Source organism: Neoarius graeffei, chromosome 17 (genome assembly GCF_027579695.1).
Source record: "Neoarius graeffei isolate fNeoGra1 chromosome 17, fNeoGra1.pri, whole genome shotgun sequence".
NCBI lineage: Eukaryota > Metazoa > Chordata > Actinopteri > Siluriformes > Ariidae > Neoarius > Neoarius graeffei.
This window is the reverse complement of record NC_083585.1, coordinates 15911258-16054304: the sequence shown is the minus strand read 5'-3', so window position 1 is coordinate 16054304 and position 143047 is coordinate 15911258. Positions and strand designations below refer to the sequence as shown.

The following is a 143047-nucleotide window of genomic DNA, read 5'->3' as shown; positions in this document are numbered from 1 at the left end:
GTTTCAAAGCTGTTTATTAATTCTTCGTACTGCACAAACTAGCCCCATCCTTTTGGCTACGAGCGGAGCCAGCTGGTAGATCAGACTTTTGCCATAGCCGGTCGGCAAAACAGCGAAAACGTCCTTCTTGAAAAGGAATGAGCGGAGAGCCTCTTCCTGCTCATGTTTCAACGAAAACTCCAAGTCTAATTCTTCTAAAACTGATTCCAAAGCGGAGTCAAACATGCGCTGTTCACTAGCGGTAGCCATCTTTCCTGTTGCGCTTTCTCCAGCGTCGCGCAGCTTTGTCGTCACTCCTGCAAAAGCCCGCCCAAAGAATCCAAACAAAAACCTTGCATTGTGATTGGCGGGCATGATTTGATGCCCGGGGTGTTTTTGTTTATATGGTGCGAGGCTAGACCCATTCGCTAGGCCAAAAATATTTTTGGCCGCTAGGCGGTTGGGTCTAGTTTACTAGGCTACAGTATTTATACTGTTTTACTCAAACTCAAATTAAATATTCTAATATTTTGAGGGTTTTTTTTCCACTGTAGGCCATAATTATCAAAACTAAAATAGAAAATGCTTGAATCATTTTAGTTTATATGTGTAATGAGTCTAGAATATATTACATTTTCTCTTTCTTAAATAACTGATGGAAAATATTGAACTTTTTCACAATATTCTAATTATTTGAGTTGCACTAGTCTATGCTGACTCTAGGTTACATACTTGAATTCAGGGTTTGTTAGGAATTAACCAGCTTACATTACACAATATAATGGAGGTGGACTGCAAAGTAGAAAATACAAGTTTTGGTTGACAAAAAATATTGAACTGCACAGATCTTGCTGCAGTGTTCAGCTTCATGGCTACAAAGGCAGTAGTTTACTCTGAGGGGCAACATCTAACTTCTGATGTAATCTAAAACCTGATTGGTTAAAATTAATTTATGGAAACACAAACTGTCCCAAGTCTCCCTGTCCCAAGTCTCCCTGCTCTCCCCTACTACCAGTCAGCTAAGGACAAATACCACACATTCCAAAAGCCACAAATTGGTTTACTTCATCACTGGTAGAAGAGAAAATCTCATTTTGTATGTCATAAAAAGGCAGTGTTTTACTAAACATTTTCTTCAGAATTAAAACCAAAGGGAGATTCTCTGTATGGTACATTATTTTTGCAGGGTTTTAGTATATATCTCTTGAAATGATGGAATTAGTTAGCCACTTGCACCAGTTCTATTTCAGTGTACTAAAAATTATAAAAACTCTGTAGGTCATGGAGAATTTTATGTACTCTAAAAATCCACCGTGTTGAACACAAGCAATACTCATCTCTCCTTGAGCTTCCTGAATGAATAACAGTATTGACAGCATCTTGAGACAGTTATGTTTGCTTAATAAAAATAAAGAATACCTTGTCACACAAGATACATTACATTCACCAACATCTTTATGATGTATTGCCCCAGAAGTACCATATTTCCAAACTTAAGGGCCCAATTTCATTTTATACAAATATCTTAAAATAATAGTAGTATCCGTTAATTATATAATTAATCATTTAATAATAAATTTGGAAGTGAATATTAAAACTGATTTTCTCTTAACTACAATGACATTCCTTTAACTCAACACAATCCTAAAACTAACTGTGAGAAATGATCCAAAAGCTATTTAAAAGCTCATAACACAAAATGTTGTGGGGCATAGCAGTAAATCAAAGCAATTTGATTAAAATCATGCATCTAGCCAGTGGAATACATTCTCAATTTTAGGAAATTATGCTGGTCATGTGAAATGGGCAGGGCAATTATTCCACAGGGGTAGACTTAATCCTTTTATCCATGGTTGAGCAAAGCAAAGAAATCACCTAATTGTGGCCAGTTTCTGCATTCCTCCTTTTATATCCATATTGTTCCATTATATGTGCAGTCTGGCTAGTGCTGGCTGTTCAATATGATTCACAGTTAGTAAGAAAGTAGAGAATCACTTCAGGTTCACCCATATGGATATTTGAGCACCATCTGAATGTTTGTCAAATAAAGCCGATGGTAATGTAAGTACTCGACTCACCCTGAAGCAGTCCTTTGAATGATGAGTTCGAGATCAGCTCAAGCTTTATTACATTACAAGACAAACACCACTTTTTCACTTTAGCTTATTCTGCTCATGAGAGCAAAAATGTTTTGTTTAGGATCTAATTATGTTCAATATCATTAGGAGGACTTACTTGATTCTTTCTTCCTCTGCCTTCTTCAGCTCTGTGTCCCTCTTTAACACCGCCATAATCACCTCCTGCTCCTCCTCAGTAAGGTAGCTCAGGTCTATCATGATGATCAGTTCAGTACTAAATCTTCCTACTAGTTTTCAGGCTTATGTGGAAAGCAGCGATGTCCTCTCTGGTTTACAGTTCTGGCCTTTACAAATATTCATCACACACTACTGTATAGCACCATCTACAAAACACACAGCCAGAATATGTAAGATGCAACACCGTCCTGAAGACATCAGGATTGGACATCCTTTACAAAACTAATGATTATTCAGCCTCTTGGCTGCTAGAAAGCACATGACTGAACGTAATGCAATTCAACCTGTATATTCAATTGACAAAGTTGTGCTGAAATGTGTTTGCCTGTACACAGAGAGCTCTGGAGTGCTTTGGCCTCAACAGGAATCAACTACTTTATTCCATTAGTTGAAAAGAGTAGTCAAGTCAACGTAGAACTAAAGAGAGGCTATTTTTTTATACATATTATATAACAAACATATATAAGTGCAATTTTTCAAAATATGCACTAGCAGTCCATACAGTGTGGAACTTAAAGCTATGATGTGCAAGGTCTACCTTTCTATATTCAATGATTCCTTAGTAGGACCATTTCTTACCTCATTTTGACTGAAACAAGTTAGGACTCAGTAAAAATGTTTTGATCAAAACTTGAATTACATCTGCTTCAGTGAGTCCCAAATAATAAAAGATTCCATGAGCCACAACCCAACATCTAACATTCAGAATGAATGATTTGCTCAGCTGAACAAATATTTGTGCTGTCAAATAAGCAATTTGCTCAGTTTTACAGCACGATCAAACTGAACAGCAACTTCAAGAGAAATGATATACAGTATATATGTAGAGTATGTATGTACAGAACACATGCATATACTGTATGTGCAATACATGTATGTACAGTGTCTTGCAAAAGTATTAACCCCCTGGTGTTTGTCCTGTTTTGTTACATTACAAGCTGGAATTAATTTTTTTTTTTTTGGGGGGGGAGGTAGCACCATTTGATTTACACAACATGCCTACCAAAGGTGCAAATTATTGTTTTACTGTGACACAAACAATAATTAAAGATGAAAAAACAGAAATCTGGAGTGTGCATAGGTATTCACCCCCTTTCGTATGATACCCCTAAATAAGAGCTGGTCCAACCAATTCACTTAAGTCACATAAGTAGTTGATTAAGAGCCACCTGTGTGCAATCAAAGTGTCACATGATGTCTGTATAAATCAACTTGTTCTGGAAGGACCCTGACTCTGCAACACTACTAAGCAAGCAACATGAAAACCAAGGAGCCTCCAAACAGGTCAGAGACAAAGTTGTGGAGAAGTATAGATCAGAGTTGGGTTATTAAAAAAAAAAAAAAAAATCCAAATTTGAATATCCCACAGAGCACCATTAAATACACTATAGCAAAATGGAAAGAATATGGCACCGCTACAAACCTGACAAAAGAAGGCCGCCCACCAAAACTCACAGACCAGGCAAGGAGGGCATTAATCAGAGATGCAACAAAGACACAAAAGATAATACTGAAGGAGCTGTAAAGATCCACAGAGGAGATGGAAGTATCTGTCCATAGGACCACTTTAAGCAGTACACTCCACAGAGTGGGGCTTTATGGAAGAGTGGCCATAAAAAAAGCCAGTGCTTAAGAAAACAAGTTTGCAGTTTGCCCAACAGCATGTGGTAGACTCCCCAAACACATGGAAGAAGATTCTCTGGTGAAATGAGACTAAAATTAATCTTTTTGTCCATCATGGGAAATGCCATGTGGGGCGCATGTGTTTTTTCTTTATATAGGTTACCACTGGGTGATATTATTCATAAACATTGTATTAGTTTCCACTGTTATGCTGATGACACACAGTTGTATGTTTCTGTAAAATCTGATGAGAGACACCAGCTTAATAGAATTGAGAAATCTGTGAAGGACATTAGACACTGGATGCTTATTAACTTCCTTCTGCTTAACTCTGACAAGACTGGAGTACTTGTACTCGGACCACATGCAGCTAGAAGCAAGTTTTCTGATTACACAGTAACTCTGGATGGCCTTTCTGTTTCTTCATGTGCAGCAGTAAAAGACCTCGGAGTGATTATTGACCCCAGTCTTTCATTCGAAACTCACATTGATAACGTCACCTGGATAGCTTTCTTTCATCTCAGAAATATTGCTAAGATAAGAAATTTAATGTTACTACATGACGCAGAAAAACTAGTTCATGCTTTTGTTACCTCCAGGTTGGATTATTGCAATGCCTTACTGTCTGGATGTTCTAATAAGTGCATAAACAAGCTCCAGTTAGTTCAAAATGCAGCAGCAAGAGTCCTTACTAGAACTAGAAAATATGACCACATCACCCCTGTCTTATCCACAATGCATTGGCTCCCAATCAAATTTTGTATTGATTATTAAATACTACTATTGACCTTTAAAGCACTGAATGGTCTCGCACCACAATACCTGAGTGAACTTCTGGTCCTCTATGACCCACCACGCCTACTTGGATCAAAAGGTGCAGTGTATTTGCTGGTACCTCGTATAGTGAAGGCTACATCAGGGGGCAGAGCCTTTTCTTACAAAGCCCCACAGTTATGGAACAGCCTTCCAAGTAACGTTCAGGAATCAGACACAGTCTCAGTGTTTAAGTCTAGGCTGAAAACATATCTGTTTAGTCAAGCCTTTTGTTAATGGTGCTTATGAGGTAAAGGTGTAGCTCTGGAGGGTCCTCAGACATAGTGTGTTTTGGTAAACTGGGATGTATGGATGCTGCAAGTCCCCCACTCGCTTGCTCACTCCAGTTTTTTGACAGTATAGTGGCTGCTGCTTTATGTCCTGGGGCTCCCTCATGCCTGTGTTACCTTCTGGCTCTCCCCTTTTAGTTATGCTGTCATAGTTAGTTTTGCCAGAGTCCCTGCTTGTACTGAGTGCAATATGTACAGTATACTGTTCCTGCTTATTCAGGTGACATTGAGCATACCTAACAACCTGTGTTTTCTCTCTCCCCCCTCCAAATCTGTCCCTCTGAATTACATGTCAGTCCTGGGATCAAGATGCTGACCTCTTCTGCTCCTCAGACCTGCCTGATCCATCCTGGTGCCCTGTGTCTGGTTAGAGTCTCATCACATCGCTCCTGTGGAGGGCAGCCCCATATGGACAGTTGAAAGTCACACTTGGAAGACGCTCTGGACACTTACAGTAATGCTTTTATGGCTAAAGACTACAGTTGACTTGCTAACTTTAGGACTGCAGTTGTCATGAACAGTTTTGCACTCAAGTTTCCATTAATGAGTTTATAACATCAACGAAACTGACTTCATGTTAAAACTGTTATAGTCATGTCTGTTGTTGCCCATATGAAGATGGGTTCCCTTTTGAGTCTGGTTCCTCTCAAGGTTTCTTCCTCATGTCGTCTGAGGGAGTTTTTCCCTTGCCACCGTCGCCACAGGCTTGCTCATTGGGGATAGATTAGGGATAAAATTAGCTCGTTTTAAGTCGTTCAAATTCTGTAAAGCTGCTTTGCAACAATGTTTATTATTAAAAGCGTTATACAAAAACTTGACTTGGCGCAAACCCAACACCCTGAGAACACCATTCCCACAATGAAGCATGAGGGTGACAGCATCATGCTGTGGGGATGTTTTTCATCTGCAGGGACAGGAAAGCTGTTCAGGACTGAAGGAAAGATGGAGGGCACTAAATACAGGGCAATTCTGGAGGAAAACTTGTTTGAGTCAGCCAGAGGTTTGAGACTGGGACGAAGGTTCACGTTCCAGCAGGACAATGACCCTAAACATCCTGCTAAAGCTACACTGGAGTGGTTTAAAGGGAAATGTGTTGGAATGGCCTGGTCAATGCCCAGACCTCAATCCAATTGAGAATCTGTGACATAACTTGAAGATTGCTATACACCAACGCAACCCATCTAACTTGGAGTTGCAGCAGTTTTGCCTTGAGGAATGGGCAAAAATCCCAGTGGTTAGATGTGCTAAACTAATAGAGGCATACCCCAAGAGACTTGCAGCAGTAATTGCAGCAAAAGGTGGCTCTACAAAGTATTGACTTTTTTTTTTTTTTGGGGGGGGGGGGGGGGGGGGAACCTAAGCACACTCCAGATTCTGTTTTTTCATCTTAATTATTGTTTGTGTCACAATAAAACAACAATTTTCACCTTTAAAGCTGTAGGCATGTTGCGTAAATCAAAATTTTGCTAACCCCCCCCCCCCCCACACACACACACACACAAAATCCATTTTAATTCCAGCTTGTAATGCAACAAAACAGGACAAACACAAAGGGGGATGAATACTTTTGCAAGACACTGTATATGTATATGAGAGCACACATTTTAGAGAGTGGGTTTTGCCTAAAGGCAGAAGACAAGTGACTTTTTTTTCTTCACTGTGAATATAAATCCTTTGAGCTAAGGAGAACTGAGTATACAGTCATCATTCCAAATACAGGAGGTCTGATAAGTTACAATAGCAAAGTTTGTTTACTATAGGTTGCACTGCACATTCCACAGAGGTGGTTTGTTTATTTTATTGTATAGATTTCTGATCACTGGTTTTGGTATTTAATGTAGCCAACAATCAGTTAATAAATACTAATTAGTAAAAAAAAAAAAGCCTTGTGTATTAAGTCTCACTTACACAGCATTACATGACCTCACCCCACCTCATCTCTTTGTGCTTCTACTGCCCTACACCCCATGCGGATTCTTAGGCCCATCAATTTTGGTTTAAGATCAGACTGATATTAATGAGGCGCAGACCACTGAGTGCCACAGAAATAGGCATGATGTAAATGGAATACATTATCATTATTATTACCTTCAAAGACAGAAATATAATATAATCCCTTTCATACTTGCACAAATATGCACCCAATTTCCAGCAAACAATTTCACTGGATTTCATGCAATTGAAGTCAGAAGAACAGTGAGAACCAAAAACTCAACCTTCATCTTAACCTGAATACAAATCATGGGACCTGTTTGCCTCCATATTTGACCTTTTACTACTCAGTCATGGTTTTTCCTCTGAACAAATTAGACTGAATTCAATAAACCAAAATTTATTGGCTGAAGGGTATTACAGGGTGTTATATAGCATCTGGGGTGGTGTAGTGCTCAGTGCTGTCACCTCATAGCACGAAGGTTCTGGATTTGTGCCCAGTGGCCAGCAGAGGCCTTTCTGTGCGGAGTTTGCATGTTTTCCCCGTGTCTGTGTGTTTCCACTGGGTGCTCTGGTTTCTCCCACAGTCCAAGGTTAACTGGTTAATTTAAATTGCCCATAGATGTGAATGTGAGTGTGCAGAAGGGAACTGGCCACCCTACTGCTGCAATTCTGGCAAAGTCAAGCAAAAATTATGGTTTGCCTCAAGCCCAGATCAGGTTCGGCAGTGGCGACATATTATATCCATGTCTAAAACGTGAATGCTTAATGAAGTGCAAAGGTAATATTTGTTGTAATAAGTGATATACTTGGATGCAAGAAATCCTTTTTGAGTGTTTATTGCTTATAATGCATCTGTAATTACATTTCACTAACAGATTAATGATGTTTATTTCTGGGTTTTGCTGCCTTCTGTTAGCGTCAGTACATAAAAATGTTATTGCTGAAGTAGGCATGTCACATGTCTGGTCTAAAAAGGGATGAATAACATTTTCTCTGTACTGTACCTAGAAAGGACAAAAAGTCATGGTGTATACAGTGTAGAATCATTGCAAAAAAAAAGTTCAGGTTAATGCATAATGCTGTTTATGAATTATAAAGTTTATTAATTGTAACCTCTTATTCTTCTATGTCAAATATTTTGTGTGTGGAAAATTAGTTTAATAGAGAAGACAAGTTAGGATTATCTTGGTGTTATTGATACATCCTTAAGAAATGGCAGAGCAGACTGACATACGGTACCAAGAAGTCCCAATGTTTAACAGAGATAATGATAAGAAAATAAAGAGTGCAACAGAAAATATTAGTATACAGTGTACAAAAGGTATAGAGTACACAGAAAGTAATGAGAAGGTGAGTAAACATCAGACTGGCTTTTCAGTTCCAGAGAGTCCTGAGAAATTCAAAGAAACTGAGTACTGAGGCTGAGTTGGCTTTGCTTCTGCATGAAGAAGCAACAGCAGCCCACATGCACACTCAAGCACGGTGAAATTTGCCCTCTGCATTTAACCCATCTGAAGCAGTGAACACACGCATGAACACACCCAAGTGAGCAATAAACACACACACACATACCCAGAGCAGTGGGCAACTATGCTACAGCACCAGGGGAGCAGTTGGGGCTTAGGTGCCTTGCTCAAGGGCACTTCAGCCCAAAGCCACCCCATGTTAACCTAACCTGCATGTCTTTGAACTGTGGGGGAAACTGGAGCACCCGGAGGAAACCTACACAGACACGGGGAGAACATGCAAACTCCACATAGAAAGACCCCACTGGCTGCTGGTTTCAAACCCAGAACCTTCTTGTTGTGAGGCAACAGTGCTAACCATTACACCACCATGCCACCCAATTGACAGGTAATAATTCTGGTTGGTAGGTTCTGGACAGTCATGCCAGTTCAACAGTTGCTAACAAGCCACTATCATGGTAGTGCCACTGCGATACTGACCAAGGTCCATTGGCAAAGAATATTAGGTCAAATATATTAGCTGGGCCTATATTTTTCCAAATATATTAGCTGGGCCTTATATTGTGAATAGCACCAGAGGAACTACAGTCAGTAAATGTATATAATTGTGTACAAAGTGGTAAGTTTACCTGATAAAATGCAATGTAGCATAGACTGCTGTAAGATGAAGTTCCAGCATTGTCCTTACAAAAGCCCTCAAATATCTGCTAATCTGGCACCATTACTGCTTCATAGGCTCAGGTTTCTGTGTGTGTGGTGTTTCACATATGCTCTGTTTCTGCATGGTTTTCCTCCAGTTACTTGGGTTTCCTTTCACCTCTCAAAAACATGTTGATAGGTGGATTGGCTATTCTAAATTGCTCCAGGTGTAAATGAATGCTAGCATCTGTGAATGTGCATGTGATCACTTCAGACCAGAGTGGACACACTACTACCCTTATCAGTATACTAGTGCATCTAAAAATAAATAAATAAATAATATCATGAAAAAGTTCAATATTTTCCATCAGTTATTTAAGAAAGTGAAAATGTAATATATTCTAGACTCATTACACAAACTAAAATGATTCAAGCATTTTTCTATTTTAGTTTTGATAATTATGGCCTACAGTGAAAAAAAAAATCTCAATATTAGAATATTTAATTTGAGTTTGAGTAAAACAGTATACTGTAAATACTGTGCATCTCTTAGTCCAGTTCAATACATGCAACCACAATCATGGGGAAGACTGCTGATTTGACAGCAGTCCAGGAAACGATCATCAACTCCCTCCACAAGGAGGGTAAGCTACAGAAGGTCATTGCTGAAAAGGCTGGCTGGAAAAGGTGCACAAGCAACAGGGATGAGTGCAGCCTAGAGAGGATTGTCAAGAAAAGTCCATTCAAGAACTTGGGAGAGCTTCACAAGGAATGGACTGAGGCTGGTGTCAGTGCATCAAGAGCCACCATACACAGACATCTTCAGGAAAGGGGCTATAACTGTCACATTCCTAATATCAAGGCACTCCTGAACCAGAGACCATGTCAGAAGCGTCTTACCTGGGCTAAGGAGAGAAAGAACAGGACTGTTGCTTAGTGGTCCAAAGTGCTCTTTTCAGATGAAAGTAAATTTTGCATTTCATTTGGAAATTGAGGTCATAGAGTCTGGAGGAAGAGTGGAGAGGCACAGAATCCAAGTTGGCTGAAGTCCAGTATGAAATTTCCAGTCTGTAAGGATTTGACGTGCCATGTCATCTGCTGGTGTTGGTCCACTGTGTTTTATCAAGTCCAAAGTCAACACAGCTGTCTACCAGGCGAATTTAGAGCACATCTTGCTTCCATCTACTGACAAGCTTTATGGAGATGCCGATTTCCTTTTCCAGCAGGACTTATTACTTGCCCACAGTGCCAAACCTACTATGAAATGATTTGCTGACCATGATATTATTGTGCTTGATTGGCCAGCCAACTCACAAGACCTGAACCCCAGAGAGACTTTATGGGGTATTGTCGAGAGGATGAGAAACACCCGACCCAAAAATATAGACAAGCCGAAGTCTGCTATCAAAGCACCCTGGGCTTCAATAACACCTCAGCGGTGCTACAGGCTGATCGCCTCCATGCCAAGCGACACTGATGCAGTAATTTATGGTGAAAGAGCCACAACCAAGTATTGAGCATATAAATGAACATACAATGGTGCTTGAAAGTCTGTGAACCGTTTAGATTTTTCTATATTTCTGTATAAATATGACCGAAAACATCATCAGATTTTCACACAAGTCCTAAAAGTAGATGAAGAGAACCCAGATAAACAAATGAGACAAAAATATTATACTTAGTCATTTATTTATTGAGGAAAATTGATCCAAGATTACATATCTGAGTGGCAAAAGTATGTGAACCTTTGCTTTCAGCATCTGGTGTGACCCCCTTGGGCAGCAATAACTGCAACTAAACATTTCCGGTAACTGTTGATCAGTCCTGCACACTGGCTTGGAGGAAATTTTAGCCTATTCCTCTGTACAGAACAGCTTCAACTGTTGGTTGAAGATGTAAAAGATGTTGGTGGTTTCCCCCCCCCTCACATGAACTGCTCGCTTCAGGTCCTTCCACAATGTTTCGATTGGATTAAGGTCAGGACTTTGACTTGGCCATTCCAAAACATTAACTTTATTCTTCTTTAGCCATTCTTTGGTAGAATGACTTGTGTGCTTAGGGTCGTTGTCTTGCTGCATGACCTACCTTCTCTTGAGATTCAGTTCATGGACAGATGTCCTGACATTTTCCTTTAGAATTCGCTGGTATAATTCAGAATTAATTGTTCCATCAATGATGGCAAGCTGTCCTGGCCCAGATGCAGCAAAACAGGCCCAAGCCATGATACTACCACCATATTTCACAGATGGGATAAGGTTCTTATGCTGGAATGCAGTGTTTTCCTTTCTCCAAACATAACGCTTCTCATTTAAACCAAAATTTCTATTTTGTTCTCATCCGTCCACAAAACATTTTTCCAATAGCCTTCTGGCTTGTCCACGTGATCCTTAGCAAACTGCAGACGAGCAGCAATGTTCTTTTTGGAGAGCAGTGGCTTTCTCCTTGCAACCCTGCCATGCACACCATTGTTGTTCAGTGTTCTCCTGATGGTGGACTCATGAACATTAGCCAATGTGAGAGAGGCCTTCAGTTGCTTAGAAGTTATCCTGGGGTCCTTTGTAACCTCACCGATTATTATACACCTTGCTCTTGGAGTGATCTTTGTTGGTCGACCACTCCTGAGGAGAGTAACAATGGTCTTGAATTTCCTTCCATTTGTACACAATCTGACTGTGGATTGGTGGAGTCCAAACTCTTTAGAGATGGCTTTGTAACCTTTTCCAGCCTGATGAGCATCAACAACGCTTTTTCTGAGGTCCTCAGAAATCTCCTTTGTTCGTGCCATGATCCACTTCCACAAACATGTGTTGTGAAGATCAGACTTTGATAGATTCCTGTTCTTTAAATAAAACAGGGTGCCCACTCACACCTGATTGTCATCCCATTGATTGAAAACACCTGACTCTAGTTCAGTGGCGGCTGCTGGTTTTTAAAACAGGGGAAGCCCATTTTACACATTCATCATAAAACCTGTAGGCCGGATATCAAAGCATAGAAAGGTGTGCCCCATTAGCATAGTGAACTAGACAACCCTAACTAGTGGCAGAAAGTATTTTTGCTTGTACATTTCATGTTATAGTCTGGCTTGCCAGGCTAGTGCCTCATATCCTTAATCAAAAATATCAAACATCCAAAAATCACTGGCTATTCAACGAAGAGCCTTGAACATCATACCCTGATATGCAACACAGTCTTTAACACAACACCCAGCTGTGCAACATCCTTGAAGATCTTCTGCAACACAGTCTGGAAATTCCTAACCAGGTAGGCTATGCAACACACAGAACCTTGAATATTATACCCAGGTATAACCTATAACACAGAGCCCACCATTCTCTTAACATTACTGAACAATATACACACTTCAGATTCATGAACATTATATGATGCACACTATTTATACACAAATTCTGCCCTCCGCTCCTTTTCCAGAAAATGGTCTGTGACCCTGTCGTACTAGCTGGTTGTGCTTTCCAGAGACTTCACCAATTTCTGTTAGCAGCTAGCACTGCAGATCCCAATAAGGCTCAAGCTAGCCTACAACCAGATTGAACTACAAATGAAATAAACGAGTGAATTCGCGAATGATCAAACTGATAGAATGGATGAAAGTTAACGGAGCACAATGAGTAATATTTACATTTATTTACAGAGTAATGTACAGAGACATCAATGAGAAGAAACGTTTATATGAAAAGAAAGTCGGACAGCACTTTGGCACACGACTACACTTTCTCAACATCCGCTAGGGACTCACTGATCATACTTCCGTGTTCCTCGCCGACGCCGCAGTACAGAGCCCGCCCTCCTCATGTCTTTCAAACACTACCTCCAATAATCCTTCATCAGCCCGGCTTCTTGTCCCTCCCACTGTCTCATTTAGTCCCAGAGAAGCCCGGCTTCCCTGGAAGTGACGATTTTGTCGATTTTAACCAATAACAACTAGCCGAAATTGGCTGTTCAGAGCCCTCTCATAGACTGCAACGGAAACCCGGCTGCCAGCCATAGAGCCCATTGAAATAAAGGTTACAGCCAGTGTTGCCAGGTTGGGCGGTTTTAAGTGCATTTTGGCGGGTTTTGAACATATTTTGGCTGGAAAACGTCAGCAGTATCTGGCAACGCTGGTTACAGCCTGGCAGCAAAGGTGATTCTCGTAGCGAACTGCAAGTTCATCAGACATCACTCAAATAAGTTACAGGATAGTTATGAACGTAAATACAATCTTGGGCATATATTATGTTATGCAAGTTATTGTTTTAATGAGAATTCAACGTCGTAGATGCCGCAGTTTGGGGAGAGAATTTTAGGGGAAGCTCGGCTTCCCTTGTTGTCTCTGAGAAATCACCCCTGCTCTAGTTTCACCTTCAAATTAACTGCTAATCCTAGAGGTTCACATACTTTTTGCCACTCACAGATATGTAATATTGGATCATTTTCCTCAATAAATAAATGACCAAGTATAATATTTCTGTCTCATTTGTTTAACTGGGTTCTCTTTATCTACTTTTGGGACTTGTGTGAAAATCTGATGTTTTAGGTCATATTTATCCAGAAATATAGAAAATTCTAAAGGGTTCACAAACTTTCAAGCGCCACTGTACTTTCCAGAAGTTGGACATTTCTGTATTGTAAATCCTTTTTTGATTGATCTTAGGAAATACTAATAATTTGAGATACTGGATTTCTGATGTTCACAAGCTATAAGCCATAATCATCAAAATTAAAACAAAAAAAGGCTTGAAATATTTCACTTTACGTGTAATGAATATAGAAAAGTTTACTTTTTTAATTAAATTATGTAAAAAAAAAAAAACCCTTTCAAGATGTACTAGTAAAGCAATTTTTGAAGATTAGGTATCTACATATATTACTACTTGCTCTTTACAACTTTAAATTCTGTGGCTTATCTAACTCCTAGCCTAGCAATATTAGCGTATAATTTTTTTGCGTGTGAGAATTTTAAGCCTGTGTCACATGTACATTAGAGCACAGTGAAATTCTCTCTCTGCATTTAACCCATCTGGGGATGAGCACACATACCCAGGGCAGTGGGTAGCTGTGATACAGCACCCGGAGAAGACACAACTTCTTTTACAATGTAAAGAAAGCAATGTAGACTAGGAAGTATCCTCAGTCATTGAGAACAATGTTTGATTATACAAAAGTTGTCAATGACTCTTAAACTGTTAGCTTTTCCATTCTTTTTTCTTGTTCAAGTGAAGTAAGCTTGGTTTGATGGGTCTCATGACTTTCATGGATCACCATCAGTCAGAGTACATACACCAGCCTGTATTACTTGATGCTTTGTGATGACAGTGATTCCTGCTGAGGATAAGAAGGCCTGGCAAACAGTGTTCCTAGAACAGACTCTGGCTCCCCCACAACTCTCACCATGATATAAATAGAATGACAATCAAAATTAATTAAAATCCACAAAAGATTTTTGAAATTTTATTTTTTGTAGTAAGTCTCCATCATTACCTGTTCTGTAATGAATTTGCATTTGCATGAGTAGGCCTGAAAGATAAAATGTATTACATGGCCAGATGTACAATAATGTGCAAAAGCCTAGGCACATGTAAAGAAATGCTGTAGACCAAAAATGGCTTAAAATAATTAAAATGTTTCAACATTACAGAAAATACTATAAACAGCAGTAGACCATAAATAAAGTCAATATTTTGTGCGAGACGACCCTTTGCTATTTAAAATAAATAAATAAAAATAGTCGTCTCAGGTATAGTTAGTGCAGTTTTAGAAGAAAATGAGCTGTAGGTTTTACTGAGCATCTTGCAGAACCAGCCACAGTTCTTCTGGACACTTTGTCACACTTGCTTCATTTTGCACCAAAACCCAGTAGCCTTCATTATGTTTTCTTTTTTTTTTTTTTTTAAATCTGAAAAGTGCTCTCTTATGTAATATGCTGCTCAGATACAAACTTTTTTTTCTGTAATGTTTAATTTTTTGCTGGAAAATGAATGTTTGGGACTCTAAAACGTTTTTGTACCGACTCGATAATGCAATAATGTTGGGGTGGCAAGGTGGTGTAGTGGTTAGCACGGTTGCCTCACAGCAAGAAGGTTCTGGGTTTGAACCCAGCGGCCGGCAAGGGCCTTCCTGTGTGGAGTTTGCATGTTCTCCCCGTCTGTGTGGGTTTCCTCCGGATGCTCCGGTTTCCCCCACAGTTCAAAGACATGTGGTCTTTGAACTGGGAAGGCCTTGGGCTGGGGTGCCCTTGAGCGAGGCACCCAACTCCTGATTGCTCCCTGGGTGCTGTTAGCATGGCTGCCCACTGCTCTGGGTGTGTGTTCACTGCTTCAGATGGGTTAAATGCAGAGAGGAAATTTCACAAGTGTGTGATGAATAAAGTTGTGCTTTCTTCTTTCTTAGAAGTCATAAGATAGAAATCTATAACAAAAGGATGCATGAAATAAAGTAGGGTGCCTGAGACTTTTGCACAGTACTGTATGTTCAAGCTTTTATTGCCTACACAGTACACAGACATCTTACCATCATACAACCCCGATTCCAAAAAAGTTGTGACAAAGTACAAATTGTAAATAAAAACGGAATGCAATGATGTGGAAGTTTCAAAATTCCATATTTCATTCAGAATAGAACATAGATGATATATCAAATGTTTAAACTGAGAAAATGTATCATTTAAAGAGAAAAATTAGGTGATTTTAAATTTCATGACACCACATCTCAAAAAAGTTGGGACAAGGCCATGTTTACCACTGTGAGACATCCCCTTTTCTCTTTACAACAGTCTGTAAACGTCTGGGGACTGAGGAGACAAGTTGCTCAAGTTTAGATCTAGGAATGTTAACCCATTCTTGTCTAATGTAGGATTCTAGTTGCTCAACTGTCTGTGGTCTTTTTTTGTCATATCTTCCATTTTATGATGCGCCAAATGTTTTCTATGGGTGAAAGATCTGGACTGCAGGCTGGCCAGTTCAGTACCCGGACCCTTCTTCTACGCAGCCATGATGCTGTAATTGATGCAGCATGTGGTTTGGCATTGTCATGTTGGAAAATGCAAGGTCTTCCCTGAAAGAGACGTCGTCTGGATGGGAGCATATGTTGCTCTAGAACCTGGATATACCTTTCAGCATTGATGGTGTCTTTCCAGATATGTAAGCTGCCCATGCCACATGCACTAATGCAACCCCATACCATCAGAGATGCAGGCTTCTGAACTGAGCGCTGATAACAACTTGGGTCGTCCTTCTCCTCTTTAGTCCGAATGACACGGCGTCCCTGATTTCCATAAAGAACTTCAAATTTTGATTTGTCTGACCACAGAACAGTTTTCCACTTTGCCACAGTCCATTTTAAATGAGCCTTGGCCCAGAGAAGACGTCTGCGCTTCTGGATCATGTTTAGATATGGCTTCTTCTTTGAACTATAGAGTTTTAGCTGGCAATGGCGGATGGCATGGTGAATTGTGTTCACAGAAAATGCTCTCTGGAAATATTCCTGAGCCCATTTTGTGATTTCCAGTACATACCATGCCTGTATGTGATGCAGTGCCATGTAAGGGCCCGAAGATCACGAGCACCCAGTATAGTTTTCCGGCCTTGACCCTTACGCATAGAGATTCTTCCAGATTCTCTGAATCGTTTGATGATATTATGCACTGTAGATGATATGTTCAAACTCTTTGCAATTTTACACTGTCGAACTCCTTTCTGATTTTGCTCCACTATTTGTCGGCGCAGAATTAGGGGGATTGGTGATCCTCTTCCCATCTTTACTTCTGAGAGCCACTGCCACTCCAAGATGCTCTTTTTATACCCAGTCATGTTAATGACCTATTGCCAATTGACCTAATGAGTTGCAATTTGGTCCTCCAGCTGTTCCTTTTTTGTACCTTTAACTTTTCCAGCCTCTTATTGCCCCTGTCCCAACTTTTTTGAGATGTGTTGCGGTCATGAAATTTCAAATGAGCCAATATTTGGCATGAAATTTCAAAATGTCTCACTTTCGACATTTGATATGTTGTCTATGTTCTATTGTGAATACAATATCAGTTTTTGAGATTTGTAAATTATTGCATTCCATTTTTATTTACAATTTGTACTTTGTCCCAACTTTTTTGGAATCAGGGTTGTAATATACAGTATTTGGGCCTTCCCCAAACTGTTCCCCCAACTGCCACAAAGTTAGAAGCACACAACTGTCTAGAACACCTTTTTATAGTATAGGAATAATATTTCTTTTTGCTGGAACTAAAGAACATAGCCCACATCTGTTCCAGCATGACAATGCCTCTGTGCATTAACTAAGATCCATAAACACATGCTTTGCCAAGGTTGGAATGAAAAGTCAAGAGACTCTCACAGAGCCCGGACCTCAACCCAACCCCACTGAACACCTTTGTGATTAATTGGAATGTCCACTACGAGTCAGGCCTTTTCGCTTGACATCAATGGCTTAAATGGGCACAAATCTCCACAGCCACAACACAAGAGAACAGTGAAGGCTGCTCTAGGAGCGGTCCTGCCCAGTGTGCAATGGTTACATGTCTGCATCCATTTGGCCATATAGTGTATACTGAATTTGTAATATTAAATATTTAAATTCCTCTGGGCTCTCCAGTTCCTCCCACAACCATACTGGTATGTGGTATGCATGGTGACCTCTGATGGACTGGCATCCCATTCACACCGAGTGTTCCCAGAAAAGGCTTTTAAATCCACCTTGACCCTGACCAAGATATTTATTGAAGATTAATGAATGATAAACTTACATACATACCATGGTTAAATTACTATTTAAAATTACAGGATTTTTTTGTTGAGGACTCTTAAAATTTGTGTGGAAAATTGATCGTTTATTTAAACAATAAGCACTTTTTACAATGGTCCCTTAATCTCAAAGCTAAAATGAAGGCATGTAGGCACTGAACTGAATTTATGTTTTCTCTGCTTGCTATTGGTAATGGAAGTTTGAATGTATTGCAAATATTGAACATAAACCATGATGAGTTCCCATAGGGCAGAGCTAATTTTAGGGCAAACAAAACAGCTGAAACTTGAACTAGTGAAGGGAATTCTGGATCTTCTGAGTGAGTTTTATCATTTTACTCAGTCAATCAAAAAGAACCATCTCAACCATATGCAATGACAAATTAAGCATCGCTGTAATAATGATATTGTGCTTCCTGTGTTTGCACTTCATTAAGATTTATCTCCATTTTATTCTGATAATCGATCACCTCCCCTATACTAGGGTAGTGGTGGCTCAATGTTTAAGGCTCTGGGTTACTGATCAGAGGGTTGAGGGTCCAAGCCCCAAACACTGCCATAACCCTATCTGCTCCAGGGGCTCCATGTTGTGGCTGAACCCAGCTTCCTAACAAGAGGCAATTTCACTGTGCTATAATCTAGACGTGACAAATATAAGGCTGTGGTTGCTCAGTGATTAAGATTGTGAGTTACTGATAAGAAGGTTGGGGTTCAAGGCCCAACACTGCCTTAACCCAATCTGCTCCAGGGACACTATCATGGATACATGCACTCTGACCACTACTTTCTAACAAGCTGGGATACATGAATAAAAATTTCAGTGCATGGTAATGTACACTCACCGGCCACTTTAATAGGAACTTGTTCTTGATTCTAAGACTCCTGTTCTTGGCTGGCAGGAGTGGAACCCACGGTGTTCTGCTGTTGCATGCTGAGATGCTTTTCTGCTCACCAGGGTTGGAAAGAGTGATTATATGAGTTGCTATCTCCTTCCTGGCAGCTCGAACCAATTTGGCCATTTTCCTTTGACCTCTCTCAAGATGTTTCCACCCACAGAACCATCATTCACTCAATGTTTTTTGTTTTTCACACCATTCTGTGTAAACCCCAGGAGATCAGCAGTTTCTGAAATACTCAAACCAGTCCATCTGGCTCAAACCAACACCCATGCCACAGTGAAAGTCGCACTTTGAGATCATTATTTTTTCCCCATTCTGATGTTTGAAGTGAACATTAACTGAAGCTCCTAAGTTGTAGCAGCATGATTTTATGCATTGTGCTGCTGCCAAGGGACTGGATGATTAGATAACTGCATAAAACAGCAGGTGGATGGGTAATAAAGTGGCCAGTGAGTGTATATGTGACAAAGATGACTTCTTAAATAAGTGTATCAGATCCTCTCGCTCATGCTGCCTTATACCGTACATACAGCTCAAATGCTCCGAATAGCATTTGACTGTGCAGCATGCAAAAGTAACATTACATCTACAAACCCTGGTTAGTGCGTACGACTCAGCTCTTTAGTTCACCTAAAAGAGCAGACTCCTGCATAAAGGACATCACTGCTTTGAAATTACATGATTATAATAGGGCTAGAAACACTTAGAAACTGCTCTCATCTATCTGATGTTCTTTTGCTGACCCCACTAACTTTTACCATTTGTCTCATCTCATCATCTCTAGCCGCTTTATCCTGTTCTACAGGGTCGCAAGCAAGCAATATTGTAAATGTTATTGGAACACTGAATTTGTTCACTTAACATATTTGCCACTAATTCATCAACAGTTATTAAATGAAGTCCAATTGACTACAAATAAGCACCATTATATATTAATTTCTATTATGTAACTCGGGCATTAATTAAAAAAAAAAAAACCTGCATGTGTTAACTCCAACTATATGCAAATGAACGTTAAATGTTTGTTCAGCACTCCAAGTGCTTATTGTAAAGATGAAAAAACAAACAGTTCTTACCTGCTAACCATTTAACCCAAACAAAAAGCAAGCACGAAGCCAATAGGTTAAAATTTCAGTGTTAATTTACATCCACCATAAATACTTTCACAGGTAAACATCTTTTAAACATTTATCTAACTGCTGTACACCAAACAGGAAAACCCCTAGGTCTGATTTCTGCACTAAACTAGTCACATTTCCTAAATATTAGCTATTCAGTTTCAATAAGCAATGACTGCTTTGTTTTTTAGTTAAAAACAGAGCACTTACCTTCAGCTCCTCTGTGAGATCCTGCTGTACGTTTACAGAGTAGCCCTGTGTGTGTGTGTGTGAGAGAGCGCGAGCGAGAGAGAGGTCTCTCACGTGTGTGTATGAGAGAGAGACGGAGAGAAGTCCCTCACATGGATCAAGGAAGAATTTACCATTTATGCCTCCATTTGCTACTGTTGCTTTACATGTCTCCTCCAAGCTAAAGTCCAGTCCAGACTTTTAGCTGGTTATAACCTTCAAGAAACTCAGCAAAATTAATTCACACAAGTGACATTGAGTTAAAAATGATGTTTAATATGGTAACTACTTTTTCAAGAAAAAAAACAAATCTAATTTGATATTGGGCCTGAACACCAAGTTCAATTCTATTCTTAAGTTCACACATGTTTATATTCATTTTGAGTTCAGAACAAGCACAGGCTTTAAAACAAACAAACCAAAAAAAACCCCCCACCAGAATCAGATATTTGTTTTCCTATAACTATTTCTGGATTGATCTGGACGTATGCATATATTATATGTTTAGAGAAAACCAGGTATAGGATAGGATTAAAGTCTCTTTGTCCAGAATTCATGATTATCAATCTTCAAGACAGACCACCAACTGCAAAACAGCCCCACAGCCTCGATTCCCCGTCATATTTGCACATTTTCATAAATAAAATGGATAAATTAAAATAAACCGTGAATACGCAAACATTTTCTGCAACTTCTAAATGTGCTTAAATGGATTGATTTTGGATAATGGTAAATTAGTTGCCATTTACCAAGGAACCTTGACAATCAACTAAAGCTAATTAACAAAACAAAAAACAAGAAAACTAGAAACTGTACATCAACAATTTGAGTTGACCGTATAAAAACACAGAAAAACATTGCAATTGGCCTTGCAAGCAGCAGACTTACAAACTGACAAGCATACATTAGCTGATGGTTCACCTGGCAATTAGACACCTGAGACAGTAAAGCAGTAGCTAGATTTAAGTTCAGCAAAGTCTTTAAATCATTAAACTACAGGGTTTTTTTTCTGGATGCAATTAACAGTATGCAAGTAAATTTGGCTATCCATATTTTATTTTTTTCAGTAACCTATAGATGACCAGGGAAAAGTATTTGTACCCATCCACATTTTATGCTTTGGTCACATTCAGTAATGTGTATGAACTTGTTTTAATGGAAATGTTTGATGTACTGACTTTATACTTGTCAAAACTTAAAAAAAAAAAAAAAAAAAAAAAAAGTGTTATAGCCCTGTACACAGACCTCCTGTTTTGTTTCAAATGGATTCTGGAAAAATGTGTTGGAATGACAATGAAACTTCACATGACCTTCATTCATTCATTTTATTTATATGCATGCATGTGTGTATACACACACTCAAATAGATGGACAACCCAAGTTGTGGAAGCTGCACTTTATTTGAAAAAAATTACACTAGTTTTCTTACTTTTTTAAATATGTAAACAAAAGAAAAATCTGTGAGGACGACAATATTCAGCAGAATGTCAATAAAGTCAATCGAATTGCTTTCACATTTCAATCCATCCTTAGCTAAACACCCAGTATTCAGTATGTACATAACGCACTGGTCAACAGCGCTCAATGCTTCTTTTGGTCAAGACGTTCCTTTTGTATTTTACATGATAGATATACAGTGATAAATATGACCTTTGTCCATTACGATATCAAATTAGGCAAGTGGGCCCAGCCAACAGTCCTGGGGAAGTGGCTTGCTTTACTCAAGTCTGAATCATGAGGGCCAATCTTCACATTCAGAGAGGCAGCCATCTTGAACTGTGCATGTGAATCAATGGCATGCCATGCACAATGCAGAAACCCATCTCTTCCCAAGTGCAACACCTGGCAGATACTGAGACAACTCCATTCAAAAACCTTAGGCATGGTTATTGGCTATATAGATCAGCAAACCAGGTTCTAAATCTTATCTGCCCAATACGTCTGGGTTGTGAATGCCTGATCTACAAAGAGCATTTCTAGACATGAAACAGAGAATACTTAGTGTTCTATATCATTTAACTTACAGGTGTAATTTTCACATAGCTATTTTAAAATCTCTAATTGCTTTAAATCACCTTATACAATCCAACACCCATGTGTAATGTTAAATTATTTAAAGTTTTTCCAATGCATACGCATTCATACATATCCTCTTTGAGTATAAACCATAAATAAACAAACACAAACACAAGTGAGGTCTATTTGTGAACGTAATTAAGACAAAACAAACTGGTAAATATCACTGTATCCTATTTACTGTAGGAGGTTTATGAATGAGTTCGGGAGATTCCTGCGCCTCTCACCTCTTCAAAACAAAAGAAAAAAAAGGGGGGGGGGAAGAGGGGGGAACCCCAAACCAAGCCAAACAAACAAAAAAAAAAACACGGAAGATTAACGTAGATTCCCCCCCCCATACACACAAATCATGTTAAACTCTCTCAGTCCCATTTGCCTATCTTTACAGATTATAAAATGCATGAGGAATCCCCTTCAGGGTAGAACAGCAGCATCACTTCATATCGCAGACAGATTACAAAATGATTCTAAGAAGCTCTCAGTCTTATTACACCTTCTGTTCCTGCACTGTTGACATTTTAGACATATTTGGTTCCTCTGAAGAGCAGGACAGCACAGACCACAGAGCTGCGCTTGACAATGCTTTGACTTCAGGGAGTGAATTCAGCTTGTTACATAAACTGCATCTGCAAGCAAAACATTCAAGGTTTTACTGCATACAAGCAAGACTCAAAAGGGATACCTGCCTAATGTAATTCCCAGAGCATCCATATTGACCGTAATCTATATTCATAAATTTTGATCAATAAATAGTAACGCCATTTCCAGAAAAGGTTGGGACATTTTTCTAAAATGCAATATATATTAAAAAAAACCAAACAAACCTGATTTAATTCATGTGAACCTTTATTTAACTGAAAAGTACAAAGATTTTCAATTGTTTTACTGACTAACTTAACTGTATTTTGTAAATATAAATGAAGTTATAATTTGATGCCTGCAACACAATCCAAAAAATTTGGGACAGAGGCATTACCACCATTGTGGTACATCACCTTCCCTTTTAATAACACTAGTTGTATAGGATCTGAGGACACTTGTTACAGTTTTGCAATTGGAATGCGTGTCCATTCTTGATTGATCCAAGACTTCAGCTGCTCAACAGCCTGTGGTCTCCATTGTCTGATTCTCCTCGTCATGATGCACCATACATTCTCAATAGGAGACAGATCTGGACTGACAGCATGCCAGTCAAGCGCATGCACTCTGTCTACAAAGCCACGCTGTTGTAGCCCATGCAGAATGATGCCTGGCTGAAATAACCATGGACTTTGCAGGAAGAGGCACTGCCTTGACAAATTATGTCTCTCTAAAATCCCAATATACGCCTCTGCGTCAAAGATACCTTCACACACATGCAACTCACCCACGTTATGGGCACTGGTGCCCCCCCGTACCATCACAGATGCTGGCTTTTGCACCATTCTCTGACAAACTGGATAGTAGTGTTCACCTTTGGTACTGAGAACTTGACGTCCGGTTTTCCCAAAAACAAACCGAAACGTGGACTCATCTGACCACAGCACACATTTTGCACGGCCTTTCGGTCCATCTGAGAGGAGTTCAGGCCCAGAGAAATTGGCAGTGTTTATACATAGGATTGATGGAGGACTTCCTCCTTGCATAATACAGTTTCAGGTTGCATTTCGGGAAGTAGCAGCAGACGGTGTTAAGTGCCAATAGTTTTCTGAAGTGCTCCTGAGCCCCTGTGGCTATATTTGTCACATTAGCATGACAGTTTCTCAGGCAGTGCCACCCGAGGGCTCAAAGGTCAGGCACATTCCTTTACACACCAAGATATCATCAAATTCCTTGAATCTTGTCACAAAATTCTCTCATTATCTCTAGCCACTTTATCCTGTTCTACATGGTCGCAGGCAAGCTGTAGCCTATCCCAGTGGACTACGGGCGAAAGGCAGGGTACACCCTGGACAAGTCGCCAGGTCATCACAGGGCTGACACACACAACCATTCACACTCACACCTACAGGACTGTGAAACAGAAACGACAAAATCCGAGGAAACAATTTTAGCAGGGGGTCTGGGGGGGGGCGCAGCTCCCCAGGAACCGTGGGCCTGGGGGCCACAGGGCCCCCAAAAGCTGAACAGATTGTGTATATTGATAGATTTGAAGCATCTCCTGAAAGCAAATATTTTCTCAACCATGCCATTTAATTTGAACTGTTATGTTGAAATACAATTTGAACTGATTTACCTTTTAACTGATAAGGGTTCACTTGAAGAATGAAAATATATCAATAACATGCCTCATACTGTAAAATCACTTATATTCTTGTATCGATTTGTATCAATTCATTGGGTACCATAATGTCTTTTCCAGGGGGGAAATTCTAGACTGACTATTAAATAATAGTCACTAATGTTCTTGAACTGATTCAATACCAAAATGTCTTTGTTCATGTTAGACAGATTCTAGTCAAAAACTATATACGACTATTTACAAGTCAATATTTATATTTCCTTTTCTTTGTTAGCAGTTTCTTCAGCTTAGAAAGCCTACTCTTCTTTCTGACTTTCTATATGGCTTTTCCTTGCACTTTTGGTCTCTCTTTCATTACATATTCATGATAACAATGAACACTATGAACAATAAGTTAAAACTACATAAATAATAAATTTGAACAAGATGATCTACCTGGTAATCTATAGTTCAACAGCTTCAATTTCACCAATTCCGCATGTTTTTTTCCTTTAACATGGTCAACCAAACTTGTTCTTCCACCAGAACCGTACTTCACATCCTGATGGCACAAGATGCAGTAAGCTTTCCCCGGTTCTTTTATCTTCCGTATGTGCTCATGGAGATATTCACTACCGGCTTTAAACTCCAGCCATCGCCAATTCCATGGATTTTTGATGCTGTTTTCCTTGTCAATGTTTTTGACATCGCCGGTCTCACCGTCCTCCCTCTGAACGATGTCCCTCCGTGATGCGGACATACCACGAAATTCTCCTTTTCAAAACTGTTGATATCGAAAGCGTGTTTAAAGAGCACAATGGTAAAACGAAAAGAACACAAGATTCGCGCCATGGTTTGTAAGCATGGCACAAATGCCGTAAACTGGTCTGTCATTGTCGCAAAAGAAAAAAAGATACCAAAAAAAATTACAATGTCGTTACAGAAAGAACAATTTGCGGTAGGCTCTTTCCCAGACTCGCCGGCTCGGTGACACTCGCTGTAGGAGACTACTAGCGGTCGGTAGACAACAACCCCTACCCCCAATTTGTTATTGCAAAATTAGATGATTTACTAAAATTATATTTTTGGCGGCCAAATTCGCGGAATTCCGCGGATCCGCAGATTTTTCACAGCCCTGCACCTATGGTCAATTTAGAGTCACCAGTTAAATTAAATTAAACCTAACCTTTGGACTGTGGGGGAAACCGGAGCACCCGGAGGAAACCCACGCGGGCATGGGGAGAACATGCAAACTCCGCATAGAAAGGCCCTCGTCGGCCACAGGGCTCGAACCCGGACCTTCTTGCTGTGAAGCGATAGCGCTAACCACTAAACCACTGTGCCGCCCCCTTGTCACTGTAAATTTTGAAAGACCTACACTCACTATAATCTTCCGGTGAGAAATAGGTTTTTTTTTTAATTGACTAACAATTCTCTCATGAATTTTAGCACAAAGGGGTGAGCCACGACCCATCCTTGCTTACAAAAGATGCACCTTGCCATTGGTGCATGCTCCTTTTATCCCTGATCAATGATACCCTCACCTGTTACTAATTAACCTGCTTATTGTGGAATCTTCCAAAATGGGGTTACTTGACCATCCTATAAAAATTCAGTTTTATTTTTCCTTTGTACCAACTGTTCTTTGTATGCGTGTTGTGGACATCAAATTATAACTTCAATTATATTTTGTAAATATAAATGAAGTTGGTCAGTAAAAACTACTGAAAATCTTTAGTAGTTTTGTCAGTTTGTAAGGCTCATATGAATTAACCAAGTCACAGATTTTTTTTTTTTTATTGCATTTTGGAAAATATCCAAACTTTTCTGGAATTGGGGTTTGTATATTGGGTGAAAATGGTTGGAGTTAAATGGTTTCTTGGCCAAATGGTTTTAGTCCTGAAATGTACTTTATCAAAAGGGGGGGAAGGAAAAAAAAAACCAAACAAACAAACACCACACCCACATTTCAGTGCATCATTCTTTCACTTTTATAAAGTGATTTGCCAAATGATTTTGGAAAGATGACACTGCAATGCATGATTGTCAGCAAACACTGGAGTACAGAGTAATGATAACTAAGGCAACAGGGAACTTCAGAAGACTGGTCCTGCTATGAGCTGAGAACACAGTAAGCATGGTTTGTTTCACAATGTTTTTAAACACTTCAGACAATAGTCCCAATTAGACAACAATTAGCATTTGTATTAATGTTGTTTAGCACATAGCGTTCACAGTTCCAGCGTTCCCAGGATAGGTCCCACATCCACTGTAACACTTAACTGGATACAGTGGTTACTAAAGATGAATGTTAATACATTCATTCTTACAAATAAAATGTTCACACATTACATAAAAGCATTCCAAGATCACCCAGAAATGACAGGCTGAAGGTTCTAGGAACCAAAAGGTACTACAAATATTAAACTAAATATTCAGAAAACATTCAGCCAACCCAAAAATTGATAATTGGGCCTCAAGGACCCTTTTTTTTTAATTTATCCTTTTTGACCCTCTATCAGCTTCCAACACACCAAAACCAAGAAAGCTGGTTTAGGCATTTTGGTAGCTGGGACAGAACAAAAATGAGAACCTTAGTTTTTTGGTCTCAATGAAAGCAGAGAATCATGCAGTACTTAGACAAAAGTATAGAGGTCATGCAGTAACTACACAAAAGCACAGGGGTCATGAAACTCCTCCATTAAAAAAAAAAAAAAAAAGCAAATAAACCCCACAGGGATCACGTAGTACCTAGACAAGAGATGAGGATCTACAAGAAATCCTTGAGAGAGAGCTGTGCAAAGGGGTCTTGTCCTGGAGCTCGAAGAGGGCTCTGACTGGAGGGACTAGAGGCAGCAGAGGGCTAGTGCAGACAGCATGACACAAAGAGAGAAACAGAGAAGGAAAGAGCTGAAAGAGGTAAAAGAAGGAAAGGAGAGAGGCCTGCACTCTGGAAGAGAGATCTTTTGGTCTCATGGCCAGTGGGAACACAGTGGATCATGGTTAGAGAGATCTGCCCCTTCTACACAACATAATTACACGAACAAAAGAGCTTCCACAGGGCTATAATTTACACACATGAGAAATACATACCTGTGCACTGGACACAGATCCAAATGGGTTGGATGGCCTCATGACCGGTTGTGTGTACATCATTGTGGGCTGTGTCATCATGGCCATTGAGGGCAACTGTGGGGGCTACACAGAGTCAAGCTTTGAGAAACACACCCATCATTTCAAAATTAGTGTCTCAATTAGCAAGTCTTCAACTGTTGTACTCCCTTGAGGTTTAGAAAACAACTGCAATACAATATGAAGGAAACATCTCAGTGCCATTAGGAACTTTGCAAGACTTCTGTGAACTGAAAGTTAACATTTAAAAACAAACTGACCCAGAGGAATGGATCAATACAAAGTAAGCAGTCTATGAAATCTGGCAGGTTAGACACAGCAAAATCACCTTTAATTTCAAGTTAATCAGGAAAATAAAACTACGCAAGAGGAAAGAGAAAGTAATACATTTTCAATGCAATCCTGAAACATGTCTAAATGGAATTTTTAATTAGCCTTTTCCCCTTATTGATAGGTTGCTTTTAAAATCATATTAGATGCACTTTTTGCCTTCAACTAATGACTAGAAAGTGGTTGTAGAAGTGTAAAGGGGAGAACTCTGGCTATAGAGATCTTGCAATCACGTGACCGGAAAGTACACAGCCACCATCTTGTCGGTCAAAAACACCGCTGAATACTGCTGCACTCGTGTATAGAATGGATCAATTTCAACCGACGGACTACACGACTCATTTTTCTAATGAACAGATAACTAGATACATGTCTAAAATAAACGATCTACAGATTAGTGACCCTTATGGCTTACCGGACGTAGTTTTCACGACCGTGTCAGTGGATATGGAACTGCCAGAGGTGGAATACCCAGACGTGTATAATTACCTCATTAACTTTCCCTCGCTGTTCAGTGGTGAAGCACTGCGTTCTTATAAATCTCTGGACAGTTATCTTTACAGAAATTCAGGATTTGTCAGCAACTCAGATGTGGCATCTTGTAAACAAGAAAATAGCAATCCTCTTTGGATGGGTAAGTCACAAAAGTATTGAGTATAGCACTGACCAGCCGATTATAGAATAAGGTAATTCCAGCTGTAATTCCAAATCGTCCGTCTTGTTTACCATGGATCTGGCGTTGGAGAGGTAGAGGCTTAGCAGTGGAAGTTTGAGTGGCTGTTTTCTGAGCTTAGTCAACAGGCCGGCTCTGCAGCCTCGCTTTTGCTTCCGCTCCCGGCACCGCCTCCTTCGCTTTGCTTCCGATAACAATCCACGGAGACCCCACTGGTCTCGCTATCTCGTCCAGAATGTTGTGCATGCGATGGAAATCGCTACAAACCGTCATTTTCTGCTGGAAACCAATGCCCAGTAAGTCCATACGGTTGTAGTGGATACTGAAGTCCGGTACAGACGAACAACACGCAAAAAAACACACAAAAAACAAAAAATGTGCACAGGTAGGGAGAGCTTGTAGCCGCAGCTGTTGTAGTAGAATTGTATATAGTAGGGTTTTCCAGAAGAAAAGGTAGAAGTGGAAGTAGAAGGCGGAAATATGGCGTTTGACCGACAAGATGGCGTCTGTCACAATCTGGATCGGCTGTGACGTCACATGCAAGTGCTCCATACTCTCGAGTGGCTTCTATTTTTTTTTTTAAAAAGATATTTTTTGGGCTTTTTTTTTCACCTTTATTGGATAGGACAGTGTAGACACAGGAAATGAGCGGGAGAGAGACGGGGAGGGATCGGGAAATGACCTCGGGTCAGAATCGAACCCGGGTCCCCGGATTTATGGTATGGCGCCTTATCCACCTGAGCCACGACGCCCCCGAGTGGCTTCTATTTTATGCGAGACAACCCCCCCCGGATGGCATAGGTGGGCCTCTGGATGCAAGGAGGAACTTTTTCAACTGAAGCATAGCAGAAGTATGACCCAAGTTAGGCTACATCCACACGACAACGGTAACGAGATTTTTTTTTTTTTTTAAATATCACGTCCACATGGGCAACGGATCAGTAAAATTTCAGGTCCATATGGCAACGCAACGCTTGCTGAAAACGATGCAATACACATGCCACACCACTACGTGCGCTGTAAGACGGTCCCATCGGAGACACCAGAACAATAGAAGTAGTAGACGCATGCGCATAAACCTCTTCTTCTGTAGCATTAGCCACACAAAGTTTTGATTATTAATCAGTAGCGTAAAACGAAAGACGCAGAAAGAAGAATGAATGGGGGTAGATGGAAGCCGGTACGCCAACATTCTGATATCCTCCAGAATTCTTTAATGGTCCGGAATAAATTGAATGCTACATGTTGATTACTTTGTTCTTCTACACCCTTTTTGAGGAGTGTATTGTCGGACTTAAACCAACATCTGAAGAAGTGAGATCGCTCCTTTTTTTTTTTTCCTATGTTTGCTGGCGGGATTGTTTTTGTTTTTGGAAAGCACACGGGCGGTGCGCGGTTTGGTACTGCTTCCGCAGTGTTTGGACTAAAGACTCTGCCCTAAGGGCTATTCTCTCTCTCTCACTTTGCACCATTACACATTTCACAGTGAAAATATTTTGTAAGCACGTTTCATGAACCAAGTTATAGGATTTATTGACAACTCGCATCGAGTTCATTACACTTTTACCCGGCGTGAAGCACTGACAGTCATGTGGTTGTGACGTCATCATAAACAAATCCGTTCTACTCATCCAGACAACTTCGCAATGGCGCCGTTGCCAGATTTTTTTCACTCGAACCCGTTCTGAAAAGATTTCGTTTTGGGGCACCCTAAATGCCGGTGCCGTGTGGACGCTAGGCCGAAACGATAAACAACTTTATCAGATTCACCTGAATCCGTTGCCGTGTGGACAGGGCCTTAGAGCTTGTGACCTCAAAACGTGGAGTGGATCATCAAATGGGTGATTTTAGAATTAATGGTATCTTACGACTGCATTTTGTCGTATGTGAAGTTAATAACGCTGGGAGCTACAGACCCATTGCATTGTGAGAAAACATGCATTTGCATCATGCCCCAATTACAGGTGCGTGCATACAAAAAAAAGAAAAAAAAAAAAAAGGGGAGCACGAGTGTGTAAACAAATGGGAATTAGAGTGAGTTCATTATCATTCACGGCTTTCCTGCAAGAGACAATGGGGTCGTCATGACACCCGCCACTCCCAGATGCCGGTCTTTGATTCCTGGTTTATCCAAGCAGCTGAGATTGAGGGACCCGAATGTGGCCGAGTGGAGCTAGCTATGACAACTATGTTTTAGTCAGAGGATAACATCTTTTTAAAAGTTGTTTTTCTGGTTAAAAACATGCCACTGTTGGGTGCACAAACGGACTCGCAAGACCTGTTGTACAGCACTGTATGCTGTTCATCTGTACATGCGATTCCTGTCTTTCCACTAACCACCGCATTTTTAACCTGAAAATCAACATTAATTCTATGTAATTTAGATATTGTACATTATTCAAACATTGTCATTTAGCTGACGTCATTATTCAAAGCGACTAACAATAAGCGCATGTAGCCTCGGTAGCCGAGAGAATCCAAGAGGGGCCGGTGCTGAAGTACTAGTGTAAATAGTACAAGTATGAGAAGAACAGTAAATCAGAAAGCTGCGCACGTAAAGCCAATTGGCTGCGCGCCATTATCTGCTGCTGGCTGCACTTCATTGCACGCGCAAGGATTTCCATCAGTCCAACGCAAGTTATGTAATTGGCTTTGTGTGTGCAGCTTTCTGATTTACTGTTTTCTTCTCATACTTATACTTCCTATGTTTCATGGACTGTAACGACATTTGCTTATTTAGTAATTTTAATACAGAATTTACTTTGATGAAATTATAAATCAGACACTCCAACGCCCCCCCCGCCAAAAAAAAAACCTCAATGGATCTGCACGATTCACACAAGTCCCCCAGACAGCTGTGAAAAAGGTGGCATCCGCCAAAAGGCGTGCCGTTTGCATCCATGCGTATGGTACTAGTACGTCTTTTTATATAGAATTTAGGACCAAAAAAAAAAAAAACCCCACACACACTTTGTTTTGCCTAACAACGACTAACAATGTTGCAAGGATGAATTATAAAAATAAACATTATAAAACAGGAGTCTGTACTGCAGTACTGTCTTAGCTGCACGGTCCTTTAACGTCTGCAGGAAACTCCTGTGGATGTTCTATCAGTCTGTGGTTGCCAGTGTCTTGTTTTACACCGTGGTGTGCTGGGGGGCAGGACATATCCAGGCTGGACAAACTGATCAGGCAGGCTGGCTCTGTGGTCAGCATGAAGCTGGACTCTCTGGTGACGGTGGCAGAGAAGAGGTCTATGGGCAAACTACTGAACATCATGGACGATGCCAGTCACCCTCTGCACACCGTCATCAGTAACCAGAGGAGCCTGTTCAGTGACAGAATGCTCCTTCCCAAGTGCAGGACGAACAGACTCAAAAACTCCTTTGTCCGTCACGCCACCAGACTGTACAGCTCCTCTCTTTGGGGGGGGTAACAGGAGGACAGAGGATGGGAAGGAGCAGTAGCCTAGCCTAACAATAAGCAATACCGGACAATGTGCAATATGATGTGCAATTTAAAGTGCAATATCTTTCCTGCTTCCCCTCCCCCCCACACACACCCTAACCCCACTCCCCCCCTTTCCTCCCCTCCCCCCTTCCTCTCTTCCCCATATCTTATTTTATATTTGTATATGTAAATACTTATTTTAATTTATCTAGAAGTTCTCTCTATTTCTTTGTTTATCTGTAATGATGCTGCTGGAATCTTAAATTTCCCTGAGGGAACCCTCTCAAAGGGATCAATAAAGTTTTATCTAGTCCAGGGGTTCTCAACCTTTTGCAACCTGGGCCCCACCAAAGCTGGTTCATTGCAGTTGGGGGCCCCTCTTCTCACCCCGCCCCCCAAAACACACTCACCCGCAGTGACGCCACCCGACCGCCAGCCATCGATCGATCGATAGCCCCAGGCTAGATTATTATTATTATTAGTAGTAGTAGTAGCAGCAGTAGTAGCATTATCCATTCCATAGAAATACATAGGCCTATTATCATTATTAGGCTATTGTTATAATTGGCAGTAGCACCACATTTCTAATCTGCTTTCGGGCATTATTATAATTATAATTATTATTATTATGGCCTATTATCATTACTAAGCTGTTGGCAGTAGTACAAGACTTATGTTCTTTCAGGCATTATTATTATTATTATTGCTGTTGTTGGTTGTTTATTATTATTATGCTATTATTAATAGGCATTATTATTATTATTATTATGTGTTTTTATTAGGTATTTTATTAGGCTTATCATTAGCTGGCTATTGAGATCATTGGGAATTGGGACCAGGCGTGAATTTAGGTTTTACTTTTTACTGTGCCTTTGTGATCTGCATTTGCGTTAATGCGAGACCTGAGCCTGCTTTGCCTTACAAAGATCCTCGATTCTTGGCGAAATGTTTGACAAGCACAGTCTCAAGTCATCCTCAATTTGCGCACGATTGCGATATTTCGTTTTGAGCGCAGTCATTTTTGAAAATCCTGCCTCACACAAGTAGGTCGATGCGAATGGGATGAGCAGTTTCAAGGCTACGTCACACAGTTGCGGGTACTCCTGCATCAATGCTGCCCAGAATGTCGAAAGAGGGCATGAGGTGAAGACTGCCTTAAGTCTACTGTCACTCTTCAGCTCAATAAGCTGTTCCTGCATGTCAACTGGAAGTTCGTCAGCAGTACACACAAATGGATCTCGAACCCACGCAAAAGAGCGATAATCCTCTGTGAAGTATGCCGCAAACTGTTCTCATTACCGACAGGTGCTCTGACGCTGCTTGAAAGACAGATGAGAAATCGTGGGAAGTGCCTGCATTACTGATAAAGTCTGCAAGGCTTGGGAACATATCACAGTTCCCCCGACTGATGCGGCCACACACACAAGATTTTATGATAGATTGATGATAGATTTTATAATAGTATTGATTTGTATGTAATAGTCCAATGTCCTGCATTTTGACATGGGTAAATGTGTTGCATCTGCTTAGCTACTATAGCCTGTTAGCCCCAGATTTTTTTTTTTTCCTCCATACATGAAGCCTACTCGCTACCCCCCCTGGAGTACCTCCGCGCCCCACCAGGGGGGCGCGCCCCCCTGGTTGAGAACCACTGATCTAGTCTATCATTCAGTTTGCCATTGCATTTAGGAGGAAATTAACCTTTCCTCCTCATCTTCACAAGCATGATGGGCCAATGTCAAATGATAAATGGGGCAAGATATATGTATCTATGGGATAATTCACTATGTAAATGAAATAAATTTACTGCAGAGGGTGTGGTTTACTATTTGAGACACAAAAGCATGTCTTTCCATTCACTGAATGTACTTACCACTAGCTTTTATTACTACAAGGGTGATTATAGTTACTATAGGATTATAGCTACAACTGGAATGTGCCGATTCTGTTAGCATTTGTAATTACTGTACCATCCACTATTAGATAAAAGTCAAATAAAATCTTACAACATTGTTTGAAAGTCTAGGAGAAAGATATTTTACAAATAACACTTGATATTGTTTTAACAATAATAAGCATCAATCTATAAATGACAGTACAGATAGCTGTGTAACTAGATGTCCTTGGAGTTGTTCAGACAAGGAGGGGGCAGGAATACCATCCAGCCCACAGTTCAGGTTAGAGTCCTTTGAGAGTAAATGCTTTGGCTTTCACAACATTCTGTTCCCAAAAGCTGATGTTGGGAAAAAGTCTTTACACAAAAAAGGGTTTTGCTTTTGTAAGGCGTTTTTTTTTTTTTAACTGTTCGTGTCGGCACTCTTCGGGGGGAAAAAAGAAGGTATATTCCAACATGTAGCTAATGCTAGGCCACAAATCTGCACTGTCATGGCAGTCATTTTGATGAATTTTGTAGGCATCATAACTGCTAATAAACTAATTTCCACGTATATCTATCCTTTGCTTCTTTCTGACAATTATAATACAAGTAATATGGTAATTGAGCTTTTTTTTTTTTAGCTGTAGTTTTCTTCAAACAGCAGCAACAGACGCTGGACATCTTCACTTGGCTTCAAAGTTTGAACAAAGTTTGCTTACCCCCCAAATATCAGGTAGCAACGGTTGCTAAGATAAATGTGACATCAGTGCAAGGGGTCTATGTGGACATTCAGAAGTCAATCCAGGAAAACGTAGAAGGCACCAGCAACCACTTGTAGTGAAAGCACAAATGCGCACACGTGCCTGAAGCGAGCCAATCAGCGAAGAAAAAACAAACAAAACCGCGATTACAGGGGAGGCGAGGATACTGGTTAATACGTCTTGTTTTTTGTAACATTCACCCGAAAATCATTTTTGTGCTTAAAGAAGCCAACCAAAGGTGTGCCTGAATGGGACCAACTCACCAAAATATTTCTGCCCGAGCGTCTTGGTCGAGCAAATCAGGCAATGCCTGGCGTTGAGGCTTGGTATCTGCATTAAAATGGTTAGCCTATGCTTCCCTGACCAAGCTTTTGCTTCTTGCAATACATATTGAGCTGATATTATATTTGGCAGATGCTTTTATCCAAAGCAACTTGCGATATATTTATAAAAAAAAAAAAAAAAAAAAAAAAAAAAAAAAAAAATCCCACACCACATTATATATTACTAAACCAATACAATAATCCAAATCGCTCTACTCTGACATAGCTGCTACATGGCTGCAGTTTTCCCCATTTTTTGCTCTGCCTAGGCTCAACCTCAGCCTTTAAAACAAATAAACCCACCCTCTCTTTTACGCATAATTTTGCCAATTTTATTACTATGCAATTGCACACCCCCATGCTTTTGTAGTTTCTTTGCTCCTCACCATCAGTGCATTCACCAAGAATAAAATAATTGACCGTCAACGTAGCTGACGTTGGGCCACAACCTCGTCATCGATCTGTTCTGTGAGGGTAGACAGATGGGACACCGATTGTATTATCCCCAGAGCATGTCAGAAAATCAGACCCGTGTAACCATCTTTTAGCCATGTTTGATCTTGCCTAACTAGCAGTTAGCGTTAGCCACAAACGCCAACACAGTGGAGCGGAAGATACCGGCTTCCGCTATGATGAGGCAGTGAATCATGGGAAAGGTCAGAGTTCTAGAAAGTTGTGGATACCATTAAAATGTACCAATGGCCAGTGTACCAACTGGAAGGAAGTGGAGAGCTGAGGAGGAAGTGCAGAAGACAGTGAGCAGACTGCAATACCAGGAGGTGGTGGGAAGAGTCCAAACAGGGCAGGGAGGCCTTGGTTGGGGTGAGCCACCCACCCTATGGTTCAAGGCAACCAAGGAGAGGAAGGATTTGGTTCTCTCTGACAAGGATGGCGCAGGAGGAGCACAGACTGAAGTCTGTAGCCCAGGCTCAACAGGGAAGATGGACCACATGGGAGGGTGTCATGAGCCAAGCGATCACCTGGGCAGATGTCTGGAAGATGCCACAAAGCTCTCCTCAGGGCAACCTATGACACCCTACCCAGCCCCCAAAACCTTCACCAGTGGCTTGGAACTGAGCAAAGCTGTGACCTTTGTGGGACCACGAATGCCACTCTCCAACACGTCCTATCCGGCTGTAAAACTGCCCTGACCCAGGGTCGGTACAGATGACGACACGACCAGGTGCTCAGGAAGCTGGCCAAGGAGAGATGGCAGGAGGCAAACCACAACAGACCAAGAGGTATCCACTTCCTCAGACAGGGGGAGGCTCTCCAAAACACCAGCAGGAGACCAGCTCCTAACCTTTTAACAATCAGAGGTGGAGTGCTGCATGGAGGTGGACCTGGGAAGGCAGCTCCACTTCCCAAGGGAGATCTGCAGCACCACGTTACAGCCAGACACGGTGCTGTGGACACCAGTCGGAAAATCTGATCTACTAATAGAGCTGACGGTGCCATGGGAAGAGGGGCTGGAGGTAGCCCATGAAAGTAAGAAGGCCAAGTACATAGACCTGGTTGCGGAGGGCAGGGAAGGCAGATGGAGCAAGAAGCTCTACCCAGTGGAAGTGGGGGTCAGAGGATTTATGGGAGGCTCCACATCACATCTCCTGAAGGATGTGGAGTTGCAGGGAGCCAGACTCCACAGAGCCATGAGAGATTCCAGAGAAGGAAAGTTTCTGGCTTGGCTGAGAAGACTAGATAAGTCTTGGGGGAGGTAACATCTAAGGAGGATAGCTGCAGGGGGTGACAGGGAGACATCCCTGGAACTGCCCTGCCACCAGGAGATGATCTGGGATAAGGGGCAAAACATCAGTGAGCAGTGGTCCCTAGCTGAGGACCCTGCAGCTACCTAGCTCCATGGTATGTGGTCTGGCCTAGGCCAGACTCAAGAAGTGGATGCCCCTGCCATGCACAGTCTGCCACGGGCACCGGTAGAGGTGAGACAAACCAAGAGCCCAGCAGAAATACCATCTATTCTGTATAGAACAAAAAATTATTATTATTATTTTTAAAAGTCCCAAGACTGGTAGTCTGAGGTTTGTTCTTGCTGAATAGATAAGGTGGGAAGCTAGTAAATGGTCAGGCGATTTACCCTTGTTGTGGAGATTATATTGTAACCCACTTGTGAAATATTTAGCTAGAGAATTCAACATAGCCAGTAGTAATTAATGGGAGGTAGTGGTGAGGTTTTCCACATTTATTTCAAAATTATTCAAATTGATTCAAAATTTGAATGAGTTTTGAGCCCACTGCTTGTCTCATCCATTATTTTATCCATTTTAATCTCTGTTGTGTTAAGTTTGTGCCAAGCTTCTTTACAGAAGAACATAATTCACAGATTAGAGAACAAAATACACAGAGAATTGATACAATTGATATGTTGCAAAGGTACTGCTGCTTTGGCAGATAGGTAAGAGTTAAGAGGCTGACATTGCTAAAAGATCACTTCCTGCTGAGAAGTTTTTACTTTCACTGGAAACTGAGAGTCATGTTAATGTGCACAATAAAAGATACTGTATTACAATAATTACTTAGTATCACAGAAGTGTTATGATTTGTACTTGAGTTGTGTCCCAACTGTGTACTCGCATACGAAATACAACCCCAAATCAGGAAAAAGTTGAGATGGTATCGAAAATGCAAAAATACATCTTTAAAAAATAAACTTAAAAAAAAGGGGTGCAGTGACTTCTAAATTTACATTGACTTGCAATTCACTGCAGACAGCATGAACCCAAGATATTTCATGTTTTGTCAAAGCTTCATTTCATAGGGTAATATACATCCATTCTAGCACTGCAGACCTGCAACATGTTCCAAAAAAAGTTGGGACAGGGCAACTTACGGCTAGTAATGAGGCAAAACATTTAAAATGATGTGATTTGAAACAGGTGATTGTTATCATGATTTGGTACAAAAATCAGTAAAAAGGAAAGGCTCTAGTTAGTCAACAAATGCGTAAGAAAATTATTGAAGTGTTTAAAAACAAAATGTTCCTCAAAGAAAGATATGAAGGGATTTGGATATTTCACCCTCTATGGTGCATAATACTGCATCATTAAAGGTGGGGTACGAGATTTTGGAATAACTGTTCCCGCAAGCCATATTTTGAAAAGAAACAAGCCCGCCCTCGCCATGCTCCCACCCCCCGCGTCTCGTTAAGTTAGAGTGTAGAGAGCTTGGAAAAATAGCTCAAACTTTCTCATTTAAACTGTGTTTTCAGCCCCAATTTTCACTCCACACACAATTTTCTCAAAAGTAGTAGCCACACTTGTCCTGATTCACACAATGTGTCTACCTACACGATAGGACTTGCAGTTTTTGAATGAGCAGCCTGAAAGTGAGGAGAGGGCAGGCGCGCAGCCCCATAGACTGCCATTATAAACTTGACAGAAAAGTCACTCGTTTTTAACTCGCTCTAGTGACCTCATTTTTTACACTACAGACAAAAAAATTACATCAGTGTGTTCAGAAGAGCCTTGTGGCACTCACTGTGAAAGAATTTTGTGAATATCTCCTTCCGTTTTCGTGTAAATCCCCGTTGTTTGGAGGGACCTTTTTCTGTGCGTTTCTGTCTCTCCCTGCTGAGCGCGGGTTGGGGGAGGGGCTGCTCACTCTCTCTCACACGGGATGGGCTGCTCCGGGCTTCAGTCTGATTGACGTGTCAGTATCCAATCATTTTGAGGTGGTACCTCGATATGATTGGATGGCGTTTTTCCTTTATTTTACACTGTAGACTGGATTAAAATATTTCGTTTTTGGGTCAAACCTCCTATTGTACTGCTTGCAACATGGGTGTGAGGAGCTTTTCAAGCAATATTGTAAAAAATACTCCTGAAAAAAGTCTCGTACCCCACCTTTAAATGATTCAAGGAATCTGGAGGAATTTCAGTGTGTAAAGAGCAAGGGCACAAGCCTAAGCTGAACCCCTGTGATCTCCGATCCCTCAGATGGCACTGCATCAAGAACAGTCATTCATCTATAGCTGATGTAACCGCACGGGCTCAGGATTATTTTTGAAACCTTTGTCAAACTCTACAGAGTTACATCCACAAATGCCAGTTAAATATTTACTGTACAAAAAGGAAGCCTTATGTTAACGTGTCCAGGAGCACCATTGGCCTCTCTGAGCTCAGAAGCATCTGGGGTCAGATGAAGCAGCATTTCAGGTCTAAGAAATGGACACTGTGTGCTCTGGACCAAGGACAAAAAGGATCATCCAAACTGTTACCAGCAACGAGTCCAAAGGCCAGAGTCTGTCATGGTATGGGGTCGTATCAGTGCACGTGGCAAAGGTAACTTACACTTCTGTGATGGAGCATTAATGCAGAAAAGCACAGATTTTGGAGCAACATATGCTGCCTTCATGACATCTTTTCCAGGGAGATTTCAACAAGTCAATGCAAAACCACATCCTGCACACACTACAAAGGCATGGCTGTGGAAGAGGGTGCCCGCCCCCAATAGAGAATGCGTTGCAAATTTTGAAATTAAAAATACGACAATGACGACCCTATATTGTCGCACACCTTAAGACCTGTTTGCAGGAAGAATGGGACAAAATAACACCTGAAACACTTCATCACTTGGTGTCTTCAGTCCGTAAACATCTTTTAAGTGTTGTTTGAAGGAATGGTGACATTACAAAACGGTAAATGCTTTACCATCCCAACTTTTTTTTTTAAATGCGCGGTAAGAATCAAAACTATTTTGGAAAAAAACAAAAAATTCATGAAGTAGAACAAATGTTGCTGTACAGTATTGTCTGAATGCAATACAGGTCAAAGGTTTACCAATTATTGTTTTAATTTCAGTTTCAACATACCATCTGAACCTTTTTTTTTTTTTTTAAACATTTGGGGTTATACATAATTACAAACACTGATGTCACTACTATTTAAGCGTATTACTTTGTGCACATTATGCGGTTGGTGAGACAGCCTTAATTTATTTCTGAACATGTGCACAGCGCAGCTGTGAGTTCTGCATGGATGAACAGAGGAACAATTTAAGCATATTACTTAGTGTACATTTAGCCATTGGTGACAGCTTTGATTTATTTCTGAATGTGTGCACAGTGCAGCTGTGAGCTCTGCATAGGTGAACAGTGGAACACAACCCACAAAGTTTTCTTCCACAAACAGCTTGCAGTAGCTTTTTTTTTTTTTTAAAACAAACTAGTGTGAAATTCCAAAATCTTATATATTCTGTAGGTTTAGGCTTCAAAATACATACCAGACCATATCCCATCATGCCTGTCGGGGTTGTTGCAGGGAAGGCCATAACTGATGGAGGCTACAGGATAAAATGGGCACCAGTGAGACCATAAGTAATCTACTCTGCCATGCTTCTTATATGAAGAAGTTCCAGAATTTACCATTGAGACAGGGTTCCATGTAGTGGAAGGTGCCGCTTTGGGCTGCCAGTTCATTCCACCAGTCAGTTTCTTCTCTCCTGGCTGGTTCCAGTGGATATCACTTATCACATTAAGAGTCAGTTAGTAACTTAAAAAGGAATTTGATTTGAAATCATCTTAAAATACAATTAGCTTACTTTTTAGTGGTGCCATTTCCAATTCCCAAGTCTGAAATAATTGAAAGAGAATATTAGAAATACAAGTTAACATTACATTTATGGCAGGTGTGGACATAAAAGCATAAATTATAGACTTGTATTAAATAATTCTGTATATAAAGACTTACTTCCAACTAGATTTGCTAAGGAGGAGTCTAGGTCATTTGACATGAGCTTTTCTGGGTGCTGAGAGGAAGGCTGATTAGAACTGGCCATTGTGGGCTTCAAAATCCCACCTGAAATGACAAAGCCACCCAAGTGAGATGCATAGCTTCAATATGTGACTTCTAACTTAAGAGAATGGCAAATTCAAACATGGGAAACTTTCAGTAATGGTGCAACGGGTACATAGAGGCAAGTGTACTATACCATTGGTGTCCAAGTTACTAGAGGAGGCAGCTTTGTTTCCGAAAACAGACTCAAAGTCAACATTTAGCTCCCCTGTACTCTGTGGAGGAGGAACCTGTGGAGGCCCATATCCTACAAAAGACAAAAACATCATTACTTATATGCATTTTTCTTCAGTCAGACTAAGCTGCATAATTGAATATAATGTAATTTTACATTACTAAAACTGAGTCTGTTGACCAAAATTCACAGATCAGCTCAAAATGCTTACGCACACAAAGAAAAGGGGGAATCACAAACGTACAGTACTGTGCAAAAGTCTACGGCACCCTAACTTTTTTTTTTTTTTTAATGCTAATGTCTTAGATGTCCATTACTTGGTCAGTAAGAAACATTTTAAATTCCAAATATTACTTTTTTCAACCAAAATTAAATGCTACTGAAGAGAGTAGGAAAAAAACATTGTACATTACCAGTCAAAAGTTTAGACATGCCTAATTCTATGTTTTTTCTTTACTTATGATTTAAGACACTTCATGTCAAAAGTAATGATGGACTGTCATTTCTCTACTCAGCTGAGTGGTTCTTGGCATAATATGGATTACTAGAGTTGTGAAATAGGGCTATTTACTATATTATTTACTATTAACTGTTTGATGATCTAAAAGTAATTAAGAAAGCAAAAAATTTAAGGAAAAAGCATAGTCATGCCAAGTATGGACTTTTAGTATATTGCTGTTTACTGCTCTATAGAAATTTTATTTTTCTGAAGGTAACTTTGCTCAGCACTACATGTGCCTTGTGCACAGCACCATATGTAAGATGTTCAATGCCTACAGCAGTACAAACGGTTCCCCCCCCCCCATCAAAGAAAGTCTCGTTCCTTCATCTATTTTTTTTTATTTTACAATACCCAATATACACAATTATCGTAATTTTACCTCTGTACACCACCACAATTGACATGAAATGAAGCAGTCAAGATGTGATTGAAGTGTAGACTTTTACCTTTAATTCAAAGGTTTTAACAAAAATACTGCATTTTTACGTCATCCTTCCATTTTCACAAGTTCAAAATTAATTGGACTGATGCAGTTTCATGGCCAGGTGTGGCCTTTTCCTTATAATTTCCAGACAAATTAAGAGAAGTTGTTTTTCACTTTCACTGAAAACTGGTGTGGAGTAAACAGTCTGGAGCTGAGACCAAGTGTTTGCAGTCCATGAGATGCCATTCACTGTTTACAGTGACCACAGAAATGACTCCTACAAGCAAGCAAGATGGGCACTTTTTTTCTCTCCCCCAGTTTGCCATTCAGTTTATTATCCAGCTAGTAAAACAGCCACACAGTTTACACCATTTCAATGCCCACAGGCATCTGATGCAGGTAACGCCGAGTCATAAAGCTCACCACTATTTACATTTATACCACAGAGCAAATAGCCAGTGACTCAGCTATTTGGAAACCCAGGCGAAGTTCATTCCACAAACTGAGTCCCAGAACAGTCTTGATAAATGCCTTCCTTCTGTCTTGAGGGATGGCAGATTGAGTTGAGCCATGCTTATGGTTTGAAGGGAATGTGGTACTGATACCCCTTTTCCACCAAATCAGTTCCAGGGCTGGTTCGGGGCCAGTGCTGGTTCACAACTCGTTCAATTTGCGAGCCAGCTGAGAACCAGTTTGCTTTTCCATAGCTCGCGGTGCTAAAGGAAGCCACGTCATTACGTCGCTGTATACGTCAGTTACGTCGCTGTATACGTCATTACGTCGCTACGTTTGCATAAACCTTGGCGCGAATATCGAAGCAAAAACGCAGAAGCAGCAGCAGCAACAATAATAAATGACTTCGTTTGTACAGCTGCTGCTTCTCGTCGCTTAAAAATGGCGATCTTTCGCAGTCTTGTTATTGTTGTTGGTCTTAACAACTCCACCCCCCTGCTGACATAAGCGGTTCTTTCCTCTGGCCCAGCAGAGTGTTGGTGCTAGCCTGGAACTGGCTTTTCTGGCCCCAGAGCCAGTTCTTTGTTAGTGGAAACAGAAAACCCGGTTCCAAACTAAAGCACTGGCCCCGAACTAGCCCTGGAACTGCTTTGGTGGAAAAGGGGCATGAGTGGGGTTTGATGTAGTCCGGCTAACGCAACTTCAAAGCTCTGCAAGCATTGGTCTGGCATAGATATTAAGCCCAACCGTTTCCCAAAGCGCGTGGTTGACCCGCCTCCCTGAAATGCCTCAGTTTGCTACTGGTCGAAGCCAGAAAAGGCTGTGACGAAGCTTAAACCAATCACATCACTCTTTCCTCTGACGTATGTGACACGACAGAAACTGCTTGAGTAACAGGAAGATAAATACCTCCAGGCCCGCTCTTTGCTCCGTTTTCAATGAGAACTTCCCGTTGAATGCTTTCAATACAGCATCTACCGCTGTGTCAAAGGCTTGCCGCTGCTCCATGTTCGTAATGTTTCTAGTGAATGAAGCGCTTCCGGCATAGATTCTGTAAACAATCTATGGCTTCCGGTCGCAGTTCTACAACGTCACTGCCTTGAACACACCTCTACCCAGGGCCGTTGGAGATGCTCAAAGTTGATTGGCTCCCGATTTTTCAGGAGCTTGGAAGAGCTGGAGATAGCTTGCCTTGCCAGACTAAGTTCGCAACAGGCCCCCGTGTTGCGTCACACTTAGGATGGGCGGGCCCAGGCTAGGTTTGATGGGTGATCAAACAAACAGGAGTCCATCAAGGAAAAACTCCAGCCTCCTGTAGTCATGGAGGAAGACAACAGTATCAACAAGGAGGTATAGGTTATTCTGAGGGACACTGCTGGCAGGACATCCTGGATCCACTCCGAACTAGGGAGCTTCAGGCACCTCACCCCAGTCTCCCAGATCCTTGCCACAAGAGCTAATCTAAAGAGCCTGCCCCTCAAGTGAGTTCTTCAGGGAGAGGTACTGTCACAAAGGCATTGGTTTCTGCTTCTAGTACAACTTCTAAAAACATTCAAACTTCATTTCCCATGATCTCCAGTCAGCTTCTATGAGAGCTGATGGACTCCACACCCTATTTTGTTGTCCGTAACCAAACTCCCCATGAGCGGAGTCTATGCTCTCGGTCACCTGTTTTTAATTAATAGTTTTATATAAAAACTCCATTCACAAAGCTTTGTCCCAGAATCACTCTTTACAATACTGCACGTCTGTTTGCTTGATTTTGACCTGGATCTCATTTAGCTTTCTGCTCTTTTGAGTTTGCCTAGGTCCTGCTTGGTTGCTCATTACCCAAGCTTTGCCCTTTTCATGGTTTTTGATTATTGCTTTGCACTCTTGTTTTCATCTGGTGTTGATGTTAATAACCTTGGTACCTGCATTCCTCAGGTCAGCAAACCATGACAGTTTGTAGTATAAGCATAGTGTATGAAGGGAAGCCATGGCCTAATGGTTAGAGAAGAAGCTTTGGGACCAAAAGGTTGCCGGTTTGATTCCCTGGACCAGCAGGAATGACTGAAGTGCACTTGAGCAAGGCACCTAACCCCCAACTGCTCCCCAGGCTACTCAGAGTATGTTGCATGTCGCTCTGGATAAGGGTGTTTGCTAAATGCCATTAAATGTATGCATTATTACAGTTTGTAAGAATTTAGAACAAGTTATTTTGTACTGAACAAAGCATAAGTGTTCAGTCATGCAAGACGAACATCAGACAAAACTGGGAGAGGAGCAGGAGAGGAAAACAGGACAACACAGTGGTGAAGAGAGATATAAGGAGCCAACATGAGTTATAGATAAAGCAAGATGCAGTCACAGGCTCCCTACCTCGGAACAGACCTGCTACAGTGGAAGGCTCAGGTGGGAAGGGAGAGGGGTTTGAAAGATGCTGGATCATAGACGCTTGACCAAAAGAATCTAACACAAGAGTGGAAAAAAGGAGATGGCATCTTGAACATTAGAGACTCACAAAGAGTGATGCATATTAGTTTTAAGAGCGAACACTAGAGCCAAGGTCAATATTTGCACATCATAGATCACCAGTCAGCATTGTGTATCCTTATTTGTTCAAAAGACAAATGGTATCCAGTTGAGATAAGCTCATCATGTGCTTATGATCATCCCTTTTGCACTGACTCAGTGCCCTATGTTGCCTGAAGAACATAGGTAGGGATGGTTTGCCATAATACTACCTGAGATTAAGTGTTCTATCCGCACTGTTCGTTTGTATTTGGCGGATATGGACGAGCTTGGATCAATAAAGGGATTGTATTGATCTACAGTGGAAAAGGAAACAAAGTCACTTTTCACTTTACAGTTGCCAGATTTTTTTTTAACTGAATATGCTTATCAATAAAAAGGATTTTTTTTGTTGCCATCATAGTCTGTTTATAGCATTTTTGGGGGGTACACAGCAGAAATTAAGAGTAGGAAAGGATATAGGAACATCATAACAGGCAGATACTGCACTGTTTGGCACAAAGACCACCATTTTTATTTTTTATAAACCAACATAACATTTCTGCAATGATTTCAATAACACCTGAAACAATTGTCATTTGAAGTCAATACAGTGGTAATGGAAAAGGGAGCTCACTGTGCTTTAAAATAAATACTTAGTGGAGGGTTAAGAGGGCAAATGTGTTTATGCCCAAATAACTCATGAACTGAGGTCAATGTGGCGTTAATAGTAAATGGTCCTCGTAACACAAAATATATAGTTCAGGAGGAGGAAAGCAAAGTGTGTTTACCACTGAAAAGCTCATGACCTGATGTCCTAGATGGAAAACTAACACCATCAGACGACACAGCAGGTGGATGAGCAGGATCAACATGTTTGGTTAGAAAAGGATTAAGGGTTGGGATGGAGCCTTCGACAGCTTCAGAAGAAGAAAAAGGATCTGAGCAGGCAATGGGGAGAGACGGGGGGGGGGAGGAAAGGAAAAAAACCCAGCACAGTCAAACAGGAAAGACATCAGAATGAAAATGTGAAAAAGACCAAAATCAGGCAGAAATCACTGACACTAAACACACAAAGATAGAGGAACATTTACACTACCTCCCCATGGTGTAGATAGTGAGGGCCCAGGCTGCATGGATGGCTGGAAGGTGCTGTTCAAGTCAAAGAGGTCACTCTCCATCTTCAAGGTGCTGAGAATAAAAGTTAGAGTCTTTAAAAGCAATTTTAATATTATTGGAATGAAACTGGATTTGGTTAAGAATGACCTAAAATCGTATACGAGATAAAACTAAAAATATTTACATTTAAATATTTTATACTCTTAATTTCTGTCCCAAATAACCTGAAGATGGGCTCACTAATAGAGGCAGAGTTTCCCCTAGAAACTCTGGAAAGAGCAGTGGCCCTCCGAGCGCAGTGAGGTGCAAATAGCATGCCGCCATGTAAGTTAGGGGGGACCGGGGGCATGCTCCCCTGAAAAATTCTGAAATATAAAAAGGGTTCATTTCATGGCTTCTGGTGACATCTAGAGCTGATTTTTACCAGTGCAACTTTTTTTTTTTTTGGGGGGGGGGGGGGGGGGGGGGGGCAAAGTCAATACAATACCCACTTGCATCTCACAAACAGTGTACTGTTCCAAAGGAGATTCCAGTTTATTTCACATCAAACAAAGTGAATGGTAATGCAACATGGCACGAGTTGTTCAAAATACTTAAATGTTGGCAATAGTGCAGATGACGAAATACCTAATATTCAAAAGGCAGTGGCGGCTGGCCCAGAGGGGGCGTTCGGGCACTGCCCTCCCAGATGTGGAAGGGGGAAAACATTTTTAAATATTTATTAAAAAAAAAAAAAAAAAAAAAAAAAAAGTCAGTTTTACTTAGTGTGCCCCTACATGCAATCAATTATTTAAAACAACATTTCCACCAACTGACACTCATTCAACAGTGAATATCCACCGACAGACTATCGTCATTTCTCTTCTTGGGCGCCCATCAAAGCGCCCCAGAAGTGCACCAAAATAGCCAATCGTGTATGGTTACTAGGGAAAAATAATAAATATTTGGCCAATCAGCATCGCAGAATTGAATGGTTTTGGGGCGCTGGAAATTTCGCCCCTGCTACAGAAAATGTGGGAAAGTTTTGGATTGCTATAGTGATAAACTTGAGGTCTCAGGTCAGAGAGATGATGGCAATGACGACAGTTGAGGGGCAGCTTCCACCAAATTCGGTGAGATCTTTGGTGAACTACCCTTTCGCGAGAAGGATGATGGTGGAAAAAAATCCGTGTTAAGGAAAATAAACATCACCCAGCCAACCAAGGAGAAAGTTAAAGCTTACAACAGGACTTTTTGCAGGAGTTGGTTCCAGCGCAAGTCATTGCTGACAGGCTGTGGAACAGCCAGTGCACTTTGTTTCCCCTGCATCCTTTTCAAAAGTGACCGGTGTGATTTGACATGGGCACAGTCTGGACAAACTGACTTAAAGCACCTCTCTAAACGCATCAAAAAGCATGAAAGATCAAGAGTTCACATGGAAAACTGCGTAAAGCTAGCTGTGCTTGGAAGGATTAGCATAGCGGTGCAGCTAGACGATGGGCACCACATTGCTGTAAGAAGGCACAATGAAGAGGTAGATAAAAACACAGTCATATTTTATCTAAGATCATCGATTTGTATAGATTCAGCTGAAATCATACCCTTGCTGTAAACTTCTCAAGAACTTTAGTATTTGATACCATTCCTTTCCAAAGCATAAATGGAGCCCAATATAGCTGTAAATTGTTAATTTATCTGTGAAACTGATTTTGAGAAGGAAATTAAATTGTGGAATTGTCATTTTCTGACTGTTCATTTGAATGCTTATACTGGACTAGACAGGGAAATCTATTGGCACACCAGCCCCACCAAGAATTTTTCTTCACTAGCCGCCACTGCTCAAAGGCTACAAAAACATGCATGTGATTCTAGCTTTATACTGTCGGCAGGGATGGTGCTAGGATTTTCGTTCTGGGTCCCAGGACCCACATAACTGGCCAAATTGTGGTCCCTGGCATTTTTTGAACCTGGGATAGAATATAGGAGGACTTTCAGTGATGTCAGATTTTTGTTCATCATGCAGCATCTGCCATAAAAACAAAGAAACCGCTTCGACAGTTAATAACGAAAATCGAGATGACTGCAGTCAGTACAATCTCTTTGAAACGATTAAAAAAAAAAAATTATACCAGCAGATCGTGTTACAGTACATTCAAAAGCTGAAACATGCAGAAAGTCACAGATCCATATAATTTATCCACAAATTTATTTATGCTGCACACTGTGCTCGTGCACGCTCACCACTTCAGATGGATTAAATGCAGAGGAGGAATTTCACTGTGCTTGAGTTTACATTAGACAAAAATAAATTTAAAAAGGCTTGTTCTTAATTTACCCACAAATGCATTTATTCCACTTGAAGTGCTAAGCAAATCAGCTACCGGATTTGGGACGCTACAGCATCCTAAACTATTTAGTATTTGGGACTTTTAAATACACCAGAGATGCTAAAGGCAAACAAAAGTACAAACGCCTACCCAATATTTTGAGACAGGTTTCGTGCCGGAATGTTATGGGAAATACCTGATAAGGTATTTTTCTTACAACAAAGGCAAGTTCAAACGTGAACTTCTAACAGTAATAAAGAAGCCAGAGCTCAGAGATGGCATATTTTATGGTGCTTAGCCTTGTCTACATTCAGTACACATATGGCCCTTTTCCACTACCCTTTTTCAGCTCACTTCAGCCCGACACGGCTCGCGTTTCAACTACCTCAGAGCAGCACGACTCAGCTCGCTTCAGCCCTGCTTAGCACCCAAAACTCGCACGGTTTTGGAGTGGGGCTGAAGCGAGCCAAACCGAGCCGAGTGGGGCTAGGGGCGTGAGGAGACACTCCCCTGTGCACTGACTGGTGAGGAGGAGTGTCCTCACACGCCCACACATGCCCCGCAAGCACGCTGGGATCTGTAAACACCATAAACCCAGAAGAAGAATTATGAATTACGAGAATTTCTGAAGCCTTATGCGCCTCGCCTCATCTATACGCTCTTGCCAGTATCTGTTGGCGTTGTTGGTGACAACAAGCCACAGCACCAAGACCAGCAACACTAACGACTCCATGTCCTCCATGTTTATTGTTTACTATCCGGGTCGTGAGACTACCGCTTAAAAGGTCACTGATGTCACTGTTTGCGCCGCCTAACGACATCACGTGACATCCACCCACTTTCGCTAACTCCACCCAATGTGTCCACCCACTTCCAGCCAGCACGGTTCAGCGCGGTTGTAGTCGAAATGCAACTCCAACAGCCCCACTCAGCTCGACTCAGCCGCGTTTGTAGTGGAAAAGCAGCAAAACATGCTTCCAGTCGAGCCAAGCATTACCATAGGTCTAATAAAATACATGTCCAAATCCATGTCCAGATATCTGCAGTTGCCATGACGTCACGCAAACAACCACAATACTGTGAGGTTTTCATTCTATTCACTTTTGCTTTGTTTGTTAAAAACAACCACCTAATAGATTTGCCCAGGCAATTGGGAAAAATTCAAGTAAGAGCCCTGTATCCCAGGACACATTAAAATACTGCATTTTTTGGCATGTGTGTGTGTAAAAATGCACGATTTCCATGTTAAGGAAATCCCTGGAAGGCCTAAATTGCAAGCATTGCAGCAGCAGTTTTAATGGGTAGTGGCATGTTACTAAATGTAATCAATCAATAAATTAAGCATAGTGTGACCGCTACACTATGATGCTTTAAGGGGAACCCTGAAAGGGTGGTCTGGAATAGACCCCGAAGCCGCCGCCAGGCGCCGCTAAAACCGCCATTTAGAATTTGAGCTGCCGCCAGCCAATAATTTTGTAAGCCAATTTGAGCCGCTATCTAATAAAATTTGGCTGAGCCACTAAGAATTGTGTACATCAAATAATGGGTTTATCCACATCATGAGCTACAAGAAAAGTGACACAAACATGATCAACTGTACACACTAGTAGTAACACAATAGAGACGTATAGGCATACACTGTAGAGATTTAGAACTGATATCACAGCACAGAGAGCCACCACAAGCTTGCCGTTGTGACTACCTGTCTGGCTTCCCGCCCCTCACACCGTTACCACGATACACTGGGGAACCCGGGAACCCACCCAGAGCATCAATCGACTCCGATATCGACGAGATGGCTGCATTCTTTGCCGCTGCGGAGGGAAAGTGTAAAGGTATTTTTTTTGTTTGTTTCACATACTTCGAGATTGATAAAAAAAGTACTCCACCACTCTACTTTCATCATAGTAAGATAGCTGCCAGTCCTTCACTGGTCATTGCTAGTGAGAGTAGATAGCTAGATGCCTTCCTCGAACAATCCAGATTAGCTTATTATTAGCATTGAACAACAATCTTGCTAGATTTATATTTACAATGAAGTAAGAGACCAGGGGACCTGTGGTAATTTGCTTTTTATTCCCACCATTTGTTTGATCCGTTCGCCCGGATATATGCCACACAGTGACGTCCATTAATTAAGCAGGACTCCCTCAGAGACACTCTTTCATGATTCATACTTTGCAGTCTGACCACGGCTAGCAATATACTGACCGCTCTGTTTGCCTGGTAGGCAAGGCAGACAGAACATTAGTGAACTTGGCGGTCGGAGATAATTTAGAGCGAATCCGTCGCCGTACACTGCACAGAATAAAGTCTACTAGGGCCTACTATATTTTAATATCTCATAATTCATATGATTTCATGTTAAATGACCTGTGTGTGTGTGTGTGTGTGTGTGTGTGTGTGTGTGTGTGTGAGAGTGATAATAATACATCTAAGTACTTATAATAAATGTAATAAATAAATAACTTATAATCAATAAATGCTATCATAAATACACCATTTGTTGTAGTACAATCAGTTTTTTAACCAAACTGTGTTGTGGAAATAGCCTATGTATCTGTGTAACCAGTACACTGCATCTTATAATCAATTGAACGTAGACCATAGGTGTGAAGAAACAGTATCAGCCATTTGTAGCCATAAACATTTTGGTGGCTGCAGCAGCCATTAAGGTTTTGGCTGAGTCAGCTAGCCAGCCAATAATTTCATCAGCCAGCCATCATCCTGAAAACAAACAGCTTCGGGGTCTAGTCTGGAAGTAATAGGACATTGACCAAGACAGTAGTACTAGAATTTCTTTACCATTTATAAATGGTTACATTTTTACTACTGAGACTCCGTTACCAACATTATTCATAGAAACAGTGGCCCTTACTCAAAGTAAATGTGTGTGTGTGTGTGGGGGGGGGGGGGGGGAGCAAAGATATGAGCACCCAGAATGGCATGATGTATCCAAAATATCTGAGACAGACTCGATATGAATTTTGTTGATTTGAAAGCAAAAGAATCAGCTGAAGATGGTTGACTAAAGCAGGGTAAAATGTTTCAGCTGTGTGGAATCTCCTGCCACCTAGTGTCTAATTTACATGCCATATGTACATGACACACCCCGGTTTACAAGTCACGTGCAACATGCCCCAGTTTACAGTGCCTTGAAAAAGTATTCATACCCCTTGAACTTTTTCACATTTTTCCACCTTACAACCACGAACTTAAAAGTTTGAGATTTGCAATAGACCAACACAGAGTAGCACATAATTGTGAAGTGAAATGAAAAATGATAAATGGTCTTCAAAATTTTAAACAAATCTGAAAAAAGTGTGGTATTCAGCCCCCCTGCGTCAATACTTTGTAGAGCCACCTTTTGCTGCAATTACAGCTGCAAGTCTTTTGTGGTACGTCTCCACCAGCTTTGCACATCTAGACACTGAAATTTTTGCCCATTCTTCTTTGCAAAATAGCTCAAGCTCAGCCAGATTGGATGGAGAGCGTCTGAACAGCAAGTTTCAAGTCTTGCCACAGATGCTCAATGGGATTTAGGTCTGGACTTTGACTGGGCCATTCTAACACATGAATATTCTTTGATCTAAACCAGGGGTCTTCAATCCTATCCACAAAGGGCCAGTGTGGCTGCAGGCTTTCATTCCAACCAAGCAGGAGCTACACCTGATTTCACTTGTTTAATCATTTCACCCTCGTCTCCAGTCAACAATCAAGTGAGCCTCCAATTTGGCTGTAATGAAAGCCTGCAGCTACACCGGCCCTTTGCGGATAGGATTGAAGACCCCTGATCTAAACCATTCCATTGTAGCTCTGGCTGTATGTTTAGGGTCATTGTCTTGCTGGAAGGTGAATCTCCTTCCCAGTCTCAAGTCTTTTGCAGCCTCCAGCAGGTTTTCTTCCAGGATTGCCCTGTATTTAGCGCCATCCATCTTCCCATCAACTCTGACCAGCTTTCCTGTCCCTGCTGAAGAAACGCATCCCCATAGCATGATGCTGCCACCACCATGTTTCACAGTGGGGATGGTGTGTGCAGGGTGATGAGCAGTGTTCATTTTCCGCCACACACAGCGCTTTGCATTTAGGCCAAAAAGTTCAACTTTGGCCTCATCTGACCAAAGCACCTTCTTCCATGTTTGCTGCGTCCCCTACATGGCTTCTGGCAAACGGGACTTCTTATGCCCGTCTTTCAACAATGGTTTTCTTCTTGCCACTCTTCCAAAAAGGCCAGATTTGTGGAGTGTACGACTTCTAGTTGTCCTGTGCACAGATTCTCCCACCTGAGCTGTGGATTTCTGCAGCTCCTCCAGAGTGATCATGGGCCTCTTGGATGCTTCTCTGACCAGTACTCTCCTTGCTCGCTCTGTCAGTTTAGGTGGACAGCCATGTCTTGGTAGGTTTGCAGTTGTGCCATACTTTTTCCATTTTTGAATGATGGATTGAACAGTGCTTCTTGAGATGTTCAGAGCTTGGGGGGGAGATATATATATATATATATATATATATATATATATATATATATATATATATATATATATATATTTTTTTTTTTTTATAACCTAACCCTGCTTTAAACTTCTCCAGAACCTTATCCCTGACCTGTCTGGTGAGTTCTTTGGTCTTCATGATGCTGTTTGTTCTTCAGTGTTCTATAACAAACCACTGAGGCCTTCACAGAACAAGTGTACTTATGCTGAAAGTAAATTAATTACACACAGTAGGACTATTAACTAATTAGATGACTTCTGAAGGCAATTGATTGCACTGGATCGTATTTAGGAGGTATCAGAGTACGGGGGCTGAATACTAATGCACACCACATTTTTCAGATTTTTATTTGTTTAACATTTTGAAGACCATTTATCATTTTCATTTCACTTCACAATTATGTGCTACTCTGTGTTGGTCCATCACAATCTCAATAAAAAACTTTGAAATTCATGGTTGTAAGGTGGAAAAATGTGAAAAAGTTCAAGGGGTATGAATACTTTTTCAAGGCACTGTATGTGGGTGAGCCATTAAAAGAAAAGCATTAGCAGGATGCAGGCTTCAGCATCATCCAAAGAAAAAGGTATATTGAGAGAAAAACTTATGACTAAAATATTGATATAAAATTACAGGTAATGGTGTTTGATACAGGGTTTTTTTTTTTTGTATTTGGTATCTTTTTAATGACCCCTGCCACTCAGACAGGAGCCCACTTGCTGCTGGGTGATCTTGGTGTTGCAGTAAGAACATGCACAACATATCACCTGGTTAAAATTCTCCCACAATACTCATTAGTCCCTTTCTCTTCTCCCATTTGTTCCCTATGGCATCACAGTTATGCCCTAGAAACCTGGAATGGGGTCTGGGCATGCCCAATGCGAATCTGTACTCGAGTGGGCTTACGTCAGTCCTTCATGGAGTCAGGTTACACACAAACCTTGAACCACCAAAAGCAGAGGACTGTTCAGTTAGCAGTGGACTTGAGAGTTAGCAAGTCCTGAGTAGTGCAATATGAGGTGCGCCTTGGCATCAAATGTACTTGATGGTATTGTATCCAAGCAGAAGTAATAATGTGGCTGGACACACTTCAGTCACAAGACTGGCTCAAAATGTTGCAGCTGGGCTCACACTACTTTTCAATTCAGTTTAGGAACCTCAACCAGGAGAACTTGGGATCCAGATTCTAGTCCCAAAAATCTGTAGGGGAATTCTGTTTCTACATAGCTCATTATAATCCCATGATCAGTCACTTGGAGGGAAATGCAATACTACACTGCTTAAAATGTTTAATTGGCCAGACATTTGTAACCAGCCATTCTGAATGTTTACGTTTCCATTATTGAGAGACCGTTTGAAAGAATTGGTATGGAATTGATATAACTGGCCAGTGTAGCTGTGCACTGTTTTTGCAATTGGGTTGGTGGTTTTTCACAATTTAAAAAAAAAAGTTTGAGATGGCGTACAGCACTGTTACAATTTCCCTTATATAGGCATATCAGATGCTCGCTGGCCATGCTGTGAAAATTGTGCATGCAGACACTCATCCAAGTTTCCAAACCTGTCATTGCTTAACTCTTGAATATCTTCCATCATTAACAAGCGTGCTCGGAGAGCACAATATCCCCCACTGGCAACTATGCCATAACTTAGGTAAAATGCAACCGAATTGAACGAAATTGGAAGATGCATATTACTAACATATAACAAAGAATCCTGCCAAGTTTCGTGAAATTCCTCCAAAAATTGAGAGAGGAGTTGATTTCAGAAGGTGAGCACCCTTCCCCAGACTGATGGCTGAACAGACGGAGAGCGCCATAACAATCCCCCTTTGGGCCTTTCAGCCAGTGGGGGATAAAAAGCTTATAATCCCTGCTTTCCAAAGAAATTTCTCGTTAAGATCTGTTCAGCCTTTCTGTGTGGAGTTTGCATGTTCTCCCCGTGTCCGCGTGGGTTTCCTCCGGGTGCTCCGGTTTCCCCCACAGTCCAAAGACATGCAGGTTAGGTTAACTGGTGACTCTAAATTGACCGTAGGTGTGAATGTGAGTGTGAATGGTTGTCTGTGTCTATGTGTCAGCCCTGTGATGACCTGGCGACTTGTCCAGGGTGTACCCCGCCTTTCGCCCGTAGTCAGCTGGGATAGGCTCCAGCTTGCCTGCGACCCTGTAGAAGGATAAAGCGGCTAGAGATAATGTGATGTGTGATGTGATGTGATCTGTTCAGTAATTTGGGAGTAACAGCAGGGTGAAGCTGGTACAACAGAGTACACGCACTGCTTGCATGACGTTCGGAAACTGCCAGTGCTTTTTGAGTCACAGGAAAGTGGTCAGGCTCTCTCTCTTCTGATCGGTTTCCAATTGGATTACTCGTGAATATCAGAATTTTTATAGGGATGCTCTCTAGCTTTCACCGTTTCTGATGAAGTACTCAGCAAAATTTTACGTCAGCTAGTTTTGATGTTGTGATTCATGGGAGACTCTAAAGTGAGTTTTCATAGCTTTAACTACTTATTCAAATAAACTAATTCCTGCAAATAACCATTTTTAGATTATAACTAGTTTTGATGAAAAATATTGAGCTCTTAGGTGGTCAGAATATTTAAAAAATAAATAAATAAAACCCCACAGGAAGTCAGAAACACAAGTGTCAATTTCAGTTCAATTAATTGGAATTGTTTATTGGATGCGGCTCACAGTTTTTATCCCCCGCTGGCCAAAAGGCCCAAAGGGGGACTGTCATGGAGCTCTCCGTCCAGCCACCCGTCTGTCCGGGGAAGGGTGCTCACCTTCTGAAATCAACTCCTCTCTCAACTTGTGGAGGAATTTCACGAAACTTGGCAGGATTCTTCATGCTACGTCATGTCATTAGTATGCATACTGTAATTTCGTTCAATTCAGTCACATTTTACCAGAGTTACAGTCCTTGATGAACAAAAATTATACTTTGACAATTTCATGAGCGTGTACATTCTTCTGAAAATCAACTCCTCTCAATTTGTGGAGGAATTTCACCAACCTTGGCAAAAGGCTTTGTTATAGGACAGTTAAACGCATATTGAAATTTTGTTTAATTTGGGCAATTCTTTTTTTTCCCCCGCAGAGTTATGCCCTTGATTATTAACAAACTTGTACTTTGGCAATTGCTTTCTGAAAATCAACTTCCCTCAATTTTTATCCCCCACTGACCAAAAGGGGAATTATGTCGTGGTGATGTCCGTCCATCCCGGGAAGGGTACTCACCTTCAGAAATCAACTCCTCAATTTTTGGAGGAATTTCACAAAACTTGACAGGATTGTTATTGGTCAGTAATACGCATATTGTAATTTCGTTCAATTCAGTTACATTTTACTAGAGTTATGGCATAGTTGCCAGCAGGGGATATTGTGCCCTCAGAGCACTCTTGTTTTGAAGTTAGCCTTGAAAGGTGTGAATATTAAATAAAAATAATTTATATTCTTTCATATAAAAACACTAGTAAGCCCTACTTAGAAATACAAAAAGGCCTACAGAGCATAAAGATGGTACTAGAAATAATCTTACTTTGAGTGTACCGATTTTACATTTTTACCTAATTAGCAATTAATACTAACTTGCATAATTTTTTACTAATTTTTCAAACTTTGTATTCAGTATACAACCATTTATGTGCCTGCCAATTTCCATGTAAATATCTTGTTTTCCTCATACAGAATATTATGGCAGTTTTCTAAAAATTAAGCCCTTTCTTCAATCTTTGATTTGTAATACCTTAAGAAAGGATAAAACATTTGAATTCTGTAAAAAAAAAAAAAAAAAAAAAAAAGGTATGTTGTTCTGCATAAAATCCTGAATTCAATGAGAGCAGTTTCAAGCAATTTGGATTGAATTTTCACATGATATGCCTACCCTATGGTCTCACTTGGAAACTACAAATTTTCAGAAGCATTCCCCCCCCAGACATATGTACCTCAGAATACAAGAGTGTCCCCCCCGGTGTAGTTATTCACAGTCAAGCATATTGGCTGATTGAACTAGAAAAGTGGTTAAAGACAAACTGGAGAAAAACCTAGAGATGGGACTGAAGCAACCCTATTGTGCTTGTGATGGCAGATGGGGCACTCAGTTTCTGTGTGGACTTCTGCAAGGTGAATGCTACACAAATGTCAAATGTTTGTAGACACCTAACCATCACACCCACATGTGCTATTTGAACATCCCATTTGAAAACTGGTTCCCCGCTTTCCTGTTCCAACAATCGCCACTCTACCACAATACCATTAGTGAGGGCAGGCACCGATGGTGGGTGAGGAGGCCTGGGCAGACGGCATTCAAGTTCATCCTAAAGGTGTTCAGTAGGGTTGAGGTCACAGCTCTGTTCTGGCCACTTACTTTCTTCCACACCAACATGGAAAACCATGTCTTGATGGACCTTGCTTTGGGCACAGGAGAAGTGTCATACAAGAACAAGTTTTGTTCCCTTAGTACCAATAAAAGGGAATTTGTAATGCTACAGCATACAAAGACATCCCATTACAACTGAGTGCATCCAACTATGTGGCAACAGTGTGGGGAAAACTCATGTGGGTGCGACAGTCTAATATGTCTGTAAACCTTAAATTTGATGCTAATCCAATGGCTTGCATTGAGACCCCGGCCTGGTTAGGCACAACTAGTTTTATTCAATATAATGATTTATAGAATTAACCGGCAGCAGCATATGAAGACAGCCCTAAAATCCTTGACACAAGCCACTTCACAGCAAATTCAGAGAAGTCTGTGATTGAATAGATACATAGAGACACACCAGTTGAAGCCTGGACCCAACCCAACACTTCTCTGGGTTGGGTCCAGGCTTCAACTTGAGACTGCAGGCCTAGACATTAAGCATTTAGTACTGGTGGCCCATTGGGTCAGTGGAATTGAAAAGTTACTGGCCCAAATGGAAAATGTGGCGGCCCGAATGTGCGTGGTACCTGAACCACGGCTGCCGCAGGCAGCCGCTGCAAGCACCACAGGTGCTTGCACAAAGAGGGGGGTCCGGGGGCCCTCCCCCGGAAAACTTTGATTTTTTAATTCATATTCGTGCATTCTGGTAGTCTGGTTAACACCAGACCATATCACGTGAAATATGGTCTGGAATCCGCCTATTGAATTTCTCGTAGGGGAGGTGTGGTTTACGATTGTCAACGGCCGTTTATTGGACGTTGCGAATGTCTATCATTTGGCGTATGGCCAATCATGGCCCATGGCCAATCATGGCAGTTGTACCCGGTGACATAGTTAGAGTGATGAAGAGAAAAGAGAAGGCAAAACAAAAATTGGAAAAAACAATGGCACCAAACGATTACTGCCGTTTTAAAACAAACTTTCGCTCTAAACTATTCAGAAGTGTCTAAAGCTTGATCGAAAGTTTGGTTCGTATCGCTCGCCGCCATGTTAAATGTGATCCGTAAACAGTCCCAAATAAACTACAAGCTTCCGTTTGTCGAGTAGTACGCGTCACCGTCTTTCCACCCCTCCCCACTCTCTGATTGGCTCCCTAACTCAGGCGAGCCTTTAGACCATAGTTTCCATGCTGTCTTTTCAGATCGGAACGATTGTGCAAAGCAGCATGGGATTTCCCAGGCTAGCATTCTGGTGCATTTCAAGGTGAAATTAATGAAAATAAGATTATTCATATTTTGCTAACATTATTACCGTACATCTTTATTGTTTGTTCACATTGATATTTTATTGTTTGCATTTCTTGTTCTATCAATTTCTTAGTTACATTTAAAAATTTCCTTTGTTCTCTGTTTGTTTAACACATGCTGTTGATTACTGTTTTACATTAACAATTGTTTAAGTTTTAGAATAAGCTAAGTTTTGCCTCACCATGCAACTAACCCGTTTATAGAATAAGCTTTGCCTGTAACCCACCCTGTGTGATGTAGACATATTTTCCTTTTTTGTCATGGTTTCAACTTTGGCTCATATATTCTCAACATTGTAGATATTGAATTCTCACCATTGTAGATATTCTTATAGAAATAGAAGTACAATGAACTTTTTAAATACACCTTTATATAATCGCCACAAGACACACACATGCCAGTCCCAAGTCTGGATGAAAGGTGAGGGTAGCATACTAACCCTTATGCTGGATTCATTTGCATAAACCATTGCCATGGCAACAGCAGATACCCTAGCAACTGGGGGTATACTGGGTTTAGCATGGTCTGGTTGTACCAGAGAGGGTCAGAAGAGTTATTTTTGTTGAAATGAACTAATGTAGACCTAGTTTGGCTATTTTGATAGATTTCATCTTTGGATATTTGAAATAATATATGGGATCAGATCTAATTTACCACATTTATTTTATCTGTTCTTCTATTTCAGTCATAGCAACCAACATTTATACTTCATTCTTTAATCACTAAAAGTTGATACACGTGTAGCCATATTTCTTGGCAGTGTATCCTGAAATTTTGATATTAATATACAAAGTCTGAACGATTTTACACCATCTGAAGCTAAAGCGCGCGTGTTGAAATGCTGTTTTACGATTTGGCGAGTTGTAAACCGAGCGCGACGTCGCATGCTCTGATTGGCTGCAGAGTTCAAAATGACACCGTTTGTTAACACCAGATAGTTAATTTATGCACGATCATATTTATGAATGAAGGACACCACTGAACTCTAGCGGAAGAGGCAGAAAGTGGTATAAAGATGGCGACGGTCAGACAATAAGGAGTTTATTTGTTTTTAGCTCAAACTTGACATCTTTTCTGCTTGAAGACGGGAGAATGGCGATCATCCATGCTTGCGGACTCGAGATAGTAAGTTTGTCAGTGCTCTGGGTTCATTAAAAAGCCGTGACAAGCTCAAACATGCTTCCGAACAGCGCCGAACATCTCTGAAGATGCACGAAGACGACACACTCCTGCCGCAGAGCGGAGGGTGACGAAAACAAAGATGGCGGACCTCGTATCAAATGTGCATTTTAAGAACAATTTCTTCACAATTCTGGGTAAAATATGAGTAATAAAATTGTTAATTTGTATCGAAAACGTACTGGCCTACCCGGGGCACTCTTTGGCCAAATTTAGTGGCCCGAAAGATGTAAAAAACACCGCCGGGCCATCGGGCAAGTGCTAATGTCGAGGCCTGGACTGCTCTGACAGTAGCATGTCCCTAACCCAAGTCCAAAAAGGAAATGGGATAATACCTGGGGCTGTTGTGATATAGGTTTGTGCCTAATTAGTCAGACCTAATTAACCTGTTGACCGAGCTCACTAAAATTCAGAGAGCCAGTGATCAGAGCAGTGCCAGCAGGCCTTTGGTAGTGTTAAAACAGCTCCCTGCTTCACTCCCTGGACTTTCTTTCCATGCCTGCTCTGTCTCCAGTGTTGGAGGGTGAGAACTGACTGGTACAGTACATTAGTGAGAAGCTCTCAGTGCTTGAGTCAAAGCACAGCACTATCAAAAATGAGTGTGTGGCCATCAGTACTACTTACTGGGGCACCCTTTCATCCGTGGTTCAGACCACTCTTGCCTGCTGTAGATGCACTACATGAAAGATGCCAACATATGGATCGGTTGTTGATAGTCATTACAGCCTTTCAAGTTCACAGTGGTTCACAGGAGAGGGAAGCAGTTGGTAACGGCTGAATTTTTATTTTTGGTTGCAGACAGGATGAGCCCTGACCTGCGTTGAATGGTGGGGGTATTATAACAGGTGGGAGGAGCATGGTTTAGCATGGGTCTGCCATGGGAGAGGAGTGTTTGGGGAGAAGCCAGAAGGGTAATGACCAATATGCCACACCTGAGCCCTGCTTTGCCACAGATGTTTGTAATATCCTTTTTTCTCTCTCCCTGAACAGTAAACATTCATTAGTGAGCAAATTAAAACAAAAGCTGAGCAGAGCACAGCAAACGAGTTACAAAGCTGAAACACTGCTTTTAAAAGCATTCAATTACCGTATTTTCCGGACTATACGTCGCTCCGGAGTTTAAGTCGCATCAGCCAAAAAATGCATTATGAAGACGAAAAAAACATATATACGTCGCACCGGACTATAAGTCGCACTTTTTTGAAGGGTTATTCTATCCATAGAATCTGTGATTGTATCTGATAAGCGGCGCGTGGTTACTGCGCGACTGCATTGTTTATTTAATAAACAAACAGCTGAGCAGTGATAACGCGCCCTTTGCCCTGTAAGTAGCCTAGTCTGATTATTTTAAATATCTCCTACTATCTTTAATACTATCACTATCGTTATTACTAATAGCCTATATTATTATTATAACTAATATTAGTAGCCTATTACTGATGCATTAATCAGTTTGCGTTTAGAATATTTTTACCGGTAGGGCTTATTATCGCCCCATGGCTCTTTCATCTGTGTTATTAAAGCTGTAGTCATCATCGAGGAGTGTCATTCTTCATTTTTGTCGAATTTTATTTAATCAAATCAGAGGTCAAGTAGGCTATAGGTATATCATCTCCAAAGACAGGTACGGTAGTAAAAACAACCGTCTAGTGAAAAAAAAACAAAAAAAAAAAACAACCGCTTTTAAATCCCCTACTTAAATCCTTAAAATGAGTCATTTAACTCATGTCTTGTGTGATCTGATCTCCAATGGTGAAATAAACCGGTTGTGATGAGTACAGTCTGTTATTTTAGAAGATAAATGTAATATATAATTTAATATATAGACTAATAAAAATTATTTTATAATATAATATCACGACATATTACTGTCTGTAACTGTGTCACTAAAGCGTTTTCTAAGATCATAATGTCTGATATTATTTTACACACACAATAAGCGCATGTGCTTTAAGTTATAGTAAACCATCCCCCGCCTTTTTTTTTTTTTTTGAGTCGCCGGACCCACCCACCTCCTGCGTTCTGGGACCTCCCACTTCACAAATTAAGCACTGCCTAAAATCACTACATAACTTATTTAAATAACTATAGGCCTATCATTAATAATAAAACACAGGTCAATCAAGTTTATCAAGCTGATGATTTCACTCTAAATCAGCAAATCCATTGAATTCCTCATCCTCGGTGTCGCTTCTGAACAACTCTGCCAACTCCAGCGGCAGATGAAGCGCCGTTTCCTCTTCTTCTGCGTGGCTGTCGTCAGACTCGGCATCAGCTCCAGTTATTCCGCGGTGAAAATAAATATATATATATATATATATATATATGTCGCACCGGAGTATAAGTCGCATTGCCAGCCGAACCATGAAAAAAAGTGCGACTTATAGTCCGAAAAATACGGTACTGTTTATTTACTACACCAGAGGTAAAAGAGATTTTATACTGTTACATGGACATGCTATTACAGTTCTGCTCAAAAATGGCATAAGAGTTGAGTACTGAATTAAAACTTAAACTAACACCCAATGTTACCAGAGTTTTAGAGGAAAGTTTTAAAGGAAAAGATGGTCCAAGAGGTTTGCCCTTTGCAATCCTTTCTTTTGACTGAATTTAATAAGGTCATGTAGGGGCACTGTATATATTGCAGTGTGGGTTGTTTATTTGTAAAGCTTCATTCATTCACTCATTTTCAGTAACTGCTTTATCCAGTAGATCTACTGCTGCACCTGCTAGGAGCAACACCGGGTGCAAGGCGAGAATATTCACCAGGTCCAACACAGGGCACTGTTCACACACACATTACACGAATGACAGAAAATGCTCCGTCAAATTTAGCTGAACCACGCTGACTGCTAAATTACTTCTGAAACCTCTCTGATTAAAAACATTTCATATTTATTGTGTGTGTTAAAGGCTGGACACATTTTAAAAGACTCACCCATTAGAGCAGCTTGGGGTGGAGAACAGGTCAATGACAGGAGCTGTACTGATGCTGGCTGCTGTGGTGGACACCGGAGAGGTGTCTGTGGTGGCAAACGAGGGCCTCTTAGATAGCTCTTTCAACCTCTGCTCCTGGAGAGAGAGCCAGCAGTTCATACACATGTTAAATGGCCATCAACATCAATGTAGCAGCCAGTCAAAAACAAATTTAAAAAAAAAAAAAAAAAAAAAAAAAAAAGTGTGGCATATTCAACTGAACATTTTTTCACGGTCTAAGAGACACTTTATTAAAGTCTTATGGCTGAAATCTGTTAAGGCAAATAGTAAAAGTTAAATGGCTTTCATTTGGGAGTCAAAATGTACTTTTAATAAATAGGTTGTATTTGCTTTTCATTATCTTCATCACTTCATTCTTGCCAGGGTTGTGGTGGAACCTACGGTATGGCACGAGGCAGGAATATACAGTACAGTGTTTGGGACCCCAGGCCATCATGGTGCATTAGTCACAGACACATTTAAACACTTATTTCACACCAAGGTGCAATTTTGCACAGCCAATCTTGATTGAGAGGTGGGAGGAAACCAAAGATCCTACAGGAAAAAAAACACAGACACCAGCAGAACATGCAGACAGGTAGCAACCTGAGCTCATGATCAAATCTGGGGATCCTGGAGCTGTAAGGTGGCAATGCTACCTGCTGCACCACTGTACTGCACCCAAGTTGTTTTTACTTAGAACTACTTAGTAGTTGTTCCTCCAGGCAAGAAAACTTGGCAACCAAGAACAAAGCTGGTTATGAAGCTGGTTGAGAAGAGTCTAGTTCATGAAAAATACTTTTTACGATTGAAAATATCAAGTAGAGCGGCGGCTACAATTATCGACAGTCCATAATTCGACACCTTTTCAGATTTACCAATAAAAAACAATTTTACAAAGGAGAGTTTCAGTTACAACAGTTATTATTGATTAAATCAATCAACCGGAAGGACCCCCCCGATCTTATCATTTGATGACACAGGTCATTACCAGAGATGGAATTTTTCTTCATTTTAATTTTTTTAAGCACGATCAGCAATTTGAGGAAAACCCAGACAATCAATCATCGCAGGTAAGCATGGTGGAAAGACCAGAGACATGTTTTTACTTATCAAATTCACCAATATTTCATGAGATCCTTGTCAAAACCTACTTTGTTTCTTACCCTTTCATTTGACAGTCGCCATTTTGTATCTAAAACGTGCATTTGAGAAGTCACATGAGGTGTCGATAATAGTGATCACTTTCACCCATGTCCACCATTATTGACATCCTGGGGAATTAAGTGACCTTTACAACTGTTACGGATCGATCTTTGTGTAACACTGAATTTGACGAAGTACTTTAAAAAAAATTAATAAAAAAAAAAGTGCTGTGATTTATAACTTTGACTCATAACAGAATGGAAGGTTGAGAGAGTATGTAGAATCTTATTGCAAAAAAATAGAATTAGGCCAGAATTAAATTCCTAGCATATAAAAAAATTGCATGCTTGAAATATTCAGATTTTTTTTTTTTTGCAGTTTGTTGTAAATATCAACCGCATATTACAATACATCAGTAGACATTTTATATTTTGGTTCAAGGAATGACATGCGACCTTTGACCTGGCTTTTCATGTGGTTACGTCAATTGCCTGTTGACATTTATTGATGAACTACAAAGCTAGAAATTAATACAAACAATGAATGATTAACAATGTGATCTACAAAAATACTTAGAAAGTGGAACAAAAAGATTTGACACAGGTTAAACATTTTCATTTGTTTACAAACATCAGAATTACTTCATTTACGTAAACACCAACACATTTATATAAAAAAGGTATTTTGTACTAAATACAAGTCCACGTAAAACTAATTTTAAATAAAAATTGTTAAAAATTAATACCACATACCGATTTTTTTTTTATTATACACATTTTTATATTTATATAAAAATAAAATATTTATTTTATTATTCACATTTTTATATTTTGTGATTTATAACTGATTCATAACAGAATGGAAGGTTTAGAGTGTATGTAGAATCTTACTGCAAAAAATAGAATTAGGCCAGAATTAAATTATTTAAGTAATTATTATTAAGTAATCCATTATTTAAGTCAGCAGTTGACTTGCTGACTTTGGGACTGTGGTTGTCATGAACGGTTTTGCGCTCGGGTTTCCGTCGGTGGAGGGTTTATAGCATCAACGTAGCTGACTGTTAGTCATGTTGTTGCCCAAATGAGGATGGGTTCCCTTTTGAGTCTGGTTCCTCTCGAGGTTTCTTCATGTCATCTGAGGGAGTTTTTCCTTGCCACCGTCGCCACAGGCGTGCTCATTGGGGATAGGTTAGGGATAAAATTAGCTCATTTTAAGTCGCTCAAATTCTGTAAAGCTGCTTTGCGACAATGTTTATTGTTAAAAGTGCTATACAAATAAATTTGACATTATCTGTAGCCGCTTATCCTGTAGAGGGTCGCAGGCAAGCTGGAGTCCATCCCAGCTGACTATGGGCAAGAGGCGGGGTGCGTGTATATTAATATCTCTCTCAAGATCATCTGGATGTCGATTGTCACATGACCAGATACACCAAGTAATTGGGAATCAACTCCCCCCGCCCAGTGGAAGTTTGAGTTCAATTCATGTACAATTTACATACTGAAAGTCTTGTCTGCTTTTGCAACGGCCAAAAGATCGTTAAGGTGTCGATAATTGTAGCCACCGCTCTAGTGTTCTGTTTAACACACCCCTCCACTTGTACAGTACAAGTAAAAAATTTAGACACCAAGTCAATGTTTTTTTTTTCCTTCATTTTTATTTATTAAAAAAAATAAATGCAAGATACTTCATGTCCTATAGTAATGATGGATGTCATTTCTTTACCGAATTGAGCGGTTCTTGACATAAGATTACTACGGTTATGGAATTTACTATATTATTTTCCATTTACTGTTTGATGATCTCAGACACATTAAGGTGGTAAGAAATTGCACCAATTAACTTTTGACAAGGCACACCTGTTAATTGAAAAGCATTCCAGGTCACTCCCTCATGAAGCTGGTTAAGATAATGACAATAGTGTTCAAAGAGTCAAGATAAATAGTGGCTACTGTGAAGAATCTAAAATATGAAACATTTTACCACTCTTTTGCTTACCACATAATTCCATAAGTTTTTCCAATGTCATCAGTATTATTCTACAATGTAGAAAAACCTGTGAATGAGTAGGTGTGTACAAGCTTGACTGGTACTGTAGGTCAGTGCATAATTCCATGTGTTATAGCATTAATTTCTTCATTATCATTCTAAAAACAGTAGAAAATAGTAATACTATATAAAGAAAATGCACAGATGAGCAGGTATGTCCAAACATTTTACTGGTAGCACAATTTTATGCAACCATTGAGACACATACGTTTGCAAGAAGATTCATCCTTTCAGATAACCCCTATAAAATTTAGCTGTATTCCGATTGCTCACCTTCAGAGCTTTCAGACGTGCCTGCTCTTCCTCCAGGGCTGCCTGTTTTTCTCTCTCATCCACTTTGGTGAAAGACATGCCAGTGTTGGCCAGGGATGATACAGCATTGGAAAGTGTACTTGCTCTGTGATAACCAAATACAGCTACATTACTGCATATTGCAGCTCTCTGCATTTTACAGCTACAATATGAATAACTTGCTACTTAAATATCATGCATAGTATTTATTTTGCCATGACATACTACCTTAATCAGGTCAGCATCAACAGGTCTAATTTTATATCAACTTCTCATTGAGTTATGGCCTATTCTGGCACCATGTTCTCGATTTAAAAAAAACCCCTGACAATTAAAGCCAATTCTTATGAAGAGTTAAAAAAAAAAAAAAAACTTAATGAAATCATGCTGATTCTGAAAACCATGCCTGTGGAGCTTACCTGCTGGCTGCAGTGGAATCTTTGACCTTTTTGCCCTCCAAAGAGGCCAGGTGCTGCTCTAAAGCATCCAAGAGACTGCTGGGAGCCTAAGACAAAGCAAGCAATTATTCAGTTCAGCCACATGCTCAGGAAACAAAAGCAGACAATAAATGTCACAAACAAACAAAAAAAGTATAAAATGTAGCAGGAAACAAGTGCAGGAAAAAGTGAGTAAAGAAGTACTTACACATACTGTAAACTGAAGGTAGACAGGAAGAGGAAACATAAGGATAGATCCAGAATATAAAGGTGGTATTGATCAGAGATCCATGTTTTGCACTTCAAAGCATCCAATTTATTCACCGTTTAGCTTTATTTATATCAGGCCCATATTATAGTGTAATTTAGGGCTTTAAAATGTTGATCGGGTTCAGTTTGTATTGACCGATTTTGTTATAACTGCAACATGGCTGTTTTGACACTGATGTAATAAACAAATATTCTGCATAGCAGTTTTCCAATCAGTCAGTTACAGCTTAAAAAAAAAAAAAACCCACACACCTTTATTTGCTGTAGTGGAAAGTTAAGAAACGCAAAGAGAAGATCTCAATTACATGCGTATCTTTAAAAAGCTTCATGCATTTTTTATTTTAGCCCAGTGAAGGAAACTATAATAGCACAGATATAATAACGGGATAACAGTGGAGAATACTAAAGTACTAATATAGCAAAAACAAAACTACTGCAGGGAAAAACAGCAAAAATTGAGTCGGGCACCGAGCTTCTCTAAAAGAGCTAGTGTACAACAGATACATGTGGTTTTACCTGAGAGAGATCAGGAATGTCCCCTCGGTCTATCCCCACCTGCTGTCAAAGGACAAGAGCACGAGGGTTACAACAGTGCTCACTTTTGACACTTTCATCACACGACAGCAAGAGAAAGTCACCTCTGCCACTTTGAGGAACTCGGAGATGCGGGTCATTCTGGTGAGGAATTTCTTGTAAATGTCCAGTCCTTCTTTGCACTGAACCTTCTTCATGTCAAAATACTTCTCTGTGGATAGAACGCAGACGCTTCAATACATTTCTTAAAATATTAACTCTGCACTATTGTAGTGGAAACATTATCCGACAACAACAGTCTAAACTTTAATTTGCAGTACTTATTTTTGTAAAAACGAAAAGCATTATTAAAATCAGTGTGTGTGTGTGTGTGTGTGTGTGTGTGTGTATATGGGGGGGGGGGGGGTTTGCTGTTACAAGTCACCCTCAGAAATTGGGTTTATTTCAGTTCACACACACTTGTAGGATATACAGCATTACAGATACTCTCACCATTCTTATAAGGCTGGAACTGAACCAGAAACATTATAAAAAGGAGCCTCAATTGCAAATAATACCCAAACTGAAGACAGTGAGCGGGGGGGGGGGGAATATTCACAGAGACTATCCTAAAAAAAGGAGGTAGAAATGACTGCAATTTTAAGAAACTCAAAAATGTGGGGGTTTCTTGGAGTTCTTTTTGGCTGAACAGGTTGCTAATATATACTTTATACTGTAGCTAATAGGGGTGTAGTGGTGCACAAAATTCAATTTCAATATTGATGTATTGATATATTTTTGATACAGCAAACATGCGATTTGTCTAAATGTGCGCTTTAGGTTTCCATTTTCAATTGATTAAAAAACAATAATATAAAAGTACAATAATTTGAAACCTTAACAGGGACAATGTTTGAGTGATCCATTCAGACTCTTGGTAGCATATAATGAAACAAAAGCTATGCTTTAGAATACATCCATTATCCATACCATTTATCCATCAGGGTCACAGGGGAAGCTGGAGCCCATCCCAGCTGACTTTGGGCGAAAGGTGGAATGCATCCTGAGCAGGTCGCCATTCATACCTATGGGCAACTTGGAGTAGTCAGCTGACCTAATATGCATGTCTTTGGACTGTGGGAGGAACCCACACAGGCATAACATGCAAACTCCACACAAAGGTCACAGTTGGCTGCAAGGTTTGAACCCAGAACCTTATTGCTATAAGGAAACAGTGCTAACCACTGCACCATGTCACCCCCTTAGAATAACAAAATTAAAAATGGCTAATTAATATCTTTAGTTCTCTGGCCAAGAAAGTTGCACTGGTGTGCAGAGTTGCCAGGTCTCAGGACAATTACCACCAAAACTGCACACAAAAACCTGAAACAAGTCCAATCAGGATTTTTTCTTCCTTTATTATTTTTGTTGGGAAAAAGTTAACTGGTGCGCACACATTTCTAATTTGTTTTCCAAGACTAGCCTAGTTGTTGGTCTGACAGTGGGCATTTTGTTCTCTATTTGTTTTGGACTATCAGCTGTGTGTGCTTCAATTGTTTGCGTTTGCCTTTGTTTTGTCTTTCAGTTAAAGTGTGACTTTGTAAAAGGAACATTGTTACCATTTCCTGCTTGCAAAACTAGTTATCAGCCACTATTCTTTGATATTTTCTGGTGCTACCTTCTTGTTCCTTCTCCTTAACTCGCAGCATTAAAAGGTCATAGGCAAAGGTTTTCAATTTATGCACATTTGAAACTTTATATGTTAAACCCTCTAATTTTCTTCTGGTCCCAAGAAGTACTGTTAATAAGTAATTAAAATAAGTTAGAATAAGTTAGTGCAGATCATGGCAAACTTCTGCACATTTGAAACTTTATATGTTAAACCCTCTAATTTTCTTCTGGTCCCAAGAAGTACTGTTAATAAGTAATTAAAATAAGTTAGAATAAGTTAGTGCAGATCATGGCAAACTTCTGCTCGGTGATTTTCGTGACCACTTTGTGCGTGACGTCATTCATGGCAAACAAATCGCTTGAGTCGAGTCCACTTCAGTTTATTTGCACTGCCGTTTGGCTTGAGTGCAGACGTGCATTCGGAAGTTTCCAAAGAAAAACCATGCCTTATTGTGCGGTGAACTGTAACAGGACCGGTTCAGGAAGAAGTTTTTACCTTTTTCCGAGAGAGAAGAGACGGAGAGAGTGGATTGTGCACGTGAAGCGAGAGGGTTGGCAGCCAGGTAAATGTGCCACTCTGTGCTCCGACCACTTCGAAGGGGGAGCATTGATTCATTTTTGAAGAATCCCCATCTGTTGGAGAGTTTAGGTGTCAGTGTCGGACACAGAAGGCTTAAACCTGACGCTGTTCCGACAAAATTCGAACACAAAATCAAGCAGTCAAAGAAGAAATGGACCAGCAACGCTCAAGCAAAAAGGAGAAGACTGGAGGTAAACATTTTTACCTTTGCTTGCAATTGACAAGTCAAGAATCCTGAGGGATCCTGTACGATCATTGTGGAAATGAGACAAAAGGGATATTTCCTCGCTTAGGAGTAGGCTATAAATAGTACAATGCTTGTACTACTATTATCCATCTATCTAAACAAATCCACGTTACATTATAGGGATTGCGTGCACCCATGTGGTTTAATTATTCTTCAAAAGGGCTCTTATTTAGTCTCATCTCATCTCCAGTCGCTTTATCCTGTTCTACAGGGTCGCAGGCAAGCTGGAGCCTATCCCAGCCGACTACGGGCGAAAGGCAGGGTACACCCTGGACAAGTCGCCAGGTCATCACAGGGCTGACACAGACAACCATTCACTCTCACATTCACACCTACGGTCAATTTAGAGTCACCAGTTAACCTAGCCTGCATGTTTTTGGACTGTGGGGGAAACCGGAGCACCCGGAGGAAACCCACACGGACACGGGGAGAACATGCAAACTCTGCACAGAAAGGCCCTCGCCGGCCACGGGGCTCAAAACCGGACCTTCTTGCTGTGAGGCGACAGCGCTAACCACTACACCACCGTGCCGCCCGCTCTTATTTAGTATTATTACGAAAGTAAGAATTTATCACTACCAGGATAAATCGTTTGGGCGCGAGTCTTGTTGAGGTCCGGGGTCACCACGATCAGAGTCGGCCGAGTCGCTGTCCGAGGCCGCACGGTCAAACCAGTGAACCACATTCACCAATTGCTTCGCAACAGCCATAGGTTCATACATGTATGGTTTCACCGCTCGATATTCAATTTGGAGACTTCCTACTTCAAAATCGCCATCAGACATTTTATACAACCTCTCACGACCAAAGTCCGTACACGTGTGCTCAGTTCGCAAGTAAACACAGAACTGCTCCCAGTCTGTTTGCCTTGAATGACATCACGACAACTGTCCCCTGGCGGTAAAAGTGTGCATAAGTAGATGTAAAACAAACCTTCAGAACTTGCGCAAACCAGTATATTTTAACTGTTTTATTAAATTTTAGGGTGCAAATTAGACACCAGGAAGATTGAATTCGCCTTTTGGGTCGTTCTTCTAGAAAAAGTTGATATTCTACATTCTACCTCTGACCCTTGCCTATGACGACCTTTAAACATGCTTTTTTTGAGTTAACGGCTCAGATAGCCAACTACACCATCAGCTGTTGGATAGACTTGCCTCTCTCATAGCAATCATTAAAATAAAGTTTTTCACCTAGCACTAAGAAAAACTGTTTAGCAAGATTGCTGCAGTAATGAGACTGAGTAAATGATCTTTTTAAATTCTCAGAAGACTCTAAATAACTATGGTTGGATTACTAGACTAGGTAAAAATGGTATATACCCTTTTAGAATAGGGCATATGACTGCTCAGAATTAACCAAATCACATTCAAAACTACTGTTCAAAAGTAATTATAGACCCGTCAACATGTCTGACTCCCGAAGCCATGGCTTGCATACAGCTTATGAAGAGGAATCTCGTCGTTGAAAGGTAATGACCAGTAGAGGTGTAAAAATTAATTTCCAAAACATTAGATACACCACCATGAAGGTCAATCATTAAGTGGAGAAAATGGGGCACCACAGTAATTTTACCAAGAACAGGATATCCCGCCAAAACTGATGAAAGAACAAGATGAAAACTTATCAGGGAGGCTGCAAGAGACGCACAAGAATATTAAAAGGTGCTGCAGGAATATCTGGCAAACACTGGTTACCCTTTTCATGGGACAACAATCTATAGTACGAGTCACATGTCTGGGCTATGCAAAACCTTCTCACATCCAAACTTGCCTAAATTCTGCCAAACTCATTCTGGCAGGGCTCATCACCAAAAGAACCCAATCCCCATGGTGAAGCATGGTGGCGGAAGCATTGGGCTATGGGTCATATAGTAAAAGATAGAGGAACTTCTTGATAGCTCCAAATATCAATCTTAAAACCTTCAAGCCTCTGTTAAACAGCTAAAGAAACGTCTCACCTAGCATGATAACCCAAAGCCCAAATTCAAGGTCAACAAAGGAATGGCTTCAGAATTAGATCAACATTTTTGAATAGCCTAGTCAGAACCCAGACCTTAATCCTATCAAAAACTTGGAGACTTAGAGAGTACACCCCCCCCACAAAAAAAAAAAAAAAAAACCCACCCACCCCACCACCCTCAGAATTTGATGACTGGGAGCATTTTCACAAGTAAGAGTGGAATAAAACTGCCAAATCAAGACAGCCAGACGCTTACCCAAAAAGCCTTGCCTAAAATTATTCCCTTAAAACACTTGCTTTTCACCTGAATTTTATTGTTTGCTATATCACATTAAAAGGGTGAAAAAGACAAGACTAATCTTTATTCACCTGCAATTTCAACAAAGGCATGTAGACATTTTAGAGATCCGCTGTAATTCTAACTTGATTTTAGGCTTCTTCTCCCTGAATGACTCAGGCTTCATTATTTTCCTGTACTCGTGAAAGGTGTCCTCTTTTTACAACAGAGCTAGACGATGCACATCTTTCAATGGGGACCATGTCATATTATTCATCTCAAGCACTGGGGATTAGGGAGCACAATATTCTCATTAAACTACACAATCATATTTAAGCATCTGAAATGAAGCCATTCATTGAATCCTCAAGTCTTTAGAATTCTAAGTTGCAACAAAAGTAAACTTTAAAAATAATAAAATAAAATTTGCTAATCAAGCATTATTTGGGAAGGTCCATTTGTACCCTGGTGAGAAGGGTCATATGGCAGCTATTCAGCTACAGTGTCCTCCACGATTATTAGACCTCCCTGTAAAGATTATTGGGGGGGGGGGGGGGGTTAATCCACCTTTTGGTGAAGTGGCATCTCATACTGAAAAAAAATGAGAAATTCAACCTTTAATTGAAAACTTTATTCAGAGAAAACCAGATACCTCAAGAAAATTATTTTCAACAAACACATTGTGGCAGCGAGGGTGTGGTCGAGCATAAGCTGTGAGCGATGAGGAGTCAGGTACAACCAGCAGGTAACATGAGTTTCACCTGCACTTGATTACTGGCAATTTACCTTTGTGCATTTTCTGTGTTCTACAGAGAAGCTGGCAATCAGAGAGAGAGCACGCGCAAGCACTGAGCTATCCAGCAACATATTTGTGCGCGCGTATGCATGAAGGGGAGAGGGGGAAGAGAAGAGGAAAAAAAAACCCCACCCAAACAGAACTAGTCACTGAAAAGTTTTTTTTTTTTGGGGGGGGGGGGGTTAAATTATTTAAAATAAAAAAAAATATATATATATCACCACATGCACAACTTGAGCTGGTCAAGCCCATCTGAAAGTTCCTCATTCCCTAAACTGAGAGTGTGTGTTACACTGGTGCCGAGACAAGAGTGAGAAGGTGCCATCACAGAATCCACACCAGTCGCAGAGATCCTCCAGACCCTTGTCAGCAACCACCAAGCCTAATGTCAGGCCCTTGTTGCGCTGTGTGCAGACCAGGAGCAGCACTTCCAGGCTCTGCTCCAGGCAGATGATCCAGAGCCTTCACCCAACAGCACCAAAACACCTGCCAACAGTGGCTGCTGACTGGAGTGCGCAACGCCAGGGACATCAACAGAGTAGCACTGGAGCAGTTCGTCATTCGGCTACTGAGAGGAAAGTTGGCCTAGAAGTTCAGTGCCACCACGCAGCATCACTGGAGATAGCAATCCAGCTGGCAGCATTTCCAGGAGCAAGCAATCCCTGCAGCTTAACTTTCTCTCCCCTTGCCCCTACCCTACCCTCACACTACAGAAACGAGGGCCAATTCCACCAAAGCCTGCTCCCCGAACCCTCCTACTCCCCCCCCCCACTCCCTTGTACCTCTGTGCCAGTGCTGCCAGTAACTCACTCACTCTGTCTCTCCACAGGTGGAGCCATCTGTGCTCACCAAGACCAGGACAAAGCCCAGACAAGTCTGCAGGTGCAGCAGGCATTTCAGGGATCAGCTTCCCCTGAAGGAGACAGGGATTCTGAGCTGCATTCCTGGCATACCTCGGGCTTCCCCCAATTGAGCAGGACTGTACCGAGTGGCAGCGAATATTCAAGGGGGTAAATATCAAGCCTTGGTGGACTTGGGTTTTAATCAGACCACAGTTAATCAAAGCCTGATTCAATGCAGAGCATTAGGAAATGCACGATTGATGAAAGTGAGCTGTGTACAGGGGGCGTTCACAAGTATCTGACAACACCCATCACAATCCAGTTCAGGGGCGAAAAGCATAATGCGGAGGCAGCGGTTAACCCTCACCCATCCACTAATCCTAGGGACAATTTGGCCAGGGTTTAAAACATTAATAATGCATCTATTTATGGATAGGGCCTGCTGTAGTGCACCCTGGGGGGGGGGGGATTTTGGTGCAGCATTATCTGGGGAGGTGGTCACAAGGCTATCTGCAGCAGCTCCACATTGTGGCGGCATGAAAAGTGGGGAGGGCTCCACCCCTCTGCTATCCACAAGGATTTCATTTCAAAATTCTCTGTTGGAACAGTTGCAAGAATTGAGACACGCTTTTGACCAAGTGAATGTAAATCAATGGTCAAAACCTCCAACCTGACTTTGCACTCTCCCACCCGTATTTTTCAATTGTTAAAAAGATAACTTATCAAGTGACGTAGGACAGTCAAACAGGAAGGGAAATTACCTAATTGGTGGTCCCAAAGAGCCATATGGAATTTTTATTCTATGCAGATCATAATCCTAAGGCTGGGCATTTAGGTCAGGATAAAACACTGAACCGAGTCATGGCCCACTTCTATTGGCCAGTCATTCATGGCAATGCTTGTAGATGGCATGCGACATGTCACAAGTGTCAGTTGGTGAATCCACCCACCACCCCAATAGTGCCAATGCACCCTTTACCTTTCCCCTTTGAAATAACTGGCATGGATCTCAGACCATTAGACTGATCTGCACAAGGGTAGCACTTTGTGTTAGTCTCAGTGGATTATGCAATGTGATACCAGGATGCAGTGCCTCTACACATTTCTGCACGCAGTGTAGCAGAAGCACGCTTCCGAATTATCTCCCGAATCAGGACTCCAAAAGAAATCCTGACCGATACAGACAAAAAACCAACAGGTCAGACCGGTTCTGCATAGACTAGAAAAGCCAACGCAAGGTCTAAATTTGATGCATATCCGATTCTTTGCATTGATGAACTGCTTTGGACTAAGGGACACCTGCAGATACCCTGGACACCATTATTCTGTGAAAAACAGCCTTTTCAACCCTGTTTGGGATACACCAGTTTGTCACCCTTCCATTTAGGTTGTTTGGAGCCTCAGCAACATTTCAGTGTCTCATGGACAAACTTTCACCAAAAGAGTGCCCATTTAGATAACGTTATAAATTTACAGCCCTTGGATGTACAACATCCAAGGGCTGTTCTGAGATTGCCAAGATGCACAGGACTCAAACTCAAGGAAGTGTGCAATTGGGCCCGTGAAAGTACTATAGCCGAGCTTCCACGTGGGTCACGGGCAGGTGCATCCTCAAATTGCTAAGACTGCAGCAATTGCTACCTGCCCAAGCCCCAACACCAAAAGGCAGTTGACATAGGAGGTTTGTACCTAATTTTTCAGAAAAGCACCAGCACACTGACTGTCTTCACTAAAAACGGGACACCAGATCTGGTCCAGTGGGTGGAGCCATGTGAATGGGCTTCTGTCCAGGTTAAAGTGGCTTTTTTGGGGGGGCTGCTGTTGCACACTCCTGACTTTGCTCTCCCTTTTGTCTCGCAGATTGATGAAATCAGACAGAGGGCTGGATACTGTTTTGTCCCAAGTGGTGAAGGAGGAGTTCCCCATGTTGTACATTGGCTGCAAGCTCTCAGTGGGAAAGACAAAGTACATCATGATCGAGAAGGAGTGTTTCCCCATCAAATGGGCAGTCCTCATGCTCCAATACTACCTGCTGAGATGCCCCTTCACCCTCTGCTCCGACCTCACCCCACCCCAGTGGTTCTGCCACATGAAGGATGCCAACGCACAGATCACTCATTGGTATCAAAGTCCTTTCAGTTTTAGGTGCTCCTCAGGCCAGATGGTAGTGGCAGATTACCTCTCCCGCCAGGGTTAGGTCAGCTGCAGGTTGAACAGCTCCCCGGCATGAGTCAGGAGGTAGGGGTATGTGGCAGAGGGGGCATGGTCGGGCGTCAGCTGTGGGCAGCGAAGAGTCCGGTAGAACCGGCAGGTAACACGAGGAGTTTCACGTGTTTGATTATTGGCAATTTGCTTTGTTTTGTGTCGTTACAGAGAGAAGCTGGTAATCAGAGAGCTGAGCTATCCAGCGCTGTGTGTGTGTGTGTGTGTGTGTGTGTGTGTGTGTGTGTGTATAAAACTAACAAAACTTAAAAAAAAAAAAAAGTCACTGAAGTGAAATCAGAGTAAAAAACACCTTGAGTTGTCTAGCCTGTCTCCAAGTTCCTCATTCCTAAACCTGCATGAGTATTCCACACACGTGCCACCATTATTGGCACCCCTGGAAATTATAGTGAACACAATGTATGTTTCCCATTTTTGAGTTGATTGGAGTGTGTAGGAACTTTCAAGCTGTAATCCATGACTTCCTGTTTAACCGGGGTAACAAATATTCAGTGACAGAGGCCAAATTCCCTTAGTCATCCATCAACATGGGAAAGATAGAACAAACCAAATGAGAAGAAGTGTATTGACTTTCATAACTCAGGAAATGTTTATAAAAAGTAAGTCGCCTGAAAATGTCAATTTCTACCGTTAAGGCAATAAATAGTGGACACCAACTGGAACTGTTATAAACTTGCCTGGAAGAGGCCCCAAGTTTATTTTGCCCCCATGTTCAGTGAGGAGGATAGTCGGGGGGGGGGGGACACACAACATCCCCAAGGATCACTGTTGGTGAATTACAAGAAAAAGCAAAATCTTGGGGTTTCCAAGTCTCCAAAACCACCATCAGACGCCACCTCCATGCCAACAGATTATTTGGAAGGTAGGTCAGGAAGGGGGGAAAGAAAAAAAAAAAAAAAAGCCTGTCAGTTAACCACAAATGCAAGTGCCTACAGTTTCTGAAACACTACTACAACTTTGACTGGGACCATGTTCCATGAACTGATGAAACAAAAATGGAGCTTTTTGGCAATAAGCACTAAAGGAGAGTTTGATGTAAAAAGAAGGATGCTATAATGAAAAGAACTCAGCTCCAATTTCCACATATGGTGGAAGTCCTGTGATGATTATTATCCTGTGAAGATCCTGTGATGGGGCTGTTTTTCCTCCAAAGGCCCTGGTAACCTCGTTAAGGTCCATGGCGTAAATGGACTATGAAATACCAGGACATTTAAAATCAAAATCTGGCTGCCTCTGCCAGGAAACTAAAACTGGGTCATCACTGGAGCTTCCAGCAGGACAATGATCCAAAGCATACATCCAAATCAACAGAATAATGGTTAGCTGACCACAGAATCAAGCTTCTGCCCTGGCCATCTCCGTCCCCTGACCTGAACCCTCATTGAAAACCTGTGGGGTGAGCTGAAGAGGAGAGAGCACAAGAGAGGGCCAAGGATCCTGGATGATTTGGAGAGATTGTGTAAAGAGGAATGATCTCAGATGCCCTGCTCTGCATCTCCAACCTTATAAAATGTTATCGGCAAGACTCAGTGCTGTTTTACTGACAAAGGGAGGTTGCACAAAGTGTTAAATACAGGAGTACCAATAATAGTGGCACGTGTTTTTGCTGAAAATATTTCTTGAGGGATTTGTTTTTCCTCTGAATACATTTCAATTTCAGATTGGATTTCTCTCATTTGTTCAGGTGTGAGATGCAACTACTTTGCCAAAGGTAGGTTTTGGTTTTTTCCCCTCTAACCCTTTTGACCATCCTTTATGCGGGGGGGGAATCATAGCAGGCATGGCATTTACACCTGAATTAGCTATTCAACTAGTTACAATTTGGTGAGGGTTAGTATGCAGATAGTGTGGCTGGCTGCAGAGACGTGGATGCTCGTCTTGCCTCTAGATCAGGGGTCACCAAACTTTTTTCTCTGGGGGCCACATTGTCGTTCCTGACTGTGATGGGGGGCCGGGGTCGGGTCAGCTATATCACATAGAATTGTATAACCCAGACAAATATGACCACCAGCAGGCCTCATTGTGTAGTAGAGATTACTAGCCTGGCACGGCCATCCCCACTACTGTATCCATACTACTATATCAACACTTGATTCCTGGCACATATTTGTTTATCTTTACTAGTGGTTTGCAAAAGTAGTAATCAAGTCTTCACACTTTGTTTTAAGTTGAAATACCACTGATATTGCATTTATTTATTTTCTAATAAAAATAATATCAAAGCTGTCAAGGTAAGAAACATCTGCCTAGTTGAGGTGATTGACACTGACAAAGGTGAGTGGAAAATTATAAATTGTAGGTAAGCCTGTTGATATTAATAATAATTGTATGCAGCACTTAATAAAGGTCAAATAAATAGGCCTATAAAATAAATACATTTAAAAAAAACAGTGAAATTATAATATGAGCAATAGATCAATAGATCACAGCAGTTGTGCTGTGTCCTGCACGTCATTGCTCTCATCCATGGCCAAAGCAAAAAACTCGAATTCTGATGCGCTCTCATTCAGCTGGTCATACACGTTGTCCCCCAAATCTTCGGTTCGCCTGGTCATAGTAGGTGCGGAGAGACTCACCGCGTTGAGCGCATCCTTCTTGTCGGGACACACCTCCTCGGCCACAGCAAGCATGTATACTTTAACAAAGTCCCCATCAGTAAACGGCTTTCCATGGGTAGCTAGTAGGTGAGCTACCTTATAGCTAGCTCGGACAGCAGCCTGGTTGATCTGGGTTTGGTGAAGGAATACATTCTGTTGTGCAGCCAGTCCGCATTTCATCCTCCGAATCCTGTCTTCTCTTGTTTGCCCTCGCAAACTAGCATACTCTTTGTGGCATAGTTCGAATTACGTGGGAGCCAATGGGAGCTGAGCTCCCATTCCCTCAGGCTCCCATGAAAGAAGCAAACTTAATTTTCTGTGGAAGACTCTCAAATACGTCATATATCACCATAATAAGCTTGAATAGCCTATATCACCATATAAATAAAACTCATTTCATTTCCGATCACCATGCAGCCATAACTTTGTATTGAACGTGTTATTAAACCGCAACATGTACGGCTGTACTTCACCACCACACCACTATGCGCGCAAACTGAAATTTGCAGCCTGCGAAATCGAATGTGAAGTTAAGTCCGAAGAAGACTTGTCCTCTATCTCACAACGATCTTCCTTTGTTTAACTATAAAATTTGTTTAACTAATATATATATATATATATATATATATATATATATATATATATATATATATGCAACACCGTGTGTGTGTGTGCGTGCGTGCATGCGCGCGCCTGTGTGTGAAAGCTGTGCACTGCAGTGCGCAAAAGTGCGCTGGTCCAGGAGAGCGAGTATGCATTGCTTTTTTTTTTTTTTTTTTTTTTTTTTAAATAGAGACCCCCATAGGGTCAAATTTATAATTCGAACCCTGCTTTGTGGCGGGTTTCATAGTGACGACGCAGATTATATTCTTTGAAAACCGGCACACTTTCTTTACATACAAGACAAACTGCACGGTCCTTACACTGAACGAAAAAATAATCGGTGGTCCACTGTTCTTTAAAAACTCTGCACTCTCTGTCAGCTTTTTGCTGACCGCTAGCCATTTTGCTGTCCTGAACACTGACAGTTCTTTGCGCATGCGCTGCCTGTCACTGCTTGATCGCGAGCATATGACGAAAATTCGGAAAATATGAATAGTTCATTTTATAACTAAATATCAATTTTAATTGATAAAATCAACAAAATACAAGATGCAGACATGTTATTATTTGCCAAAAAGCAATTTAAAAAAATAGGCCATGACCACTTTTGGGGATTGCCTCATAGGGCCGGTTCAAGTGATGGGGGGCAGAGGGGCTGGGGGGCCGGTCAAAGGGGGGTGGCGGGCCGGATCTGGCCCGCGGGCCGTAGTTTGGTGACCCCTGCTCTAGATGGTTATCTGCATGTGTTTTCAGACAGTACTACAATGATTTGCTAAATAATTCAGACAATATCTATAGGAATCTGGGGTGTGCATCACCAATTTCTTTATGCATTGTCCAACTGAACTTAGAGTGCGTCAAGAGGAATATACAAAAACAAATTAAATGGCACAATACTGACAAATTATACTACGGCAATGTTGTATTCCATTCATAATAAACGTGCTGAAGTAATAATTGTTATTAAAGAAGCAGAAGGTATTAGTGGTACACCACAAACTGCAATTAAAGTTTTGTGAATGTGCAATAAAAGCATGAAAATCTGAACTCATTCTTCCTGGCATGTATGGATGTGTGGCAAGCTTTACCCAGCAGGTTGATTATCCCCTCGTTGTAAGCTGCAAAAAGTCTGATTGAGTCTTTGAAGAGGAGCATGAAGGCTGCATTGATGACCCCATTGGTGAGCTCATTGGCGTTGACCTGGACATAAGACAATAATTTGATTTTCCTCATAGAAAGGTTTGCTGCTAAAAAGTAAATCTTTCCAAAATAAGACCTGATGGAAAGCAATATAGGCTGCATGAACAGTAAACACTTCAGGAGAGAGAACAAGAACAGAATATGCCATCCAGTATCGTGCTAAACTCACATTGAAGTCTAATAACGCGTCCATCTGGTTCTGGATGATTGGGATGGTTTTAAGGAGCTTCTCTGTATTCATGGTTCTCATCACTCCATCAACCCTAAAGGAAAACACAACATTATTTCTGTTGCTTCTCCTACAAATGAGCTCATACTGTACCTCTACTAAAGTGACTCTGCTTTTAGTGTAAGCATTTTATACTGGCTCTAAAGCAAACATTCATCACAATTCTGAGATTTAACAAGCTTAACAGTCTCCTATATTTATACTTTAAACACAAGATGGGGAAAAGACAACATATTTCATCAAATGTCTTACCCACGCTTTACTTTTGTAAAATCAAAAGCCACCTGTCGATAGGACACTGCTTTTTCATTCAGATATCGGCTGTACCGCCGAATAAACGTTGACATGTCATAACCTAGGAGACCCGAAACAAAGAATCCATCATTACACTTTGCCTACATAATCAACCCTGGCAGGCATTCCATTACATACCTAGCCCAATTAGGCCTGTCGCAATATTCGATATACCGACTTGACGTACGGTAAACGAAAATGAACTCGGTAATTTTTTTTTTTACCACGATTTTGGCATTTACGCGCTATACATCTACATAGGGAAGTCGCCAGAGTATTAGCTTGACCCATTGACTGAATAAAACACCGTGCTGTTTTCTGTCGTCTCATGCGGCTCTCTGTCAGAGGCGGGGCCTCCCAGCATGCAACAGTTATCCAGCCAGGATATCCACTGAATGGGGGAAAAGACAACACCATGTTGCTCCGTTGTACAGACCATACGCGTAGAATTGGGTATGGACATGTCCCTACCAATATTTCTGACTGAAGAAAAAATAATAATCACGCTCCGTGCGCAGTACAAAAATGGTTACTGTGGGTTTCCACTGGGTGAAACCACGCAAAATTCAGTCATGAATATTCGCTCTGGGGGCGTGGTCGCGAAAACAGTAAGCCAGTTCAGCTACCATGTCAATTAGCAAGTGCTGTTGCAGTGCAGTGACCGGCTGCTAGCTAGTAAGCTAGCAAATGGTCCTTGAGGAATGTAACAGATTAGCTTGTAAAATGAATCAGTTAACAAACAGCCTCCGCCTTCTTGATCAGAAATTTTTGGTTACTCCGCCTCTCTTGAAAATGTCACACACCGAGTACATACACACGCTGAACTGATCGGTTTTCGAGGGGGTTCATTTGAAAGCGGTGGCTAAAAACTTCTCTGAAGAACCCTGTCACTCCCTCCTCTCTGGGCTCAAGAAGACAACAAAAGGGCAATAATATAACCATCACCAATCAGAATTCAGATACATTCTGTTGCCAAGTGAAATTGTAATCTTTCAACGTGTCAAAAAAGTTCGAGACCTAGTCCTGTTTTACTGTTAGATCAATCACATATCAGCTTAAACTAGCATTCTAAAACTAGTTAAAGAGCCCACCGAAGATAGCCTACTCTCCCTGCCAGCCTAATGGCAATGAAATGCCTAATGGCATTTGGTTTATGTCCCCAACAATGTTAATACCAAACCTATGCCCTTGCCTACATGTTATCTTGTTCTAATTGTTGTTACTTTTACCCAGATGACAGCTGGCAATACGTTGTTACTTTGCACTTTGTTTATCTGGGTACTAACTTTTGAGAAACTGGATTGGCAGAATGTTGCCTGTGAAGAAAAGAATGTCTTTATTACCCTGTGCCAAGTTAATATTTACTTAAGTGCAATTTAAGAGCCATAGATTGTATTTTATTTATTGTTTTTGTTGAGTGGTTATTTATTTATATCTATATATTTTATGTTCCACTGTTGAATTGAATAAGTTGACTTAAAGTTTACTGTTCTTTGAAAGGGTGTATTTGCATGATCATTATTTTACTAGTGGCATAAAATTGTCTTGAAGACGTCAACAATATCGTTTATCACAATTTCTGAGACAATATATCATCCAACAAAATTTATCGTGACAGGCCTACTAATAATCTAGTTTAACTGGTATGTTACATATTTATTGAATAGAATTAATTCCAGGAAATGTCTCCCACAGTACCTTGTAGTCCACTTTTGTCCAAAAAGTTACTGAGGTTGAATAATGTATTCCTGGAAGCCAGATACTGAACAAAACGCTGCAAAACAATATGAAACAAACAATCATGTTTCTTAATATACTAAGATTTATATAAAATATCCCCAAATATTGGGAATGGATAACATCACTGACCTCATTGCCATAGACCATGAGGTGGTGTGTCGTGATGAGGGATTTGAAGACGACCACCCAGCTGGTGTTGGTAGTCCTCTCAAACAGCGAGTCAGCCAGCTGAGGAATGTTCACGTTCATCTCGTTAGTACAATGGATGAGATCTATAAAGGAGACAAAAAACAGCAAGTCACTAAGAGGTTTAACACCTCATAACAACCAAAATACCGTGCTGTTAGTATTGCAACACAGTGTAGTGCACAAAACTGTTTTTAAGATTGGAGTCAAAAAAGCAACACTAAAAATATACAGGGTTGAAACTTGGTGGTCGCACAGTTGCCAGTGGCGACTAAAAACAGACCAGGGCGACTAAAAGTTGAGGTTTGGTCACCTGAAGGGCGACTACGATTTGATAAGTATCAAAAAAAAAAAAAAAAAAAGTAGTTCCTTCCTTGGAGTACCTTTATTTTCTTTGCTTTCTTCAACTCCAAGTTCATGAATTCTCATGAAAGTTTAGTTCTAAACTGCAAAATTCAAAGCTGCTTGTGAGTTTTCAGATCGCTCCACAACATCTACTGCTGTATCTGAAATCAGTCACGCCATTTTGTAGTGCTGTCCAAATGTATACTGAATTATTACACCCTATATAGTGGACTCAGAAGTATCCCACAATGCATCATGAAAAGTAGCGTACGACCAATGGTCATTAACCAAGCAACATATACAGTACCATCATGCATTGGAGTCGCACGGGGTGTGTGTGTGTGTTTGGGGTGAATGGACGGCAGAGGAAACACTATAAATGGACATTCAAGTACAATTAAAAAGAGAGAATAGAAAAACAGCGGCATGGTGGTGTAGTGGTTAGCGCTGTCGCCTCACAGCAAGAAGGTCTGGGTTCGAGCCCCGGGGCCGGCGAGGGCCTTTCTGTGTGGAGTTTGCATGTTCTCCCCGTGTCCGCGTGGGTTTCCTCCGGGTGCTCCGGTTTCCCCCACAGTCCAAAGACATGCAGGTTAGGTTAACTGGTGACTCCAAATTGACCGTAGGTGTGAATGTGAGTGAATGGTTGTCTGTGTTTGTGTGTCAGCCCTGTGATGACCTGGCAACTTGTCCAGGGTGTACCCCGCCTTTCGCCCGTAGTCAGCTGGGATAGGCTCCAGCTTGCCTGTGACCCTGTAGAACAGGATAAAGTGGCTAGAGATAATGAGATGAGAATAGAAAAACTAATAGAATACAGATAAAATACAAAAAAAAAAAAAAAAAAAAGTATAGTGCAGAGCGAGGAATTAATCAAAAGCCTCAAATCTGATTTAATAAAAGGCAGCAGCAAAGAAGAAAGTAATCAGCCTTGATTTAAAAGAACTGAAAGATGCAGCAGACATTGTATTTATTAAATGTGGGAAATATGCTCGGTATAATAATTATCATGAAAATACATGCATATAATTATTTTGAAAACCCACTAGCTGACTGATCTGGCATGTTTCAATTGTGTGACAGTAATGACGTAAATAAGTGTCTGAAAGTATTTTTTTCATTTGACCAGTGAACACACTATAGTGCGTGTCTCATATATATATATATATATATATATATATATATATATATATATATATATATATATATATATATATATAAAAATTCCCTAGATAGTGAGTAGTGAATGAGTGATTTCAGACATCGCACACAGCTTCCCCGAACTCTGACCTTTCCCATGATTCATTGCTGCATCATAGCGGAAGCTGGTATCTTTCTTCCACTCCACTGTGCTGGTATTTGTAGCTAATGCTAAGTGCTAGGCAGGGAAGATCAAAGATAGCTAAAAGATGGTTACACAAGTCAAATTTTCTAATGTGCTCTGGGGATAATACGATCAGAGTGCCCCATCTGTCTACCCTCACAGAATGGAAAAACGAAGTTGTGGCTTGACGTCAGCTATGTTGACAGTCAATTATTTTATTCTTAGTGAGGGAGCTCATGGCAAGAAGCTAAAGAACTACAAAAGCACAGAGGCGTACAGTTATCTAACGCAGTAATAAAATTGGCAAAATTGTGTGTAAAAGAGAGGGCAAGTTTGTTTGTTTAAAGGCTGGGGTTGAGCCTAGGCAAAGCAAAAAAAGGGAAATCCTGCAGTCATGCAGCAGCTATCATCCGGAAGGTAGGCTATGTCAGAGTAGAGTGACTGGATTATTGTATTGGTTTACTAATAATGTAGTGTTTATATATTGTAAGTCGCTTTGGACAAAAGCATCTGCCAAATACCATAACCATATTAACCATTAGCACCTAGCTCTAGTCTAATAGAACGCTACCAGCCAAATGTACCGTGATGTCTCTTGTATAGGCTCAAGAAGCAAAAGCGAGGTCAGAGAAGCACAGGCTAACCATTTTAATGCAGATGCAAATACTGTCAAACTTTGGAAACAATAAACACACCATACTTAAATAATTCCTTGTCTATGTATTTGTCCAAGCTTCAACTTCTTAACTAGCCTGATCATTCCAGATAGTGGATGGTATTTGTAGGCTATTTGCAGGCCTAGACATTAAGCATTTAGCACTGATGGCCCATTGGGCCAGTGGAATTGAAAAGTTACTGGCCCAAATGGAAAAATGTGGCGGCCCGAATGCGCGCGGTACCCGAACCACAGCTGCCACAGGCAGCCGCTGCAATCACCATAAGTGCTTGCACAAAAGATGGGGGTCCGGGGGGCCTCCCGCGGAAAATTTAGATTTTTTAATTCATATTCGTGCATTCTGGTGCATTTTAAGGTGAAATTAATGAAAATAAGATTATTCATATTTTGCTAACATTATTATATCTTTATTGTTTGTTCACATTGATGTTTTATTGTTTGCATTTCTTGTTCTATCAATTTCTTAGTTACATTTAAAATTTTCCTTTGTTCTTGTTCTCTGTTCGTTTAACACATGCTGTTGATTACTGTTTTACATTAACAATTGTTTGTATAAGTTTTAGAATAAGCCAAGTTTTGCCTCACCATGCAATTAACTTGTTTATAGAATAAGCTTTGCCTGTAACCCACCCTGTGTGATGTAGACATATTTTCCTTTTTTGTCATGGTTTCAACTTTGGCTCATATATTCTCAACATTATAGATATTGAATTCTCACCACTGTAGATATTCTTATAGAAATAGAAGTACAATGAACTTTTTAAATACACCTTTATATAATAGCCACAAGACACACACAGGCCAGTCCCAAGTCTGGATGAAAGGTGAGGGTGGCATACTAACCCTTATCATGCTGGATTCATTTGCATAAACCATTGCCATGGCAACAGCAGATACCCTAGCAACTGGGGGTATACTGGGTTTAGTATGGTCTGGTTGTACCAGAGAGGGTCAGAATAGTTATTTTTGTTGCAATTAACTAATGTAGACCTAGTTTGGCTATTTTGATAGATTATCATCATCTTTGGATAATATAATATATGGGATCAGATCTAATTTACCACATTTATTTTATCTGTTCTTCTATTTCAGTCATAGCAACCAACATTTATACTTCATTCTTTAAATCACTAAAAGTTGATACACGTGTAGCCATATTTCTTGGCAGTGTATCCTGAAATTTTGATATTAATATACAAAGTCTGAACAATTTTACACCATCTGAAGCTAAAGCGCGCGTGTTGAAATGCTGTTTTACGATTTGGCGCCATATTTGGCGAGTTGTAAACCGAGCGTGACGTCGCACGCTCTGATTGGCTGCAGAGTTCAAAATGACACCGTTTGTTAACACCGGATAGTTAATTTATGCACAATCGCATTTATGAATGAAGGACACCACTGAACTCTAGCGGAAGAGGGAGAAAGTGGTATAAAGATGGCGACAATGAGAAGTTTATTTGTTTCTAGCTCAAACTTGACATCTTTTCTGCTTGAAGACGGGAGAATGGCGATCATCCATGCTTGCGGACTTGAGATAGTAAGTTTGTCAATGCTCTGGGTTGATTAAAAAGCCGTGACAAGCTCAAACATGCTTCCGAACAGCACCAAACATCTCCGAAGATGTACGAAGACGACACACTCCTGCCGCGGAGCGGAGGGTGACGAAAACAAAGATGGCGGACCTCGTATCGAAAAGGTGCATTTTACGAACAATTTCTTCACAATTCTGGGTAAAATATGAGTAATAAAATTGTTAATTTGTATCGAAAACGTACTGGCCTACCCGGGCCACTGTTTGGCCAAATTTAGTGGCCCGAAAGATGTAAAAAAAACACCGCCGGGCCATCGGGCAAGTGCTAATGTCGAGGCCTGATTTGTTTATACTAAGACTGCAGCGCTGGTCGCTCTTGGATTCTCTCAGCTACAGGCACTTGTCGTTAGTCACTCTGAATAAAAACATCAGCTAAATGACTAATATGTAATGCTTGAATAATGTACAATATCTAAACAATTACATAGAATTAATGTTGAGTAATCCAATTCTGGGGGCATACATTAAACACCGTGGGGCGTTATTCAAGTAAAAATGGTTTTAATTTTTTTTTTTAATGTTCGACTAGAGAAAATTCAAGGGCCACTTTATTTTGGCCTGGGCCACTAAGAACTCAGGGATACTGGCCCGAGTGGCAACCAAGCACTAAAAAGTTAATTTTTAACCCTGAATACATTTCATTAAAGGGGCTTGATATGTCTTTGATGCAGTAGTAAAATGTGTTGAAATTTCATAGTTTTATAAGGTCAGTGAACCTTTTAAACTTTGACTTAAGATTAACGCTGAGACAACCACATGGATTTAGAGATTTCATTTCATCCAGAAATTCCAAGTATAGTTTTTTTTTAATTCAAAATAAATTCTATAGCTGTAATTTAAATCAGTTACTGCAAACCATGAATAATCTTCACATTAGCTTTAGAAGAGAGTCAGTACAGTAATAATCAAAAGTTGTTCCTCACTTCATTTAACACAAGTCTACTAATAACACTGAATATAACTATAAACAATTAAAAAGCACTATGGAGGCGTTCATTAATAAATTAAACTAATCTTTGGCAAATCACTTTGCTATAAGTGAAATACGGGTAACACTTTGTGCAGTTATATGAAAATAGTTAACTTCAATGTGATAACGCATCACTCCAGCAGGACTGTACAATTCCTTATTTAACATGAATAATCGACTATGAAAATATTTAAGTAAAATGTAAAGAGTGATATGTAACCAAGACACTGGGTGAACTGAAGAGCAGACTACAATACAGTAATTACAATGCCTCACATCATGTGGAAATTAACAAAATGCTCAATCTTAAAATACAAAGCAAAGACAACCTAACTTTGAATAAATTGTTTTTTTTTTTTTTTTGCCTTTTGTAGAATTTATACAATGCTTTTATTGGCATGATTGGACGTATTGGCCATACGTGTTTGACCGTACACTTTATTGAAAAGTGGGATATGAAGACGGCATACCTGCAGACAAGTTATTTCCCTGATAACCATACTGGCGAACATATCACCGAAGCTCTGCACGATGCCCTGGCCAGTTGGGGCCTGAACGAAAAGGGACTCGTTGCCATAACAATGGACAACGGGAGCAACATAATTAAAGCAGTGGAGCTCAACGAGTGGCATCGGATGCAGTGCTTTGGCCATAGACCTCATTTGGCTATTGGCGAGTTAACGTGTTTTAAGTAGCCTAATTTTTTAAAACTATTGAATGGTTATCGATAGCAAGTTTTTCACATGTCTAGGCCATCATAAATTTGCTGATCATCTAGGCCCTACTACAACAGGATTTTTCTCGTAAGGGAATGAACACTTTGTTGGAACATTGAGCACATATGAGCCTACAGGCTTCATAATTACCCTCATGGTTGCCCATTTTTGTTTTGCTTTATTTGTTTATTCTAAGTTGAAATAACCACTGGAGTTGATTAAAGCAGAGTCCACTTTATTATTTGCATGTACTCTTTGCCAATAAATTTATGTTTCTTACTGACAGGACACGGGATGGATGACAACCAGATCATGAGGGCTGTCTCCGTGTGCAAAAAGATAGTCAGTGCATTTTCATACAGCTGGCTCAAAAGGAGGGAACTCTCAGAAATTCAACAACAGCTTGGACTTCCAACTCCTCAGTTGATCACAGAATCCACCACTCGCTGGGGATCAAGACAGCTGATGATTGAAAGAATCCTTGAACAGCCATAACAAAGGTCCTTTCCTCACACAAAAAGACCAGACACCTAGTCCTGACTTGGCAAGACATCGAAGTACTGGAGACAGTCCAGAAGGCCCTAAAACCCCTCCAGGACTTCACAGATGCTCTGTCAGGGGAGGACCATGTGACACTTTCCTACATCAGACCCATCCTTCATCTTTTCAGCACAGATATCCTGGCAGAGAAGGAAGAGGACACTGAGTTGCGCAGGTCAATAAAGAACTGCATTATGAATTACCTCAATGAGAAGTATGCCGATCCAGCTACAAGTGACCTACTGGACATGGCCACATTTGTGGACCCACATTTCAGGGATGCACATGTTCAAAGAGACAGGGTTGATGCCTTGAAACGGAGAGTTGTGGCTGAGGCAAAGGCCCTCTTGCCTGATGAGAGCTGTGAGCCTACTCCAACTTCGTTACCAGCAGACAAAGAGGCAACAATGGGACCACCAACAGCAAAGAAGTCGTGGTCCAGCTTTTTCAAATGTAGCACAGCGACCAGCAGTAACACACTGACACAGGATGAGAAGACTGAAAATGAACTTGAGCTATTTGCTCTCAGCTAGGGTAGAGAGTGATACAGATCCTCTGAAATGGTGGAGGGAACATGAGACAGTCTACCCAGCACTTAGCCACCTTGCAAAGAAATCTCTTAGTACCTGCCACCAGTTCTCCCTCAGAGCAAGTTCAGAGTTGCAGTGGTAACATTGCAACATGCTATAGGGCATCCCTGAAGCCTGAAACAGTGGATAGGCTAGTTTTCCTGGCACGGGACTTGTAAGAAATGTACAAGTTTAGGTAGCATTCTTCGTCAAACCTCTCACTGTCACATTATGCAGGTATTTTTTTGCTGTATATGTAGGCATTATCATTATTGCCACTGTACCCAACCATTTTATTTTTATTATGGGTAATTTATTTTCTATACATTTTATTTTTTGACTCCTTGGGCAGTTAAATATTTACAAACAGGTCAGATACGTACTGTGTAGCCTTTTTTCTTATTTGCACAGCTCTATATGCTAATTGGTTTATTATATTGGCTATTGATAGTCCATGTTTTGTGTTACCTTTATATATCGTGTTTCCTTTATTGTTTTCTTGTTGCAAAGCTCTAGGTCTGTGTTGTCAGTCAGGGTCGACTTCCTGCTCTAATGTTAATTTTGTTATTTGCACAGCTACATCAGAGCAGCTGTATGCCTATTGGTATGTTATGTTATTGTTTACACTTTTTTGCACAGCTCTGGCAGAGCAGTCTGAAATCAGTCTAATTAAAACTGGTTGTCATAATTGTGGTGTTGAGTCAATACAAAACATTTCGCTCTGTTTAAAATATCAATATATATCGTATATCGCCAATCAGCCCCAAAATATCGGGATATCAGTTTTGGTCCATATCGCCCAGCCGTAACTTGATGCAAATTAAAATTTGGCTTTGGCTTAAAAGTTAGGTAATGTAGCATTAACACAGCGAGCGGGTACACCCCAAGTGCAGAGGTTAATGACAATGATGTAAAGCAATCCTGAAATGTGCTTTTGGACCAAACTGTTCTAGGGACTTCTTTAGAGAAACTACCCACTGGGAAGCTCCCTCAAGGGCTTTCTTCTGTTTGCATTCACACCACTCAGTAGGAACTCAGAAGTAAACAGGAAATGCTAGTAGAGATTGTTTAGACACATCAAAATATTTCCTCTGTTCCATATACACTCAAAGCCTGGACTTCTCTGTCCAGCTGTCAGGTTTATTTATTTTTAAGCATTAAAGGGGAACTACAGTAAAGGCAAATTTATCAAGATTCTATTTCTCATTTTATAAAATGTAGAAATGCATTTCTGACAGCTATTTTGTCACTACCATAGCAAGTTATGAGTCTTTGAAATATGCCATGTAATCTCAGTCCATATATCAAAGCAATGGCCATAAACGAGATTTGCTGAGATCTGTGCGAGACATTGTAGGACAGAAGTAAAACGTACAGTGGAAATCAAAAAGTGACCAACATCTGCCAATGTTGTCAAAAGACGCGTGCGGCCTCCTTCAAACGCTGACAATCAAGCCAGAAGTTTTCCCTGTGTCCAAAAATCACTCCCTACTCACTGTATAGGGCACTATATAGTGAAGACGCCATTTTGTAGTGCTGTCCGAAACCTTAGTGAGGATCATGTGGGAAATGCACTCAGTATAATATGTACTTATCACAAAAATACATGCATGCATTTATTATTTTGAAAACCCACCAGCCGCCTGATCTGGCACGTTTTAATTGTGTGACAGTAATGACGTAAATACCAGAGCGATGGACTAGTCCTTATCCTGTTGTCTTTCCAACTCTACTCCACATTGGTTCAAAGTCGTATGGAATAATCTCCATGTCATGTACGTGAGGGAGGCGGATGTATGTGCAGAAGTACACAGTTTAAAAAGTGCCGAATATATATACAGTGAGACAATATATACACAAGCAAACAATCCAAAATGGCAGGCTAGATCAAAAACAAGAACACAGGCAAAAGGGTCGGTCGAGACGCAAACAGTACATCAAAGGCTAAGCGAGGACAAGAAAGAAACGGGCACAAGGACCGTGAAACAGGAAATCAAGACAATGGGTAGAAAGGCTCGGTAACGCGTACATGCGTATCGTAATACTTCGCGATGCAAATGCATCAGCACAGTCCTTAAATAGACAGACACACAGTTCCTTAATTGAGTTCAGGTGCGCCTTGTTCACGGCATGCGTGCTGGAGTCCACTCGGAGCGCACAGCCCGAGGCGCACCTTCAGGTGCACACGCCACAGTGCACAGGACTGACACTCCATTACTGATGAAGCTGGCAAATCTCAAAATTCATCTAAATTGGAATGATATGATCTGACTGCTGTGTAAACAGTTTTCAAAATGGTAGCGTTGACCCTTCACGTTTGAAGTCTCGCACAAGTCTTGGGAAGATCGCGCAGATAAGCGACGCCTGCCGTGGACCATACGAACTACATTCAACATGGCTAAAAACCGAAAAGGCCGATGTCTAATATGATGCGCCAATACAAGTCACAATATAAGGTTAATAAAACCAAAAACGTAATTGAATAAAACGCATTAAGAAATAAAGCAAGCTTAATGACTTCAGATCCCCTTTCAAAGCTGTCTACATGGCTAACGCTTTGTACAGATTTCTAAAAATGGCGGCTGCCAGTGCAACAATAGCTCGTGTTCAACCAATCAACGTAAACTTGCATCACTCATGAGGTGCTTTTCGACCAGCAGTTCTAGGGATTCATTCTGAGGAACTACCTAATGTGAAGTTTCCCCTGAGAACTACATACCTTCAAGGGCTTTTTTCCCGTTTGCAGTCACACCACCAGTAGGTACGCTGAAGCGACATAAGCCAGCTTGCTAGTGTGATGTATGCTACATTGGCTCAAGATCAACATAAAGTGATTGTTCCAGACCTTAACTGATATCACTCATGGTTCCTCTTGGGCTGGGAGAGCACCTACCCTGAAGCAGGAGCTAAAAAAAAAAAAGTAACTCAACAAATCATCCTCAGTTCCTGGAGAGAGCGCACCCAAAAAAAAAAAAAGGGGGGGGGGGGGGGGGGGTTGCTTCCTCCAACAGTCCTAAGAGCTATGGAAAAGTTCCTTCAGTCCAAAAGCAAGGACCGAGTACCAAAAGGACAAAATCACCAACCAAAAGAGAGAGGACCAGACAAATGGAAAATATCAAACCATCTAGAATATTCATACCCAAACAAATCCCAGGGCTTACAACAGCAATCAATAAGGCACAACCTTCGCAAATATACACTCACTGGCCATTTTATTAGATATACCCATCCACCTGCTGTTTTATGCAGTTATCTAAATCAGCCAATCCCTTGACATCACAATGCATAAAATCATGCAGATACAAATCAGGAGCTTCAGTTAATGTTCACTTCAAACATCACAATGGGAAAAATTGTGATCTCAAAGTGTGACTTTCACTGTGGCATGAGTGGTTTGAACATTTCAGAAACTGCTGATCTCCTGGGATTTTAACACGCAACAGTCTCTATTGAGGTTTTTCACCCACGTGACCAAGTCATGTGAGGCTGCCATTTTGGATGTCACGGCTCGAATCAGTTTGAATGCGAGGAAGGCGAAAAACATAAAAGAAAAAGGAGCGAGATGCAGAAAATACCTTCACTATCCAGCGACGTAGGGCATTTACAAGGCGAGCGGAGGGAGAGGTATTTGCAAAAATTGAGGCTAGCAGGCTTAGAGAAAGACGTTTACCTGCTTCCACCAGGATTGTTCACTGACGTACGGAAGTACACGAAGCCCTCGTCTTTACCTGACTTCGGCCCACATGATCTGTATACCTATGTCGTTAAAAACCCATCGCCATACACAGGTATTGATCTGAAAGCGTATAAGAGTTTGGATACCTACAAATATTTTGTGTCAGGCTGGGTAACATGCCTACATCAGCGGGTCGTCCCTGGAGCCGGTGGTCGTCATCTTATTACAGCTAAGGTTTGTTCACATTTTCATTTACTTTTGGTCCTCAGGATAAACAAAATGTTATTAAACGTCATTGAAATAACTTCTTAGTCTGTTGAGACATGGCCTGGTATAAATTTGCTGTTACCAGGCAATGACCAAGAACTGTATTAGGGTTGGTGTCTGTGTTGTAGCAGTGTACTAGCAACTAGCTGTTAGCACTAGCTAATGTCAACAACATCACAGCTGGTATGTTACTGTAGCAATGTTTACGTTCAGTCATTTGGATGACTGTTAAAACCTTTCAGTCTCAAGTTTCCTTTACTGTATTTACTAGTTTACTGTAATTATGATCCGGCAGCTATTTACACCGGATCCAGTGCAAATAGCTGCCGGAGCGCGCTCCGGCTTGCTCCCCCTCAAATTAAGCGGCTTGCTCCGGAACCTCGACCGGAGCGCTCCGGGAGCAAGCCGGCCGGAACCTCGGCCGGAGCGCGCTGCTTAATTTGAGGGGGAGCAAGCCAGAGCGCGCTCCGGCAGCTATTTACACTGGATCCGGTGTAAATAGCTGCCGGATCATAATTACAGTAAACTAGTAAATGCAGTAAAGGAAAAACTTGAGACTGAAAGGTTTTAACAGTCTGAACATTGGCAAATGACTGAACGTAAACATTGCTACAGTAACATACCAGCTATGATGTTGACATTAGCTAGCTTGACCTTCAAAATGGCGGACACCGGGGCGTCACGTGACCCTGTGACGTCAGGTGAAAAACCTCAATAGTTTAGACAGAATGGTGCAAAAAACAAAACACGTTGAATGAGCGACAGTTCTGTGGGTGGAAGCAAACACCATGTTGATGAGAGATCAGAGGAAAACGGCCAGATTGGTTTGAGCTGTCAGGAAGAATATAGTAACTCAATGACTCTTTACAACCATGGTGAGCAGAAAAGCATCTCAGCATGCAACAGCAGACCACCACATTGGGTTCCACCCCTGCAGCCAAGAACAGGGATCTTAGAATCAACAAGAAGTTTCTATTCAAGTGGCCAGGGAGTGCATGCTGAAAATATTGCAATGAATGTAGTAAGTAACTGAGGATGTAATGGGGAAACTGGTAGTCCGCTTCTCGGTCACCTTTCAGGTAATACTGGTGTGGGGTGGAATTGTGAAGTGAGACCGTCAAAATTACACATCAAAGGCAGCATCCAAATCAGTGATTTCATCTCTTTCAAATAAAAGCTGAACAAAACAGATCTCCTTGAGCAGAATCTTATGAGTTGAACCACTCATTTTATTAGTGTCTATATTTACAGAGCTGCTTTTTTAGCTTTGTGAATGAGCAAGTCTGACTTCTGATAATGCATCTGCCAGGACTGGCTTGAAAATGCTGCCAACTTTGATTCATGCTGATACATGACTGCTGCCTCAGAGGACAAGCAATCCTTCACCATATATGGTTTATTGCTCCTAAATTAGACGAAACAACGTTGGTCTAATTTACAGCGATTAGAATACAAGAATAGTATAAACAGCAGTGGAGAGTCAATATTTGTTGCCCAGGAATGAAAAACTGCTTTGGGGAGGGGGATGATGGCTAACAAACACAACCACTGAAAATATTACATATCCATCCATCATCTATAGGGAGGGAAAGTGAAACACAGCGATCCTAGTGGTAGCGTTCCTAAGCCGAGAGCCATACTATTGAAAATCCCATAGACCCGATTTAAAAAAAAAAAAAAAAAAATCCCACAAAGTTATGACGTGGAACTTGTACACCCCCAAAAAATATGTTGTACATGTTGGGATTATCTACTAACTGTGAAAGTATCAGGAGAAATTTCTCTGCCTTTTAAAAGATCGAAATTGTGCCTAACCTGTCAGAAACGGACTACAACCAAACTGCCTAGTCAGAGTCGCTCATATTACGTCAGCAGTAGGCTTGATAAGTTTTGTTCTTCATACTAGCCCTTACGAGTGCTGACAGCTCTCCCTGTGAATAGTGGCAGTTGACTACATGCCCTGATCTGTAATGGTCATCCCCACGAGGGATGCATTTCTTACTGGTACAGAAATACTCCGCCAACCACGCTATACAAATCAGCATGCTGATGTAGGCTACTCGCTGGCCGCTACCTGCTACAGATTTGGAAAGGCGCTAGACTTGCGGTGACGTCACATACACGACATCGGGTCCGTGTAGTCTTTGATCAGCTTATTAAAAAAAATTCAAAACAATTCAAATCTGTGGAAAAAATAAAAGTATGATCATCAGAATCGATAGAGCTGCCCGACATGCACAACATATGGAAGCCATTGTCTTAACTTTGAAGCGTAACCCGAAATGCAATTTTTTAAAAAGATATTCCCGTTCATTTTGCCATAGAGGTTGGAACGCATCCAGTAGGGGACGATGAGATTACTTTCCCTCCCTATACTACTTAGCCGTCAGGGTCACAGAGTAAACTGGAACCAATCACAGCCGACTTCGGGTGAGAGGCAAGGTACACCTTGGGTAGGTCACCAATCAATCGCAGGGCTAACACAAAGACGAACAACCATTCACACTTGTGGGCAATTTAGAGTAGCCAGTTGACCTAATCCATGTCTTTAGCCTGCGGGAGGAAACCAGAGCACCTGGAGAGAAGCCGCACAGGGAGAAATGCAAACCCCATACAGAAAGAGACTAATCATCAGCTGCAAGATTTGAACTCAGAACCTTCTTGCTGTGAGGCAACAGTGCTAACCACAGCACCCCCATGCCACCCTTACTGAAAATATTACATTTGTTAAAATGTTTACCATTAGCTCAAGTTGCCTTGAGTCCAGTAACTTCAGGAAGCAAAATAAGTTTATTAGCGGACTAACGTTAGACACAATACACACTGTCCACCACAAAACAACTCACACATACATCAAGTCAAATAGTTATGGCTGCAATGCAATCAGAACTTAAGAAATTGGTGGCCATTTACAGACAGACACACATAGGCTTAGCCCTGGGATTAAAAAAAAAAAAAAAGGGTCATACACAATTCTAGTCCTGTGGATCATACACTTTGAATGTGTTTTGCATTCAGCACATGATAAACTTCATAATCCACACATGGATTCCATCACATGCTTTAAAAGTACAGAAAACTCCTGGTGCAGTGGAAACTTAAGCTGAAGTTAAACTTAGTTAAGTCGTTAAAGCTCTGTCTTAGTGATTGGAAGGATGTCGGCTCAAATCCCAACCAAGATCGAGCCCCTGAGCAAAAAACTCTTTTCAGCCTTACTTCTATACTGCTGCGAATTATTTAAAAAAAAAAAAAAGTCAAATGGACTGCTAAATAATATAATCTCTGGGATATACTGGACAAGGATTGTGAACCACTCTGAAGGATAGTGCACAAGCTGTCTAGACATAAATGCGATCAGTATCACTAACACTGAAGAGACGTCCAACCACCGACATGGATACAGTAAACTGAGAGGGAAAAAACGTATCAGTGATTTGTAATTTGCATCTCCTGCAGTCATGAGGACTCGAAATGTAGAGTATGAGCTTACCTGAACCTAATGTAGCCTGGCTCTCAAACAGATGTGAAGCTGAGTCTGTGAAATCCTCAAGAGATTATTTTCATCTTTGTCTACACAACACAGGCTACACCTGGGCCTACATGAATCTCATCCGTATAAACATTCTCTCCTATTTAAGGGAAAATCTCTCATCTCCTTCCAAAGCTCATGTACCAATAATGAATGTTTAGCCTAACTATTATAATAACTATTAGCTTAGCTGCCCATTGTGGCCACCGTTAACGCCGCCATAACAATACAAGCCAAAGCTGGAATCTCGAGCATCTTTCCGCGTTTCCTGCACCAAAATCTTAACTGGTCAGTTCGAGTAAATACTTACAATCCAAATGTTTCTTTTTAGGGCCCATAATTTCGTGTGTGGTCGCCTTGCACACGGTTTTGGACACGGCCGAGCCGGTAACGCTGTGCTGAGCGGCCGTTATCCTGTCTGTAATGCTCTGGCCCGACATCTTCAGCGCGTCGAGGCGGTTAAAGGGGAAAAAATGTCGGATTTTCAAAATTTCTAAAAACAACGCCAAAGGTAATATGTCGTCCTGTGTGTTTTCAGTCCGTGTTCGACCCCTGGTCGTGGAATAGGGTACGTAAGAGAAGTGAAAAATGAAATACAGAGGAGAAACGCAGCCTGAGCTCCAATGCTCACGAAAAATCCCGAAGTGAAGAGATACAATAGCTGTCTGCTAACGGGACTAAATCGTTACATTGTTGAAAAAAAGTCTGACGGGAAACATTTCAAAGCTTCTTTGATTCATCTCACATCCTCTTCTCGTCCCAAATCCCACCGTCTTCCTCTCCTCCTCCTCCTTTTTTCCGCCACCCTGCAGTTAAAAGGAGCAGAAAGGCGTTCAGTGAAATGGCGGCCCTGTGCGGCTTCCTCCAATATAGGACACTGCGCTACAGGCTGATCCTGGATCAGGCCATGGTCCAATCCCAAATTACTCCTTAGCCCCTACGTAGATGCACTATTTTAGGTATGAAATAATGGCCCTTACAGCCTATGTAGTTTACTATATATCCAAGAGGACGTTATTAGAGATTCAGCCGTTGTAACTAGGCTCCACACCTTGGCCGGGAAGGAAATCGCTTGCTCGAGTCGTTCATGAAAAATATATAATCAGGCTTTCTGACCTAGCAGCTCCCATCGCACTAATTAGGCTGGTGATGTTAATTAGGATTGTTTTCATGGTTTCGACACTGTATAAATAAATCTGTTTTTCAGTTTACATTTTGGATCTCAATAGCTTTCAGTCTGTTAACTCTTGTAATGAAGGAATATTCAACAGCAACATAATCACAGTCAGGCAGAATTAACGAGGGCTCATTGTGTGATTCATGCACAGGTTCCTCTTGAATAAAAGACATGCTTAAGACTTAATTGAGCAGTCGGACGCATCCGAGCTTAACTCCACGTCCACAAGAGGGCGATGCTATTCCATCCATCCATCCATCTCTCTATCTATTGTTCTACCCTGGCCACTTATCCGTCAGGGAGGCGCGTGAGCAGGAGCCAATCCCATCCGCTTCCGGACGAGAGGTGGGTCACACCCTGGGCAGCTCGCCAACCAATCCTATCGCAGGAGTGCCGTCCCATCATGCCATAGTCAAAACTTCACGTCCCACGTCGCCTTTTGTGTCACCTGTTTATAACATTTGATCCAAAGTGACTTAGAAGTGAAAATACAATGCAAACACAGAGCTGAGTACTTAAGGTTTAACTCCAGCTAGTGGTACAGAGCTATTATTTTATTTATTGTTTTGTCTTAAAGGAAATTCCAACCTGAAATATACACTGCCTGGCCAAAAAAAAAAAAAGTCACCCACACGAGAAGAAGAGAAGAGAAGAAACCTTTATTTGTCACATGCACACTTCAAACACAGTGAAATTCATCCTCTGCATTTAACCCATCTGAAGCAGTGAACACACGCACACACACCCAGAGCAGTGGGCAGCCACACCAGAGCACCCGGGGGAGCAGTCAGGGGTTAGGTACCTTGCTCAAGGGAACTTCAGCCCAAGGCCGCCCCACATTAACCACTAATATTTCTTTGGAGCGCATTCGCCGTAGCATTGTTTCAACAACTTTATGCAGCGTCACCACATTTATTTCCATCCAGAGTTGTATTAATTTTTTTGCTGAGAGCTTGTCTTAATGACAGGAGGATCGAACCACTCCCTAAAGTCTTCTCCAGCACGTCCCAAAGGCTTTCAATGGACTTGAGCCCTAATTTAGGAAGAAAAAAATCAATTGATGGGATAACCTGGTCATTCAATACATTCAGGTCATCAGCTGACTTCATTTTATTGCTAGATAATGTTGCTGAGCCTCGATCTGACCAACTAAAGCAACCCCAGATCATCACACTGGCTCCAGAGGCTTGTACAGTGGCCATTATTCATGATGGGTGCAGTGCACTTCCCTTCTTACCTTGATGTGCCCATCACTCTAGAATAGGGTAAATCTGGACTCATCAGACTACATGACCTTTTTCCATTGCTCCAGAGTCCAATCTTTATTCTCCCTAGCAAACTGAAGCCTTTTCTTCCAATTAGCCTCACTAATAAGTGTTTTTCTGATGGCTACATAGCAGTTTAGTCCCAATCCTGTTAGTTCTCATCACACTGTGCATGGGGAAATGCTCTTGCTTCTCATCTCATTATCTCTAGCCGCTTTATCCTTCTACAGGGTCGCAGGCAAGCTGGAGCCTATCCCAGCTGACTACGGGTGAAAGGTGGGGTACACCCTTGACAAGTCACCAGGTCATCACAGGGCTGACACATAGACACAGACAACCATTCACATTCACACCTACGGTCAATTTAGGGTCATCAGTTAACCTAACCTGCATGTCATTGGACTGTGGGGGAAACCGGAGCACCCGGAGGAAACCCACGCAGACACGGGGAGAACATGCAAACTCTGCACAGAAAGGCCCTCGCCGGCCGCGGGGCTCGAACCCGGACCTTCTTGCTGTGAGGCGACAGCGCTAACCACTACACCACCGTGCCGCCCACTCTTACTTTCACTATTAAATATAGCTATTTTTTTTTAATGATTTGACTTCACCAAGCATTTATCTCTCATCGTGGATAGTCAAGATTTTTTTCCAACAAAAACTTCTTCAGCAATGTTGATGATTTACCACTATCCTTCCAGGTTTTAATTAGATTATATTGGATTAGATTAAACTAGATTGTCATTGAACAAGTACAAATACTTAAACAACAAAATGCAGTTGGCATCTAACCAGAAGTGAAGTGCAAATTACTATAAAAGTGTAATGCATATAAAAGTTAACAGGCTGTAATATGATGAGTATGTAATTAGTGTATTAGGATAGATAGATAGATAGATAGATAGATAGATAGATAGATAGATAGATAGATAGATAGATGTACTCATACGTATAGTTATGCATAGTATAACTTGATCGCTATGGACTGCCGTGTGCTTGTTGCTCTTGTTGACATCAGAGTTGCCCAGCGCTCTGTGTGGTGATGTTTCTGTGCTCACTTGGTGGATCTGTGGTGCGGTGTTCCAAGCACTGTTGCCCAGTAACACTGCGGGGACATATCTGGAGGGGCTTCCAAGTTTGGGAGAATAGCAGGGTACAAATAATTTACAGCAGGGTGCAAAATGGTAAAATGTCTGCCAGCGGCAGACATAATGCACGCAAAGCGTGCAGGGATAGATAGATAGATAGATAGATAGATAGATAGATAGATAGATAGATAGATAGATAGATAGATAGATATGCAAGTACGAATTTTTCATGGGGCGGGATGGTTTGGAACAGGCCATCTAAAATTGGGATAACATTTACCCGGGACGGGTATTTGAGGCGGGTCGTCTAGCTTAAGCTTGATTAGCGTTGTTACGCACGCCAGTGTTTCCCACAGAAATTTTGGAAACTATGGGGGAGGCGCGGGGGTTGTTTAAAATTGAGTGATATGTTAAATATTAAGTTATTACTGAAAAACTATTGATTAAAAAAACAGACACTGAGAAATGATCCTATAAACAACTTTACCAATATAAAAGATTACCAGGACTACAAAAATGCAGAAAAATAGGCTTTACTTATCCAAATGCTCCTGTTGGTTCAAAAGTTAAAGTGCAGAGAACCTCACAGCACAACATGAAGTTACCTTAAAATATAATATAAATGCCTCAGCTTTCATGTAAGAAAAAAAACTATTAATACTAGTGCTGTGTGCAGGCAGTCTCTCCTGAAGACTAAATTAAACAATAATTATAAACTAATAAAATAAATGGCTCAGGCTTCATAGAAGAAAAAAACAATTTGAACAGAATCTCACAGTATGATGCTGAAGCTGCCTAAACAATGGAAAATAAAATACCATTTTGGCAAAAACGTTGGCATCCATTAATTTCTTGTATTAAGTAAAAAAATATGTTGCCAGATACTGCTGACGTTTTACAGCCCAAAATATGTTCAAAACCCGCCAAAATGCACTTAAAACCGCCCAAATTGGGCGGGAAACCGCTCAATCTGGCAACACAGGCGGCAGTAATGGCTGCACTCGTGTCGAGGATGTAAACACGGTTGACGCGGCAACGGACATACATGACATAGTGGATGTAATTTACGTTCACAACTTTTTTTGCTGTCAGAAATATTTAATATTAAATTTTGTGACTCGACTGACAATAGCCGGCGGCATAACAAGCCATAGCCGGCGATTTGCTGCCGGTGACCGGCTACTTTTGAGACCGCTGTATCTGTGCGCGTCTTTTAATGGGACTGGGAGCAGATAGATTAGGGATAGATTAGGGATAAAATTAGCTCATGTTTTAAGTCGTTCAAATTCTGTAAAGCTGCTTTGCGACAATGTTTATTGTTAAAAGCGCTGTACAAATAAACTTGATTTGATTTGATGGTATGCCACTGGAGTTGTCTCCTAACCACTTTTGGTGGACTTTTTTTTGTAATTGTAAAGTGACCTTGGGTGTGAGAAAGGCGCTATATACACCAATCAGCCATAACATTAAAACCACTGACAGGTAAAGTGACTAACATTGATTATCTCTTTATCATGGAATCTGTTAAGGTGTGGGATATATTAGGCAGCAAGAGAACAGTCAGTCCTCAAAATTGATGTGTTGGAAGCAGGAAAAATGGGCAGGCGTAAGGATCTGACTAACTTTGACAAGAGCCAAAAAAGTGTGATGGCTAGACAACTGGATCAGAGCACCTCCAAAACTGCACATCTTGTGGGGTGTTCCCGGTATGCAGTGGGTAGTACCTACTAAAAGTGGTCCAAGAAAGGACAACTGGTGAACCGGCAACAGGGTCATGGGTGCACAAGACTTGTGTGGGGAGCAAAGGCTGCCTGGTTTGGTCTGTTCCCACAGAAGAGCTACTGTAGCACAAATTGCTGAAAAAGGTAATGCTGGCTATGATAGAAAGGTATCAGGACATACAGTGCATTGCAGTTTGCTGCATAGTTGAAGACCAGTCCGAGTGCCCATGCTGACTCCTGTCCACTGCCAAAAGCACCTACAATGGGCATGTGAGAATCAGAATTGGACCATGGTGCAATGGAAGAAGGTTGTCTAGTCTGATGGCCAGGTGTGTGCATCATTTACCTGGGGAAGAGATGGCACCAGGATGCATTATGGTCAGAAGACAAGCCAACAGAGGCAGTGTGACATTTTGTGAAATGTTCTGCGGGGAAACCTTGGGTCCTGGCATTCATATAGATGTTACTTTGACATGTACCACCTACCTAAACATTGTCGCAGACCAAGTACACCCCTTCATGGCAACGGTATTCTCGAATAGCAGTGGCCTCTTTTAGCAGGATAATGTGCCCTGCCACACTACAAAAATTGTTTAGAAATGGTTTGAGGAACATGACAAATGTTCAAAGTGGTAACTTGGTCTCCAAATTTTTTTTTTTTAGATATTTTTTGGGGCTTTTTTCACCTTTATTGGATAGGACAGGAAACGAGTGGGGGAGAGAGAGACGGGGAGGGATCGGGAAATGACCTCGGGTCAGAATCGAACCCGGGTCCCCGGATTTATGGTATGGCGCCTTATCCACCTGAGCAGTTGAATAAGAAAAAAAGAATGGCTCAGTTGTGTTGGTGAACCAGTCTGAATGACTCAATAAAAAGAATCATTCAAAAAGAATGACTTGTTCATGAACTGCACACCGCTATTGGAGGGGGTAGTGTAGTGTAGCACTGACAAGTGGAGATTTTAGAATTAACCAATCACATCCATTTCTGGCCACCACTACAAATCATGGTGCCATTGCTTGATCTTTAGAAGGTCCTTGGTAGCTATCATGTGCCAGCATGGTCAGGGTGGCACACAGAGTAATGGTACCAGCAAATAGTATAAATCAGACTGTCTTGCACAGAGAGTTCATCTATAATAATAAGTACTGAACCAGATCAGGTCAAACTGTTTTTCTCTTCTTGGACCAACCAGATTCCAAGTGTGGACATAAAGCACAAAGGTCAGGGCAGACCTTTGAAAATACATCTACTAACAACACACAGTACCCGGTGGCAAGGAGGGCTACTAAGGTTCACATACTTTTGCCACTCACAGATATGTAATATTGGATCATTTTCCTCAATAAATAAATGACCAAGTATAATATTTTTGTCTCATTTGTTTAACTGGGTTCTCTTTATCTACTTTTAGGACTTGTGTGAAAATCTGATGATGTTTTAGGCCATCGTAGAAATAGTTAAGGTGGGTGGAGCACAGAAGCACGGCAGGCCAGAACTGAGTTCGCCAAAACCCTTTTATTTTAGCTTTTCAGCTTTCCACGTATTCTCCCATGCACGCATGCACACACACAAGTGTTCTGGTTGGGGGAGAGCTCCCTTCCTCTGCTCTCCCTCTCCTCTTATAGGGGCAGCCACTGGGGAAGACACACAAACACAGGTTAATTCCCGTCAGGTGCAGTGATTCTGCCACTTACCTTCCCTGACTCCGCCCTCCATTCACAGACCGACGCTTGACCATGCCCCCGCTGCCACAGTCATATTTATGCAGAAATATAGAAAATTCTAAAGGGTTCACAAACTTTCAAGCACCACTGTACATATAGTAACATACATAGTAAATATACATATACAGTGCCTGCCATGATTATTGCCCCCATAAAGATTAGTAAAAAGGGTGAGAAAAAAAATCCAGTTTTGGTGAAGTTGCTTCATCTCACACTGAAAAAATGAGAAAAATCCAATCTTTAATTGAAATCCATTTATTCAGAGAAAAACAAATCCCTCATCATTAAATAATTATTTTCAACAAAAACACATGCCACTATTATTGACACCCTTGGAAACTCTTGTGAACATAATGTAACTGAAGCATTTTTTTTTTAAATATGGGCCCAGTACTCGAGTGTACTTGAATTTCGTTGTATGTTTGCTGTGCAATGACAATAAAGAATCTTATCTTTTGCATTTAAATTGTACATTTGTGAATTGATTGGAGTGCAGTGTTCGAAATACCTGTCTGCATTTTGCAGAATGATTTTCAAGATTGCAGAAGAAAAATTAAACAACCTGCAATTTTGCAGAATGAAAAAATCAGGCAAGGGGTACAATGGTTCTCAATTTAGCAAACTAGCGGCGCTGTAAATAAACTGAAACCTGTGCCGCGTGAACCTGACGGCGTTTTCCAGGTCAAAGTTGAGCAATATTTACGTAATGATGACGAAAGGTGACAACAACCAAATAAGGGCCGTTGCCATTTTCCGATGTAAGATTTTGTCACTTTTAATACCCGCCGGGAGGACCCGACAACTACCTCGGCAGTGTTCGGCAGTTTCCGCCATGCATCTCCCAGAATTCAATGCGGCACAACAAACATGGCTCCCAAGAAGAGGATTGTTTCTTCGGGGCAAGAGTCTGACAAAAACACCAAGAAAACAAGGACGATTTTGTCGTATCTCGGCAAAACCGGCAGCCAGCGTGATTCCAACAACAACAGCGACAGATCGCGCATCCGCGAGGGTGACAAAAATGAAGACGGTCGCTGCTGACTAGTTCTTATCTTGCATGCATATATATTGGTAAATTGTATAGGTTTGTATATATTGTATTGTTGAATCATGCAAAATTATACTGATATTATATCCCTTTTGAAGACAGCAACAGTATTTTACCTTTATTCATAGATACTTTTGAATATTTTGTTTTCTCATACCAAGCTACACTAATACATGTTTTGTGTACATGTTCTATTTTTTTTTTTTTACTAGTGCTGTCTTGCCTGTGGTGCAGACTAGCACAAAGTAAAACAGTTGCGCTGTAAGACAAAGCTCATAGGTTCAGTTCTGTAGCTCTCAGTAGTTCTGTAGCTCTCAGTTCTACCATGATTAGTTTGTACCCAGTTCTCTGTTGTTAGTTTAGAGCAGTGAAGCCCCTGCAGTAGTTCTCAGTTCAGTTCACGACCTTGCACTTTAGAAGCCAGGCAAACACAATGAACCCAAACGTCTTTCCATTTGCCACACTGTAAAAAAAATACGTTGTTTTTACCGAAAAATACTGGCAGCTGTGGTTGCCAGAATAATCCTGTTAAAAATACAGTGAAATGTAAACAACATTACAGAATAACTTGTACATTTCACTGGGATTCGATGTACAATTAATGATAACTAAATGTAAATTTTACAGGTATTCAATGTACAATAATCAATACATTACTGTTAATTTTACGGATATTCATTGTACAATAAACAATGATTGCATGAACATTTCACCGGGATTCAATGTAAAATGATGGTTACAAGCAATGATCTACTAGACAGATATTTTTATTTGATTTAGAGTTTTACGAAATGTGCTGGAGAGCCTCTACTGACATTTTTTTTTTTAAAAATTTTTAACAGGGCAATGATGTAATTTTAACTATCACATTCTGTTACAGTTTGTCTGTGTTTAAACTACAACAATTTGTAAATTCTACAAAAAATATGATCAATTCAATATTCTTACTGTTAAATTAACAGTGGTATTTGGTTAGTTTTACAGTATATTGATGTAAATTACACACTGATTCATTGTTTTTGTATTATACAGTTTTTTATGTCATGATTTTACATAAATTCACTGTTAATTCTACGGACATTTTTTACAGTGCAGTTGGGTTTTATTCCATAATGGCATCAATTCTTTGCATCATCATAAGATGTAACAGAGTGTAGAATTGAAACCTTGCTTTCAATTTAAAACTACAGGTTGCAGATGCAAACACTGTGAATGAAGTACATTTTGGGTAACAATCTATTGTTCAAGCTAGAAACTTAATCTTGACAAAATGTAACATGACGTGTAACATAAAAATGAATGTTTTGTTTCTTGAAGAACAGTTGTGTTTTATTTTTTATTGTGGTGATACCTTTATTAATATGTTGTGTGGAAGGATAATGTGTGGGTGTGATAACTAGTACATTTATGAATTAGTTGGTATACTTCAAGTTGTAGTAGCCCGTAGTGTCAGGGCGAGGGGGATGAAAGACCTGTGGAGGTATCATGGAATGATAACTTTGCTGCAGAGAAGGATCGGTGAAAACTGAAATTAAAAATAGTGAGAGAATAAAGAATTACAGTAATGCTATGAGTTGTAAAGCTAGATATGATGTAAATATAGGCATTATTAGGTTAAGAAGGGTGTAGTATGGAGGCTTGTGTATTTGCAGAAAATATTTCCAAATTGCAGAACAAAATTTTGACATTCTGCAATATTGCAGAACACTGGAAAAAAGTATTTCAACCACTGGAGTGTGTAGGAAATGCTCCAGCTGTAATCCATGACTTCCTGATTACCTAACAACCTGTGTTTTCTTTCTCTCTCTCTTTCTCCCCTCCCCCCAACTGTCTGTCCCTCTGAGTTACATGTCAATCCTGAGATCGAGATGCTGACCTCTTCTGTTCCTCGGACCTGCCTGATCCATCCTGATGCCCTATGTCTGGGTGGAGTCTCATCACATCGCTCCTGTGGAGGACGGCCCCATATGGACAGTCGAAAGTTGCATTTGGAAGATGGCTCTGGACACTTACAGTAATGCTTTTATGGCTGAGGACTACAGTTGACTTGCTAACTTTCGGAGTGCAGTTGTCATGAACAGTTTTGCACTTACGTTTCTATCAATGGACAGTTTATACAAAACAGTCTTCATGTTAAAACTGTTTAAATGTTATAATCACGCTATCTGTTATCACCCAAATGAGGACGGGTTCCCTTTTGAGTCTGGTTCCTCTCGAGGTTTCTTCCTCATGTCGTCTGAGGAAGTTTTTCCTTGCCGCTGTCACCACAGGCTTGCTCACTGGGGATAGACTAGGGATAAAATTAGCTCATGTTTAAAGTCACTAAAATTCTGTAAAGCTGCTTTGCAACAATGTCTATTGTTAAAAGCACTATAAAAATAAACTTGACTTGACTGATTAACTGGGGAACAAACATGAGGTGACAGCGGTGTTCATTTCAGACATCAGAATGGGAAAAATTGTGATCTCTGTGACTTTCACTCTGGCACAAGTGTTGGTGCCAGAAGGACTGCTTTGAGCATTTCAGAAACTGCTGATCTCCTGGGGTTTACACACACACACACACACACACACACACACACACACACACACACACACACGTTTCTAGAGTTTACACAGAATGGTGCGAGAAACAAAAAACAGTGAGTGACAGTTCTGTGGGTGGAAACATCTTGTTGATGAAAGGTCAGCGGAAAATGTCCAGATTGGTTCAAGCTGCCAGGAAGGATATAATAACTCAATCACTCTTTACAACTGTGGTAAGCAGAAAAGCATCTCAGCATGCAACAGCAGGAGACCACATTGGGTTCTACTCCTGCCAGCCAAGAACAGGAACCTTAGAATCAAGAACAAGTTCCTGTTAAAGTGGCCGGTGAGTGTACATGTGCAGATACAGTGCATAAGTATGCAAATAGTACAATATGGAATGTGCATGTGGATAAGGTGTATGATTGTTAGAGTTTTTGTGTGTTCAGTAGAGAAACAGCTGCAAGGAAAAAGTTCTTCAGCCTACTGGTATGAGTGCGGAGGCTTCTGTATCACCTCCCTGAGGGTAATTTTTTTTAAACTATCTATTGTTGGGGTGTGAGAGGTCCTTGATGATGCTCTGTGCCCTCTGCAAGCATTGTCCTTAATGCAGGGGAGCTGGGTGCCAGTGATGTATTGGGTGGTTTTCAGCACCTGCTGAAGGGCCTTCCTCTCAGTGACTGAGCATTTCCCATACAATACTGTAACAATGGACAGTATGGTATGGGAACTTCTCAAGACATCTCACATTCTCTTATCTGAACAAAAAGACAGTTATGTCAAAATGCTGTTCATAAACTGTCCCTCAGCATTCAATACAATCATTCTACAGAGACTGGTCAGGAAGCTGAGCCTACTGGGAATGAATACCTCCCTTTGTAAGTAGATCCTGGATTTCCTCACTGACAGGCCCCAATCTGTCAGCATAGGCAACACCGCACGGTCAGACCAAGCACGGGCACAGCCCAGGGTTGTGTGCTCAGCCCACTGCTGTTCACTCTGTTGACGCATGACTGTGCTGCCAAACACAGTTCAAACCATATCATCATTTGCAGATGACACAACAGTGGTGGGACTCATCAGTAACAACTATGAGTCTGCATACAGAGAGGAGGTCAGACAGCTGGTGTATTGGTGTCGAGACAACAACTTGTCTCTGAATGTTAAAAAGGCCAAAGAGATGGTTGTGGAGCCCTGCCACCTGCACTCCAGTCCATATCAATGGCTCTGCTTTTGAGACAGTCAGCAGCGTGAATTTCCTGGGGGTGTACATGGCAGATGACCTCACCTGGACAAACAACACCATCACCAAAAAAGCCCAGCAGCATCTCCACTTCCTGCAGAGGCTAAAAAAGACCAGTCTCCTCCCTCCCATTCTTACCACTTTCTACTGGGGGACTATCAAGAGCATCCTCTGCACATGCATCACTGTCGGGTATGGGAACTGCAGTGTCACTGATCGCAAGTCCCTGCAGCAGATTGTGAGGACTGCTGAGAGGATCATTGGGGTCCCCCTCCCATCACTTACAGGGTCAGTGCAATGTAAACCAAGCACTGAGAAACAAAAAGCGTAATGTATAATAAAATTATGCAGTGGTAAATGTAAAGTGACTTTATGCTGATTTCAATACAATGTAAACAGTTCAGAAATGAGCCAGTTCATTTTCAGTGGATAACGAGAAATCCACTGTAAAATTAATGGTGACAACAAATATTGGATGTAAAGTTTCAGAATGAAATGCAGGTATGCAACATAGTTATGTTGAATTATGGCAGGGACGTGGCTCAGTTAGCTAGCAATCTACAAAATAACAAAGGGCTGTTTTATTTTATTTTATTGGCTTATAAGAAGATTGAGAACAGCTTGAATTTTATGAAAAGACAAGTGTATTTTTTCTCAGCAATACAAAAAGCATTCAATGAGATAATGAACCCAAACAAACATCAAAATCAATACATAAGGTGCAGGAAGACAAAATCATTCTTTTGCAGTGACTATAGCAGTCTCTGGACTTGAATGCTATAGATCCAATTTAAAGAGGGTGGTCCACAAGTGTAAGAATATAAACGAGCTTGAAATGTTGTGCAAGGAGGAGCGGTCCAAGTGGCCCATCTACCTACATGTGTCTCCAACCTTGTTAGAGATTACATTAAAAGACTCAGTGTTGTTATTCTCTCTGGGGACACAATCATCAGATATTTATTGGCTTCAATGTTTACAATGAAGTGGATCATTTAAAATGGGCTTTGTAGCAAACTAGTCATAATCTTTGCAATAGTTCTTTAAAATAAATGTATGGTAAACAAATAAATACATTGGCTTTACAGTGTTACAGTAGGTAGCATTGTCACCACTCAGCTCCAGGGTTGCCAGTTACTGGTTTCTGTGCATGTGGGAAAATGTCCATTGTTAAAACCGCTATATAAATAAAACTGAACTAAGCTGAAAGTTCTCTCTGTGTCTGCAGTGGTTTCCTCAGGGCTCTCTGGTTTTCTTCCACTTTCCAAAAATGATGAGCATTGGTTATGCTAAATTGCCTCAGGTGTGAATGAGAGAGAGATATATTGTGTGTGTGTGTGTGTGTGTGTGTGTGTGTGTGTGTGTGTGGTGCCCTGCAATGGACTGACATCTTATCCTATAAATCCTATCCCAGCACATGGAGGAGTGGAGCAAGATCCTTCTAGAAGAGTCTCCAAACTTGTTAGAAATTACACCAAGGCATAGTAAAATTTACATTCTCTACAAATGAGCCATCACCAAATATTTATTTGTGTGGTGCTGATATAAAGACAATTAATGTATAATGTTATGTAGTGTCCGCTTGTATTTAAGCTGACTTTTAAAATTGTCAGGTTATTTACATAACCCAGTCACTAAGTGTTAAGCAGTCTGAGTAATGTGGTGGCATTATCTCATATTATCTTGAGTGAGTACATGTGTATGGTGCCTTGTGATGGACTGGCCCCTGTTGTAATTTTTTGAAATGTGTTGCTGGCATTAAATTCAAAATGAGCATATATTTAAAAGAAAAAAAAAACATTCTCAGTTTCAAAAGTTGATATGTTGTCTTTGTACTATTTTCAATGAAATATAGAGTTTCCAAGATTTGCAAATCATTACATTCTATTATTTACAGTTTACACAGCAGCCAACTTTTTTGGAAATGTAGTTATAATAATAATAATAATAATAATAATACAATTTAGGACTGATGGTGCATCTGCCTTATTGCCTGCTACTCTCAGCAAACCCATTTTCTCTGTTTGAACTAATAATCACTAGCAGTTTTGGGTCAGACATTGCTTGAGTCTGTATTCTTGAGAAATTTACCAAGAGGAACAAGGGTACATTGAGGGAAAGCTGCTCTGTGAGAAAAATCCTAAATAAGAAAGCACCAATGGCCTTATAGAACAGGTTTGCATATATATATATATATATCTCACACTAGTATATATATCACACTAGTGTATGTGTGTGTGTGTGTATATATATATATATATATATATATATATATATATATATATATATATATATATATATATATATAAATAAAAAAAAGAACAACAACAAGCCATTTAAAAATTAAACAAAAACAGAATGAATTTGCAGAACTAGAACAGACACAGAATCAGACTGGAGAATTAGAGTTAGTAGCAGCTCCTTACACACAACTCTTTAGTTTTAACTGAATTTCCCTTTTATACACAACAGTTTACTTGGAAGATTTAACAGAAGAAAATACTTCAAATTCATAGTAACCAGCCTTGGAGTAGTTTACTGATTTACAATTTAAATATTCAATACTTCAAGTGAAACTGGACCTGTAAGATATCCATCCATTACCCATAGCCGTCTATCCTATGCAGGGTCGCGGGCAAGCTGGAGCCTATCCCAGCTGACTATGGGCAAGAGGCGAGGTACACCCTGGACAAGTCGCCAGGTCATCGCAGGACTGACACATAGAGACAACCATTCACACCTACAGTCAACTTAGAACCGCCAATTAACCTAACCTGCATGTCTTTGGACTGTGGGGGAAACCAGAGCACCTGGAGGAAACCCATGCAGACACTGGGAGAACATGCAAACTCCACACAGAAAGGCCCCCGTCAGCTGCTGGGCTTGAACCAAGAACCTTCTTGCTGCAAGGCGACACTGCTAACCACTATACTACCATGCCACCCACCTGTAAGATATGTTTTCTTTAATTTTATTATTGTACTCCTAAGAGTACAACTATTTATAATATTTTTTTAAACTACAATTTCCTGGCAGTATGTATTTTAAATGTATTTATATTTACCAAAGTTAATAGGAGACCATATTAATGCCCGTGCCTTTGGAATTGGACATCCAGCAAGCACATAGATCCATGAATTGGACATACAGCAAGCACATAGGCGGCACGGTGGTGTAAGTGGTTAGCATGGTCGCCTCACAGCAAGAAGGTTCTGGGTTTGAGCCCAGCAGGTGGCAGGGGTCTTTCTGTGTGGAGTTTGCATGTTCTCTCTGTGTCTGCGTGGGTTTCCTCCAGGTGCTCTGGTTTCCCCCACAGTTTAAAGACATGCAGTTAGGTTAATATGGGACAGCCTTGGGCTGAGGTGCCCTTGAGCGAGGCACCTAACTCCCAACTGCTCCCTGGGTGCTGTTAGCATGGCTGCCCACTGCTCTGGGTATGTGTGTGTGCTCATTGCTCATGTGTGTGTTCACTGCTTCAGATGGGTTAAATGCAGAGAGGAATTTCACAAGCGTGTGATGAATAAAGTTATTGTTGTTGCTCTTCTTCACATATGGGTGTGATGGACAAGTGTCTGTATACTTTTGGCAATATAGTGTATATCTTAAGGGCTCTGTGTGTGCGCATGTGTGTGTTAGGCTCAGAACCAAACTTCTGATTATGCAAGTTGCCAAGAGGACTTCTTCCCAGAAACACATGGGGGCACACAGTGTGAGTTATGGCCATCTGATTTTATAACAATTTTGAATTTGTTTTTGTGCATTCCACACTCTTCATGGCTGCATGGCTTTCCAAATTGCATACTTCTGTACTATAAAGTGACTCAGAACAGAGAGCATTCTGTACCAGTGATAAACACCCTTTAACAAGTTACTGTATTTTGTTAGCATAGCTTTTAGCAGCCAGATTACTACAATTGATCCTTATTTGTGGTAACATCTGAAACTGCATGCTAACATGCAAACAGTGCGTCAAAACACATCCATGCTAAAACTTTTTAGCAATCAATGTTACCCCACCACTTAGGATGAGCATTTTCCTGACCACCACCGGTGGCAAAGTCTCTAAGCTACAACCCTGATTCCAAAAAAGTTGGGACAAAGTACAAATTGTAAATAAAAACAGAATGCAATTATTTACAAATCTCAAAAACTGATTGTGGCAGCGGGGGTGTGGTCAAGCGTCGGTCTGTGAATGGAGGGTGGAGTCAGGGAAGGTAAGTGACGGAATCACTGCACCTGATGGGAATTAACCTGTGTTTGTGTGTCTTCCCCAGTGACCATGCCCTATAAGAGGAGAGGGAGAGCAGAGGAAGGGAGCTTCTCCCAACCTGGATACTTGTGTGCGTGCATGTATGTGTGTAGTTAAAAGCTGAAAAGCTACAATAAATGAGTTTTGAGAACTCAGTTCTGGCCTGCCGTGCTTCTGTGCTCCACCCACCTAGAACACTTGCTACAGTGGTGCCGAAACCCAGGTCGGAGCTCAGGAGAGAACAGCCCCATGGAGTCCTCCCCTTTCAAGGACCTGATCCATGCCCTCGCCACGGCCCAACAGAGCCAGCACCAGGTGCTGGTCGCCCTCCGGGAAGAACAGGAGCAAAGGTTCGAGGCCCTGGTACTGGTGCAGCAGGAAGATCGCCAGGCATTCCGGCACCTACTCGCACTGGCGGGGTCCACCACCTCCACCGCCGTGGGCCCTTCCCACCTCACCCTGACGAAGATGGGCCCGCACGACGACCCCGAGGCCTTCCTCGCTCTCTTTGAGCAGGCAGCAGAGGCATGGGGTTGGCTGGTGGAACAGCGCGCAGCACGCCTCCTCCCCCTGCTCATGGGCGAGGCGCAGCTGGCCGCGCTACAGCTCCCCGCCGACAGCCGGCTGGTCTAAGCGGACCTCCGCAGGGCCGTCCTCCAGCGTGTGGGTTGCACTCCGGAGCAGCAGCGGCAGCGCTTCCACGCACTGCGCCTGGAGGAGGTCGGCTGGCCGTTCGCGTTTGGCCAGCAACTCCAGGACACCTGCCGCCGGTGGCTGAGGGCCGACAACTGCAATGCCGAGGAAATCATCGATTTGGTGGTGCTGGAGCAGTTCGTCGCTTGACTTCCAGGAGGAACCGCGGAGTGGGTCCAGTGCCATTGCCCAGCGTCACTGGATCAGGCCATTGAGCTGGCGGAGGACCATATGGCGGCTGTTCCAACGGCAGGACAGTGTGTCTCCCCTTCTCCTCTCCCCTCTCCCTCTCTCTCCCTTCTGTTCCTCTCCCTCGCCCCATTCCCCCACCATGGAGGCGGGGGCCGTCTCCACCCCAACCGGCCCGCCGCACCCGCGGTGTCCTACCGTTTCCTACTTCTGTGTCTGTGTCTTCCCCCCCTCAAGTGAGTGATATCCAGAACACCGGTGCAGAGAGAGAGCCTGAGCTGGTGTGCTGGCGCTGTGGGGAACCGGGGCACCTCCAGCATCAGTGCTCGGCGATGGAGGTGGGCGCGGTGGTCCGGATCCCTGATGCGCCAGGAACCACCCTCGATCGGGCCGGAGCGTATCACATACCGGTGAGTATCCAAGGGGATACGTATCAGGCTTTGGTGGACTCCGGCTGTAATCAGACCTCAATCCACCAAAGCCTGGTGCAAAACGAGGCATTGGGGAGAGCACAATTGGTGAAGGTCTTGTGTGTGCACGGGGATGTTCACAATTACCCTTTAGTGTCAGTCCACATTCTGTTTCGAGGGGAGAAATTTAGAGTTCAGGTTAATCCTCGCCTCACCCACTCGATAATTTTGGGGACTGATTGGCCGGGATTTCAGGATTTAATGACGCACTTAGTGAAGAGTGGGTCCTGCCATAGTTTAGCGAGGGGAGGTCCCGGAGTGGCATTGGCGGGAGCAGCTGTCACAGAGCTGTCTACGTCATCACCGCATCAGAGTGAGGAGCAGCAGGCTCCTCCTCCCTCTCTCGGGGAATCCCTCGCGGATTTTCCGTTACAGCAATCACGAGATGAGTCTCTGCAGCATGCGTTTGACCAAGTGAGAGTAATCGATGGTCAAACGCTCCAGCCAAATGCCACCCCATCCTTCCCCTATTTTTCCATTATTAAGGATAGGTTATACCGAGTGATGCAGGACACTCAAACTAAGGAACAAATAACCCAACTTTTGATCCCAAAGAGCCGCCGGGAATTGGTATTCCAGGCAGCTCACTTTAATCCCATGGCTGGACACTTAGGGCAGGATAAGACACTAGCCCGAATAATGGCCCAGTTCTATTGGCCAGGGATTTGCGGCAATGTCCGTAGGTGGTGTACAGTGTGCCGTGAATGCCAATTAGTAAATTCAGCGGCCATCCCAAAAGTGCCTTTGCGCCCTCTACCATTAATTGAGACCCCATTCGAAAGAATTGGGATGGATCTCGTCGGGCCATTAGATCGGTCAACACGAGGGTATCACTTTATTTTAGTTCTGGTGGACTATGCAACGCGATATCCGGAAGCAGTGCCGCTTCGCAATATCTCCGCACATAGTATTGCAGAAGCGCTCTTCCACGTTATCTCCCGAGTCGGAATCCCCAAAGAGATTCTGACTGATCGAGGCACTGCGTTCATGTCACGCACACTGCGCGAACTGTATGGGTTATTGGGAATCAAGCCGATCCACACCAGCGTTTATCACCCACAAATGGATGGCTTAGTCAAATGGTTTAATCGCACCCTCAAAAACATAATTAAAAAATTTGTAAGCGAGGACGCACGTAACTGGGATAAATGGCTTGAACCCCTGCTTTTCGCAGTGCGAAAGGTCCCACAAGCCTCCATGGGGTTCTCCCTGTTTGAATTATTATATGGGTGTAAGCCGTGTGGCATCCTAGATGTGCTGCGGGAAAATTGGGAGGAGGGACCTTCCCCGTGCAAAAATGAAATTCAATACGTTATTGACCTGCGCATAAAACTCCACATGCTCACACACCTAACAGAATCAGAATCAGAAGCACTTTATTGCCAGGTATGTTACACACACGAGGAATTTGACTCCGGTTCGACTTAGCTTTCATAGTACAGACAGAAAGAAAGTATAGGGGAAAAAAAATCCCCAGGAGAATTACCCAGGAGAATTTGCGGCAGGCTCAAGAACGTCAAGTCCACCTGTACAACAGGGGTACGCGCCTTAGGGAATTCACACCAGGAGACAAAGTACTTGTGTTATTGCCCACGTCGAGCTCTAAATTAATTGCCAGGTGGCAAGGAGCCTTTGAGGTCACATGGCGAGTCGGGGACGTCGACTATGAGATGAGGTGAATGGACAAGGGTGCGGCATTACAGGTATACCACCTCAATCTGTTAAAACGTTGGAGCGAGGAGGTCCCCGTGGTGCTGGTGTCGGTGGTTCCAGAGAAGGCGGAGCTGGGGCCGGAGGTTCAATAGGGAAAATCGGCATCACCCACCGCTCCAGTCCCCTGTGGAGACCACCTCTCCCCGACCCAGCTCACGGAGGTCGCCCGGTTGCATACAGAATTTTCTGACGTGTTCTCGCACCTGCCCGGCTGCACCCACCTCATAGAACACCACATTGAGATGCCCCCGGGGGTGGTAGTGCGCAGCCGCCCTTACAGACTGCCCGAACACAAGAAAAAGGTGGTTCGGGAAGAACTCGAGGCCATGCTCGAAATGGGCATTGTTGAGGAGTCCCACAGTGACTGGAGCAGTCCGGTGATCTTGGTTCCCAAGGCCGACGGGTCGGTCCGGTTCTGTGTGGACTATAGGAAAGTCAACGCGGTGTCTAAATTTGACGCATACCCAATGCCTCGTATTGACGAGTTGCTCGATCGACTAGGCACGGCTCATTTTTGTTCGACACTGGATTTGACAAAGGGATATTGGCAGATCCCCTTGACTCCACTATCCCGAGAGAAAATGGCTGTTTCCACACCATTTGGCTTACACCAGTTCGTCACACTTCCGTTTGGGCTGTTTGGGGTGCCCGCTACGTTCCAGCGGCTGATGGATAGGGTCCTTTGCCCCCACGCCATCTATGCAGCCGCATACTTAGATGACATTATTATTTATAGTAATGACTGGCCGTGGCACCTAAAACACCTGAGGGCCGTCCTGGGGTCGCTGAGTCGAGCGGGGCTCACAGCCAACCCGAAGAAGTGTGCGATTGGGCAGGTGGAAATACGGTATCTGGGCTTCCACTTGGGCAATGGGCAGGTGCGTCCCCAAATCAATAAGACGGCAGTGATTGCGGCCTGCCCGAGGCCCAAGACCAAAAAGCGGGTGAGGCAGTTCCTGGGGCTGGCTGGCTGTTATCGTAGGCTTATACCTAATTATTCGGATGTCACCAGCCCGTTGACTGATCTCACTAAAAAGGGGGCACCAAATCCGGTCCAGTGGACGGAGCAATGCCAGCGGGCTTTCTCTAAGGTAAAGGCTGCACTGTGTGGGGGGCCACTGTTACACTCCCCTGACTTTTCTCTCCCCTTTGTTTTACAGACGGACGCATCGGACAGAGGGCTGGGGGCTGTTCTGTCCCAGGAGGTAGAGGGGGAGGACTGTTTAGTGCTGTACATCAGCCGCAAGCTGTCGGTGCACGAGGGCAGGTATAGCACCATAGAGAAGGAATGCCTCACCATCAAGTGGGCGGTTCTCACCCTCCGCTACTATCTGCTGGGGCACCCTTTCACCCTTTGGTCGGACCACGCGCCCCTGCAGTGGCTCCACTGCATGAAGGATGCCAATGCGCGGATCACCCGTTGGTATCTGGCACTCCAGCCATTTAAGTTCGAGGTGGTCCACAGGCCGGGGACGCAGATGGTTGTGGCGGACTTCCTCTCCCGTCGGGGGGGGGGGGGGGGGGCGAGTCGGCTGCAGGCCGGATGGCTGCCCGGCCTGAGTCGGGCGGTGGGGGTATGTGGCAGCGGGGGTGTGGTCAAGCGTCGGTCTGTGAATGGAGGGCGGAGTCAGGGAAGGTAAGTGGCGGAATCACTGCACCTGATGGGAATTAACCTGTGTTTGTGTGTCTTCCCCAGTGACCGTGCCCTATAAGAGGAGAGGGAGAGTGGAGGAAGGGAGCTTCTCCCAACCTGGATACTTGTGTGCGTGCATGTATGTGTGTAGTTAAAAGCTGAAAAGCTACAATAAACGAGTTTTGAGAACTCAGTTCTGGCCTGCCGTGCTTCTGTGCTCCACCTACTTAGAACACTTGCTACACTGATTCACAATAGAACATAGACAACATATCAAATGTCGAAAGTGAGACATTTTGAAATTTCATGCCAAATATTGGCTCATTTGACATTTCATGACAGCAACACATCTCAAAAAAGTTGGGACAGGGGCAATAAGAGTCTGGAAAAGTTAAAGGTACAAAAAAGGAACAGCTGGAGGACCAAATTGTAACTCATTATGTCAATTGGCAATAGGTCATTAACATGACTGGGTATAAAAAGAGCATCTCGGAGTGGCAGCGGCTCTCAGAAGTAAAGATGGGAAGAGGATCACCAATCCCCCTAATTCTGCGCCGACAAATAATGGAGCAATATCAGAAAGGAGTTTGACAGTGTAAAATTGCAAAGAGTTTGAACACATCATCATCTACAGTGCATAATCTCATCAAAAGATTCAGAGAATCTGGAAGAATCTCTGTGTGTAAGGGTCAAGGCCGGAAAACCATAGGGCGCCCGTGATCTTTGGGCCCTTAGACGGCACTGCATCACATACAGGCATGCTTCTGTATTGGAAATCACAAAATGGGCTCAAGAATATTTCCAGAGAACATTATCTGTGAACATAATTCACCGTGCCATCTGCCATTGCCAGCTAAAACTCTATAGTTCAAAGAAGAAGCCGTATCTAAACATGATCCAGAAGTGCAGACATCTTCTCTGGGCCAAGGCTCATTTAAAATGGACTGTGGCAAAGTGGATAACTGTTCTGTGGTCAGACGAATCAAAATTTGAAGTTCTTTATGGAAATCAGGGACGCCATGTCATTCGGACTAAAGAGGAGAAGGACAACCCAAGTTGTTATCAGCGCTCAGTTCAGAAGCCTGCATCTCTGATGGTATGGGGTTGCATTAGTGCGTGTGGCATGGGCAGCTTACACATCTGGAAAGACACCATCAATGCTGAAAGGTATATCCAGGTTCTAGAGCAGCATATGCTCCCATCCAGACGACGTCTCTTTCAGGGAAGACCTTGCATTTTCCAACATGACAATGCCAAACCACATACTGCATCAATTACAGCATCATGGCTGCGTAGAAAAAAGGTCCGGGTACTGAACTGGCCAGCCTGCAGTCCAGATCTTTCACCCATAGAAAACATCTGGCGCATCATAAAATGGAAGATATGACGAAAAGGACCTAAGACAGTTGAGCAACTAGAATCCTACATTAGACAAGAATGGGTTAACATTCCTATCCCTAAACTTGAGCAACTTGTCTCCTCAGTCCCCAGACGTTTACAGACTGTTGTAAAAGAGAAAAGGGGATGTCTCACAGTGGTAAACATGGCCTTGTCCCAACTTTTTTGAGATGTTTTATAGTCATGAAATTTAAAATCACCTAATTTTTCTCTTTAAATGATACATTTTCTCAGTTTAAACATTTGATATGTCATCTATGTTCTATTCTGAATAAAATATGGAATTTTGAAACTTCCACATCATTGCATTCCGTTTTTATTTACAATTTGTACTTTGTCCCAACTTTTTTGGAATCGGGGTTGTATATGCCATTGTGTTACATAGTGTGTTAAAATAAGATACCACCTAATAGTAAGCTACAACCCAGCCATGTATTTGCTGTGTTTGAATCAGGGAATTTTTTTATAAGGGTGTTTAAAGTGCTGATGACACGAACATGACTCTATGCAATTTCTTAAATAAACTATATAACATGGCAAACATGTTAGATTTCTGTTATAATTACGTGAAAAGAAGCTGTTGTTACGCGAATATCCAACTTTTAATTGCACAGCGCAAGAAAACTGGGTCCGTGGCTCGCGGCCATGTTGTGACGTCAGCGGAAGAACACGCTGCGGTTCACTGGCTGTTCTACTCAATGGAAATGGCGCATGAAAACGCCGGTGAACTCTCTAGTGCTAGCTCTTCAACAACCAAATACTGGTACTTTAAGCAGTGATCATGATGGCATGATTTTATCTGATTTTAAATAAATGAGATTGATAATAATGTGAATGTTCACAACTAGTACATACAAACTCTGCAGCTTCTGATTCAGCAGCTGCGTCATACTCCACAAAAACATCAGCAAGAACCTACAATATAAATGGAAATGCAATACACTAAGCTCAAATGACTTTTGGAAAATATAATTTCTAAATTTTTTCTACATATTCTTGAAGTCGGTCATCGGGGTACTTGCTACCGTTCCCTAACAATGCATGGCAAAGGGTAAAGTGTAGTGTTGCTACGAGTACTTGCTAAAGCCTCCGGTGGAAGATCCTCGATGTGCTGATAAGACATATAGTTCTATATAACACACAAGTGTCACGATAATCACAAAACAGATGCAAATTGTTAAAATACCTAATTTTTAAGCAATCATGTATTGATCTCTTCCGAATAGAATCTATGATAGCCTACCCTCTTTACCCTTTGCCTCTTGTTGCTAGGTGGCAGTTACATGAAAGCCGCAAGCTTTCACAAGCAAATACATGACTGATATCACGCCGACTTTATGATTACATTTATGATCATCATGAATGTGTACTCTATGATGTGTACACTATGAGCGCTCTGGAGCGAGTCACTTCCAAGATGGCCGCGCAGACCGCATGGTTACTATTTTTAGCATCATGTCGGAGCACTCTATAGCTCTACGTACCTTTATCTTATGTCGTTTCTCAACACATGTTCTGACAGGAGGACTGTCTTTGGAGGAGTCGCCTTGTCCCAGGCGACTGCTGGATCCGGCATAGCTACTAGTAGACCCCCTCCGGAATACTGTAGGCACTGCTGATGGTAGCAGCACACGTTTGTGCTGAACTGAACACCCAAGAGATTCTTTTAAGCTGGGAAGGGTGTCAAAACAATCCAAATCGAAGTGTTCAGAGCACAGGACGGATGTTGGTGAGGGCTCCCACTTGTCACGAGTGCGCCTGACTTGCTTCACCCACTTCGCATGCAGCTCGGGATCTCTGGGAAACTTGAATAAACTTACCCCATCCTTGTGGGTTTTGGAGCAAAAGCCGGCAACACAACGCGAAGGCATAATAACTATATATATATATATATATATATATATATATATATATATATATATATATATACACACACACACACACATACATACACACACACACACACACACACACATTATATATATATACAGTGGTGCTTGAAAATTTGTTAACCCTTTAGAATTTTCTATATTTCTGCATAAATATGACCTAAAACCTCATCAGATTTTCACACAAGTCCTAAAAGTAGATAAAGAGAACCCAGTTAAACGAATGAGACAAAAATATTATACTTGGTCATTTATTTATTGAGGAAAATGAGCCAATATTACTTATCTATGAGTGGCAAAAGTATGTGAACCTTTGCTTTCAGTATCTGGTGTGACCCCCTTGTGCATCAATAAGTGCAACTAAATGTTTCCAGTAACTGTTGATCAGTCCTGCATACCGACTTGGAGGAATTTTAGCCTATTCCTCTTTACTGTTAGGACTAGGACTGTTTTGGCCTCTAGAGGCCGCTGTTATTTCCTTTTCATGTCGTGTTTATTTTGGCCTCTAGAGGCCGCCACTGTTCCTGTGTTTTGTGTTTGTGTTAATTGCCTAATTATCTTCACCTGTGTCCTTAATTAGTTTGTCTATTTATACCCCTGAGTTCAGTCCTCTTGTCACGGAGTCTTTGTGCTGTTATGTTTATCTCCAGTTTCCTTTGTACTGTGTTTTTTGATCTTCTTAGCTTTTGAATTTTTGCACTTTGCTTTTCTTTTGGATTATACTCTTTGGTTTTTTTTTGTCTTTTGTTTTGCCCTGTATATAGTGTATATAGTTTAAATAAACCTTTTGATTCTTTTTCTACTTCCGCCTCACGCCTCTGCATTTGAGTCATCCCCCTGGTGGCCTAGTGGGGGTTTGCTGGATTATCACACCAACGAACCAGGTTCGAATCCCAGCAAAACCCTAACAGAAAGACTCCGTCATGACCGACTCAGCAGAGGCTGCTTCAACTGTCTACCCGGCCAACCTTCAGGGAATTATGGCAGCTTTGACACGCTTCGGAGCGACCATGGACGCTCATGGACGTACGCTCACCAGCCAACGTGAGGCCCTCGCTCGCCACGAGGAACTGCTTCAGCAAATTGGGAAAACCCTGGCACAGCTGACATCTCTGCCTGCATCTCCTGCTCCTGATCCTGCTCCTGATCCAGCTCCCACTCCTGCTCCAGTGCCTCCTGCAATGCTGCCTTCTTCACCTCGCGAACCCAGCCTTCCTGCACCACAGAGGTATGACGGCAAGCACAGTGAGTGCCGAGAGTTCCTTACCCAGTGTCAACTCACCTTTGAGCTTCAGCCTACCACCTACACTACGGATCGCCGCAAGATTGCCTTTGTGATCACCTTATTAGCTGGTAAGGCGCGAGCCTGGGCTACTGCTATCTGGCAAAGACAGGGACCTGAGTGCTTTGATTTCCAGCTGTTTTCTGAAGAGATGCTTCGGGTCTTCGATCAGGCAGACATCAGTACCGACGCAGCCCGAAAGCTCATGTCCATCCGGCAAGGAGGAAGCGTCGCAGATTACGCCATCTCGTTCCGAACACTCGCAGCAGTAAGTGGATGGAACGAGACTGCCCTGGTGTCAGCCTTCCACCATGGTCTGTCTGACCCCATCAAGGACGGTCTGGCCTCTATTGGATGCCCAAGTGACCTCGAAACCCTCATCTCACATGCTATTCGTCTGGACAACAGGATGAGAGAACGCCACCAAGCCTTGAGCCCCCCCAGCCTCCCTACCTCTACCTGGAGACCATCTACCTCCTTCAGTGACTGTCCAGAACCCATGCAAGTGGGTCGTACTCGCCTCTCCGCATCTGAGAGGGAGCGCAGAAGGAGGGACAAGTGCTGCATCTACTGTGGCAAACCTGGTCACTTCCGAGCATCATGTCCCGAACTCTTGGGAAAAGGACCGCCCCGTCCAGCCGAGGGAGGGTTGTGACGGGGCCTACCCTCTCTCCCGGACTCCCTGGCCAAGGAATCTACATCCCGGTCTCCATCTCCTGGGGTGAGTCTGTCCACTCTTGTCAAGCTTTGATAGACTCAGGGGCGGCTGGGAACTTTATGGATATTCACTTCGCCCAAAGCATCAATATACCTACTGCACCTCTTGAAGTCCCTCTGTCTGTGTCTGCCCTCGATGGCCAAGCGTTAGGTGATGGAAGAGTCACCCAAGTTACTTCTCCAGTTTTCCTCCAGTCTCAAGGTCACAAGGAAGAAATATCCCTGCACCTGATTCCTTCACCTGAGTTCCCAGTTATTCTAGGCCTTCCTTGGCTTACTCGCCACAACCCTCGCATAGACTGGGTAACAAGCCAGGTTGTGGAATGGGGCCCTGCATGCCATGCCTCTTGTCTGCTCTCTAGCTCTCCTGTGTCTCCTGCCGAGCCCCCTGATCTCACCGAGTTATCTCAAGTTCCCACAGAGTACTGGGATCTCAAGGAGGTGTTCAGCAAGAGCAGGGCCGCCGTTCTTCCTCCGCACCGGGCCTACGACTGTGCCATCGACTTGCTCCCTGGGACTACCCCTCCTCGTGGCAGACTGTTTTCACTCTCTCAGCCAGAACGCAAGGCCATGGAGGAATACCTCAAAGATGCCCTGGTCTCTGGGTTTATTCGACCCTCCACTTCACCTGCTGGAGCCGGCTTCTTCTTTGTCGGCAAGAAGGATGGGGGGCTCCGACCATGTATTGATTACAGGGGCCTGAATAAGATCACTGTGCGCAACCGATATCCCCTTCCGCTGATGTCCACAGCTTTCGACCTGCTCCAAGGCGCCACCGTCTTCACCAAGTTGGACCTACGGAACGCATACCACCTCATCCGTATCCGACAGGGAGACGAGTGGAAGACTGCCTTTAACACCCCGTCTGGGCACTACGAATACCAGGTGATGCCCTTCGGACTCACCAACGCACCAGCTGTTTTTCAGGCCCTAATCAACGACGTCTTAAGGGACATGATTAACCTATACGTTTTTGTCTACCTCGACGACATCCTTATCTTTTCCAAGACCGTGCAGGAGCACCGCCACCATGTCCGCCAGGTTCTCCAGAGGCTGCTACAGAACAATCTGTTCGCCAAGGCCCAGAAATGCGAATTTCATGTTCCCGAGGTCTCCTTTCTGGGATTTATTGTACGGACAGGCCAACTCCAAATGGACCCTGCCAAGACCCTGGCCGTCCGGGACTGGCCTACTCCCAAGTCCGTTAAGGAGGTTCAGCGGTTCTTAGGATTCGCTAACTTCTACCGCAAGTTCATCAGGAACTTCAGTTCTGTGGCAGCATCCATGTCAGACCTCACCAAAGGGACAGGTGGATCTTATGGCTGGTCTCCTCAGGCAGAAAAGGCGTTCAAAGACCTCAAGGACCGCTTCTGCACGGCACCCATTCTGGTTCTCCCGGACACCTCCCAACCATTCATCGTGGAGGTGGACGCCTCGGACAGTGGTGTCGGCGCGGTGCTCTCTCAACGTTCGGAAGGAAAGCTGCACCCCTGCGCTTACTTCTCCCACCGCCTGAGTCCTGCTGAGTCCCGGTACGATGTGGGGGATCGAGAACTGCTAGCGGTCAAACTGGCCCTTGAGGAGTGGAGGCACTGGCTGGAGGGAGCACAACATCCATTCCTGGTTTGGACTGACCACAAGAACCTGGAGTACCTCCAGCAAGCCAAGAGACTGAACCCTCGACAGGCTAGGTGGGCCCTGTTTTTCAGTCGGTTTGACTTCACCCTCTCATACCGCCCCGGCTCCAAGAACACCAAACCTGACGCACTGTCCAGACTGTTCTCTGCCACTAACAGGGAGAATGAAGTCGGGCCTATTATCCCTGTGTCCCGGATTGTGGCCCCTGTCCGCTGGGGTATTGAGGAGGCTGTCCGACGAGCCCAACGCCAGGACCCCGGTCCTGGGACGGGGCCACCAGGCCTCTTGTACGTCCCACATCAAGCCCGGGCCAAGGTTCTCCAGTGGGGTCACTCTTCCCCTCTCACCGCCCACCCGGGAGCTCGGAGGACCCTGGACTTCCTGAAAAGACGCTTCTGGTGGCCTAACATGGAGAAGGAAGTAAGGTCATTTGTCCTGTCCTGTGAGGTTTGCACCAGAACCAAGAACCCACGACAGCGTCCCCAGGGTCTCCTGCATCCTCTGACCATTCCCCGGCGTCCCTGGTCCCACGTGGCAGTCGACTTTATCACGGGTCTCCCTGAGTCACAAGGTAACACGGTCATTTTGGTCTTAGTTGACAGATTCTCCAAGGCCTGCCGCTTCATACCACTGTGCAAACTCCCCTCTGCTCTTGAAACTGCGAAACTTTTGTTTAATCATGTCTTCCGAGTCTTTGGTCTTCCACAGGACATCGTCTCAGACCGAGGGCCCCAGTTCTCCTCCCGAGTGTGGCACGGGTTCTGCAAGGTCATCGGAGCCACTGCCAGCCTCTCCTCTGGGTTTCACCCACAGTCCAATGGTCAGACGGAGAGGCTCAACCAGGACCTGGAAACCACCCTGCGAGGCCTGGCTATGGATAACCCGACATCGTGGAGCACCTGGCTGCCATGGGCGGAGTACGCCCACAACACCCTGCAGTCATCGGCCACCAAGCTGTCGCCATTCCAGTGCCAATTCGGGTTCCAGCCACCTCTGTTCCCGGACCAGGAGGAGGACGCGGGGGTGCCCTCGGTCAACCAATATGTGAGACGGTGTCGCAAGACCTGGAGCAAGGTCAGGAAGACCCTCATACAGACCTCCAGAACCAACCAGACTCAGGCCAACCGCCATAGAAGACCTGCACACGCTTTCCGCCCTGGGCAGCGTGTTTGGCTGTCCACTAAGGACCTTCCACTGCGGGTGGAGAACCGCAAGCTTGCTCCTCGCTACATTGGCCCCTTCAAGGTGGTGCACAGGGTGAACCCTGTCTCCTACCGGCTCCAGTTGCCCCAGACTCTGAGGATCAACCCCACTTTCCATGTTTCCCTGTTACGGCCCGTACTGACGTCTACGTATGCCCCTGCCCCTAGGAACCCCCCACCCCCCCGCATCTTCCAGGGGCAGACTGTGTTCACTGTGAATCGCCTGCTTGACTCCCGCCGGGTCCGCGGCGGGTTGCAATATCTGGTGGACTGGGAGGGCTATGGTCCTGAGGAGCGCTGCTGGGTTCCTGCTCGGGATGTCCTTGATAAAGAACTATGTCGGGACTTCCATTCGGCCCATCCGGATCGCCCTGGGAACGTCAGGAGACGCTCCTAGAGGGGGGGGTCCTGTTAGGACTAGGACTGTTTTGGCCTCTAGAGGCCGCTGTTATTTCCTTTTCATGTCGTGTTTATTTTGGCCTCTAGAGGCCGCCACTGTTCCTGTGTTTTGTGTTTGTGTTAATTGCCTAATTATCTTCACCTGTGTCCTTAATTAGTTTGTCTATTTATACCCCTGAGTTCAGTCCTCTTGTCACGGAGTCTTTGTGCTGTTATGTTTATCTCCAGTTTCCTTTGTACTGTGTTTTTTGATCTTCTTAGCTTTTGAATTTTTGCACTTTGCTTTTCTTTTGGATTATACTCTTTGGTTTTTTTTTGTCTTTTGTTTTGCCCTGTATATAGTGTATATAGTTTAAATAAACCTTTTGATTCTTTTTCTACTTACGCCTCTGCATTTGAGTCATCCCCCTGGTGGCCTAGTGGGGGTTTGCTGGATTATCACACCAACGAACCAGGTTCGAATCCCAGCAAAACCCTAACATTTACAGAACAGCTTCAACTCTGGGATGTTGGTGGGTTTCCTCACATGAACTGCTCACATCAGGTCCTTCCACAACATTTTGATCGGCTTAAGGTCAGTACTTTGACTTGGCCGTTCCAAAAAATTAACTTTATTCTTCTTTGACCATTCTTTTGTAGAACGACTTGTGTGCTTAGGGTCGTTGTCTTGCTGCATGACCCACCTTCTCTTGAGATTCAGTTCATGGACAGATGTCCTGACATTTTCCTTTAGAATTCGCTGGTATAATTCAGAATTCATTGTTCCATCAATGATGACAAGCCCTCCTGGCCCAGATGCAGCAAAACAGGCCCAAACCATGATACTACCACCACCATGTTTCACAGATGGGATAAGGTTCTTATGCTGGAATGCAGTGTTTTCCTTTCTCCAAACATAACGCTTCTCATTTCAACCAAAAAGTTCTATTTCGGTCTCATCTGTCCACAAAACATTTTTCCAATAGTTTTCTGGCTTGTCCACGTGATCTTTAGCAAACTGCAGATGAGCAGCAATGTTCTTTTTGGAGAGCAGTGGCTTTCTACTTGCAACCCTCTCATGCACACCATTGTTGTTTAGTGTTCTCCTGATGGTGGACTCATGAACATTAACATTAGCCAATGTAAGAGAGGCCTTCAGTTGCTTAGAAGTTACCCTGGGGTCCTTTGTGACCTCATGAACTATTACATGCTTTGCTCTTGGAGTGATCTTTGTTGTTCGACCACTCTGGGGGAGGGTAACAATGGTCTTGAATTTCCTCCATTTGTACACAATCTGTCTGACTGTGGATTGGTGGAGTCCAAACTCTTTAGAGATGGTTTTGTAACCTTTTCCAGCCTGATGAGCATCAACAACGCTTTTTCTGAGGTCCTCAGAAGTCTCCTTTGTTCATGCCATGATACACTTCCACAAACATGTGTTGTGAAGATCAGACTTTGATACGGGTAGATCCCTGTTCTTTAAATAAAACAGGGTGCCCACTCACACCTGATTGTCATCCCATTGATTGAAAACACCTGACTCTCACCTTCAAATGAACTGCTAATCCTAGAGGTTCACATACTTTTGTCACTCACAGATATGCAATATTGGATCATTTTCCTCAATAAATAAATGAGCAAGTATAATATTTTTGTCTCATTTGTTTAACTGGGTTCTCTTTATCTACTTTTAGGCCTTGTGTGAAAATCTGATGATGTTTTAGGTCATATTTATGCAGAAATATAGAAAATTCTAAAGGGTTCACAAACTTTCAAGCACCACTGTATATATAAAATGTCTAATAAAAATACTAATAATGATAAACTGAACACCTGCCACATCAACAACAAACTGGTAAGTTAGGAGGAAGGTTCTTTCGCTGACGTCATATAACTCCTCCTCCTCTTTCGTCTCCTGGGTGCTGCAGCTCCGTCAAATTTGCCCAAATAACCGTGTTTTTTATCATAACTTGTAAAATAGGCGCCTTCGTGAATTAATATATGGATCATCAGGAATTACTTTTTATGTTATAAAACATCGCCAAAGATGTCAAAAACTTGTCATCAGCACTTTAAAGGAATACTCCGGAGTGAAATGCTTTTTGGGTCTATTTTCGCATTATTGGGAGTGCATACGTTGAGTTGCTACCACAATCACATCAATCGGTTGTGTTTTGAGAAAATTAGTTTTTTGTGATTTCAACTGGAAAGCGCTAACACGGCAGTGCCCGGGGCATGTCTTTTTGCCGATACAAAACACTAGTTTTAAAACCATTGCAAAGCTCAAAACAACATGACAGTTCTGTGGAAGTGAGTAGAGGGTTCCTACAAACAAAACAAAGTGTCCCTGGCTCTACCAGGACTCCCTGGCAGAAGAGACACTTAGTCTCAATGGGACAATCCTGGCTAAATAAAAAAATTAAAAAAAAGTGCATGGACAGAGTGTGTAGAAGAGTAAATACAAAGCCAGTGACCTTACCTGAAGTTGGTCTTCCTAAGACGCCATCTACAGTGGACAGTCCGTAAAAGTCGAGTGCCGAGTGCAGAGCCCATCCTTTCTAGCGGGTCATGTTGTTTTGAGCTTTGCAATGGTTTTAAAACTAGTGTTTTGTATCGGCAAAAAGACATGCCCCGGGCACTGCCGTGTTAGCGCTTTCCGGTTGAAATCACAAAAATCGAATTTTCTCAAAACACAACCGATTGATGTGATTGTGGTAGCAACTCAACGTATGCACTCCCAATAATGCGAAAATAGACCTAAAAAGCATTTCACTCCGGAGTATTCCTTTAACATGACAGCGAGGCATCAAGGACCACTCAAAACCAATCGAACTCTCATTTCCTGTCTTGAAGATGGCTTCAAATTCCCCCAGAATGTTCTTCTTTGAAAGCAGCATCAATGTATCCTCAATGCTGCCTATTACAAAAAATCTGTGTGTCAGCTCCTGGGGATGGGGGATGGGGGGATAAAAATAAAAAAATGTAAAAAATTTAAAAAAAAGATGGCAGACTAAACTTCCCAGAAAAGCAAAGTTCTATACAAGTGTAAATTTTTTTTTTTTTTTTTGGGGGGGGGGGGGGGGGGGGTATTCCCATAGATTTTTGAAAAGTGGCTGAGAAGTATACACTGTACTATCTTATAATCCTGTGACTGTAACTAACTAAATTTGCATGATATGATTTGTGAGGCCCCTATTAACCAACTAGTTAACACTAGCTAGCTTTAGTTATACAGTGTACAGATGTTACACATTACTGTAAATGCTATCCTAAAAGGTTGCTCGAAATGACTGTTCTTAGATGATGCCTTCAGTCAAAATTCATGCTTTATGAGATAAATGTCTATTATGGTAACAAGGCAGGAACCTTCTGTTTCAAATGCAGCAAAACATACAGCGCACAAACACAGAGGAGGGTATCACATGCACATACTCTAATACTTACTTACAGGGTGCTGTGGTAATGACTCTGGTATATGTGTGTGTCTGTCTATGGGATCTCTTTGGTGCCCAGTCAGTGCAGGAGTGGCTATAGCTACAGTGTCTGAGAGCCAAGCAAAAGTACACAACTAGACTACGACACCCACGGAACCTGGGAAAAGAGATACCACTAGATACACACCCAGGTTAAAAAAAAAAAAAACACACACACACACAATTATAATGTGTAGTGATCACACCGTGGCCAGCTTTAGAAGTCAAGTGGGATAATAGGCTTTAAAAGGGTGATGTATGTTACAGGTTCTACTATTAGAGATGATCAGGTCTGTGTGGCTATAAAAGGATAATTAGCATGACTTGTGGTATCACAATAACATGGAACTCGCAGTAAGAGATTAAAAACTAATATAAAAGCACAAACAAAGCTGTAAAATATATTTTCCAAGCAAATCACTGTAACACTACAAACAAGACAGATCCATTATGAACATCAGTGTTTCCCTCAGATGTGTTCATAAATTAAGGAATTACTAATGAGTAAAATGATACTGCTTTTACAACATCCAAGAGTACTGCCATATTAAGAACACTATGTCAAGTAAAAACAGCTTAATGCTCTGTAGGGTAGCACTTGTACGTCGATTTGCATAAGAGCATCTGCTAAATGCCATGTAATGTAACACACCATTCTGCTTTTCTTTTTCAGAACCAGTTACTCTGCTCCACCCCACACTTCACCTGTAGAAGGAAAATTGAAACAACAATGCAAAATAAATTACATTCATTTTGTCTTGCCTGTCTTATTATAAAGTGTACAGTATAGAGGTATATAGATGTATAGTAAAAATCTCATAAAAGAAATACGAATCAAGTAGATGTATGGATGCTGTCAGTCCCCACTCGCTTGCTCACTCGAGTTTGTTGATGGTGTAGTGGCTGGCTGCTTTATGTCCCAGGGCTCCCTCATGCCTGTGTTACCTTCTAGCTCTCCCCTTTTAATTATGCTGTCATAGTCAGTTGCCGGAGTCCCTGCTTGTACTCAGTGCAATATGTATACTGTTCCTACTTATTCAGGTGACATTGGGCATACCTAACAACCTGTGTTTTCTCTCCCTCTCTCCCCCTCCCCCCAAATCTGTCCCTCTGAGTTACATGGAGTCAACAGGAAATCTTTCGGTGGAGAGGGTGGAGACCTCGACTGGCTCTCGTAGCCTGCAGGGAATTGGCTGTCAGACATTCTGTCGCATATCCCAGACCCGGTGAAATGTAACTGAATTGTCTTGGCCAGCCCTAAGGGTCCCATCTGCATCTGCCTGCACTCACTCTGATCTATAATTCCAACTGTCTCATTGCTGAAGAGTGTGCTCCCATCACCCAATCAAACATCCAGCCAGAGCAAGTCATGATATTTTTTAACCATATTAACATGCCATTGTTGTGTATTATGCCTGATGTCAGGACTCTCGTCTCTGCGAGCCTACCACACAGACTTAATACTTGTGTAATTTTTAGACATTGACACCTGTTGCCTACACTTATTCAGGTGACATTGGGTATACCTAACAACCTGTGTTTTCTCTCCCTCTCTCTCCTCCCCCCCAAAATCTGTCCCTCTGAGTTACATGTCGGTCCTGGGATCGAGATGCTGACCTCTTCTGCTCCTCGGACCTGCTTGATCCATCCTGGTGCCCTGTGTCTGGTTGGAGTCTCATCGCATTGCTCCTGTGGAGGATGGCCCCATGAGGACAGTTGAAAGTCACACCTGGAGGACGCTCTGGACTCTTACAGTAATGCTTTTATGGCTGAGGACTACAGTTGACTTGCTAACTTTAGGACTGCAGTTGGCATGAACAGTTTTGCACTCAAGTTTCCATCAATGAGGAGTTTACAACATCAACGAAACTGTCTTCATGTTAAAACTGTTAATATTATAATCATGCTGTCTGTTGTTGCCCAAATGAGGATGGGTTCCCTTTTGAGTCTGGTTCCTCTCGAGGTTTCTTCCTCATGTCGTCTGAGGGAGTTTTTCCTTGCCACTGTCGCCACAGGCTTGCTCATTGGGGATCGATTAGGGACAAAATTAGCTCATGTTTTAAGTCGTTCAAATTCTGTAAAGCTGCTTTGCGACAATGTTTATTGTTAAAAGCGCTATACAAATAAACTTGACTTGACTCAAGTAGTTCCATAATGCGTAATCACTCTCATCATCTTCAAGAAATAAAAACAGTAGAGTGGTGGCTACAATAATCGACAGTCCATAATTATCTATACCTTTTCAGATTTACCAATAAAAAACAATTTTACAAAGGTGAGTTTCAGTTACAACCATTATTATTGGTTAATTACTCAACCGGAAGACACCCACACACACACTGTTTGATCTTGTCATCTGATAACACGGCTCGTTACCTGAGATGGATTTTTTTTTTTAGCACGATCAGCAAGTTGAGAAAAACCCAGACATTATCATTGCAGGTAAGCATGGTGGAAAGATCATGGACATGTTTTTACTGATCAAATTCACCGATATTTCATGATCTCCTTGTCGAAACCTACTTTGTTTCTTAATCTTTCACGTGACAGTCGCCATTTTGTATCTAAATGTGCGTTTGAGAAGTCACGTGAGGTGTCGATAATAGTGATCACGTTCACCGGTATCCACCATTATCGACACCCTGTGGAATTAAGTGACACTTCCAACTCTTATGTATCGATCTTTGTGTAACATTGTTGAAGTACTTTAATAAATAAAAGTGCTGTGATTTATAATTTTTTTTCTGATCTATAACAGAATGGAATGCTTAAAGAGTATTTGGAATCCTGTTGCAATAAATAGAATTAGACCAGAATTAAATTCCTAGCATATAAAAAAATTACATGCTTGAAATATTCATATTTTTCTATTCCATTCAGAAAATATTTTTTGCAGTTTGTTGTAAATATCTACCACATATTACAATATCAGTAGACATTTTATATTTTGGTTCAAAGAATGACATGCGATCTCTGACTTTCATGTGGTTACAATGTCAATTGCCTGTTGCCATTTATTGGTAAACTACAAAACTAGAAATTAATACAAACAACAATGAATGATTCACAAAATGTGATCTATGAAAATACTTAGAAAGTGGGTAGAAAGTGGAACAAAAAGATTTTCTGACACAGGTTAAACATTATCAGTTTATTTATTTACAAACATTAGAATTACTTCCTTATTTACGTAAACACCACCATCCATATATTTATATAAAATATATTTTGTGCTAAATACAAGTCTGTGTAAAGCAAATTTAAAATAAAAACTATGTTTTGTTAACTTAATACCACATACTGATTATTATTATTATTATTATTATTATTATTATTATTATTTATAAATAATCATCTGGATGTTGATAATTGTGGAACGGTGTCAATAACTGTGGACAAAGGTGTCGATAATTGTGGAACGGTGTCATGTGATCTAATATGCTAAGTAATTAGCATCAACTCAACTCATTTTTTTTCCCCAGTGGAAGTGTAAGTAACTATTCATGCACAATTTATGTATTGAAAATCATTTCTACTTTTGAAGTGGCCAAAAGATCGTTAAGGTGTTGATAATTTTTTTTGTAGCCACTGCTCTAGAATAATATAGTGTAATAAGAGTTTTTAAAATGATGTAGTCTACTGTAGGTGCCTTGACATATCACTGGTGGATTTTTTTTACAACTCTTTTTATTGTTTTCAGAAAATATTTATAAAGAAAAACGTAAACATACAAAAAAGAGAAAAAGAAAAAAGAGAAAGAAAAGAAGAGAAAAAAGACAAATAGGATATCAATAAATACATAAATAAATAAACAAACAATCAAACCAAATAAATAAATAGTTTTGGTAACTCCTAGACGAACCTAGTTTGTAGGAAGAGTAAGTGTACCATTATTGACGTGATCTATAAAGGGTTGCCAGATCTTGGAGAATTTATCCTCACACCCACTCAGTGAGATTTTTTTTTTCTAAATGCAAATGTTGCATATCATCTTCTATAAGAGCAGAGTGAGTTGGGGCCTGTGCCCGCTTACAGTTTAAAGTGCATATCACGGGTAAATTCAGGAGCAAGATCAATGTAATTCTCCTATTTTATATTAAACTTTGGTCAAATATCTGTCACATTTTGCATTTTGTGCAATTTTTTTTACCTTGCACAATACTAGAAAAATTCAGTTGAAATCAAGCCATTTGAGGCGAATTCGTCCGCCTCTGAAAAAACTTGGCATTTGGATTTCCCGGCAAACATTGATTTTCGTGATGTCACATGCGGGACACCTCCTTCTGAATCCTATGTCAGCACTGGTTTGTTTATGAGAAAACAACCTGGTGGTTTTCTGCAAATTTCTTCAACGTTATCACGTAATTATTAAAATGGTTAACAGATGTATCATAGGAGGGTGTAGCAACACCAATCTTGATGGGATTAGTACTCATCGTTTTCCAAAAGACCGGACAATGAGAGAGAAATAGGAGCGCTTCGTGTGAGGCACCCGGAAAAATTGGCTACATGCTACAGACTACAGCATTATTTGCGGTGCTCACTTCACAAGGCCCGACGAATTTGAGAACTATTTGCAGTGGGAAATGGGCTTCGCGAGGCAACTTGATCTGAAAAAAGACACAGTTCCATCTGTCAGAATGCCCAAAGCAACACCGTCTCCATCTGTGTCAGTGTCACCAAAGGAGCCAGCCATGTTCGTCTCCCCTGACAGAAGGCGAAGTGTCGCATCCACTGAGGCCCTTGAAGCCGAGGACGAAGCCGAGAAAAAGACCAAGAAAATCGGCAATTCACAAGTTGACTGCTGCCAGGGTAAGAAATAATTCTGACATCTCATTATATTCTTCATCCAAAGGTGAAGTAACATTGCACTCAGGTGACAATTCCATATTTCAATGCAAAATCGCTAGCTGGTAAACTTGGTCTACACAGGCTGCGCACTGAAACCGTGCAAGCTCTCGCAGCCTGCTGGCGCTTCTGCAGGTGACGTCACGAATCTGGCTCCAGACTCCCTTGGGATTTTTCCAGACGAGTTTTGTTATTTTATTTTTTTCTGCTGTAGACAGATGGCTTTATGCAAAATTACCCTTCTGGATGAGTGTGTAAAGGGACATACTTTCAGATAAAAAACCCCAAAATTGGTCCAGGATATGCACTTCAATAACATCAGCCTGCGTGCTAGAAGGGGTTACACCAGAAATGTGCCGCAACACACTTATGCAAAGCTGCAACAGAAAAAAGGGGATGGAAAAGGATAAATTTAAAAAAAATCTCACCCTTATTTTCATCCATAGCTGCTTATCCTGTTCTACAGGGTCACTGGAGCCTATCCCAGCTGAATATGGGCGAGAGGCAGGGTACACCCTGGACAAGTTGCCAGATCATCACAGGGCTAACACAGAGGCAAACAACCATTCACAGTCAATTTAGAGCCACCAATTAGCCTAACCTGCATGTCTTTGAGGGAAACCAGAGCACCCAGAGGAAACCCACGTGGACAACATGCAAACTCCACACGGAAAGGCCCTCGTCAGCTGCTGGGTTCAAACCCAGGACCTTCTTGCTGTGAGACGACAGTGCTAACCACCGTGCCACCCTTTATTTTCATACTCTCATTCAATAATTTCTGTCCTTTCATCCACCCTTTTTGACCTCATATTGTAAACGAAGATGGCTGCTATTATTGGGCTAATTTATAAACTAACCTCGTCTACACCAAACAAATTTAATGTGTGCGCGCCTTAAAAAGAAAGCGTCAAAAAAGCTGCTCTTCCTTTAAAATTGACAGTGAAGAGACAGAATAAGCCGTTTACACTCTCTCATGTTCACAGCTTTATACAGAGCCATTTATTTAGACTTGGAACAGTGTCAGGCTTCACGGTAGCTCTGATTTGCGTTACCATGGTATCCAACACTGTTCACTGAACGTCGACAATATCATTCAAAATATAATCTTTTTTCTTTTTTTTATTGATGCATATCAGAACACAATATACAACAACACCACAAGGACGACACAGCAACGGCACAATAATACATCATTACAATTTACAGACATAAGAGGGAAAAGAAAGAAAACAAAAGAGGAAATACAATTATCTTTTTAGGACTGTGTGGAAGAGGCACAGTAGCCTGTACTTTTTTTTGTTGTTGTTGTTGTTGTTGTTATTTCTTAGAATACGGAGGGAGTTGAGGAGCGAGTCTAACTCCAAAATAAACTCACAGAAGGAAGGCTGTGTTTTTTGCCTTTTTTTTAATGAAGGAAAAATGTTGCCTGCAAAATAAAGAAGTTCACCACATATTCCACTGATTTGTTGGTGGGGTTTTCATAATAAAAAATAATAATAAAATCTTTATCACTAAGGGAGTGTCTCGAGATGGCTAAAGAGGTGATTGCTTAGATCATTAATAAATCGTTTGGTCCTTTCACATTCAAAAAAAAAATGTAGCAACGTTTTGTCCATGTCCCCACAAAAAGAACAATCACTGCTTCATCTCATCGCGTCTAGCCACTTTATCCTGTTCTACAGGGTCACAGGCAAGCTGGAGCCTATCCCAGCTGACTACGGGCGAAAGGCGGGGTACACCCTGGACAAGTCTCCAGGTCATCACAGGGCTGACACATAGAACCATTCACACCTACGGTCAATTTAGAGTCACCAGTTAACCTAACCTGCGTGTCTTTGGGGGAAACCAGAGCACCCAGAGGAAACCCACGCGGACAACATGCAAACTCCACACAGAAAGGCCCTTGCCGGCCACGGGGCTCAAACCTGGACCTTCTTGTTGTGAGGCGACAGTGCTAACCACTTCACCACCGTGCCGCCACAATCACTGCTTACTGTATGTCTGTATATTTAGCTAAGGTAACATTAATAGGGTAAATTTTGTAAAGAATCTTAAAATGAACTTCCTTCACTTTATTTGTTAGGTAAAAGCCACGCTTTTTTCCAATTAATATCCTGAATCAGAGATCCCCAATAAAATTTCTCCCTTGATTCTTTTTCTGACTTGAAAGATCTGGCGAACATGTTTATTGTCACATTTTGTGTCTCCCACATTAATCCCATTCAATAATCAAGTCAAGTCAAGTTTATTTGTATAGCACTTTTAACAATAAGCATTGTCGCAAAGCAGCTTTACAGAATTTAAACGACTGAAAACCTGAGCTGATTTTATCCCTAATCTATCCCTATTGAGCAAGCCTGTGGTGACGGTGGCAAGGAAAAACTCCCTCAGACGACATGAGGAAGAAACCTCAAGAGGAACCAGACTCAAAAGGGAACCCATCCTCATTTGGGCAACAACAGACAGCATGACTATAACATTAACAGTTTTAACATGAAGTCAGTTTCATTGATGTTATAAACTCTTCATTGATGGAAACTTGAGTGCAAAACTGTTCATGCCAACTGCAGTCCTAAAGTTAGCAAGTCAACTGTAGTCCTCAGCCATAAAAGCATTACTGTAAGAGTCCAGAGCGTCCTCCAGGTGTGACTTTCAACTGTCCACATGGGGCCGTCCTCCACAGGATCGATGCGATGAGACTCCAACCAGACACAGGGCACCAGGATGGATCAGGCAGGTCCGAGGAGCAGAAGAGGTCAGCATCTCGATCCCAGGACCGACATGTAACTCAGAGGGACAGATTTTGGGGGGGAGAATAATAGTTGTGTTGCACTACTAGTAGGCAAACCGTAAGACTTTGGCTGGATTAATCCCTTAGGGACAGCTTTAATTAATAAATTAAACTCCCTAAATGGGACTGGGAGGCCATGGCATGACAAAAATTGTTCATAAGTCAATATAGAGCCAGATCTATCAAATAAAGCAATAACATTATGAATGCCATTTTCAAACCATCTGAGGTAAAATAGGGATTTATTTTTAATTGTAATATCGGCATTGTTCCAAATAAGCATTTTATGAGGTGAGAAGTTGTGAATGAAACATAGTTTCCAGGCAAGAAGACATTGCTGGTGAAATTTAGATATCATAAATTCATAGGAGCATAGTTACATTTAAGAACAAAGGAAAGACCACCAATCTGGTTAAATATATGATTAGGGATGAAAAATCATAGGGATTTGGACTAAACAAGGCACCTCTTAATCCATCCAATCCTAAATGAGTTAACCATGTCAGTGAAGTCCAAAAAGTCTAAACCTCTTTGGGCTCTACTTTCAGTGAGCACCTCTTTTTTAAACTTGTGAGGTTTATTTTTCCAGATAAAGTCCAGAAAGATTTTGTTAATCTCCTTTAATATTCCATCAGTCATGGATAATGAGAGCGTGGGGTATACAAAATGAGAGACTCCATCCGCCTTAGACAAAATAATTCTGCCAAACATGCTTAGATCTCTTTGCAACCAAGAATTAAGAATGTTTTTAGTTTTAGCCATTTTTCCTGTAAAGTTTAAGTGCTGTCTATCTTTAGGATTCTTGGTTACCTGAATTCCTAAATATTTAACTGTGTGTTTTATAGGAATATTATTTATACTAGTATCATCACACTTATGTAAGGATAATATCTCACACTTGGAAACGTTCAGTTTAAAGCCTGAGGCATTAGAGAATTGCTCAACCAGAGTTAAGGCATGAGACAGTTGATTTTTGTCTTGCAGGAATAAAATAGTGTCATCTGCCAGTTGTGCAATTTTAATTTCTCTGTCAAAAATAGTTATCCCCTTAAACTCTAGATCATGAACTATGCTCAAGGCTAGCAGTTCTGTGACCAGCAAAAATAAGCAGGGGGAAACTGGGCATCCTTGCCTGATGCCACGCTCAATCTCAAACCTTTGAGATGTATTACAGTTAATTATCGCAGAGCTATTTATATCTTTATAAAGCATCTCAATAATATTGATAAAAGAATGACCAAATCCGAATAACTCAAGAGACTGAAAGAGAAATCTATGTTCAATAGTATCAAAGGCCTTATAAAAGTCTAGAAAAAGTACAAGAGCCTGATATTGCACAGCATCAGCATAATCTAGTAAATCAAGCATCAGTTTATTATTTGTTATGTGACAGCTTTTAATAAAATCAGATTGTGTTCCTAATATGATATCATCAAGGCCAGTTTTTAGTCTGTTTGCATAAACTGAGGCTAATATTTTATAATCAATAGTTAACAATGAAATTGGACGCCAATTATCAATAAATAGTGTGTCTTTACCTGGCTTAGGTATAAGTGAGATAATTCCTTGCTTCATAGTAGTGGTCATTTCTTTTTGTCCAATACATTCTTTATACATACAGAGTAAAGGACCCTCGATGTATTCCCAAAAATGTACATAAAATTCTACTGAAAGCCCATCAATACCGGGAGCCTTTCCTTTCTTCATTGAGTGGAAGGCTTTCTTTATTTCAGCAGCTGTTACATCAGAGTCACAAACTGCTTTATAACTATCATTAATAACTGGGATGTATTTTTTTATTCTTTCAATAAATATTCTACAGTTATTGGGACTAAACTTAGATGTGTATAAATCTTTGTAAAAGGCAGTATTGTGTTCGGAAATTAAGCGAGGGTCATTACATTTTGTTCCATTTATATTAATAGAAGTCAAAGTTTTTCTTAGGGTGGCACGGTGGTGTAGTGGTTAGCACTGTCGCCTTACAGCAAGAAGGTCCGGGTTCGAGCCCCGAGGCTGGCGAGGGCCTTTCTGTGTGGAGTTTGCATGTTCTCCCCGTGTCCGTGTGGGTTTCCTCCGGGTGCTCCGGTTTCCCCCACAGTCCAAAGACATGCAGGTTAGGTTAACTGATGACTTTAAATTGACCATAGGTGTGAATGGTTGTCTGTGTGTCAGCCCTATGATGACCTGGCAACTTGTCCAGGGTGTACCCTGCCTTTCGCCTGTAGTCAGCTGGGATAGGCTCCAGCTTGCCTGTGACCCTGTAGAACAGGATAAAGCAGCTAGAGATAATGAGATGAAGTTTTTCTTTGTCCATTTCTCTTCTCTAATGCAAAAAAAACCCTGAAGTTCTTCTCTCCCTCCTCTAACCATTTGGCCCTCAATCGCACAAAGGCCCCGTTAGCCAAATCCAAATAAAAAAAACTCATCAAATTGCAAGCTAACATTTTTAATTTCTAACTGTTCTTCTTCTGTGATGCTCTCTTTGGATAACTCATTTATTATTTTTTTAATAGTTTTGTCTCTAATTGATTTCTGGTGGCCTTGATCATTTTACATCTCTTAAGGGCAATATATCTTGTCTTATACTTAAAGAACTCCCATTTTTGCTTATATCCCTCAGTAGAATCAGAGAAAATTTCTTTTACAAGGTTCTTAACACCCCCTCCTAGAACTGCCACCTTATTGTGGTGGACGGGTTTGTGTGCTTGAATGATCCTAGGAGCTATGTTGTCAGGGGCATTACGCCCCTGTTAGAGTTTCCCAAGGCAGACAGGTCCTAGGTCACAAGCCAGACCAAGAGCAGTTCACCAAACCCCTTTATGGAAATGAAAAAATCAAGGGCCGTGATGTCGCCCGGTATGGCGCAGCCGGGGCCCCACCCTGGAGCCAGGCCCGGGGTTGGGGCTCGTATGCGAGCACCTGGTGGCCGGGCCTTTGCCCACGGGGCCTGGCTGGGCTCAGCCCGAAGTGGTGACGTGGGCCCGACCTCCTGTGGGTTCACCACTCACAGAGGTAGCTGTAGGAGGCTGGTGCAGTGTGGATTGGGCAGTAGGGGCCTCGACAACCTGATCCCCGAACACAGCGGCTAGCTGTTGGGACATGGAATGTCACTTCGCTGGGGGGGAAAGAGCCTGAGCTTGTGCAGGAGGTTGAGAGGTACCGGCTAGAGATAGTTGGGCTCACCTCCATGCACAGCTTGGGCTCCGGAACCCAGCTCCTCGAGAGGGGCTGGACTCTCCACTTCTCTGGAGTCACCCACGGTGAGCGGCGGCGGGCTGGTGTGGGCTTGCTTATAGCTCCCCAGCTCAGCCACCATGTGTTGGAGTTTACCCCAGTGAACGTGAGGGTCACCTCTCTACGCCTTTGGGTCAGGGAGAGGGCTCTTGCTGTTGTTTGTGCCTATGGGCCGAATAGCAGTATAGAGTATCCGGCCTTCTTGGAGTCCCTGCGAGAAGTACTGAGAGGTGGTCAGACCGGGGACTCCATTGTTCTACTGGGGGACTTCAATGCTCAGGTGGGCGACGACAGTGACACCTGGAGGAGCGTGATTGGGAGGAACAGCCTCCCCAATCTGAACCCGAGTGGTGCTTTGTTATTGGACTTCTGTGCTAGTCATGGTTTGTCCATAACAAACACCATGTTCGAGCATAGGGGCATCCATAAGTGCACGTGGCACCAGGACACCTTAGGTCGGAGGTTGATGATTGACTTTGTTGTCGTTTCATCTGCTCTCCGGCCCTATGTCTTGAACACTCGGGTGAAGAGAGGGGCTGAGCTGTCAACTGATCACCACCTGGTGGTGTGTTGGATCCGCTGGTGGAGGAGGAAGCCGGACAGACCTGGCAGGTCCAAACGTATGGTGAGGGTCTGCTGGGAACGTCTGGCCGAGCACTCCGTCAGGGAGATCTTTAACTCTTACCTCCGGGAGAGCTTCTTCCAGCTTCCGAGGGAGGCGGGGGACATTGAGTCTGAGTGGACCATGTTCTCTGCCTCCATTGTCAACGTGGCTGTTCGGAGCTGTGGCCACAAGGTCTCCGGTGCCTGTCGTGGCGGCAATTCCCGAACCCGGTGGTGGACACCGGAAGTAAGGGATGCCGTCAAGCTGAAGGAGTCCTATCAGGCCATGTTGGCCTCCGGGACTCCTGAGGCAGCTGACGGGTATCGGCAGGCCAGGCATGCCGCAGCTCGGGCAGTTGCGGAGGCAAAAACTCGGAACTGGGAGGAGTTCGGTGAGGCCATGGAGGAGGACTATCGGTCGGCCTTGAGGAAATTCTGGCAAACCGTCTGGCACTTCAGGAGGGGGAAGCAGTACCCTGCCAACACTGTTTACAGTGCGGGTGGGGAGTTGTTGACCTCGACTGGGGATATTGTCGGGCAGTGGAAGGAATACTTCAAGGATCTCCTCAGTTCCACCATCACATCTTCCATTGAGGAAGCAGAGGCTGATGACTCAGAGGTGGACTCGTCCATTACCCAAGCCGAAGTCACTGAGGTGGTTTGTAAGCTCCTCGGTGGCAAGGCACCGGGGGTGGATGAGATCCGCCCTGAGTATCTCAAGTCTCTGGATGTTGTGGGGCTGTCTTGGCTGACACGCCTCTGCAACATCGCATGGCAGTTGGGGACAGTGCCTCTGGAGTGGCAGACTGGGGTGGCGGTCCCTCTTTTTAAGAAAGGGAACCGGAGAGTGTGCTCCAGTTATAGGGGAATCACACTTCTCAGCCTCCCCGGGAAGGTTTACTCCAGGGTACTGGAGAGGAGAATTCAGCCAGTAGTCAAACCTCGGATCCAGGAGGAACAATGCAGTTTTCGTCCTGGTCGTGGAACATTGGACCAGCTCTATACCCTTCATAGGGTGCTTGAGGGTTCATGGGAGTTTGCCCAACCAGTCCACATGTGCTTTGTGGATCTGGAGAAGGCATTTGACCGTGTCCCTCGTGGTATCCTGTGGAGGGTGCTTCGGGAGTATGGGGTTCGGGGCTCTTTGCTAAGGGCTGTCCGGTCCCTGTACGAACGGAGCAGGAGTCTGGTTCGCATTGCCGGCAGTAAGTCAGACCTGTTCCCAGTGCATGTTGGACTCTGGCAGGGCTGCCCTTTATCACCGGTTCTGTTCATAATTTTTATGGACAGAATTTCTAGGTGCAGTCAGGGGCCGGAGGGAATCCTGTTTGGGAACCACAAGATTTCATCTCTGCTTTTTGTGGATGATGTTGTCCTGTTGGCTTCTTCAAACCAGGACCTTCAGCATGCACTGGGGTGGTTTGCAGTCAAGTGTGAAGCGGCTGCGATGAGAATCAGCACCTCCAAGTCCTAGGCCATGGTTCTCGACTGAAAAAGGGTGGCTTGCCCTCTTCGGGTTGGTGGAGAAGTCCTGCCTTAAGTGGAGGAGTTTAAAGTATCTCAGGATCTTGTTCATGAGTGAGGGAAGGATGGAGCGTGAGATCAACAGGCGGATCGGTGCAGCCTCCGCAGTGATGCAGTCACTTTACCGGTCCATCGTGGTGAAGAAGGAGCTGAGCCAAAAGGCGAAGCTCTTGATTTACCGGTCGATCTATGTTCCGACTCTCACCTATGGTCATGAGCTTTGGGTAATGACCGAAAGAACAAGATCATGGATACAAGCAGCCAAAATGAGTTTCCTTCGCAGGGTGGCTGGGCGCTCCCTTAGAGATAGGGTGAGAAGCACAGTCACTCAGGAGGAGCTTGGAGTAGAGCCGCTGCTCCTCCACATCGAGAAGAATCAGCTGAGGTGGCTCAGGCATCTCTTTCGGATTCCTTCTGGACGCCTCCCTGGGGAGGTGTTCCAGGCATGTCCCCCTGGGAGGAGGCCCTGGGGAAGACCCAGGACACACTGGAGGGACTATGTCTCTTGGC

At 42.1% G+C, this 143047-nt stretch overlaps 2 protein-coding genes across 14 annotated transcripts in view; both read right to left on the bottom strand.

The window, feature by feature from the left end:
• sytl2b (synaptotagmin-like 2b) overlaps window positions 1-20134 on the bottom strand; it is a 107175-nt gene extending 87041 nt beyond the window's left edge. For 4 of the 9 annotated variants that reach the window (XM_060943781.1, XM_060943782.1, XM_060943783.1 and 1 more), the window contains exons 1-2: window positions 20041-20134; window positions 2215-2440 (exon numbers count right to left, since the gene is read on the bottom strand). In XM_060943781.1, coding sequence (XP_060799764.1) covers window positions 2215-2315 — 101 coding nt within the window. In that variant the 5' untranslated portion in view covers window positions 2316-2440; window positions 20041-20134. Of the gene's footprint in view, window positions 1-2214; window positions 2441-20040 lie in introns of those variants that run through there. The other 5 variants (XM_060943787.1, XM_060943784.1, XM_060943791.1 and 2 more) reach the window with 4 other exon arrangements.
• A 1305-nt stretch (window positions 20135-21439) lies between these two features.
• Window positions 21440-97695, bottom strand: picalmb (phosphatidylinositol binding clathrin assembly protein b). 5 transcript variants are annotated; one of them, XM_060943776.1, is made up of 22 exons: window positions 97131-97695; window positions 82567-82709; window positions 82396-82471; window positions 80656-80758; window positions 80344-80437; window positions 80063-80174; window positions 67302-67408; window positions 67180-67221; window positions 66376-66461; window positions 65939-66062; window positions 62436-62569; window positions 45833-45924; window positions 45525-45674; window positions 44602-44691; window positions 40823-40933; window positions 40582-40689; window positions 40433-40463; window positions 40257-40356; window positions 40115-40174; window positions 27428-27532; window positions 27086-27197; window positions 21440-22760 (listed from the first exon to the last, which is right to left on the bottom strand). In XM_060943776.1, the coding sequence occupies exons 1-21, from the start codon at window positions 97258-97260 to the stop codon at window positions 27105-27107; spliced, it is 2091 nt and encodes a 696-aa protein (XP_060799759.1). In that variant the 5' UTR covers window positions 97261-97695; the 3' UTR covers window positions 21440-22760; window positions 27086-27104. The 5 variants fall into 5 exon arrangements, with proteins under 5 accessions (XP_060799759.1, XP_060799760.1, XP_060799761.1 ...); XM_060943777.1 differs by having other exon boundaries at window positions 67180-67218; XM_060943778.1 differs by lacking the exon at window positions 27086-27197.
• Between the last annotated feature and the right edge of the window lie 45352 nt (window positions 97696-143047).

Bases quoted from the DNA above. Each gene is read 5' to 3' on its own strand.
- picalmb (XM_060943776.1), bottom strand. From the start codon at position 97,260: ATGTCGGGCCAGAGCATTACAGACAGGATAACGGCCGCTCAGCACAGC. The intron at 80,175-80,343 runs GTGAGTTTAGCA...TCTTATGTCCAG, and splicing joins ACGCGTTATTAGACTTCAAT to GTCAACGCCAATGAGCTCAC. The intron at 27,533-40,114 runs GTATGTATTTTG...GACTCTGTGTAG, and splicing joins GCATGATGGGATATGGTCTG to CCCCCACAGTTGCCCTCAAT.